The sequence below is a fragment of the Phytophthora cinnamomi genome, assembly GCF_018691715.1.
Source record: "Phytophthora cinnamomi strain GKB4 chromosome Unknown Contig49, whole genome shotgun sequence".
NCBI classification, from domain to species: domain Eukaryota; phylum Oomycota; class Peronosporomycetes; order Peronosporales; family Peronosporaceae; genus Phytophthora; species Phytophthora cinnamomi.
The window spans coordinates 640,025-776,426 of NW_027150982.1; the positions used below are offsets into that span (position 1 = coordinate 640,025).

The following is a 136,402-nucleotide window of genomic DNA, read 5'->3' on the forward strand; positions in this document are numbered from 1 at the left end:
TCGTCCACGTAGATAGTGAGCGTGACGATGCGGTTAGGAACTTGCTCCGTTTTTCCGTTCGCGTATGTCACAGCGAAGAAGCCTAAATCAACAACAGCGTTATCCCACTGATTCCGCCGTATAAACTCCTTCGAGACACCGCAAAAGTCTGCTCCCTCGTCAAAGAAGGCTTTACCTTGTGATTTACTTTTGCCCCTAGCGCAGCCGACGTCCTTGATTAAGTAGTTCTTTGTGGGCGCGGGCAGGGTTGCGTTAGCACGAAAGTACATCTGATTTTCCTTCTTCCCGGGGTCGAAGACTCTCGACTTCGCCGTTGCGTTGGCAATATCTGGTCCTGGGATGCCATCCCCAGAACCACCTAGTTTAAATCAGCCTTGATTTTCGCCATATCAGCTTGTAACGCAGCCATCATCTTCAAAAGTTGATCATTGCCGCCATTGCGGGCCGGTGTAGACGCTGTTGTGGCTGCATTGTTCTTGTTCTTGAGCCACTTTGGCTGAAGTTCCGGATGCATTTGCCAGCATTTATCCCTGGCATGACCTTGCTCTGTGCAGTGAGACGCAGTGCACCGCGAGGCGTCTGGCTTCTTATCGAATTTGTTCGGCGCAGCCTTACTTCGACTCTTGGCGCTTTCTTGAGCTCCAGGTCCAGACTGCTTTGCACTCCGCTTATTATTTGGGTCCGCTGGTGGCGCCCGAGGGTTCATTGTCCGTGCGGCGTCCATCAGCTCTTCCAGCGTGGTGTACTGCTTCGTTTGAAGAAAATTCCGCAGCTCTTGAGACTGCAGACCTTTTTTGAAAAGTATCAACTTAAATTTTACTGAGACTTCCTCAGTTCTAGCTAGGCGCAAAAATTCTTCGATGTACTTGTCCAGCGTGCGTGGTCCTTGAGTACAGTCAAACAAACGAGCCACTCGATCTTCTTCACGCGACTTTGTAAGAAAACGCTGCCGCATTTTCTTCACAATGAGACTCCAGCGCCACTCACCAGAGTACTCCTGCAATAGCCAGACTTTTGCCTCACCTTTTGTGTGATTCATCATGAGCTGCCCCACACGAAAATCAACTTGGAGTTGCCCGAAAAATAAACCAAATGCACCATACCAGGAAATCATGTTGAGAACATAGACCTCAATGTCCTCATTATCTGCTCCGCCGAATGTTGGAGTCTCATTCTGTTTCAAAATCTTGGATAGACGAAGCTCAAGCTCATCCACCGAGTAAGTTGGGGTGTTTGCAGGCATCCGGCCCAGCACGTCCCACTCGGGGTACAGCTCGGAGTTGTTGGCTACATTCGCTCCAGTTTCGTTACTCCCAACTTGTATAGCAGAAACAGCAGCACGAAGGTCAGTGAGTTCCTCGTGTTGAGCTTGTATCTCAGCGCGCATCTGCTCCATTCCTTCTCGCATTTCAGTCAACCCCTCTGAGTGATCTCGCATTGTAGTATAGCTCCGATTTGAGAACTGCTGCATTTGTTCTATCACTTCTTGCAGAAGCTGATTCGTCCGATTGGCCTGCTCCACGGTCTCGTGGTGCCGTCGCTCGACACGGGTGGCAAATGCCGCCACCGTATCGGTTAGAGTTGTCTGGTCCCGTCGCAATGTGTGGAGGGTTTCCTCCAGCCGGGGCAGATTAGTCAACAGGTCACGGACCTCTTCTACCTCGCTCGGATACAGACTGGTAGAAGTTGTATCTCCATATTCCGCGTTAAATTCGTCGATGTTGACGCCTTCCATGTCCATCTTGTCCCCTCACTCGTGAAGCTCTACAATGTTGCAAATATGGTGGCACCTACTCCGGATAGGACGATCCCTCGTAGCTGTTGATATTCACGGTCACTTTTAGGCGAGGAAGCGAAGTGTTGGAGAGCAGCGGACTTCGAACTTGCGCTGCTCGAGGATAGGAGGCTGGAAAGGTTCTTGCGGCTTGGAGGAAACTAACGAAGTGATATATTTTTAAGGTTAGCGGGGCTCTCACTGCTTGTGACTGTTCATCTTCCAAAACGGACGCCATCTCGATCGCAGTTCCCGCTGGTCCGTTACAACCGTGACATGTATTCACGCTGAACGGTGAATTTCAGCTTATCTTTGTCAGTTGCCCAAAGCAAGACGCCTGTGGGTGTTACGTCGAAGCGGTGTGGGGTTGCACGCGGTTACTTCTTAAATGCCACAAGTATTGAGTGAATTACTGCACCGAGAACTCCGAACAAAAGCACCATAACGGTTGAGCTGACTGATCAATGTACGACCCAGAACTTAACAAATCTCGGATCGACATGGTGCTTGATTCAGCACTCGGGTTCCAGAACGAGTCGTCCCGGACACTGTCGTCCTGGGTGAACTTGTTCAAGGTATCGGGGCTGGATAAGCTGTTGGATGTATTATACCATTCCGTGATAACCCGCTCAACAGAACAGGATGTATTCTGGTGGGGGTCCACATGCAGAACTGAGTGGACCAATCCTGGAGAAGGTGGTTTAGCGTGGGGGAGGGGGTTGTGCATTCTACCCAACTGCGGTTTGCAGAAAGTGGAAATCACGATGGGTGTGCCAAGTCCGCTTAGCTCTACGTCGTCGATGCTGCACATGGGCTTGTTACGACCCCACTCTTACGTACTTCTGCAGTGCAGGCGTACAGTGCGTAAGAGGCTGCAGTCAATGACGCTTCTGTAGCGGGGCAGCACCGATTCGTCGAGTTGGTACAGATGAAGAACTTGCACTTCAATTCGTGTAGTGGGCTGACTAATATAGTATCTCGTAGTGCCGGGTAGTTCGTGGGTAGCAGTAGTCGTGGCCTGGTGACCAGGCCCTGGTCGCGTTTGCTGAGAACCACTGCTGCGATGTGATTGGCTCTTCCGCTTCAACTAGTGATGGGTACAGATGAGCCATGATGTCCAGAACGGATATGCGTATGCTTTCCCACAGGGTACTCTGAAACAAAGGTATATATGACCAGAAAAGTATCATAATCTGGTTCTGATCACATGTGATTACAAAGGTTATTCATTCTACTGTCACTATCATTCACGCCTCAAATTTTTTGCACGCCAATATATCCGACCACCACTTCGATCTTCCTTCCCACTTCCGATCGTCCCTCCAACGTGAAGAAGTGCTCGAGCGTGACCAATGAGCCGAGCGTGGGGGCTCCGCGTTGATCCGCTCGTGCCCGAGGAAATCGCTGGCACTCGTCCCACCATGGCACCACTGTGACGACGCCCGACGCGATCGGCGACGCTTTCGTTGCAACGCTGCGGGATGCTGCGCTCGAGGCCGGCGACGGGTTGGACGCGTCCGTCATTGCGTTCTGTGGGCGGCAAGTGGCCCAGCAATTGGTGGATTACGAGCGCGAGCCCCGGCTGCTGGTCAAGTTGGCGGACACGGGCAGAGTGGTCACGGTGCTGCTGCAGGCGTCGAGGACGGCGGCCGAGGTTGCGCCTGCTCGAGATGACGATAGGGACGAGGAGGAAGGCGAAGACAACGACGAGGATAAGGATGAGGAAGGGAGGGAGCACGTGAGCAAGCTGACGCTGTGGAGACGGACCCTGGCAGAGGAGAGGGTGCGGCGGATGGAGGACATCTACGAGCCGTTGCTGAGTGACGACACCAGGCTGATGGAGGAGGCGGGGGACGAGATGCAGCAGCAGGAGATCCTGACGTTGATGAAGAACGATGTGGAGATCTACGGGGCTGTGTTGACTGAGAGGGAAATTGATGTGATTGTGAAGCTGTACTCGCGCATTGTGCGCCGTTCGGGTGTGGTGGTGGGGACCATCCCCCGCTGGTTCGCGACGACAACAAGTTTATGGCCGGATGTGGCGAAGACTGTGATGACAGATACTGGGGAAGACTTTGCGTGCCAAATTTCGATTTGGAGAACGCTACGTCACCCCAATGTGCTGAGGCTCTATGGTGCGTGTCACGTTGGGCAGCCGTTTGTGATCCACGAAGCGCACAATGCCATTTCGACAGAAGTGTTGTGGCGTGATTTATTGGGTTTGGCTGCTGGTCTGGGATATGTCCATGAGCGAGGGTTTGTGTATCGAGAGTTGACGATGGGCACATTCCGTCGGCTTTCTTCAGAGCGGAGGCTTGTGGTGACTGGCATGGGACTGATGCGAACTAGTGGAGATGAACAGGGTGGGGAACGCGATCGAGCAGCTAATGTAATGTCCTTCGGTTTGGCGCTTTTGGACATTTTGCAACGCACGCGTGGAGATGGGGGAGACCAAGTGGACGAACAGTACTTTGTAAACCGACAGCTTCCCAATTCAAAGCCCAGCCATGTAACGGATGCGGAGTGGGAACTGGTTTGCTCGATGTGTTCCGTCATTTTTACTAATCGTCCATCTATGAAAGAGGTCGTGTGGGGTGTTAGAAAATTCATTACGCAAGCAAAACGAAACCCATGGAGACTACCTATACCTGGGGTGGCAGTGGGGACATATGTATGCCAACCCGCGGGGCTCTTAATATCTGAGCTATTAGAGGCAGTATGTGAAGAGGTTGCAGACAACGGCTTTTTGTTTCGTTCCGTCTCCGATCGACTGGTAAACATTTATCAACAACTTGAAGAACACCACGAAAGTGTACCAAGAGTCTTTGTTGAGGATTTTTGTCTTGTACTATGCGATTTTTACCGCTACCTTAAAAAAATCTCCGATGCGCTTTCAGTTGATTCGCTTGATTCGATGGATACGTTATTCTCGGATAACCCTTTCAAATTTCACCATTATCTAGATAGATTGATGTACCAAGCCCCTGGCCTGCTACATATGTCTCAGCTTCATAGATGGAATCATCTACTACAGGAGGAGATCAGACAAGCACACGAAGAAAGTATGGCGGCTTGGAAGAGGATGAACGCATATGAGCTTAGCGGAGACGTGATCGATACTAGTGAATCATCTGATGAGGGTCAAGACGCCCTGGGGGCTCATTTTCTCGAGTCATTACGGGAGAAAGAACGGCACACGAGAAATGCCGTAGCCATAAATTTCCTGCGTCGTGATGTGGAAAAGAAACTTGGCAATTACAACTCGGAACCCCGTTTGCTAATGCGATGGGCCCAAACCGGTTACATTACTCGTCTCATCGATCATGCAATGAAGTCTGCAGTTGGTATTCTGGGGCTAACGTCTGCGGCAACGCAGTGGCTCGGAGCGTTGCAAGATGAACGGAAACAACGCGAGATCTTTTACCAGGAATTGGTAGCGGATAGCGCAAGGCTTGCACTAGAAATGGGTGACCACAGTCAAACCCGAGAAATATACACGGTGTTGCTTTACTCACGAAAAAAGTACGCGAGTGAACTGAGCGCGAGCGAACAGGACATTACCTTGTCACTTCTCAACAAGCTGAAAGAGCAGTTACATGCCGACAGCATTTCGATTCCAAGGTGGTTTGCTCTATCAGAAAGTCAGTGGTCCTTTGCACAACGATATGTGCTATCTGGAGATGAGGCATCGTGTGTGCAACAGATTGAGATCTGTGAACAGCTCAACCATCCAAATGTTTGCAAATTCTACGGCGCGTATCATGTTGGACGTGTCCCTTTGTCATTCTCGACGAGAGTGTTGCTTTTTCCTCGAAGATTTCCTCTGAAACCAAAAGTGTGTGGAGAGTGCTGCTTGATTACGCGCATGGATTGCAGTATATACTCAGTCGGGGACTCTCTTATATGGCCTTGTCATTGGCAGATCTACGTGTTACATGGGATGGCAAACGAGTGCTCAACAGTATCGGCTTAGCGTATCAGGTTACCGATGACCTAGACGATTCCCGAAGGGATCAATCGGCCACCTCCAATGTCTCCGCATTCGGTCTCATTGCATTTGAGGTACTAGCACTCAAGTATCTATTGGCGAAAACTGCTCGCGGCGAATCCAGTGATGACTCATCCAAGTTGCAGTATGCGCAAGAACTCAGCAAAGAATGGCTCCGAGGTATGCAAGAGTGTGACTGGCCAGCGTGTGCGAAAATTAGTGGTGCGGGTGGTGGTATACAAGCCGACATAGTGAAGGTTCAGAGACGATGACAAAGGATAAATGGAACTTGCTCTGTAATTTGTGCAAGGTAACCCCAGGTGCCAGAACAGATTTAACAAAATTTATCTCTGAGATAAATGAATTGGCACGAGCAAGAGAAGCTCCGGGCACGCCTGTGGAAAACGCACCAGCAAGGCTGCTGGGAAAGATGAACGAGGTTGTCTGTTCTTCGTCCGGGCGGAAGCTGAAGGATATTCTCGCCGAAATCGGAGACGAGTTAAATGAGATTAGCGGCCCACTTCAAGACGATAACAGGCGCGTGGTTGATCGGCTTCGGGATATCTATGTGCAAATGGAGAATCCAGCAGAGCCGCTGTTAGTTACTATTGTGGATGATTTCGTTGAACTGGTACAGGGCTACTGCATCCAGGTCTCGCGTCGGCTTGAGAACTGCGACTTTAGTGCCCATGATGTCATGATGAGCAGCGTCGCTCTAACCGTTGCTGACAGAAATGAGAGCATGCACCATCTACTTGACGAACTAATCAGGAATTCCGGTTGTTTGAATGGTGATAATCCTGTTCACGAGTGGCAGGAGCACTCCAGAATGCAGGCGCGACAGGGGTACCAGAAAATGATGGATACAGTTCCAGAAGATGAGGATGCAAGCTTCGCTACTTCTGGTGACAAGCACAGTGACAGCCCTCGGTGGCTACTTCCGACAGACGAAGTGCGAATAAGAGAACGAATTGCGCATGGGTCTTTTGGTGCCGCGTACTGGGGAAAGTGGTTGGGCGCGGATGTGGTCGTGAAGAAAGTTCTAACAAATCAGGATGAACACCGAAACCGCCAACAGTTCCGGCGTGAAGTCGAGTTATGGTTCTCATTAAATCATGCCAACGTGATTAAACTGTACGGCGCTTGTCACGAAATCAACAAGCAACCTGTGTTCGTGTGCGAACAAGCAATCCATGGCACGCTGCCATCCTTTCTGAAAGGCAAATCAGCAGAAGAAATCTGGGGCGCGCTCTACACTGCAGCTGAGGGCTTGCGTCACCTGCACGAGCAAGGGATTGTGCACGGTGACCTCAAGGGCAATAACGTTTTGGTTTGTGACAACAATTACGTGAAGTTGGCTGATTTTGGTCTGAGTGCTTTTGCTAAGTCCGTGCTCACAAAAGTCGAGAAGCCCGAAAGTATCGGTGCGATTCGATGGAGAGCTCCTGAATGCATCCAGGGATTTAAACCTACGTTCGCATCCGATATTTACTCTTTTGGTATGTGCATTGTGGAGGTAGTGACGGGTGAGTTTCCGTGGGGGAAAATGCCTGATCCTACAGTGATGTACCAAGTAGTGAACAAAAAATCACTGCCACCACGATTGGAAGCATTTAACAGCGATGAAAGAAGGCTGGTAAAAGGCATGTGCCGATACGATCCAAAGGATAGAATTGACATCGGCGCGGTCGCGTGTCTTTTGTATCAGCTTTACTCCGGAGTGGGTTCACTAGGTGTGTCTGCAGAACAGGACGCAGATTACACTGATGAAGCAATTTTGGAGCGGTTTATGGCTATGCGAAGACGAGGAACCCTCCCTAATAGTGTGGAAGAGGTGTCTGAGTGGTTTATTCATGCATATCATGTCGAGCAAGCGTCCCATATACGTAATGGTGGTTTTGGGAGCGTTCGCTGGGCTGGTGCTGACGTCGCGTTGCAACGGATACATTTTAACAAGGAAAATATTGTAAAGATACTCGAAGAATTCCGCCGTCAACTTCAAATCTGGTCTATGCTTGATCACCCGAACATCATTCAGTTATACGGTGCTTGTCATGTTGAAAATCCATTCTACGTTTGCGAACGGGCTGGGAACGAAACGCTTACCGGATACCTGAAAGGGAAGGATAAAGCACTGGCTTGGCGCTGTCTGCTGGACGCCGCTTTAGGGCTGCAATACCTTCACACATGTGGCGTTGTCCACGGAAATCTCAAGGGTGATGCGTTTTGCATTTCCGATAGCGGCAAAACAAAAGTGGGAACTTCCCACTTTCCCACGGTGGGAACTTTCGAGCTGAGCACGTTTGCTGGTTCCAACAATATTTACGAGGAAGATGACGTTGTGGCCCGCTGGAGGGCACCTGAGGTCTTAGATGGCGGAATCCCAACGTTTGCAGCTGACATCTACTCGTTCGGGATGTGCATGATTGAAGTTCTTACTGGCGAATACCCGTGGGGTGCCGAGAATGACATCGCCATCAAATTCCAAGTGAAGCGAGGAGAACTGCCACCGCGACCTGCCGAGATGAGCGACTGGGAGTGGGAACTCGTCAAGCGCATGTGCCGCTTTGATCCCAACAGCAGAATCTCTATCGATGCCGTCGTCTGCTACATCAGCGGCTTGAACGCAGAGACCAGCTCTTGATCAAAAAATGGTAAATACCTCTAGATACTGATAGTTATTATCACTAAGCTTCGCGCAAGGTTGTTAAGTATAACAATATACCACTTGGTAATCGGGGATTGGGGATCACCCACTCTCAAAACCAATCGTCTTGCCTACCATGGAGGGGGTGTTGAGCTAGCTCCGCGCCATGGACGGGAGGTCGGCCGCCTCCTTCTTAGAGGACGACGCGTTGGCTGACGCCTGGCGCTTCCTGCTGCCGTGGTGCGACCATGTCCGGGGCGCCATCAGCTACTCGGAGGGCGAGAGCTCGGACCCGCCCTTCCAGGCCTACCACGGCCTCAAAATCGCAAAGACCCCTTCACCCAGTCGGACGAGGACGCGGGGCGAGAGATAAAAAGTCAGAGGTTCAACCTCCGAGAGGCACTCAAGCTGCTCTCCGTCGTGGCCCTAGTGGGCAAGACCACATGGAGGAAACTCTTGATGCAGAGCGCCGTGCTGGCCAGAAGGTTCACCGCCTCCGAGAAGTTCGACGCGCTCTCTGCGCGCTTCCTGCTGGAATTGCTCTACGGAAGCGGATCCCTGCGAACGACATCGACAGCTTGATGAGAGGGGTTTTCGTGCACGAAACCGGCCCCGAGCACGCCCTTGGCGGCGACTTGGTGTTTTTCTGCGGGGTCGAGCAACACGACAACCCCAGCAAGAAATACATTTCAGCGTTGAAGAAAACGATCGAAATTTGGAGGAGGAAGCGAGAGCTGGGGGATGTCCCGGATGAAATTGAAGTTCCACTTACGGTCCAAGTGCATCCAGTCCATACGAGAAGTGGAGGGGGCCTGGTTAATTACATGCAGAATGTACCGACGGCGACTCGCCACCTTGGAGAGCAAGCGTGGCCTCAGGTGGGAAGCAGCACAGGACTACTAAGAGTGACGTTTGTCTTGGAATCCATTGGGGCTGACCTCAGACCAGTGCACATGAGGTCGGAGGTGACAGCGTTGGTGGAGATTATGGCTCGTGATGAGATTCACTGTTCGGGGCTGAGCTTTTGGCGAGATCTCGGGAATGCTTTGGCAGCTCCTGCGAAGCGAGGCGCAGCGCGAAGGCAGTTGATAAATTTCTGGTGAGCTTGTTTGGTGGAGCAACAGGTGACCAGCAGGTGACTGGGATCCAAGTAATGACTGGTCCCCGTGCCAGAGCATCGACAGCTCCCAGTCAAGTGATGGTAGAGTCTCTAAACATTTTCTGCGACCCCTCTCGGTCGTGGTTCTTTGAGCGTGTGTGCTCTGCAGCTGTCATGAATGAGACCACTAACCACGTATCAATTTCAACGGACTTGAGTGATCAAGACAGAGAACTCATCGCGTGGAGGTGGCGATGGATTTATTTTCTCCTCAAGCTCAACGTCGGTCACACCTTCAGAGACTTACTCTTCAAAACTTCACTCTAGCTGAAGAAGATGTGGATGCGATTTGAGATGCCGTCACAACAAACCATCCCGAAGAAGCTCTGCTCGGTTTGCCCCATGTGGAGGGGGTACGACCCACTTACACCATAAAACCGAAGAAAGGTATTCGATTACAACCCATGGATACAGATGAAGTTCTCGGGAAGAACGCGCCATTTACAGTTTGCAGGGAGATTCGAGGCATCAAGCTGCTAGCCGATGAAACTGAGGACGGGTGGGTAGATGTGCTGGTGCCTGGGTTTGGCAAATGCCAAACTCGCCAATCTAGTCTTGCTCAAGAAGTTGCTTTGTTTGCTGGTTACAGAGGAATATTGTCGCTGACAATCGTTTTTAAGACCGACCCGGATGACAACGTTCTGTGTCATTTGTTGGACTTGATTGGGCTCTCGCTGGTGGTTTTATGCATTGAAGTTTCGAGCTTTGGTGGTGACTTTTGACTTGTCTGTAGCAGAGCTCGCACTGCTTGCGGGTGCATTATGATCTGGTTTCGCAATCTTTTGTCGCGAACTTCGAACCGAACATCAATTGCTGGGGTACAAACAGCAAGCTCTCTCAACTGTGGGCAGATTGCAGCAATTCTTTCCAGCATCGAGGTATCGAGTCGCTGAAACCAACGGGCAGTTCCGCATCGGAGACAACCCAGCAACCGACGCGAGTCTGATGTGACTGCGTTGGGTTCACAATGTCGACAATCGGCGCTCCTGGGATCTTAATTTTGCCATCCACGACGGAATTGAGACGGTACTGGCGCGTCTTGAGATCGTTCGACACCCGCACACAGAATATGTACTGCACGCCTGGAAAATGACGCCACTCCTCCGCCATGCGGTTCGGCTTGGTCCACCCGCGAGCCACGCCAACTTCCCTTGCGCGTGTGATACTCTCCCCATCCCATTCTTGGCGGGCGGGCGGAGAGTTGGCAGCGAAAGTCGTTGCCCATGCACGCAACCTTCTACCCGACTTGACTCCCCAACAAAAGAAATTGCTGGAAAACACGCTCAAGGATCGTGCTTCACTGACTCCACCTACTCAGCAGTCTCAGCTAAGAACATACGCGGCGTGGTGCATCGGCATAGCTTTACCGGCGTTGATAATTGCAGAAGAAAATACCAGCAAAGAGAAGAAAGATGCGAACGCCTGGCGAAAGCTTGGATCCGAGAAGTTTGGGAAGGGTGATTTTCACGCCGCCGAGAAATACTAGCGGGAAGGGCTGGTATCGAATCTACAATGCTGCTGTGATGTGTCATTGGTACTAAACAACATCGCGGCAGTGTATTTAACGCTGTCGCGAGATACTAGCAGCGTTGGCGGTGTCAGTGTCGGCCCTCCGTCGGCACGGTCAGATGAGAGTATGGGATACCCTGAGGCGGCTCTTCTCAACTGCACTGTTGCCGGTACTATCGACCCGCTTAACTACAAGGCGTGGACGCGCCGAGCCAGGTGCTTGGAGCGTATGGGGCTTTCGCAAAAGGAATGTGTCGCCGACTTGGAAATCATTCGATCTAACGTCGAGTCAAAAACATTGTTGTCACCAAGCGAACGTGTAGAGGAATTAAGCGCGGCCTTGACATCGAGATCCAACAACGGTCAAAGTGATGGGGAGGCACAAAAGCCGGGCCACAAGTCTCAGATATACCTACGCATGTTCAACGAGAGCAGCGCGACGCCATGCGTCCTGAATTTTCGGCTGCAGGGAGGGGACAAAACTCGAAGGAAGAAAACATTTTCGCAGGCGTGATTAACGAGGAAAACTTGGACATTGACGTCTACATCGCTCAGATGGAGTCATTCGAGAGCAGACTCCGTTTCGTATACGCATCGTCAGAATCTAACTCGAGACGACAGCGGCAAGAGCTACCTCGCAAGATGATGCTGTATCTCAAGCGTTCGCCTCCTCAGATTCACGTAGAGTTTCCCAAGCATCGCGGATGGCCTAATGGAATTGATCCGGTGTTTGCTCGAAAAGTACGGTATCGTGCATACTTGAATGCCAGCGTCAACCCCTGGGTCGACGCGTTTAGCATGCGGAACGGGATATTTTTCGAGAAGCCAAATCCTGTAGACATGATAAAGCGATGGCACGGGACGGGTGCGCTTCAGATTCTTCATGACAAAGCCGATTGCTTGAGACTTGGTGATGTTATCGACTATCGAGAAGCACAACGCGACTTTTTCCCAAAAATACGACACCCGTATCCGATCCAACTTTGCTAGCAACCCCAACCGTGCTGAGGTTTACATCTTTGGGACGACTCATGTCGCCATCGGCTTCAACGACTTCAGTAGCCTAGTCGCTGCTACTCTCCGTGATGACATCAGCAACGGTATGCCTCTAATGTTCGTGGGGTTTGAGATGAGCGAGTTTGCCGTTGCGAAGTGTAAGGTCATCGCGCGGATGCTAGGATCCCCCAGCGTATCAATTTCGAGTGTGATGGAGGTATGGCTGTCGTCTACATGGAGTGAAGCGATGTTAAAAGACTTCCGCGAGAGTGTGAATAACGTTTTGACGTCGCATCGCACACAAAATGAAAACCCGCAGGTGGTGTCGTATTTGAATCACTGGGCGGCAAAGGAACCCATCTCGGCCACTAAAGCTCGTTCAGAGTTTTTCTCAACTCTGGAGAGATACAACAAGAAGACAGTGTCTGCGTTGTGCTCCTTCCGTCGCGAAATCGACCGACTCGACTTGGTTCAATAAACCCGTACTGGCGAAATTCATGCGTCTTCAAATGTAGTGGAAATTATGCAGCTCGCGGCAGCTAACACGGAAGCAACGGCCTCAACATCAGCGTCTAGCAAGAGACGTCACCGAAAGAAAAAGCGCGCTACGACAGAACCGAAAACAGCTCTAGTTGGAAGTTTGACGATGTGGACCGTGCCAGCAGGTGCCCCACCTCTTGAAGAGAATGTCGCTTTCAACACCGTGGATTTCATGAACATTTTGAAAGACTACGAAAAGCGCGAAAAGCAGAAGAAGAATTCCGCCGAGAAACTGTCGGTGGTGGGTTTGTTCGTGATCCACATCCTCGGCAACCTCCAGCGTTTGCGTGACTTGATGCTGGTGAACAGGTTGACGATCGAAGTGCACTACGGTGTTGTCAAGGCGATTCGAGGTGAAGGTGCGAACGACCCAGAAAACAAAAAGCTGATCGAACGTATTGCAGCGTTGCGGCCGTACACGATTTCGTGGTCAAATGTTCTCGACTATTTTACGCCTGAGGATTTTCATGACCTCGCTCGTCGGTGCTCGCTGCATGGCGTCTGCGTACACTACGGCTACAGCATGAATAGGTCAACACAAGTATTCGGAGCCTCCATTATGGATTACGACCCAGAACAGAACAAACCGCTGATCGACACGGCGCTTGATTCAGCTCTTGGGTTCCAGAACGAATCCCAGACACTGCCATCCTGGGCGACCTTGTCCAAGCTGTCGGGGCTGGATAAGTTGCTGCATGTACCCTTCCGCGACAACCCGCTCAACAGTACAGGATATATTCTAGCGGGGGTCTACAAGAAAAAAGTGGGTCGACAATTTCCTGAAGAAGGACGAGTTGACTGCGAAGGCGGTCGAGCGTTTGGGGAAGTTGTGTACTCAGTCCAACCGCGGGTTACAGAAAGGGGAAATGGCAATGGGTATGCCGAGTCCCCTTTATCGCACGTCGCTGACGCTGTATATGAGCTGGTGCTACGACCCCACTCTTCGTCTGCAAGCGACCAATGACCCTTTGCAGTTGGGGCTGCCACTGACACGGCGATGATAGACGAGCTGATGAAGATGAAGAACTTGCACTTCAATTCGTGAAGCGGGCCAATCCATGAAGTAGTGACGAAGTCACTCCGAGTTCGTCCAAGGTACTACTCACTGACAGCATTTTGTGTCCACCAAGTAAGTGATTGCATGTATTAATGCACTTGTGAGTTTTTCTCGGCTGAAATCGGATGTTTACAGGATAGGGGTACATTATACTGTACCTGGATTTGTATCAGTCACTTTTGCCGCCGAAAATGTACCATCCTTTGCCAAATGTTACATCAAAATCCGTCGAAACGTTTTGGCCAATCGGACGCAGCTCCCGTTTTACCACCAGACCCCAGTCTCTTCATGGCGATGGCGGCGGAGGCGACGGCCGAGAAGCCTCGCGTGAAGCTCCAGTGGCTCAAGAAGCTCACGGCGGCCCTGGACGACGACGACGACTCGTCCGACGCCACCCCGCGTGCCACGCCCCAGAAGAAGCCGGCCAGAACGCCGCGCGCGAAGGCCCCTGCGCTGCTGGCCAAGGCGTCGCACGAAGAGACCGACGAGAAGGACGAGCAGAAGCCACATAAGGAGGAGAAGAAAGAGGAGAAAGATGTTAAAGAGAACGAGAAGAAGCACAGTCCTGTACAGAAGAAGAAGAGGCTGAAGCGTCGCCGAGAAGAAGAAGAAGACGAAGAACAAGAGGAGGACGTGACCAGACCCTCTCACAAGAAGGTCAAGAGCCGGCGCGTCGTCGTGGCGGGGAAGAGGAAGAGAACTGTCGCTGCCGAGCGTGAAGACGCAGAGCGCGGACGTCGGCAGCCAGACAAGGCGGGCCACGTGGCCCCGCGCGGTCTGCTGAAGAAGGACGAGCATCAGGCGTCGTCCGAGACGGCTGCCGACTCGGCCAAAAGCAAGGCGGCGGCCTTCCGACAACAGCGGATGCACAAGCTGCATGCTCGTCGGCTGGCGACGGGCGAGCATGATAGGTTGAGTGCGGTGAAGCTGAAGCGCGAGGCGAAGAAGGAGAAGACGGGGAAGAGCGCGAAGGTGGACAAGGAGAATGCAAATAAGGAGGATGAGGTTACCAAGGAAAAGGTGGCCAAGAAAGACAAGGCTGCCAAGGAACAGAAAGTGACTAAGAAGAGCAAGGCTGCCAAGGAGCTGGAGCTGAACAAGGAGAAGGTGAACAAGGAGGATAAAAATGCAAATAAGGAGGACGAGGTGACCAAGAAGGACAAAGTTGCCAAGGAGCTGGAGCTGAACAAGGAGGAGAAGGTGAACAAAGAGGCTAAAGCGGTTAAAGAGGCGCCCAAGGAGGATGAGGTGACCAAGGAGGATAAAGTGGTTAAAGACGAGACGAAGGAGGACGTGTTGACCAAGGAGGACGTGGTGACCAAGGAGGTTGTGGTGACCGAGGATGAAAAGGTGATCAAGGACGACGTGGTGGCCGAAGAGGACAAGGTGATCAAGGACAAGGACAAGGAGGGCAAGGAGGGAAAGGTGGAAAAAGAGGGGGATCATGCGAGTGCATTACGCGCTGCTGGCTTTAAGGATGTCGTTGAGTCTGATGGGCCAGTAGACGATAAACGTGATCCCAGCCCACCCGGGCTGCCGCGTTCTGACGCAGTAGATGCTGCAGTCAAGAATGGCGTGGGCCAGAACGTAGTTTCGGAAACGGACGACAGAGGTGCCGAAAACAAGAGCAAGACTGCCGAGACGACCAATCAAGAGGCCGTGGAAACGACTAAGCAAGATATTCTTTTGGACATGATGCCTATTCCGAAGAAGTCAATACAAGGAAAGGAAGAAGATGCTTCAAAAGACAGAGATGACGAAAGCAAAAACAAGACCGAGGAGACAGCGAAGCAAAATATCCTCCTGGACATGATGCCGATACCGAGGAAGTCAATTGCAGAAAAGGTCAAAGCTGCTCCCAGTGCCGCCGACTTTGTAATTCCGAAACGATCTGTCAAGACTGGTTCCGGGCTATCAGGCCCATTCAGCGATGGCAAGCCTCGAGGTGGCTCAATCCCTGTTATTATCAAGCCTCTACCCTCGCCCTCACCTGAGCCAAGTCCGACGTTTTCCAGCCAGCCTCCTACGCAGCTTCTGCGGAAGCGAACAAAAAATTGCGTTCCAGTGAAGAAATCGACCATTGCATCAGAAGACCGAGCACTCATGCGTCTAGCTCGGAAGCGTAACTCTATCTTCTTGGCTGCTGCGGAATTATCAGCTCTTGACCACTCTGCTACCGCAAGTCCTAGGAAGGCTCCAGTTCGAATGACGGGGTATGAAGTGTTTGCCATTGATGGGAAAGCTATGTCCGATCTGGTTCCTCGTTTGAGCTGCCCGACAAAACGAGAAATGGCTTCCAAGCGAGACACCTACCCTGCAGTATTTTTCGGCGTGTCTCTCTCTGCGCCGAAGGCAAAAGGGGAGTCCAGTCCCGCCCCTGATAATTCTGACGATGGCGAGTGTGAAGCAAAACGAATGAACTGCTACGAGGAGCTGCGATTTGATCGACCGGAAGACAGAGAGTTTTATCAAAAACGTATGTATGGCACAACCTTTGTGCCTCAGCGTCTACGCGGGTGGACAACGCTCATCATCCGCAGTGCGCGCTTCGAGCGCAAATCTACAGGCATTCGCTTCAATCAAGATCGAGATCGAGATGAATTTGCGGCTGTGTTAAGCAAGCGCTACACCTTTAAGAAATCGGTACCGCGCTGCGATATCCCGCGCGAAAATTGGCAGAAACTTATGCGGAATCAGCCGGGTACCGTCTACTTGCATTATTACAATCGAGAGGACGCTGAGCAGGCTTCGCATATATTTCGTGATGACCTCGGAAATCCTTTGGAGCTTCGGCTTGAATACAAAGCGGGTGTGATGATAAGTCGCAGCTCTTCCCCCGCCGCCAGAATTGAGTCTCAGGATTGGTCGCGGCGGTCAGGATCGGTCGAACAGTGTGCCCCAGAGTCGTCTCCAGTGTCGTCACAGGCTGGGAGTGCGCGTAGTACTCCATCTTGGCGACGAGAGCGCCAGCGTACACCACGAAGCGATCACCGGTACTCCAGATTTGATCGAGGAGCCCCATCGCAAAGGTCCGCAGGAGACAATCGGTACGGTCCATCTACAAGTGGGAGTAAACGACCACGTGCATTGGTGGAGCGTAGATCAAGATCGAGATCGAGATCGAAATCATTCCATGGCCAGCGACACGAGTTGGGGACCGAAGAACCCCGTGTTGGGGCCGTTGCGGTGTCAATAGTGGCGAGCACTGGCAAATCATCACTGTCAAGTACGAATCGGCAGGAAGAAGAGTTCGTAAAAAGTGGTCGCGAAAGCACTGTTGCGGAAAAAGTAGCTGGACGTAGTGATGCCATGAGAGGCGGTGCTGGCACTGTCGTGCTGAAGGAGACGGTAGTTCCGACGTTGCCACGTGACCAGAAGACTGCGGAGGGCGACAAAGGGCAGGAAGAAGGTGAAATAGAAAGCAGCACTACGGCTGACAAGGACGATAGAAGAGAAGAATTTCAGCGGGGCAGGTCTCCACCCCGGTGGCAGCACCCTCGCAACATGCAAGCACCCTACCAAGACCGAGAAAGTTTTCCTGCAGGCCCGCACGAGCGTTCAAGGGGAAACCGTGGCTTCGATAGAAGACGATCGAGATCGCGCTCACGGCCCAGGGGCCCCCGTGGTGAGGACTGGAATGCTAAGGAAGGCCGTCGTCCACGGACTTTCGGCCCTGGGGATCATGGCAATAATGGTCGCAGGCGACACATGCATCCTGAGGACTTCAGTCGCTACGGAGGCCGTGGGTATCAAAACGAAGGATACCACCGCGACCGCATGGGAGGGTCAAACTCGCGACCTCACTAGCTGACCGACAGCAAAAAGGCTGCTACGGCACTTCGTATTAACCCCTTCAGTATTACCGATGCTGGAGTTGTGGTAGCTCTCCGATGTATAGAAGACGGCGCTTTGCTGGATGGACACCTGTGACATTAGTATGGACGTTGGTGGACATGTGATGATGATGAATAACAACAACAACACCGTCGTATTTGAGGGTTGATCCCCTGATGTCTAATAACCAGATACGCTTCACTCAGTGTAATCTCCACTGCCCGCGCTCCTGCTCGAAGTGCGTACGGCCGACAGGAGCGAAAAACGAGTCGCTGTCCCAAGCGTACGGGGACGAAGGGTACAGCGCTCCTCCACCGTTCTGGCTTGCGGCGGCGTACAACGTGCCCGCTGGGCCGAAGTCCAAGCACTCGTTCAACATCCGCAGCTCGAACATCTTCTCCATGGAGCGGCTGTCGTGACGCTCCGACACGGGCGCAACGGGGAGGATGATGTCGTGCAGCTCTTCCACGGAGAAGTTGAAGGCCTGCTCGGACGACGTGCTGGTGGGGGTGCCGTTGCAGTCCTCGCCGGCCTTCAGGAAGCCCACGGGGTCCGTCACCCACCGCGGTGCACACCTGGCTGGAACGGCGTCCTCGGCCGCGCTGCTCTCGAGACGGCGGTAGCAGTCGCTGTCGTGCTTGCTCGACTTGGCAGCAGCAGAGGTGGCGTGGTCTGCAGGTCGCATCAGCTCCGTGAACGTCCGCTTGCGTCGCGCTCCAGAGGACGCGCCGACCGCGCGCACGCCGTTGGCCGGCGGCCGGCGACTGATGAAGTCCGCGAGCTGCTGCGGGTGGCAGCGCACGAGGTGGTGGTGGCTGAAGGTGCAGACGCTGGACTGCGTCTTGGTCCACTTGCGGAAGCCGAAGTTGTTGAGCTGGCGCTGGAAGCTGGCGAACTTGCCGTGCTTGAAGTACTTGGGCAGCACCGCCACCTCGAGGCGCTTGGTGTCGAAGATCTGGAAGTACGTGCCGTCCTTGGACCACGTGAGGATGGCCTGGTCCTCGTAGTGCAGGATGTCGTACAGGCTGCGCAGGAACTTGGGCACGCGCATGGCGCGCAGCGAGCTGGCCTTGGCCGCGGCCACGGGCCCGACCAGGCCGCGCTCCGGGAGCAGGCCGAGCGGCGGCTGCTGCATGGGGGGCATGCGCACGCGGTGCATCATGGTCGCTGCGGAGGGTAGAACGGTAGAACGGAAGGGTATCGCTAGCTAGCTGCTCGGACGAGATCCAATTGCGAAGTGAGGTCGCGCCCGCCCGCCGCGGCTTGCATCCCGCCGTTCGGTCCCGCTTTCAGTGGGGCCGGTCTCCATCTCGCCACCACCAGAAGCGCCGCCCCCAACATGCACACAGCCACGTGCGGCGACGTTCCAAGTAGCACGTTGCTTCGCGCCAGCGCCGCGGTTCCCCGCGTTCAGCTGGGCCGCATCGTCCTCCGCCCGCGCTTGGGGCCGGACACGCTGGCGCACGTCGCGCATTTGGGCTGTCCCTCCTGGCCAGATCCGCCGCGCGCTGGCCAGCGAATCCTCCAGCCGGTCAACTTCAACGCCGCCGAAGTCTCCGTTAAACGCCGCGCAGGCAAAATCCAGCCCTTCCGAGTCGCGCGGTGCCGTGGACGGCAGCAGCGTTGGGAGGGGTTATCTATCGTCCTGCAGCTTCCAGGCGCGCCGGGACGCGGTGCCTGCTCGCCAGCACCAGCACGCGACTGGTATAGGGCCCGCGGTCGGTGGTCTATGCCGACGTCTGCAATGCTGCGACCGACCAGCTCGCGGCGCTGGAGCTGCTGCGTGCCAGATTCAGGCGCTCGTGGGCGTCTTGAGGGTCTCGCCGTCCAGCTGAGGGCCTCGTCACCAAGCGGCTGAAACGTGGACGCCACCGGCAAGACGCTCCTGCCTACCTGCTTGCCTGCCGTGCATGCATGGCTCCAGCTCCGCTCAGCGCGATCATCTCGGCGCTGAGCACTGCCGTCGCCCTCGTGACGCGGCGCGCGTGAAGCCTGCGTCTTCTACTCAGTGGCCTGGTCGCACACGCAGAAAATCCCGGCGGCGGCACCATTGCAAGGGTGCGCAGACAGCTGGGAGACACCGTGACGGGGCTCCGGCGCGCGGGGCTATTGGTAACGGCGCCGCAGCCTCGCTGGTGCTGCACCGCGGCGACGCGCTGCCTCCGGTGCGCCAAGGCGGAGCTGATTTCACCTAGGACGCAGCGGTGTCGTGCGCGATGCGATCGGAGCTCGAGCTGCCTGCGCGCGCGCGATGTCACCGCTGCGCTGAACTCCGCTGACTCCTAGCCGGAGCTCTCGCATGTCGACGAAAAGCAAACATCATATATTGCTAGAACCGCTAACTGCCGCCGCTGGCAACACCTACTGATCTCAAGAGGACCCGCAGGCCGAGTCCTCTTGACACCCTCTGGCCGCGAACGTTCGCCGCGACGTCTAAATGATATCGAACACCTTCTTGAGCTTGATGACGAGCTGCCAGTCCTCCTTCTGCAGGTCTTCCCTGAAATTCTCCTTCAGCGCGTCGATGCTCTGGCGCGTCAGGCGCGACACGAGCTTGTTCTTGTGGTCGAAGTGGCGGCCGTACATGACGCTGCCCTCGTTGTCTATCCGCACGGCCACGGACGCGCCCTTCTTGGCGCGGTCCACCTCCTTGTGCTCGCGCTCGATGGAGCCCACCTTGCCCACCAGGAAGCCGCCCGCGGACGGCACCACGAGCGGCGTGCCCACCTTCAGGATGCCCTCTTCCACGTCCACGCCAAGAATGATCGGGTCCTTCTTGTTGAACACGCAGTTGGGCAGGATCTTCAGCACGCACGGGAACACGGCAACCTCCGCGAACTCCTCGCGACGCGCCTGGCGGAAGTTGTCCATGTACGCCGTGAACTGGTCGAACAGGTGGTAGATAATGTCAGCTGTGAAAATGCGCACACCGAGTTCCGAGGCCAGCTCCGTGGCGTCGCTGTGAACCTTCACGTCGAACGCCAGGATGGTGGCGAACTCGGGCTGGTGCTCCAGCTGCACTGAGGCACGCATAACATCCTTCTTGTGCACGGGTCCGATGTTTACGCACGAGACCGGAATGGGCGGGTCACACGTACGCAAGAACTCCAGCAGGGCCTCAAGCGCACCCAGGGTCGAAGCTTGCACCATCACACCGCGGCGGGTGGCCTTCACCGAGTCCAGGATGCCCGTCAGGTCGGACATGACCGAGTCCTTGAGCTCCTCAACGTCGTCGTCAGGGCCAACCACGTAAATCTGCGTACCAGCGACGGCCTTCTCAAGCCCCTGCGCGCAAATCTTGACACCCATAGCGGCCTTCATCTTCTGGTGGTGGAGGTACTCGCCCTTCACACGAATTTCCTTCATGGGGTGCGGGGTCAGCAACGAACGGATCGTCGTCACAACAGGTCCGTCTAGTGTACACACGACGATAGTCGATCCTTCTTCCAGTGTACCATTCACCAGAATCGTATCGATTGTGGTACCGAGACCCTCGATAACCTTCACCTCAAGCACGGTACACTGCAGAATATCCACGAAAGCCAGCGACTTCGCCATGCGCTCCTGCGTCAAGCGCGTCAACATCATAAGCAGATCGGGGACACCCTCGCCCGAGATAGCACTGGTAGGAATGAGCGAGACCGTGTGCGCTAGGTCCTTGTTGCGCCAGTACACCTCGGCGTTCAGCTTCTGCTCGGCAAACTCGACGATAATCGACTTCATGCGGTCCTCGAACTCGCGAATGACGTGCTCGTTCTGGTGCTTGAGGGCCTCCTGGACGGGCATATCGGGCATCGTCTTCCAGCCGTAGCAACGATCGATCTTGTTCAGCGCCACCACGAACGGGGCCTTCTTCTGACGCAGCAGGCGCAGCGACTCCAACGTCTGCGGTTCCAGACCGTGCATGATATCAACCACCAGAATGGCGATATCACACAGCGACGAACCACGCGAACGCAAGTTCGTGAAAGACTCGTGACCAGGCGTATCAATCACAAGCAAACCGGGCAGGCGGTAGTCGAGCTTCATCGTCTCGGCGAGACGCGCCGTCTTCTGCTTGATGGCCTCCACGGGGAAGAAGGTCGCACCAATCTGCTGGGTAATACCACCAGCCTCTGCGTCCTGCACCTTGGTTTTACGGATGTTGTCAAGCAGCTTGGTCTTACCGGTATCGACGTGACCCATGATACAGCAAATGGGCGAACGGAGGTTGTCCAGGGACACGTTGGCGCGCGCCGCGGCCTCGCGCTCGCGACGACGCTCAGCAGCCTCCTTCTTCTTACGCTCCGCCTCCATCTTGGCCTTGGACCGCTGGCGCTCCTCCTCCGCCTCCTGGCGCATCTGCTCGGCCTGCTCCTCCTGGCGCTTCTTGAGCGCGATACCCTGCTGGCGCAGACGCTCCTGCTCCTTCTTCTGCTCGAGCACGAGCAGGTCCTCGTCTCCGTCGCTGTCGCTCTCCTCGGCAGCAGCCTCCTCCTTCACCTCGTGCAGCTTGTCCTCCAGCGAGGCCACGACGTCGCTGGTCTCCCAGTCCTCGTCATCCCAGGCGTCGGGGGCCTCGTCCTCCTCCTGCTGTGCCTGGGCGGCGTCCTCGGCCGCCTCCCAGTCGTCCACCTCCTCTTCCTCCTGCTGCTTCTCCACCTTCTTGGGCTCCACCTTCTTGACCTGCTCCTTCTTGGGCTCGTCCTTCTTGTCGTTCTTCTTGTTCTTCTTCTTGTTGTCCGAGTACACGACCTTCTTCTTCTCGCCGCCGGCGGTGGGCACGATGCCCGCCTGCTGCATGGCCTCGAGGGCGGCCTGGGCCTTGGCCGCCTTCTGCTTCTGGGCCTTGGTCATGTACGTGCCCTCCTTCTTCTGGCGCTCGATCTTGGCGGCGCGCGCCTCCTTCTTCTTGCGGCGGGCCTCCTCCTCGCGCTCGATCTCGGCGAGGCGCTTGGCCTCCTCCTCCTGCGCGATGCGCTCCTGCTCCAGGCGCTCCTGCTCCAGGCGCTCCTGCTCCGCCTTGAGCGCGGCCTGGCGCTCCATCAGCGCCTTGGCCGCGGCCGACATGGGCTTCTTGTCGTCGTCCTTCTTGGCGTCGGCGTTGGGCTTCTTCTTGCCCTTCTTCTTCTTCTTCTTGTCGTCCTTCTTCTCTCCGCCGGCGGCGGGGGCCACGCCCAGCGACGCCAGGTACGCGGCGGCGGCGGCGTCCACGTCCGACGGCTTGTCCTCCTGCTGCTGCGTCGCCTGGTCCTGCGCCGCCTCCTGCTGCTGCGGCGTGGCGCCCTCGACGGGCGCGAACTCGTTCAGCAGGTCGTCGAGGTCGTCCGAGGCGGCGGCCGTGCCCGCGGCCTTCTTGGCGGTCTTCTTCCCCTTCTTCGGCGCCATCTTGGCTCGGCTCGACTGTGGATGTGCGGAGGATTTCCGGTTCTGCTTCCCGTAGGCTCGCCAATCAATGGCCCACACGATTCTACCCGCCCATACTGGGGACAAGAGAACAGAACCGGTTCCACCGGTTTCCAAACGGTATCCTAGCGTTTAGGCAATTTTACCAGTCCTTCGTTGAGAAAGATAGTGTAGGTCGAGGTGTGTGCATTATTCGAGCGCTGGCAATGAGCCGCACTGCACAAGAAACAAAGATACTGGAGTTGAAGTGGAAGTCCAATTGAGGCTCGAAGATCACTACCCGTAGACTTTTACGGATTATTTGCCGGCGTCTACCACAGGAACGGGATGATCGCTCGGCGGTTTGCCGGGTACTCGTCGCGGAACTTGTCTTGGTACCAGCGGTGGTTGCTCAGAGCCCGGGGGATGAGGTTCGTGGCGGTGTACACAGCGAACGACAGGCCTGCGGGCGATTGAGACAGCAACGTCCAGCCCGTCCACTCCAGCAGCTCGCTCAGGTAGTTGGGCGACGAAACGAACTCGAACAGGCCTCCGTGGGGAATCTTGTAGCCCGACTCGCCAGGTTTGCGCAGATTGATCAGTACTTGGTCAGAGTAGATGTTCATCGACAGACCGAACACGAAGAGAGCGACGCCAGCGTAGAACGAGGGTCGTGAAAACGTGTCGTCCCCGCTGTAGTCGCCGAAATGGCTCAGGTACCGAGCATTGATGTACGCGTTGACCATGTTGTAGAAGTCCCCAGAGAGCATCACGGTCAGCGGCATGCGTTTGTCCTTGCTGGCGCGAATGAGGAACGGGTAGATGTACGACCGGTAGACGTAGTGGCACCCCCACAAGCTTGCGGCGATGAGCGGGGTTGTTTCCGAGCGGTGCTCGCCCCACGAGTACACGATCGCGAACCAAACGGCCGACGGGCTCTCCATCAAGACCCAGCCGAGGCGCGTGTTCACCGTTGGTCCCCACCCGGGCCGAACGTGGCGTCCGTAGGGTGCAGTGATGACGGTCGTCGCCACGTACGTCACCACGCCTAGCGCGAACACCCCCTTCACCAGCCACCCATGCAGCTCTTCCTCCGTCTTGATACCGAGCACGTCCATCGTGATGTGTGAACGTCAAAATGGCAATGTCTATCCGACAGCAACCAATCAGCTACATAGTGGATATACTCTATACGGATACCTTCACTTCCATTCGCCATAGCGAGCAATGCAGCAAACGGCAGCCTGCACACGCAATTATTCTCGCTGAATGTCACCGATCCCACAGTGCGTCGTTCTATTAGTGTTTTGCAACGGCACTCGTCACTGGCCTGTAGTCAACGGTATTTCCTGATAGCTGTCCTATTGCTAAAGCTACGCCAGATCCACAACGGTCGAGCAAGTGGGCCACGTCCACGCTGGAGAATCGTTCCAGTCGGCAAGTCGGCGTGGCTTTACTTGACGGACTTGGACCAATCTTGGATCAGCACAACGCACGATAAAACCGGCAACAGCACAGGACTTCGTTCCAGCGGCAGGTAGTTCTCGGGCCACAGCGTTGGCGCTACGGGGCACACACCTTCGCCAGGAATCCGTTTTCAGGGTCATGGGGATGCTTTATTCAAATAGGGGAGCGTGTCGCGAGAAGTCTTTCATCCACCGTCATTCCACGTGTCGGCGGCACTTCAAACATTCGATCACTCGCTCTGCTGAACGTGGCGAACACGCACACCCGTTAAATGCAATGTACCAAAACAACTATGCATGGTCTCAAGCTTGACGTTCCAGCCGAAGACGAGCATCATGTTGGATGCGCATCGACTTCACGTTTATGCGTCCTTCATGTAAGTGTCCATCTCGTTGTCCAGTTCTTCAGCTGTCTTGGACGGAGCAGTATCCTTACCACGGCCGCTGCGGCACAAAGAGAATAACACAGATGTCAGACCACCTTCCACAGTAGCAGCTATGAAGCATTAACAAGCATACCCCTGGCTGTCCTTATCGTTGCGCCCGCGACGTCTGTTGCGGCGGCCCTTCTGCTGGTCGTTATTGTCGTTGTTGCCACTGCATAAAGCACGAGACTACGATCAGACCCCATACCCAGCTAAATCGATGCGTGCATCAATGACGCCCTACCCGAAGGAGACCTTGAACTTCACATCCTTGTCGTCACGCTCAAGCGCCGTGCCGAACAGTCCGTTGCGAACATTCTTGTCCGAGTCCAGCGTGATCTGCATCGGCTGTCCGTCCAGTGTGCGTCCTACACATCCCCAAACGCTTAGCGTCCAGCTAAAATCCATCACATGCGCAGAGAGTCGTCGTACCATCGTATTGTTTGATGGCCTTGTCTGCGTCCGAGCGGCGGGCGAACCAGACGCGCGCGATGCCCTTGGAGCGGCCGGAGCGGTCGTACACAATCTCCGCCTTGGACACCTTGCCCACCGTGCCGAAGAGCTCGCGCACTTCCTCCTCCAGGATGTCGAACTTGAGGTTCTTCACCAGGATCTTCGTGCCGGGGCTGGCCGCGTCCTTGCCGCCGAGACGCGACAGGATGGAGGACGAGCCGCCTGCAGGACAACCGTCAACCGACGCGTCAGTAAAGGCCTGGTCTCGTCACCGCACGTAGATAGATCGTCGCGTCGCACCTTTCTTGCCGCCATTGTTGCCGGGCTTCTTGACCACCACGGAGCGCTTCTTTCCGCCGCGGCTGTTGCCGCTGTCGGGGGCGTCGTCCAGGTCGACGTCCATGTCATCGTCGTCGTCGCCGCGCTTTGGGACAAGCAGCAGGGAGAAGAAGCAAAGCCACGTGTGAAAATTTCGGTCCACCAACGCAACGAAACGTCCGTCCCCGCCCGCTGCAGCAACATCCAGGCTCGACAGGGCGCCGAGCTCCCCGCAGAGGGAGGGGGGAGTGGAAGTCCTGCCAGGTCCATCGCAGAGACCGCGGAGGGAGGCACGAGAGGAGGAGGACGGCACGTAGAGAGAAGGATACGGTCGACCTTCCGCTCAGGTCAGGCCGCCACACTTACGGAGCGCGAGTAGGGCTGGTTGCGGCCGCGGTTGCGTCGGCGGCCGCCGCGGATGGGGCCGGGGGCCGCGTCCTTGTCCTTGTTGGCTCTGGCCGGGCGCGACGCCGGGTTGGAGGCGCGGCTCTTCTTCTGAGCGATGAGGTCGTCCAGGCTCATGTCGAGGGAGGCGAGGATGGACGACATCTTGCACTGGGTCTCTATTGGTCGCTGGGTCACTGCGCACAGAGCAACGGGGAGGCAGGCGGCGGTCAGCGCGGGCTCTGGGAACGTCGGAGAGCCGGCGGTCGTTCGTACCTGCGGGTTTCTTCGTGGAGTGAGCCACGAATCGCTGGAAAAAAGGGGGCATGTTGCGCCAAGCTGGAGCGACCTTCGCGCCACCTCCCATACTAACGCCGTGTGGGGAAAAACAGAAACGGACAGAGGAGCGATCCTAAGCGGCGAGGAAGCGCCGAGTATCAGTTCCAAGATGAGGACGCTGCTGGGCGCCGCGCTGTGCGGCCTGGCGGCTGCGACGTCGGCTGTGTCGGCCGCCACCTTGTTCCCCCACGTGCCGGTGCTGCTGTGGTCCCAGAGCCCGTGCGTTTCGCCCCCATTTCTCCCTTTATTATCTCTCGATTGTGGATCTTACAGAGCTCTTCGCTGTGTGTCTGTCCTCCGTGCAGCGTCTTCGCCGCGTCGAACGCCTACCTGAGCTCCGAGATGGACGAGGCCGCGGTGGCGTCCGCTGTGCAGCGCGTGCTCTCGCGCGACGCGAGTGCTGACAAGGAGGTGCGTCGGTGTCTGCGGATTGTCTTCCGAGGCTCAATTCAAGCTGATAACCGTCGTTGTTGCTCCTATTAGGGCGTGCTGAGCACTCAGCTCTCTACGTCGCAGCCGTCGGAGGTGCTGTGTCTCTTCCTGCTGCCGTCGCTGACCTCGGACGACGTCTCCCAGCTCGCTAGAGCGGCGGAGCAGACGTCCTTCGTGCAGAACGCCGTGCAGAGCGCCAAGTCGTCGGTGGTGATCCCGCACTCCACGCGCACCAAGCCGCTGCTGCCCGAGATGACGAGTGCCCAGCCGCACATCGTGGCCGCGCAGGACCTGGACGTGTTTATCGCCTCCGCGGAGGGCAAGACGCTGCTCTCCGACGGCAAGACGGACCTGCTGGTGGTGCAGCTCCCGGAGGACATGACACTGCCCGACGTGGACGCCGCGATCCAGACGGCGTCGAGCAGCCTCAACGCCGCCACTGGTGGCAAGACGGACTTTGGCCTTACTGGCAACGACGCCAGCTCGGTGGAGCTGCAGGACCCTCTGGCGCGTCGCCTCTCGGCGCAGGCCAAGGCCAAGAAAACCAACGCGACCGTCGAGGCTGCGATTCTGTGCGAAGCGGGCTACCTCGTTGGCTACAGCGCGGCGGGCAAGGCCTTCTGCTTCTCGCACTACGTGAACATCACGCCCGACATCATGGCGGGCCTTCTCTTTGGCATGCTCTTTATCTTTATGGCGTACATCGGGCTGGGCGTGCTGCACCAGATCCAGACGCCGCAGAGGTACCCGTCGCACGGAGCCCCGCGCGGCAAGGAGTTCTAATTGCTCGTCCTCATAAGCACCAGCAGCGAGCAAAAGCCGCCAGGACGTCGGTCGCATCGAGAGGCAGGAAGCATGCAAAGCACAATGAAAGTTTTATATTCCCCCAGCGTCTGCAGCATTTATCAGGACGCGCTGCCCCGCAGCACGCGGATGTGCAGCGAGCAGCCCGTGCAGGGCACCACGTCCACGCCGTCCTGCAGCTCCTCGTCCGTGACCTCGTACAGCTCTCCGCAGCGGCACTGGTGCGTGAACAGCACCTCGTCCTCGTCCAGCACCTCGCGCTGCATGTCTGCGAGCGGCACCTCGTCCGAGACCACGACCAGCTCCTGCTCGCGCTGGCGCAGCAGCGCGTCCTGCTGCAGCTTGGCGTCGTACTGGCGCCGCCGCTCGGCGCTGCGCAGCGTCTCGTAGGCCTCCTGCACGCGCAGGAAGCGCTGCTCGTCGTCCGCGCTCGGGCTCAGGCGCTTGTCCGGGTGGCAGCGGCGCGCCGCCTGGTGGTACGCGCGCCGCACGTCGTCGGCGCTGCAGCTCGGCGCCAGGCCCAGCACCTCGTAGAAGGAGGCGGTCATAAATACCGGTATCACCGCGACGGAAGGTCCGCCCTCGGTTGGTGGCATCCAATCCGCGGTCTCTCGTGATTGGATGCCTTTGCGCCCGTTCAGCCATACGGCGCGTTCGAGGAACGCGCCGCCCTAGCCCTGTTCTTCGCACAAGTCTCAGGTCGAGTTGCAGTCCAATTCCAATACCGGTAGCGTCGCCGTCCTGCCCGCGCTGCTGCTCCCTGCCCTGCCTCTTCCTCTCTCCGTCTGTGGACGCGTGTGCCCCGCCGCGTCGTGAAGCTGGCGCGCCTCCTCCTCGTGGCCGATGGCGCTGAAATGGTGCGTGTCTCCTGTCCTTCCTGCCACGTTGAACCTCCAGCTTCTCACGCCTGTGTGCTCCATGCTCCACAGAGCCTCCCTACGACCGGCGGCACTGATCGAGGCGCCTTCAGCCCGCTAGCCGCGTTGCCCTCGCTCCAGCTCCCGTCGCCGTCGCCTGCGCCGCCGTCCTACTCCATCCCGCGGGCCCAGATCGTCGCCAACGTCCATGGACTCCCGACCCGCAAGCGCAGCCTCAGCGGCGACTCGCAGACCTCCAGCACGCCGCCTCGCGTGGCGTTCGCAGCGCCGCTCGTGTCGTTCGCTCGCTCTCCGTCTCCGGCGGCATTGAGCGCGCCGACTTCCAGCGCCGCTCCGACGACCGCGTCGCTGCTGTCGCCGCTGCGCTGCCAGTTGCCGGCGCCGCCCAGCGCCAAGCGGCTGCGTCGAGAGCCGCTGAGCCCCACGTCGGTGGGGGAGGTCTCCGACGCCAAGAAGCTGCCGCCCGCCAAGGCCGCGACGCCCGGCGCCGCGCAGATGCAGTCGATGCTGCGAGGTCTGCAGCATCTGTCGACGTGCAGTGCCGGCGGCTGCGCGAACCCGCTGTGTGTGTCGTCGAGGGCCTTCGTAGACAAAGTGAAAGCTCATCGCGCGAGCATGAAGGGCAAGGCCTCGCACGACGAGAAGAGGTGCGGCGCGTGCAAGCTCTGGGGGACCATTGTGAGGGCGCACGCCCCCACCTGCTCCGCCGGCGCTGCGTGCCTTGTGCCCGGGTGCCCGCCGCAGCAGTGACGTGATCTGGGCTGTGAATGGAGCAGAAGCCCAAGCGACTAACTTGAAACATGTTTTTTTTTTCTTTTTGGAGGCCATCCTGATGTGTAGCGAGCATGACGAGGAGCACTATTTTCGTTGTGAGAGCATGCAGGCTATCCCGGGCTTAGTGGCGGTTAAGCAGCAGCATTTCGTTCACTTCCGGCAGCGCCACACGCCGTTTGCAACGGACCGGAGGAAGCAGCAGTGAGGACGTGGGCCCGGACAGCGAGTATGGTGCTCAAATTCTGCAGCCCCCCGTGGAGCGAGGTGTCTACTGTTGGGTCGTCGATCAACCACGATTCAGAGGAGGACCGCCCCGCTCCAGAGGGGCAGCGATCGAGTGCGGAGCGAGCATGGGACGAGCTGCTGACTGCCGCGTTCCGAGCCAAGCAAAGTGACGGCTCGAATCGCTGGGAGAAGGAGTTCAGCGTCTTCTTCGACGACAGCAAGCCTGTGGGGCTGGGCTTCCAGCCTGCCGCGAAAAGCAACAAGTTCAGCCTCGTGCCTGCTGAGAGCTACGCGTGTGTCGTTCGGGATGTGGCACCTGCGGGGCTCGCTGCAGATTACAATGCGCGGTGCCGAGCTGCAGGCGACTACTCTCGCATCATCGTCGACCAACTGCGGGTGCGCGGAGTGAATGGCAACGACGTCGCCAATATTGCGTACGCGGATGTTCTTCAGATGTGAGTGTGTTGTGTGTGCTGTCTTGAGTGCTAGAAACATTCTCTAAATGCTGCTGTTGCTTGCTTTCAGGATGCGCGATGCGAAACCAGCGTTGACCTTGCTACTGGCCGACATCACCTCTGGGTTAGTGAATGCAGGCCTCGAAGAGCGATCGAAAAGTTTGAGTAGCCTCGCGTCATCGAAACAACCTCGACGCCGAAGCAGTCTATCGATGGGACCTGGAAATCCCAACTCGCGGCGCAGCAGCCATGCCCTTCTCGAGACGAAAAATGACTGTGTTCAGCTCCCCGAGACAACCAATCTAGGAGAAGAAGGTTCGAACGAGCTGGTGATCAGCCTTAAAACCGAGTATCTTGAAGTAAGCCAGCAGCTCAGCTCCGTTCGAGAGCAACTTACTGCGTTACAGCAAGAGCGTGAAGAGGCTGTGAAGCGGGAACAGGACGTCGCAGCGCGTCAACTTGAAACTTTACTACAGGAGACCCGCAAGGTCCAGCGCGAGCGTGACGACATGGTTGCAGTCAATAAACTACTACTCAGACACAAGCGAGCGTCTACAGCAAAGCAAGCCGAATTGGAAGCAGTGAAAACCGAACAAGTGCAGCTGCAACGCCACCAAGAAGAGCTCGAGCAGGCACTGCAGGGCTTACAGGCTCAACTTGCAGAGCAGACGGCGGCTGCTGAAGAAAGTCGAGAACAAGTGAACCAAATTCGCCATGAGAAAGAGATGCTGGCACTACAGTGGCAGGAGATGCAGGAGGAGCACCAAGACACCCAGAAACAAGTTGATGAACTGCACGACCGGCTTGTCGACGCTCAACGAGCGCATCGCGCTGTCGAGGTTGTGCTCGCAGCACTTCGAACTTCGCATGCAGCGAAGACTCAGCAGGTGCGAGAGCTGAAGGCTGCATTAGAGGCTGCCAACGCGCGCGCTGAAGCAGCCGACGAAACGCGCCCTGGCACAGATACCCCTGCTGCCGCTCAACCAAGTCACGAAAAGCCCGCATTTCCGCCACAAGCAGAAACGGAGGCACCAGCTACATCACTTCCACTATTGGATCGGTTGAAGGACGGGACTCTTGACCTGAACGAGCATCGAGAGGAGTTGCTAGCAGAGATCTCGTGTCATTACCAGCAGCTTCAACAATTGCAGGAACAAGTCCGCGCGTTGGAGTTGGTGAACACTACAAGCAAGCAGTTGTTGGCTTCACTACACGAGGAACTTCGCGAAGCTCAGAACCGCGAGCGCAATATGCGCGGTGAGTTTAGCGCTGAGCTCGAAGTTGTCCGGAAGAAAGTGGGGGAGGAAGCGCAAGCCGTACAAAACGATCTGAAGCGCCAGATTCACGACCTCGAGCAGCGTTGCGAGGACGAGCGAGCGGAGAAACTTCGACTTCAGGTGGCGGTGGACGAGTTGGAAGGTGCTAGTCGGGCCCGTGCTACAGCCCAAGCAAAGGACCAGGAATTTCTCGCACAATTCAAGAGACAGCTTGAAAACGGCATCGTCGTGACCAAGTTCGGGGCTCGCGGCGTGCCTCACCAACGTGTCGTGTATGCAGATGCTCAGTGCCACTGGCTGTCTTGGCGTTCGCCTGCAACGTCGGTCGCCCACGGCTCGTTGATGCAGCCGAAGGCCGACGCGAAAGTAGACACGTGCGATCTGGTTGAGGTGTTACCCGGCGCAACGACGGAGACCTTCGCTCGTCAGCGCCCTGATGCACCTGCCCGCTGCTTCTCGCTCGTGTTCGTGCACCCTTGCCGAACGTTGGACTTACAGGCAGATACTGCTGCTCAGTGCCAGCAGTACCTTCGAGGCTTTCGTTTGCTGCAGGAGGAAGCTGCGCTTAAGCGCTGCTAGATATTTCATGCTAGCAGAACTTTCAGTGTTCATCGACTGCAGCATTCAATGTATTTGCCTAATCCTTTCACCGTGTTGACATTTAAGCGACCATGTTAGGAGAATGGTGGCCAAAGAGGACGTTGGTGAGCGCGCCGCAGCCACGAATCTCATGCGTACTCTTGAAGCCGAGACGATTCAGGGGCTCATGTCCACGCTGCCGTCGTCCTCGAAGCGACTTCGTGAGCAGACACATTGAAAAATTCCCTTGGCCGCTCATTCTACTCGGAATGAGTTGAATGGAGGACACCAATCAAGTCCAAGTCGTCCAGGCGGCTACGCATCCAGAGACACTTCTCTTTCCGGAGGAAAGTCGGTGCAGTGAGTACACAACGACAGTGGATGCGTCAAGTGCAAATACGAAGGGCCCGGACAACCATAAAGACGTCTTGCCCCACAACCAGCTTCGGATCGACTTCCACATTGTGAGAATCGCAGCGGTAGCTTCTCTGGTTGCTGGTGCTATCGTATTGATATCGGTATTGTTCATGGGAGACGGAGTTACGCTTTGGACGTTTCCTTCCTCCGAGAAAAACGATGCCGACCGAAAGAAACTGCTGGACTGGTGCAACTCGGTATCCGGCAATGCGATGTCGCTCATCGTCAGACAGGTCGATTTCGCTCTACAACTTCTCGTCGTGGTCTCACTGCTGTGCCTTGCGGCAAGGTGGACGACAAATCGCGAAGCAGCAAGTTTTCTGGCGAATGCGGTGCCGACGCTGATGATAGCTGTCCTCAGCTTTCTGGTTTGCAACGGTCCGACCGCGCTTAACGTGCCGTTAACTGCTGGAGTGTCAGAAGCGCGTATTGTGGTTGAAGACCTCAATTCTCAGACTACTCCAAGCACAAGCATCCTGTTTGAAAACTCGTCCGCGCTGGCATGGAGTCCGTCCTTGGCGGAAAAGGCTAGCAACAACTCGATTCTAAATACGATTTTGCGCTCCCGGCTTGTTGCTACACAACCAACTTCGGCGCCATATTGCAATTTCACGTTCAGCGATCCTATCGAACCTCCTACAGTTTCGTTTGCATATCCGTCAGTCGATTGGCATCTAGGTGCGCTGCCAACACCACTTGAACCAAAAGCCAATTTTTCTTTACTCCCATTTCCGAACACAAGGCTTCCAACGAATATACCGCTACAAACAACACACACACTGTTCCGTGTATCTCTGAGTCGACTATATCGATTGCTTGGAGGGTTATGGAGCTACCAAACGTTCTGTGAATTTTTGCGCAGAAACCGTGATCCGGTGTATAAGAAATGGACTGGTAATAGCGCTGCCGAAAGGGAGGACACGGTTACATCTATGCGTGATATCATGAGCTTCGCGGGTGACAATAGCGTGGAGGCCTCGAGTGAGATCCTTGGTCATCTCTTTGCGGACTCAAGCTCCGTCATCAAGGAAGAGGTCGAGGCAGATTTCCAATACTTCGAAGTTGCGAAATCGATTGGCTTCTCGGCATTGACCATAAGAATTCGAGCGATGTTAACGTTCCTTTGATCACACGCCAGTGGTGCTCCAGGGATGGATGCATATTGCCAAACGTGGCTGGATTGTTTGGTGCTGCGCTTGCAGAAATCAAACCTGGCATCAACGTAAGCACATTATGCAGTCAAGGAGAGTCGCCAGAGAAAGTTATACCTTCGTCGATGTTGATTTCCACGACAAATCTGATTGTTCGTTGCTACTTGTTTCTCTCGGAAAGCGACTTGGCGGACAGGATTTAGACTTTGAGGATTCGAGTCCTCCTACAATTATTGCAACGGGAATTCGAATGACTTTTACGCTGACGATCGGAATCTTCAGTTGGGAGATCGACGACCTTGCCAGTGTATACAATGCAACTTGCGATATCAACACAACAACCGCCGATCAAACGGGGTGCGAAGGAATTCGAGCTACCACACCCTCTCTTGAGAAGCAAAATAAGGTCGCGTTGGTGCGCCGGACTGAATTATCCTTTGGAGAGCTCAACAATTTCACCCACCAGATGCAGACAGCGTTCTGTGATTACGCTATAACGGAGCCTTATTTTGCTTGGAAGAAAATAATTAGCGTCGACAACCCCCCTCCCTCCATTCTATTTCCGCGAAACTTTGAAGTAGTTACAAATTCGACAACAACATACCTTCCGAGTATTAGCAAAGATAACTGCGACTATTTTACGGATATGCTCATCAAAAATGTGATGACAAACCATCTGTACGCTGAAGAAAGTCTGCAAATGCCCTATACAGCTGCATTTCACTATGTTATGCAGAATGGAGTACTGCCCACGAAGTCGTTTGGTGGATTGTCGATGTCTTGGGTAGTTCCAACAGCGTCAATGTGCAGGTGTCGATTCCTCACATCAACGCCACAACCTCTTTTTGCGGTTGTGGAGTGGTAATGATACTCATCACGGCAGCAATTATACTTCACAAACGAGGAAAACGTATCATTAAGTCCAGCAGGAGTGACGCTGTGATTGCTGAAGCAATGCTGAACCCCGACAAGTATCCTCGCTCCATGCTTAGTCTCTCTTTGGACCACTATGTCCAAGGTAGTGGTAAACTGCATCGAGTCCACTTGATCAACTCCAGCTTGAAACCTCAGTGTTTACTGAAAAGCCAGGGACAGCACAACACTCGGCGAAGCTCCTCACGGTTCCCCGAGTCATGAAGAACTTTAAAACACAGTGCTAGGCTACCTGTGCAGACTCTTCTTTCGACTTCTCGTGGATTTCAGCGACATCGAAACGAACAACAAACTTCAACTCTGCCCGATTCCAAGGCTTTCGCCACTTCATACTTTGCTCTCTTTGCATGTATCCGTCATTACCAGCATCCACGAATCCATATAATTCCAGTTTGCCTTTTTTCTATTGCTTTTCTTCCCTTTCTGGCTGAGCAACAAGTTCCTCCTACTGTTTATTTAGTCATCTCGCCTACCTACGGCGGATGGAGTCCTCGCCACTCAACCGGATTGATCTGCTCGATTGAATGCACCCACTCATTCGCTCAGTCCTTCCTTAATGCCAGCCACGACCTGCTGATACTGCGGGAACCGAGGGATGTCTCCCGAGTAAACCAGGCTGGGCGGGTTCTGCATAGCCTCCTTCACGATTCGCTGGATATCTGCGGCCGTGACCTGGTCGATCTTGGCGCACACAGACTCGGGCGTCTCTCGCTCGCCGTACGTGAGCAGCTGACGACCGATGTCTTCGTACAGGATCATGCGGGACTCGAGGTTCATGAGCACCGACGACTTGAGCTGGTTTTTGGCACGCGCGAGCTCGATGGCGTCGACGGGTCGGTTGGCCACGCTCAGCATCTGGTTGCACAACAGCGCCACGAGGTTGCTGGTGTGCGACGGGAGGCACGCGCCGTAGATGCCGAGCAGACCCACGTCCGCGTGGATGGACGAGAAGGCGAAGGCCGACTCGACCCAGTAGAAGCGGTTCAGCACGCTCGTGTACAGCCGCGAGTACATGCCCTTGCCGGGCCCGCCCGCAGAGAAGCTGTCACCGCCGCCCAGCAGCGTGTGGAGCACGCAGATAGGAACCAGGTCCTCGTGGTGCCAGCCACCGGTGGGGAAGGCCAGCGCCGCGTACGAGAACTCGGACTCCGGGTTCGGTAGCGGGTAGAGTCCGCCCGTGTAGATCACGGGCTCCAGCGTCCCAGGGCTCGAGGGCGTCGCCATGGGCGTGCCCGCTGGGGCCACGGGGACGTCGGCGAAGAACTTCTCCGCGTACTTGACCAGCCGCGCGTGGTCGACGCCCGAGCCGGCCAGCACCATCTTCTGCGCCACGAAGTGCTCGGCGCGAAACTTCTTGACCTTGTCCACCGTGAGCGCGTCGATCTTGTCGAGCGGACACTGCAGCGGCCGGCCCAGCGGCGTGTCGGCGCCGTAGGCGGCCGCGTGGATGAACTCCTGCAGCATGGCCGGCGGGTTCTCCATCAGGTCCTCGGTCTGGATGCGCATGATGGCCTTGATGCCCTCCATCTCGTCGGGCACGAGGTCCACGTTGAGGATGGCGTCGGCCAGCAGCTCCAGGCCCTTCTCCACGTTGTCGCGCAGCAGGTCGATCGTGTAGATGATCTGCTCGCGGCCGCACGAGGACGTCGTGAGCGCGCCGATGTCCTCGATCTCGTGCACCAGCTGCGCGTGCGAGCGCGTCGTGGTGCTCTTGAAGCCCAGGTGCTCCAGCAGGTGGCTCACGCCCACGCTCTCGTCGTCCTCGAAGCGGCTGCCGGCGTCGATGAAGATGCCGAGCGTGGCGGCCTGGCCGTACGTCTCCTGCGAGATCACGCGCAGGCCCGAGGGCAGCACCGAGATCTCCGTCTGAGGGGGCTTCAGCTGGCTCGCGGGCTTCAGCTGCGGCAGGCCGGGCAGCTCGCGCTCCAGCGACAGCTGCGGCTTGGCGTCCGCGGACAGCTCCGGCCGCAGGATGTCCTTGGGGTCCACGGCGCTCGGCGTCTGCGCCTGCGAGAACGCGCGCGCCTGCAGCGTCTGCAGCGGCGCCAGGCGGCAGTTGGCCACGCGCACGGCCGCGCGGCGCAGCGTCTGCAGGCTGCGCATCGACCTAAGAACTAACGTGCTGCCACCGCTGAGACTTGGCTAATGACCGCCGTCCGACCGCTTCGACCCTCAGAATGATAAGGTTGGTGTGCGTCACACAATAATGCTAGGTTGGTGTGGATCACACATTAATGCAAGGTTAGTGTGCCGAACACAATAATGTGCGGTACACCGTACTCGATTTCCCACCGTTTTCATTACTCGCAATAACCCCATTATTGCCAGCCATTCGACATTGGACACCATGGCCGGCAAGCGCAAGAAGACGCACTGGGCCGTGCGCCGCAAGAACAAGCAGGCGCGGCGCGAGGGCCGGCCGGACGAGCCGGAGGACACGCGGGTGGACCGCCGTGCCGACCGCTCGGAGGCCGTGCACCCAGGCTCGTACGCGGCGCAGCGGCCGCTGCAGCGGCCGGCGGCCGATGCGTCCGAGCCGCTGCCCACCAAGCGCCGCTACGGCCTGTGGGTGGCCTTCTGCGGCAAGAACTACAGCGGCATGCAGATGAACGAGGGCGTGAAGACCATCGAGGCCGAGCTGGAACGCGCGCTGTTCGCGGCCGGCGGCATCGCCGAGAGCAACTTCGGCTTCCTGCAGAAGATCGGCTGGAGCCGCGCGGCCCGCACGGACAAGGGCGTGCACGCGGCGGGCCAGCTGCTCACGGCCAAGCTGCACGTGGGCGACGACGTGGCCGGCTTCGTGGCCAAGGTGAACGCCGCGCTGCCCGCGGACATCCGCGTGATGCACATGGTCACGGTCACCAAGAACTTCAACGCCAAGATGACGTGCGACCAGCGCACGTACGAGTACCTGGCGCCTACCTTCATCTTCGCCCAGCGCGCACGCGGCTCCGGCGGGAAGGAAGCCGGAAAATCGGAGGAGAAAGGAGAAGAAACCGCGGCGCAGTGGCCCGCGGACCTCCGCGACTCGGAGGAGGGCTTCGACCACAACGTGGTGATCGACAGCACGACGCTGGAGGCGCACAAGGCCTTCCGCCTGAGTGACGAGACGCTGGAGAAGCTGAACGCCACGCTCAAGGAGTACGTGGGCACGCACAACTTCCACAACTTCACGTCCAAGATGGAGCCCACCAACCCTCAGGCCAATCGCTTCATCATTTCGTTCGAGGCCGAGCGCCCGTTCGTGCAGAACGACATGGAGTGGGTGCGCCTGCGCGTGGTGGGCCAGAGTTTCCTGCTGCACCACATCCGCAAGATGATCGGCACGGCCGTGGAGATCGTGTCTGGTGTCACGGACCCCTCGACGATCGAGCGCGCCATGCAGCTGACCAAGATGGACTTGCCCAAGGCGCCTAGTGTAGGTCTGTACTTGGCGCAAGCACACTTCGAGGTGTACAACTTAAAGATGGCCGAGTCGATTCAGACGTCCCACCCACCGTTGGACCTGAAGGAGCCCGCTGTTGCTGCGGCGGTGGAGCAATTCAAGCGCGATTTCATCTTTGACCATATTATGAAGCACGAAGAGCGCACTCGCACGTATGCGAAGTGGCTACGCACTATGGAGGTATTGCCGTTCGACTACGTGGCTAAGCCGTACTTGGAGTGGAAAAAGGAGAAGGAAGAGGAAGCAGAGCGCACTGACCGTGCGGGTAGGCGGGAATTGGCCAAAGCAGCGCGAGCGGAGATTGCTGCTTAGGCTAATACCACCACCGAGGTACTAGCGACAGTAGAAGTTCCCAAGCCTGAGGAGGAATCGGCCACCAGTTGAGAGCAGCTCTGGATGACTGCACAACTTTGAATCATTTTGTTCATTTCATGAATAGACTGCTGGAGTCGATGGCTGCACGCGGTTGGTCCAAGAAGTCAGGTTCCAGACATAGCAGCTTCGGGCTGAGCTTTCGCAATAATACTAACGTGTTGCTCTCCGAAACCATTGCATATTTTTAGGACTAACTGCTGTGCCATGTGTGCCTTTCTTGTGAAAGGGGCCCAGCTTGCTGTTTAGCGTGAGGGTGCTCTGGACGCGTCCAGGTCACCATCGCCACGCTTACTGTAGACTGGTGACATTTGCTTGGTTTGATCGAAGCACAAGAGCAGCGCCATCACCATGCGAGATTCTGGAGGCCCCGTCGAGCTCTCAGAAACAGCTTTGAAGCTCTCGAAGGTGATCGAACGCGAAGCCAGACGCAGAACAGAGCTGCACAGCTCCCGGATATTCCGACTTCAATCTCATCTCCCGTCGTTTCCACGGATGAGAACTGTGGAGAGTCAGCGAAGCCAGCGGAGCGTACGCAGTCGGCGGTCTATGTCTGTAACACCGACACCAGAGGAGGCCATGGTAGTCACAACAGCGGAAACCAGTAATCCTCAGTTACCTGTCGACGTAGCCAAAGCTGCAAAGGGAAATCTAATGCGACAAGGTTCGAAGGTTGATTCTCACATTGACGACACTGAAGAGCCTATGAGTTGCATGCAAAAGATCTGGGTCTTCTTCGAGGACCCTCAGTCGTCTACTCCCGCGTACTACTTCTCGCTGAGCATATATGGATTCATCGTATTGTCCACCTTCGCCTTTGTCGCTGAAACGGAGGCTGCTTTCGATCCTTACACGCCAGAGCTTAACGGTGTGGAGAAAATTTGTGCTGCCGTCTTCTCGTTTGAGCTCGTTAGTCGTTTTCTCGTGTGCCCCAGTAAAATGATGTTCCTCCGAGGTAAGTAATTGGTCTCCGTTTTATGCGTCGAAGATGCATGTACTGACGACATCTCCTTCACACTTCCAGATTACTCCAACTGGATAGACTTTGTGGCAGTCTTCCCCTTTTACATGGAGTCCCTGTTGGCAATCGACAAGGCTGGGTCCCTCGGGGCCATTCGTATTGTGCGGCTTATTCGTGTGGCACGCGTACTGAAGATGTCACGGTATTCGTCTGCAATCCAAGTTTTCACACAGGCCATCGCCATAAGCCTAAAGCCGCTGACCATGCTGATATTCCTCATGTCGATCGCAATGATAATTTTCTCGTCTGCCATCTACTTCGCCGAGTATACAAACGATGGTTGTCGTGCAGACGGATGGATGGGCAAGTGTGACACTGATTCTTCTGGAAACATTAATACTACCGATGTGGTTTATTCCGTATCTGTAGCCGCCGCGGTAGCAGCGGTAGAGACTGGCAAGGCTTGCGTGTGCGTGGATCCAAACCCATACCAAGGCATCGCCACGTCCTTTTGGTGGTGTATCGTCACCATGTCAACTGTGGGGTATGGAGATATGACGCCTGTGACTTGGATGGGCAAGGTGGTAGGGGGTTGCACTGTTCTCGCGGGAATGCTGGTGCTCGCGCTGCCTATCACGGTCATCGGCACCAATTTCCAGAAAGTCATGAAATCCGTCATGCATGAAACCATGAAGGGTAACGTGGACTTCCTCAAGGGAAAGCGCATGCTCTGTCGCAACGAGATCGAGGCCATCCTGGAGCGATTTCATGCTGTCACAGAAGGGATTCATCTCGATATCGACGACATAATTAACGTGTACGACACGGACAACAGCGGCATGCTTGAGGACGACGAACTCGCCAAGTTTCGCAACGACCTTGAGGTTCTGCAAAATCGTGCCTTTATGAATCAACTAGTCGTGCCTGGCGTTGGTCTCCATCAGCACCACCGCCCGTCCTCCACACATACAAGGCATCGATCAGGCGCTGTCACCACCGCGCCCTCACCGACAGAACTGCTTTTGCAAAGCAAAGCCCGCACAGACAGTTTTGGGCACCGCTATTCTAGCACCATCGTGTCTCATCCTTCGGCCTCGCGCATTACTCTTGCCACCCCTGATCCAAGGAATGTCGACACAAATGCAGCTATCGATGCAATACCTCAAAGTGGGCCTAGTGGTGATTTGGCTGGCCTCGCTCAGCCAACACTAGCAGTGTCCAGCAGCTCATCTCATTTAATCATGCCGGACAATGAGCTGTTGCTTCGCCTACTCGATATGCAGGAGAGTTTCCAGGAGCGACTTATTGAAACAGAGCAGCGGCTCGAGACCAAGCTGAGCAACCTGACCAAGATCCTTATGCGCCTCGAAGATATGATGGAGGCGGATGACTGAAACTGTTTAGTAATCAAAACTTTCTGCTACTGCGTCAATTATTCGGTGGTTCGCTCTAAGTTGATAGGCTGCGAGCCTCTAGGTGAAGGTATCTGCAGTGCCCATGCTCCCCTTCGGAACTAGCAGTTCCATGAAAAGCTCAAATGTGTCCTCCCACGCCTCCATCACTTCTGGGGACGCCCCCCTCAGCGCTCGCTTCAGCTGTTGACTCCCTTGCTTCAGCTTCGCGCTTTCACTCACGATTCCTTCGTTTGTGTTGGTTTCGTCCATTTCATCCTCACCGTCTTCATCGTCGCTGTCACCGTCACTACTATCACTGCTCTCGTTGTCTTCATCGTCATCGTTGCTACTTAACCATTCGGTAACAAACTTGCTCGAGGTTTTCTTCTGTTTTACAGCAAGTTGTGCAGTTGCCAATACCAGCTTAAAATACGGGTGTGACTGAAGCACCTGTAGCAGGTGATCGGACTTCAGGACGAACAGGTCGCAAGCACGGATCGTTGTCACCGTCATGAGGCTTACGGAATGACCAAGTATTCCAGTTTCGCCGAAATAATCTCCTCCTCGAAAGCGGCTAGCGGGGTACATCAGCGGATTGGACGCGCTCTTGGACAACAGATATCCGCGAACCACGAAATACATGGCCTTGCACACACTACCTTCCACAATGACTGCTTCTCCTCGAGGATATCCTTCAAACCGAAGGAATTTGGCGATTGAGTACGTGAGGTTGGCAAGGTGGAACTTGACACTGTAGTCAGGTTTTTCAACTACTTCTGCACCAGCACCTTTGCCTTTAGGTTTGACCTCGCCCTTATTAGCATCGCCACTCTCAGAGTCCGCATCACCATGAATTCCACCGCGTATCAGCGGACGAAAGACACGGTACATGAACAAGCTGAGTGGTTGTTTGGCAATGACCATGATGCCCTCGGTTCGAACGCTTGCAGGAAGGTCTTCGAAGATAAGCTGATAGTCAACTCCTGCGTGAGAGGACCACCACGACGTGAGAAAGTTATCAGCACGCTGCTTCAGCGCTGTGCTGACTTTCCAACGTGCCAGAGAGCGCTCGACGATGAGGTGGTTTTTGCGAAACTGCACTTCGTTATCGATGTACAGCAAAAACACATTGGCCATTTCAGCGATCATGAGGGCCATGATCAGCTGGCCAATGAATGATATCACAATCGTGAAACCAAAGTTAAGCTGCGATGCGGGCACAAACGTTCTGCTTTTCTTCACAAACGCTGTGACCGCGAACGCCAAACCTCGGAAGAGTCTCAACATCAATAAATCTGGCGATGGGTCATCTGAATCCAGCACAGACGACGGCAGCCAGTCCTGCCACTCGGTGCCAAAACCATCGTATATCGAAACCGCGAAATACGCACACGAAGTCCAAAACATCGCCAATAGATACAACAGCAACAGAGTTTGTGCGCGATTCACCTCGTATGATACGCTACGTCGCGTGATTTCATTGCGATAGTACACGATATTGATAACTTTCAAGCAGCGGTTAAGGCGCAACCATTTACACAGCATTAGTCGGTAAGGTCCACTCGAAAAGCTGGTCGCAAAGTGGTCTAACGGAAATGTAGCCGCCAAATCGAGAGCAAGCCGTTCACGCTTGTACCCCACTAGTTGGTCCTGCTCATACAGTTCCATAGCTGCCTGGTTCGTTTGCATATGAAATTGAAACCAAATATCAAGCCAGAATACCACCTCGCATAGCGCTTCAATAATCCGTAAGCACACAGGAATCACGTTCCACCGGTCGAGTGAATCGTACGTTAGACGATATGGCACCATCACGGCCACGTACATTGTGCAGATAGACACCAATCTCATCCACTGAAGGTAGAATGGGCTTTGAATCTCCGCTCCATGCGCTAGTTGTTTTGCTACTGACTGCAGTGAACGTAAAGCTGGAACTACCCATCGTACGACCACTTTCGCTGCCCGGAGCTTTCGCCACTGCTGAACTATCCAAGTCTTCAACCGACGAGGGGCGTCCTCCGATGAGTTTGGTCCCTTTCGGTGACTTAGAAGGAGCTGCTCGATATTTTCCGCTCGAGCATTAACTAGGTCCATACGCGAAGCAGTGCGGCGAAGTCCACGACGGCGGTTTAAGGCTCCGCCATCGGGCGCTTGTGCTTCGTAGGCCAGGCGCTGTAATCTTTGTTGCTGCTGCTGAATTTTGACGATCCGCAAAACCTTCTGCTGCCATTCAGGGTAGCGAACGAATACCAACTCCAGTGAGTGGCGCGATAACTTATACAAGATGCATGACGTGTTGGCTTTCACGTAGGCATTACGCGGCGTATTCGTAAATAAAGCTGCCTCGCCAAAGTAGCTTCCAGCAGTGATCTCATTTACTTTGCGTAGCCCGCTGAGACTGACACGAGCACCGGAAGGAGCGGAAGGGAAGATAGTAGCACGACCACTTGCCGCACTGCCACCTCCGTTGGGTAGCAATGGGATATATATGTCGAGTACACCCGTGTAAATGAAAAACATTTCACTTCCTTCTTCTCCAAAGTGGCATATGAATTCATCCTTGACATACAACACTTGAGTAAAAAGCGACACAAGCATGCGAGTGACTGAATCCTCCATTCCAACAAGAAATGCTACCTTAACGATCATCGGCTGCAGCTGAAACATGCGCATATCTACTACCAGTGACGGTGGAAGCACACGTTCGAGTACGTGCTCTTGCGTAATGGAATGAAAGCGCTTGAAGAAAAAGTACTTCTTGAACTTCTCTTCGACGCGCGGTGGCAAGTCAAAGTGACGTAGAAGCTGGCGCAGTGAACTCAGCTTCGCCACGAAATGTCGATTTTCGGAGTCTTGCAGCTCAATCAAGTCGGATATGTGACCAACGACGTAGGCAAAGAGGAAAAATCCCGTCGTCATCACGATCACGCTGAAGATACACTCCCCCACAGTTTTAGGCAGCTCGCCTTGGCTCGAATTGGACATCAAACCATAGGACCAAAAGATTGACGCTAGGTACTGAAGACCGCGTGCAGCCGACTCCAATGACTCGTACGGGCCCCACAGCGATGCCCCGAAGCTTGGCGACCAATCGTTGCCACCACTCATAACCATGTGAATCCCAGACTTATGGGCTGCGAAATCAAACCAGATACATCCAAACATGTGCGAAGCAAGAAACGAATAGTACACGAGTTTGAGGAGTCTGAGTTCAGTCGTGAGCTTCACGTACTTTGTTTCCAGCGTACGAAATTGGCTTGATCCCTTGAAGTACCTGAACATCTTGTTGATGTTGAGTACTTCCAAGCGCCTTGTGGTCAGTGTCCAGTTGAGGATAAACAGCGGGACGAGAGCAGCTATATCAATTGCGAAGTAGACCGAGCGCAAGTAGCGGCGCTGGATCACGACGAGATCCATCACCTTGTTTCCATATTCGTAAAATCCCAACCGCAAGTGGAGATACGCATCAAGGACAAACAAGAGCTCGAGTGCGACCATAACTCCATCGGCAAAGGCACGTCCATGTGCGGTTTCATTTACTCCGAAGCAAATGTAAAACATGACCAGTGTTCCTTGCAGCGTTGATGCCATTAGCATAGTCGCCTCCCATACGCCCACAAACGGCCAGTCGGGGTCCACTGCTGTGCCTCGCTGCCACCACTCCAGATTCTTCGCTAGCAATTGCACGAGACCACTTAATTGTTTGCGTCGAAGTGCTCGGCGCATAGTTGGGTTATTCAAACCCAGTACCACTCGTGGCTGAAATGATCTTAAGTCCGCTGAACGGGCGACGCGGGCATCATGTAGTCGTTGTTCCAACTTGCGCAAGCATTCTGGAAGCGTTGGCAATAGGCCGTGCATCGCATGCAAATGTTCACGTGATATATACACGACGATGCAGCCACTCACAGCAGTGACGCGCTCAGCGTACCCAACACCTGTAGCAGACCTAACGCTAGAGCGCCGTCTACTCTCGCGTCTATCGCGAGAGGTAGTTGACAGAATTGCTGCTGTGCCGAAAAACCCACCGAGCGGAACATGACGAGGAACTTCACCATCAAGCAAAACCGAGACTTTGCCTTCCAACAGGAAAAAGAGCCCAGCCGCGTAGTCGCCGCGTCGATAAATGATTTCACCCTGCCCGTATAGAACAAACTTCAGGTTATCTAGGAAAATATCTTCCAAGTGCTCGAGGGTCGTCGCTTCAGTGGTTTCCTGTATAGGTTCGGGATTGTCGTTTTCAGGGGTGGGAGGTGTTGCCGTAGCATTGCAAAGCATTTCTAACGAGTCCATCGCTGGAGTACAAATGCTGCGAACAACATCGCGCTTGATGGCAGCTGGGAGGTCCTCGAGCAATTCGTCGATAATAGCACCGCGATGAGCAGACCACCAAAAGTCCAGGAAAGAATTTACGCGTAGATGAATAGAAAGCGGGGCGTTCTGGCGCTTGAGGAAGCGCTGGAATCGCGCGCGTGCCGCGAAAAACTCTTTTTGCTCCAGCGCCGAAGCGGTAAAACCTTTTTGCACGTGATCCACGACAATCGCGGTGATGAAAAATCCGCTCAGCATAAATATCAATGCAGCACCATACTCTGTATCGCTCGTAGGCTCTACCATTCGGCCGACTGCAGCCAAAACGTTAGCAGCGTAATACAGGGATCGGAAATATTGTTCAGCACGTATTTCTTGAACTTGAGTGCTATCTGCGGCAAGGACAGCCCCAGAAATTGTTTCGAAATGGGTAGCATTTATTCGCTGAATATACAAATCTTCTGACGGGAGCCACTGGTTTTCGCCTGTACTGAAGCCGTCCAGATATGTCGTGCTGAAGTACAGACAGGCGACAATATGGTACAGCATCAAAAACAACACCCCAAGAAGCATCAGCTTATGCCGACTATTTAGCCGAAAGTACGCAACAACTTCGGCAGCATATCCACGCAATCGGTACCCTCCGATTAACCTGGGAAGCCGGAGCGCAGGGTGAGTGAACATGGCCGGGAAAAATATCCAGTAAGGCCATGAGCAGCATAGGTCAAGGAGAAATCGCCCACTTGCTACGTATCGTTCAGCTGTCCGTGTGGGCTCCAAAATCTTCTCGGAGTTAACAGAGAAAGACAAGTGCAGGCTACTGTAGACGCTTGCCCAGAGCACGATATCAGTCACAATGTTGAGCGCAACGAGAAAACCATTTGACCACAAATCGTCCAAGGCTGTAAACGAAAGTAGCAACGGAATCATCACCCAGTTGTAACAAGTCACCGCGACTACCACAGCAATCCACAGCATTCGCCAATGCGACTCGGCATCCAGACCCCGATTCATAAGAAAACGATGCCACCAGCGGTGACGTGGAGCTGAAGATGCCGCGAGATGGGGAAATTGCTCGTAGAAACCCTGGATAGCATCAGACGGCTTGACCTTGTTCTCATGGAACAAGTTATCGCGAAACATAGTTAATCTGTTCATACCAGAGGCAAGAAATGACGCCCGCCGGCTATTTCGACGAATTCCTGCTGGCGATTGATCTGTCGTAGCAGTACCAAGACCTACCGTGCTTTGAGGAATAACAGGAAATATCTTGCTCGAAGTGGGGAGTAGTGAGTTGTTTGTTAGCTTTCGAGAAGATAGAACGCTGTCACTGCGAAAACGATCACACTGCGAAGCCTTGAGATTTGGTGGCACTGGTAAGGAAAGTCGCGGCGCGTTAGAGCTTTCTGTAGTGACACGGGCTGCTACTGGTAGTGATAACACTGGTAAGGAACGCCGCAGCGCGTTAGAGCTTTCCGCAGTGATACGGGCTGCTACTGGTAGTGGTGGAAGATGAGGTGGTATCGGTGAAATTACAACAGGCTTTTCAGGCAGGAGAGAATCACTTATCACTTCATCATTTTGCGCTGGGATTTTGACGACAGCTTGCGTGGGTTCTTCCGTCACTTTGCGCTTGCTTCCTCGCTTTGCTAGTACACGGGCGTGAAGAAGCTGTTTAATTCGTACAAGTTGTACAAATGACAGAGCCAACTTCGGTTTTGAGTTTTGATCTCCTCGAGGGTTTTCCGTTAATGCTCCGGTCGGGGGCGGCGACATCATTTCCACCGTGCTGTTTTTCTGAAGCATTTCGGCTACGGTATGGGTAATCACTTGGGCGTATTGTGGATATCCCTCGAGAAGTTTGTCGGCATCAGCTCGTGAAAGTCGATACAACGTGCAGTATGTAGCCGTGATGACCGTGGCAGTACGTGGTTGTCGAGCGAACACAGCGACTTCACCGACGAAGCTCCCTTTGCGCAGTTCGCGCACTTTCACTCCACCCACCACGGTATGTAGAACTCCTGTGTGAACGATGTACATCGCATCCCCGTGGTCTCCAGCACGAAAGAGAGCAACCCGCGCAGGCAGAGCAATCAGCTCAAGTAACCGTGTCACCGCACGAATAAATAGGGCGTCACACCCGGCAAACACGGGTACAAGGGCGACAGTGGCTTCCAGAAGTTCCACTTGGATGTCCACTGAGATCGAAGGGCAAAGACGACGTGCAGCTTCTCGGTCGTTCGCTTCGGCTTGGGTGTGATATCGTAGTAGGTAATCGACAGCTTGCGCCTGTAGTTGAAGAGGAACTCGGTGGAAAGCCAAAATGTGTTGAAACTGGTTCACACGCGCCTCGGCCAGCTCGGCGTCGCCATCTTCGCATTTGGATAACAGGAAAAACGTCGCGCATAGTGACGTGAAAAGCGTAAATCCACAAAGCCCGACAACAATCGTGAACGCGAACTCGGCGTTATATCGAGGAAGTTCACCCTCAAAGCCTCCCGTAAGTAGTCCGAATGCCCAAAACAACGACATCAAGTACTGTCTCAGTGCAGTATGATGCCCATCAGGCGGGGCATGAGGCAACCAGTGATTTGTTTCCTCGCCCGACGCTGGGTTATCGTAGCCAAAGCTAAAACGACCACAAGCCACGAAATGCGTCAATAACAGCGTAAATCCGAGCACCTTGGTAAGCTTGAGTGACGCAAAATGCCTTGCGTATAGGTCGTCAAGATTGGAAGCTAGTGCCGGCAAGCGCCAAATTCGCACAACTTTGTGCATCTCTAACAACGCTATCGAGCGTGACCCAGTCGTACTACTCGGTAATACCACAGAAAGCGGAGCAAGCGCCAGTAAATCTGCCAAGAAAGCTGGAGACGAGAGATACTTTCGCCTTGCCTTTCGTGCGTCGCGTAATACATTTCCGTTCTCGTAGTAGCCTGTGTTGAGTTGAACGTAGATATCTGCACAAAATAATAGCTCACACACGTACACCGCGACAAGTTGGGATCGCGTAGCCTCGGGGCGAAATGCTGCTAGGAATGGGATGGTCGCGAGCTCAAAGAGAATTGCTGCGAGTCGGAGCTGCTGGCACATTCTAATAAAGCGAGAGCTGGGGTCGAACGCGCTGTGATTCTCGGCTGTAATGAATTCCGACGAGCTTGCGCGGCCACGTTGCCGCAGCAGCATTGTGACTTTGCTTGGCACCCGTGATACCGACGAACGCCGCCGGCTGCGGCTGGACGGCAGCGACACCGACAGAGCCGGCATCACACGCATGGTAGAAGCCAACCGGGTGAAATGCTCGCCGAATTACGAGGCAGGCCGCGTCCGACGCTCGTTACTCCGCTCTGCCATCAGCGGCAGCAGCGTGCTATTCGGCACAGCAGTATTTATAGGGGAACGAATTCCCATGCTTCGTCACGAAACGACCCCCGCGCCATACTCACTCGCACCGAGCCTGGAAATCGAGTACCTTGGTTAATCAAGCGACTAAAACAATCTTAACTCGGACGAGCAGAGCTCACCTTGCTGCGTTCGCCTCCAGGCCCAGCCGCACCTGGAGAGAACACGAGACCACAGTTCACTGAGGCAAAACGTTTGCGAAATTAAGTTAAACCATGCTCTTGCGAGAGCAACAACACTTCCTAAAACTCGACCACGTCCGGCAGGTCCGGCAGGTTTGTCAGCTTTGCGCCCATCGAGGGGGGCGGGGGAGGCGGGGAAGGAGGCGCACTTGTGCCTGACGAGGAGACGGCAGCGCGCTCTTGCGGAGACGGCAGTTGCGGGCCGATCATGGGCTCTTCCTGGCTCGATGGTGCCGGCTCAGGCCCAGCGGTCCTGCGAACACTCAGGCCAGCCACGAAACCCATGTTCGGGCGCATGTACGTTGGCTGTGGTCCCACGGGTGCGCCGTAGCTGTATGGTGCCGGGTAAAACGGAGGGTAAGCGCCAAACGTGGCCGCCAGACCGTAGGCAGGCATACTTTGCGGGCCTGCGGGGTAGGACGGCACGAATGGGGGCGGGACGACCTGGTACATCGGCATGACGAGCGGTTGGGCTGCTGTGCCCTGGCTGTTAGGGGCTGATGCAGGGGCAACAGCAGCAGCGACGGCAACGGCAGGGCCCACAACCGGGGCGGCAGGGACCGCGAATTGCTCGACCGCTGGGATAGCTTCAGCCTGGACAGGCGAAGGGGTCGACTTGGGCGCCGGCGTCGGTGCGGGCTCCGGGGCTGCAACAGGCTGCTGCGCTGGCTCCGGTGCTGCAACAGGCTGCTGGGCTGGCTCCGGTGCCACCGGCGCCTCCACAACGACCAACGCGTTCGAGACTTCAGTCTCAGCTTCAGCCTCTGCAGCAGCTGCTGCTGCTGCTGATGCGGCGTGCTCGGCAGCACGTTCGGCGTCACGCTCCTCCTTCTTATGGATGCGTTCGGCAGGCGACGAGTACTTTTCTTTCTTCTTGGATTTCTTCTTCTCCTTCTTTTCCTTTTTCTCCTTGCGTTCACGCTCCCGACGCTCCTCCTCGGCTTGTTTCAGCTCCACCAGCTTTCGCAGCTCGGCCTCCGCCTGGCGCTGCTTGGCCTTTTCACGTTTCAGCTTCTCCTTCATCTCACGGCGCTCCTTCTTGTCGCGCTTCTCCTGCTCCTCGCGTGCCTTGGCTTCCTCACGAGCACGCTGTTCCTCGCGGTGGGCCCGAGCGAGCTCAGCCGCTTCGACGGCGGTACGCTCCTCCTCCTCCTTCTCCTTTATCAAGCGCTTCTTGGCACGACGCTCGGCGCGGTACTTCTTCTTCAGCAAGCGCAGCTCTTCGGCCTCTGCACTCTCCACTTCAGCGACATCGGCTGCAACCTCAACAGGCACGGGGGCCTCCTCCTCCTCTTCCTCCTCTTCCTCCTCGCCACTGGCGTATCCGCCATCGTTCATGCTGTTGGTGTTCTCGCTGCTGCTCACGAAGCTCTTCTTATGACTTTTGGAGCTGCGTCGGCTGCGGCTGCTGCGGCGCTGGTTCATCTCCTCCAGCTCCGCGACGTCCTCGACGTTGACGTCGCCTTCCACCATCATCGACTGGTCTTCCTCGTGCTCTTCCTCGTCGCTCTCATCACTGCCAGCGGACGGACGGCTGTGGCTGTGGCTGCGACTCTTCTTCGGGTGGCGCGCGTCCTTGCGCATGGTCGCGAGCCTCGCGGCGGCCATCTCGGCGTACAGGTCGCGGTTGGACTCGAGCTTCTGCGCGCGGCGCTTCATGTTCTTCTCGTTCTCCTTGCGGGCCTCTCGGGCCGCGAACTGCTCGTCCACGAACTCGGCGTCCTCGTCTTCGTCGCTGCCAGGCGCGCCCTTGACCACCACGGCGCCGAACCTGCTGGCACGTCCTTCCTCGAACAAGTACGAGTCCGTGGCGAGCGTCTTGGCCTCTCCGCGTGCGTCCAGCAGCTCCTTGTCGAGCAGCACGGGCTTGGCGTGGTCGCGCACCTCGTACTTGGACGTGGGCGCGTCGCCGGCCTCTCCGTAGAGCCCCCAGTCGGCGGGCTCGCTCTTGTCGCCGCTGGGCAGCTCCAGCGAGTTGGAGGACGCGCCCGACTCGGTGCGGAAGAGGCCGTCGTGGCCGGGGAAGCGGCCCTGGTCCTCCGAGTCCGTCGAGTGGTCCGCGTGGACGTCGCTCTCGCCGCGCGGCTTGCCGGCGGCGTCCTCGACGGCCGACTCGATGCTCTGCGTGCGGCGCAGCGGCACGAGGCTGCCGGCGCTGCCGAGCCGCATGTCGCGGCCGCTCTGGAAGGCCGACTGCACGGCCATGAGCTCCAGCCACTTGTCCTTGTCGGCGGCCGAGGGCGCCACGCACTGGAAGAGCTTGCGGTCGGGCGTCTCCATGGTGAAGGCGTGCTGGTAGCGGTGGAAGCCCGTCTTGCCGTCCCAGTCGCTGATGCACTTGAGCTGGTGCACGCTGGACGGCTTCTCCGGGTGCGCGTCGTAGGCGCGGCGGCTCTTGTAGCTGCGCAGCGTGACGCACTTGCGGTCGGCGGCGTCCAGCTCCCACGTGGCCACGCAGTAGCGGTCGTGCATCACGGGCATCTTGGCCAGGCGCTTCTTGAGCGGGCCCTCCATGGCGACGGAGCAGGGGGAGGCCGAGGCCGAGGGGGACAGGGGCGGCTCGGACGTGACGCTGCTGGTGATGCTGGCGCTGGCGCTGCTGCGGGCGGCGTCGGCCACGTGCGAGGACGAGGACGAGGACTTGTCGCGGCGCCGGCGGTGGCTGCTCAGAAATCCGCTAATGCGGTGGCGGCGCGACGGCGTGGACGGCTCGGCCATGGCTCCTCGGTCCTCTGATGCTCTACAGTGCTTCGCTCCGCTCTGGGCGCGAGGGAAGCCGCGGCGATTGAGGGTGGAAACGCGACTGGATCGACGGAAGTCGTCTTCGTGTCTTTGGCGGAAGACCCAGTTTGGTTCAGAAGAGGCCCAGAAAATGGGCACGTGTTCGAAGGGAGGACCGCTTCGACTTGGCGACGGACCCTGCGTTTCAAACCCGGGGGCGGACCGAAGAGCGATGCGAGCTGGTGGACACTGCAGTGTAGCTAGACTCGAGCTCCAGTTTTGGGCGCCCTCGCCGCGAAGATGTTGACATTTAAAATGTGACAAGCAAGCTGGCCGGCTGAGTTGCCGGCACGGGTTGAGATCATTCGCCGGGTGGGATGCTTGACTGTTGATTCAGCAGTGTCGATCGCGTTTGGAAGAGGCAGAGCAAGCTGTGTCAGAGAGGCAGAGCATTATGCGAAGTTTTTTTGGCGTTTGACAGCAGCCAGGCCGGTTTACGGCAATCGACGGATCCACGATTTTTTCATGGAATCGACGTCCCATTTTCGAGCCCCGGAAAGTGCCCATTTCAAGAACAGACACCCGCATTTCAACTACAGACACAGACACGCACTGCCGCGCCATAGCGACGCACCATGCAAAACCCTCGGCTCCGGACGGGCAACGAGCGCCGGGCAAGACGCAAGGTGCCTGCCAGCCACCTCCGCCCGAGGCTTTCCCTCGGGAGTGAACCTTCCGCTACTCGGGAGGGACACGCACTGCATGCGCACGTTGAAGTCGTCGCCTTCAACGCTGCAGATTCAAACCCTCGGAACGCTTTCGTGGGGTCCAAGTCGGTCAAGCTAGGCTCACGCCGCCGGCTGGCCTGGTCGATGGCAGTATGGCGGCAATCCGTCTGGCGAGCTGCCGCGTCGCACATGAACGAATGGCCAGCAGGCCGCACAGTCTGTGCGGAAACTGTAGGCGTTTTTCCGAGGGTACCGCCAGTGATAGGCTCGCGAGGCCAGTTGGCTAGGTCTCAACGCACACGACGGACGCGATGGCGTTTTACAGCGAAGCCACTCCGGAGTGACGTCTTCTGAAAGGCCGTTCTCGGTACGAGATGAGGAGACCTCTTCGTTGGTGCTCCTGGTTGGCTTGTGACTCGAGAACTACTGGCGTAGCCCCAGCCAGGTAAGCGGTGTGCTGGTGGTTCCTCCCCCCCCCCCCCCTCGTCCACGGGGCCAATTGCTCACTGTAGCCCGAGTACTACAGTAGTCTTACTGCTGCTACTGCGCTACACCATTCACCGCGTATACTGATTGCGAGCCCGCGCACACAAACTGCAGAATGTTGAACGCTGCGTTCTCGTCTCGGCCGGCTTGGAATCCGCAGGGGGGGGGGGGGGGGGGGGCATACGAAGATGTCCTCGATGCTCAGTGTCAGGTGGAGGCGGCAGCAGTGACCACATGTGCGACTCGAGTACATCTCAGAGCACAGCACGATGGTCTCGCCCGCCACCTCGCACTTGGGCTGAAGCCTGGACGTCTCCAGCACAGCTTCGGTCGTGTGACGAACAGCTTCTGAAGCAGGTTCGAGTCACACCTGTCAGTCTTGCGCCAGTGCCGACGCACTTGTTGTGCATGTACCGGCACTCGTCCTTAGTTTTTTTAGCAACCGACCTTGATCGCCTTTTGTACTGACGGACGCGCGTCATGAGCAGCGCGTCCTCGGTGCGTGAGCTGAATCTGCTCCCGCTGGAGGGCGCTCTGCCTCGCGCGCGTCACCATCGAAGCCTCCATGACGGCGGCCACGGCTCCGAGTCGGCGGCGCACCTGGCTCTTGCGCTGCACGTGCGTGTAGTACGCATGAATAATTATCTGCCGATCGAAGCAGGATTCCTTGCCTTTTTATTATAATAGGGGATGGCATTCATGATGCCAGCGTTGTCTGTATGGTTTAAAGATCATAAAGTCGAACTGCGGGGCGCGGCACGGGCATCGTCGCCGCGAAGTTCATCCGCTCTCCTGTGGGTCTTCCCTTGGACCGAACGTTGGAGTTCGAGTGCACTCGGCTGACGCTGAGCATACAACGCAAAAGCTCCTCCTGCTCCGCCAGGCATTGACTGATCGAGCGAGAGGATTGGAACCGGTTGGTAGGCTCCTCCCGAGGGTCACTCGAGCTCAACAACGACTCCTGATCGCTGCGGTGTTTGCTGTACTTCCGCGGGGGTAGCGCAGCCCCGGTGGTTGCCCGGGATTGGCGTCGATATTCTGACATTGGCATCATGTCCGTTGTGTCGATGACTTCGGCGATATCCAGCGGGTCTGCCTGCTGCTTCCGACCCGAGTGTCTTCGGCTCATCGAATACTGGCCGGACATAGATAGCGTCTTCCGCAACCTAGACTTGGGCTGCTGGGAATTTTCGCCCAGCACCGCCACATCGTCGTCGATAACATCTAACGTACTCACAAAGGGCAACTCATCCTTGTCCAAGGTGTTCTCGGCGCGAGACTTCCACGAAGATTGCGATGAGGACAGCGAACTTGCAAGCAAAGACCCCATTGAGATACCCGAGGCGTTGAGTGAGGCCTTGTCATCAGAGTCCGTCTCCGACCAGTCAGACTCGGACCATGAAATGTCATCCCACCAGCGTGGATTGGCCGTGTTGCTGTGAGCTTTTCGCAGCGTGCAGCCGGTGTTTTCAGAGCTCAGCTTTTCAACGCTACTGGCGTGTGTGGCTGACGACGCCCGAGCAAACCCCGGCATCGACGAGCGGCGAACTGATGACACACACGCTTTGCAGAAATTTGTCTTCGCAACCTTGAAGACGCGCGACGTAGAGTCGGCTCTGTGGTTGCGGGGGACATTGCGAGAAATCACGCAGTGGTGGCAGAAGATGTCCCCGCAAAGCCGACAATGCGACCGACGGCGTGTCGCCGCGTTGAACGGGAGCTGGCAGCTAGTACACGCCTGGCGCAAGTCGTCGGGCATCCAGTTCGTCTTGCACATCAAGCCCTGCCTCAAAATGTACTTGGAGTCGACCTGGTACGGGAGGTTGTTGCAGATGCGCATGAACTTGCGGAAATTCCGCGCGCTCACCGACGACCCCGCGAAGTCGTTCTTGCTCATGATGAAGAGCTGGGTTGCGTCCGAAGACGACGCGGCAGGACGGACGATGGTGACGGTGTGCGTCTTGACCCGCTTCACCCTCAAACTGCTGTACAGATCGGGGCATTCTTTGATCTGCACGGGGAACGTCACGCGAACGCCCACGTCGCGGCCCAGCTCGTCCTTCGTGTAGGCCAGGTACTCGAGGAAGCAGTTATCTCGCTTGCGGCCAAAGGACGACGGCTGCAGACACGTCCACTTGATCCCCAAGTACTCGTGCGCTTTTCCGGAGCTCCTCGTGTGGATGTTCTTGAGTACCACCGCGTCGACCACGTAGCCGTACATGAACTGGTTCCACTCGAAGAGCTCCCGCGAGGTTTCGGCGTAATGGAAGTCCATGAAATTTCGGTAGTTGCCGTGAATGCGGCCACAGAGGCGGAATTGGCTCTTGGAAAGGCCTTCGGGTATCTCCTGTCGAATGGCGGTGAGCGGGCCTTCTCTTCCTACGGACACCCACGGTTCGGAGTAGATCGGGTAGGCCCCCTTGGCCTCGTGTCGGTCGTACTCCGCCAGCGCATTGTGGACAATTTTCTGGACCTGCTGCTCGTAGCTGCGGACCTGTTCGTCCGTGAGCTTCACCTCTGGGAAGAAGCCATCGGGCAGCGGAAATGTCTTGGCGTCGTTCCTGTCGGAGCGAGATAGCATTAGCCAGCAGCGTTAGTAAGTTATCAGAGCCCATGACCGCTGAGTCAGCAGCTGCAGCGTACCGAGATATGGTGCGGCGTCTCGAGGGCAGCACCATGTTGGTGGAAAATACGAAACTGTGCGAGATGCAGCCACTCCGAGAGGTACATGTACACCTGCACCGAGACTCTCGATCCGAGAGACGGTTGTGTGCCGGCCAGCTGGGGACACTACGCCGCGATGTGTTTCAGAAGCGACGTGATAGCATGCCTGTCGTGACTTAGCCGGAGCGACCGAGACCACCAACGCGAGGCAGGATCCAGGTCCCGGTAGGCCTGCGTGCACGAAGGCAATGGCGTGCGGTCAGACTTCCTACAGATCGGGCCGCGCTTCCGAAGCCGTTGGCTTCCGTAGACCGCCAAGCTGGGGGACAGATATCCGTGGCGGGGTGAGGACTTTTGCATGACAGTATTTACAGTATTGTATTTCACGTCCCTGGTTCCTGGTTGCTGCCGGCTCGGGATGTTGCTTGGCAACTTGCCAGTGTTGTCAGTCATCACGTTTGCGTCGCGCTGGCACGATAGATAAGCGCTGCGCTCGATTTTTTCGCGGCCTCGGCACTCGCATAGAGAAGAGAGAGGCACCCATGCTCTTGTGGTGTGGCGGCGAGCGCCATCAAGGTCTCGCCTTGGTGCGGTGCACGAATTACTAAGCATTTGGCGATACACAGTCTGGTGGACCGTGTTTTGTGCTGGAGTTTGTGGCCGTGGCTGGAGCTCCGTAAAAGATGAGCGGAACACAAAACGATGAGAACACGATGAAGAGGAGGGACCGACACTTGCTCGTGGGCAGCATGGCACTTCAATCATACATGTATCAAGGTGAGTCGAGCGTTGCAGCAAGTCTAGATGCGGTTTACGCGCGGACTTTTAGATGGCCACGACACGCCAGGTAGGACGAGCTTCGCCATCACCATCGCAATCGTGCGTTGTGATACGGAGCCTTGTGGTCCTTCCTGGTGGCGTCCGCTCAGGAACGCATTCCTTGCGTCCCGATCCCAGGCTTGTCAGCAACTGCCGCGTTCAGATCCAGACCGACCGATCACTTCTTGAGTGCCTCACCCTGCATCAACACGGCAAGCCGGCAATGAGTGACAGGAAGCCACCTTAGCATGTCATGAGCCGGGTTCAAGCCTCGAGGCGCGTCTGCCTTGGCCCCGTCTTGCTTCGAGCAAGACGGAGCACCGCGGGGGGCATGAAAAAATTGGGCTCGCGCGTGTAGCTGTTGTCAATGCGCTCTGCGGCCACAACTCCCATTCCGGATGTCGTAAGGCAGCTATTTGAAACGCGGGGCACTCACGCCCAGGGTATTGACACGGGCATCTGGGCGTGATCGCCCCGAAAGAATGCATACCTATCGATACCTAGCGTCGGACCTCCGTGGTGCTTTTGGCCAGGAAACCTTACATACACTGTAGCAGGGCCATGACAAGACCACACCGTGCTCCGAGCACGGCAGCGCGTGAGTGACGGCGCCGGTTGATTGCCCATCCGTGCAGCCACCGACATCGGCCACACGTCTGGACGGAAGTCCTGCCAGCCTCAAGACGGCCAAGCTGCCTCATGGGCGTCGATCACCGGGCTTGGCCGACGTCCGTCCGCCCTGCTCTTAGGCGCGCCACGGAAACCGGATGTCTGTCCGCTCGACGCCTGCATAAAGCGCCCAGCGCGGCGAAAGGCGCGTGCGAGGGCGATGCGAGTTGCAGCGACGCCGACAGCAAATTGCAGCATTGCGGCATTGCACACGGTGGACGGGCCAGCCACAACCGCGCACAGCATCGAGAGCATCGAGAGCGTGGGCTGCGATATGCGCGTGCGCGCCGACACACTGCAAAAGGACCGCTCTGGGCCACAGGAGCGTGCGTACGTCTCGCCCGAGTCCCAGCGCGGCCAACAGGAGGAACGATGAACTCGAGCAACGTCAAGTTCCCGCTGCCCGACGGCTACTTCGCGCCCGTGAAGCTCACGCCGGCGGAGATCGAGGTCTACGAGCAGCGCGTGGAGATCATCACGAAGAACGCGCTGGCCGAGTACAACCTGCACGAGGCCATGGGCGCGCGCCCGGACTACGGCTCCCGCTGGAGCGCGGTGGGCAGCGTCGAGCACCTCACCGCCATCCGCGAGGTGGACCCGTCCCGGGCCGTCGAGTCCTCGCGCATTTTCGGGCGTGTCGACGGTGACTACCGCAACTTCCTCGACTTCTACTACTCGACTACGGCGCAGGAGCTCTTCGCCGTCAACCAGTTCATGTTCGGCTACGCCGTGGATGCCGCCGTGCTGTGCAACATCCACACGAAAGAATCGAGCAAGGCACATCTGTATCTCGGCATGAAGTGGCTCTGTCTGGACCCGTCCAAGCTCGCGCGCAAGCGCGATATGTGCTTCCTCGAGTACCTCGTCTTCACCAAGGACCTGCAGGACCGAGACGTCGGCGTGCGCATCGCGCTGCCGCTGCAGCTCGAGGAGTGTCCACCAATGCCGGAGAAGCTCAAGACCAGGCGAGTTCACGCGCACACCGTCACCATCGTGCGCCCCACGACCGACAGCGCGGACACCACCCAGATCTTCATGACCAACGAGATCGACATGCTCAAGGGCTCGACGTCCTCGTCGGTCGCGACGTTCAAGAAGCTCATGACCACGCTGAGCTCCATGGCGCTGTACGCCGACTCGAAGAAGATCACGACCTACGGCATCCTGGACCGCAGCAGTTGGGCGCCCAAGAAGGCGCGCACGAACTGCGCTGTGTGCGACCGCAAGTTTTCCACTACGCGGCGCCGCCAGCACTGTCGCCTTTGTGGTGAGGTTGCCTGTCGTCGCTGCATGACAGTTCGCGACGCTCCGATGCTGGATGACAACGCGACCTCAACGCCGCGGACGTTCCAGGTGGTGAAGACCACGTTCTGCAAGGCCTGCATGGGCAAGATACGCGGCAGCGAGGTCAGCAGTATAGCCGGGATGGACAGCCAGGACGAGGGCGCTTCAGACGCCGAGTCGACGAGCTGGTTCCCCGACAGGTCTCAACGCCGAAGCCGGGGTAATGACACCAACTTCACCATGACTGGCGGCTCGTCGGTTGTCTCACTATCGCCTGTTGAAGCAAACTCTGCTATCTCCATCCCTTCGCAAGACATTGTTGTCGCGGACTCCGAGGAAACGAAGAAAGAAAAGTTTTCGAGCAGCGTCGGCTCGGAGGTGTACTCTGAGACGAAAACGAGCGTGTCGTCCTCGCAAGATGAAGAGGAGATTGAGATTGAGGAAGTCACTGAACCTGCTGCTGCCTCGATGATGATTGATCTGCGCCACCTCCGAACTATGGCTGGTGCGGAACGCGTCGTACAAGAAGCCGAAGAAGCAGAAATACGGACGATGCGTGAATCCCTCGCAGCTTTGGACTTCAAGACCGTCCGCCTCGTGAACTCGCCATCGAACGCAGACCAGGATGCAGCCGTTGATGGGTTTTCAAGCAACCGGAGCGGCAAATTACCACCCATGGATGAAGACGACGACGACGATGACGTTATTGAAGTGATCGACGAGCCGTACCAGATTGTTTCCACTACACGACAGATCGTGTCATCCCCGCTTGGTGAATCGCCGATGGATCAAAAATCCCTAGCAGACCAGGTGCTGTTTGGCTCGAGTCGGTCAATCGACCAGTGTCTGCAAGAGCAAGAAGTACTTTTGAAGCGTCTAGTCATGGCGGCAAACACGTCTTCTGGATATTACCCGCCCAGCGCCCGCACCCAGAAATCGTTCGAGCCATAAAGCGAACCAAAACAACCGACGATGACTACCTGTACCTGGGAGTGCAGCGTATTCACGTACACCGCATTACGTAGTGTTAGTATATTGCCATGTTTCAGAATCAATATTTCAGTGGTCTTAGTTCATTACGAAAAGAGATTCCACCAGCAACCCATCTTGAGTTGGCTAAGTTATGATTTTCCGTTCGAGCAAAACTCCAAGCGGGTAACGTGAAGCCACCTTCGGCGCACTTCCTTCAACTCGATCGCTCCTGCGATCTGAAAGCCTTGATCCGACGATCGCGAGTTCCGCCCCGCCCCAGGGATGCGAAACTATAATACCCACTCTCTCTAGGATCGTGCTCGTCATTGCCAGGACGCAGTGGTTGCAAAAGGAACGAAAACAGGCTTTGACGGAGCTTTCAGCGACACTCAAACGGCAACTGCTGAGCGCTTCGGCGACATCTCTATCTCCACCAAACGCGAACGCTTGCAACAATATCATAGTTACTCGTATTACGACGAACGAGGTCACTTCCATAAAAACAAGCCCTCTTGGTCGTTCATAAAGCGCCATGGGTGGTGGCACGCAATCGACTATCCCATTCAGGTGCATCCACGCACCATGGTGACAACAATGTTGTCACAACAGTGCTCAGTGCTCGAGCTTGAGTCGTTGCCCAGCAAAACCGGACTGCAGCAGGAAATCCTTGGCGAGGAATCACTCACTGCATCCCCTGCCTCAGAGCTGGGCCCTATCTTGAGCAGCGAGCATCAATCTCTTCAAGAGCTCTTCCTGCTCGGCGATGCACTGGCTAATGGTACGCCTCGAGTTGGTTGTGCCGGGGGCGGTGGGCTGGTAGTGAGCGGAGTTGTCATCGGGGAAAGCTCCTGCATTGATGCGGCGCATCATTTGGGAGGCCGACATGAGGTTGGACATGTCGACGCCGATCGAAGGCCCAGTCCTGCTGCTTCCATCCAGGTCGCTGCGCTCGTCGTCATCTACAAAACCATCATCACGATCGCCAGACGACCGAATCGTCTCGAGGAGTTCAGAGCCTGACGAGGAGCGGGGTAAGCCGCGCTGGTCTTCACCATTATACGACCCAAGAGAAGTGTGCTCACCGTCAGGCTTCGTCGATGCCCCCGAGTCCGCGAACATGCTCAGTGTGGCCGGCTTGTCGTGCTTCCCCGGAGCGAGTAGCGTCACGTCCAAGTCCCGTACCTTGGCGAGGCACACGCGGCAGAACTTGGTCTTGACAACGTTAAAAGTCCGCTGCGTGTTGTCGCCGTCTTCCTCGCCCTGTCGAGCTCCGCGGTGAACCAAGCACTGTCGACAAAAGACCTCACCGCACAGCCGACAGTGTTGGCGACGGCGAATCGTGGAGAATTCGCGTGAGCATAAGCGGCACTCTGATCTCGCCTTCTTGTCCGCCCAGCAGCTACGCTTCATCATGCCGTGGATCAAGATGAGCTTCGCGTCAACATACACGGCCATGTCGTTCAGTTTGGCCATCAGCCTCTTGAAGTAGAAGCCCGGCACCGCGAATCCGGCGAAGTCGTTCTGGCTCATGAGGAGCAGCTCCGTCGAGCGCGGATCCCCGTCGGTTGGGCGCACAATGGACACGATCAGCATCTGCATCCGCTTGGTCTTCATTTTACCAGGCAGCGGTGGGCACTCGGGCAGCGTCAGCGGCATATTCACGCGCACCCCGATGTCTCGGCCGCGCAGGTCTTTCGTGAAAGCCATGTACTCGAGGAAGCAGGTGTCGCGCTTCTTGACAAGCGCGAACGGCTGCAGACACGTCCACTTAATGCCGAGATACAGGTGGGGCTTGCCCGACGAGCTCGTGTGGATGTTCTTCAGGACAGCGGCGTCCACGGCGTTACCGTATATGATCTGGTTCCACGCGAAGAGCTGGCTCGAGGTTTCCGAGTAGAAGAAGTTGATGAAGTTGCGGTAGTCGCCGTTCAGGCGGCCGAAGATGCGGCATTGGCACCTGGCTGCGTCTCCGGTCTGCCGCACGGTGGTGAGGTCGGCGACCGAGCCCAGCGTCTTCCAGCCTTTGCCGTAGCTCGGGTTGGGCCCCATGGCCTCGTGCATGTCGTACTCGGCCAGCGCGTTCTTGACCGTCAGCATCATCTTCTCCTCCAGCTCGAGAATCTGAAGCGCCGATAGAGGGACATCCGGGAAGTAGTCGTCGGGCACGGGGAACGTGTTCACCTTGCTGGCCCGCGCAGCAAACGTGTCGGGCCTGGTATCAGCAACAACGGGTCAGTGTTTTGTTGGCGTTGGTGCCAATCCAGTGGAAGCGGGGAGACTTACGCCTGATCCGAGCTTGTAGAGGACATTGCAGCGGTCGCGCAAGTCACGTAATGCGCGTGTGCTGCCCAGCCTCTCGCGTGTAGCGGTGGTGGTTGGGCGCTTGCACGCAGGTGGTGATGCGAATAAGACAGCTGGCTGCCACGTTCCTGGATGGTTTGATGCCTCGGCTGCTGGAGGATGTGCCCAGCGAGAAGCAATCAACCTCGCCACGAACGCCCATGCCTCATCGAAATGCTCCACCCGGCAAAAGAGCACTCAACTTCAGTTGGCGAACCACACTCTTGACTCGAGTTCCAGCGTTTCTTCCAGCGACTACAGTACTTGAACGGGCACTTCACCTTGGTGACATCGTTTGCTGCGTGGTTACCATTACGAATGTTACATGTATTGCCTACCCGGGCCGGGAGAAGACGCAGTTCGTGGCGGGCCACATGGTGGCCATGTGTGCTCTCGGATGTCGCTATAATTCTTGAAGTGCTATGAATACGGCCACACGTGTTGATGGACGGCGCCACACGAGTTGACGGAAGGTGCTGCGCGTTAGATGCCACAGTACGAGGACCACACAGGCAACGGAGCTCTACCAAGCAGCTGTTGCTGGGTCTGTACATGTAATTTACATGACATCAATGGATGCCGACCTTGGCGGGGTGAAGACTTGCATCAAAAGTCTATGGATATAATTTGTGTACTCGGCTGAGATGGGGCGAGTGATTTAATATGGCGTCGCTGCTTTCGCGATGAATGCCTCTAGGTATTTGCTTCATATGCACGGTGGCTAAGTGTGTTACAGCTCATAAACGCCATCGTCGTGGCTATCGTCGTCGTCGTCTTCGCTGATGCTGCTGGTGCTGTTGAAGGACGAGGCCTGAGCACGCGCGTGCGGGTCCGCGTTGTAAGCGCGACTAGCCGTGAGCACCTGCTGCAGGAGCTCATTCTGCTCGGCGATGCACTGGTCCAGCGATCTCGCCGAGCTGGTGTTCTCGCCCTGGTCGGTGCTGCGCGTGCGTCGGCTGGTCGAGCGCGGCGGCAGATAGGTCGGTGCGATGGGTGTCGACGTGTATCGAGCTCGAGCGGAGTCGGTGAGCTCGTTGAAGAAGTCCTCGTCGGACATGTCGTCCGACGAGGCGGAGACCGAGGAGTGCTTCCTTCGCCGGAGCTCCGACTCGGACAACATATCCTTCGTGTCGATCACCTCGTAGATGCTGGATCGGCGCTCGTCAATGCGGTCGTCACCCTGTTCATTATCAACCTCACGCGGAGTTTGGAGCGACTGCACCGCCATGAAGGAGTTCCTGCCATGTGAGTAGTCCGAGCTGAGCGACGAGCGCACGGTGGGGGCACCGCTGTAGTTGCGCGAGATGTTGCTGAAACGGCCGGAGCCTGACTTCCAGCTCCCCGTTTCGGAATCGTTCTCAGACCACCACGATGAGCGGTTCTCCTCGATCCAGGTGGCGTTGCGTCGAGCCACGTCGGGTTGCTGAGCTAGAGAGCTGCGCTGCGCCGACGATGTCGGAGTTGAGCAACGAGAGTTTCGCGGTTGTGTGGACGAGCCCATCGACGAGCGGTGTGGCACCGATGATGACTTGGAAGACGCCAGTGATCGACGAGCTCCCTCGGTCTGTTCTTGCAGAGCCTCCGCGTCCTCCTCACGGGAACGGGTAACACACACCTTGCAATACAACGTCTGTGCCACACGGAATGTTCGTTGGTTGGCCATTGCGATGTAATTAGTGATGGCGTTCTTCTCCTGTCGAATACCGGCGCGTCGAACAAGGCACTTGCTGCAGAAGACGTCGCCGCAGAGCTGGCAGTGGCGACGTCGGTGACCAGCACGGAACGGCCGTGTGCAACTGGTACAGCTATTGCGAATGCCCGTGGGCACCCACGGTTTAATGTTGTCGCCGAAAACCTGTGGCTCTCCCCTCCGTGACTGCTCCACGAAGCCAGGCGTGCTGATAGTGGTGGAGATACGCTTGGCGTCAGCTGAAAGAGACACATCCTTCAGAGCCTTGAGCAGCTTCTTGCAGTATTTGGTTGAAGCGGTGAGGCCCTTGTTTTCACACTCGGTGACCATGAAAAGCTGCGTGGCGTTCGGGTGCATGTCGGACGCGCGCACAACCATGACGGTCGTGACCTTTTCGCGCTTCGTCTTCAACTCGTGCGGCAGGGGCGGGCACTCTGGGATATCTACGGGCTTGCGCACGATCACCGCAGCGTCGCGACCCTGATCGTCTTTCTTGAAGATGATGTATTCAAGGAAGCACTCGTCACGCTTACGCGTGAGCACGGAAGGCTGCATGCAGGTCCACTTGATACCTAGAGACGCCTGCTTCTCTGACTTGTCCAAGTCCAGCTTGCACAGCACGACGGCATCAACAGCGCAGCCGAAGAAGAACTGGTTCCACGCGAATAGCTGCTCGGACGTGTCCGACGAGAAGAAGTCCACAAACCGACGAAAGTCGCCCGTGACGGTTCCAAAGGTGCGCGTGATGATATTGGAGCCCTGCTTGCGGCGCACGATCGACAGGTCCTCATCGCGCGCGATTTCCTGCCAGCGCCTCTCGTCTTCCAGCCCAAAGCCGGCGACGCGTGCCTCGTGGTCCAGGCAGGATGCCATCGCCTTGGTCACCATTTTCTCCACTTGCTCCTCGTACTGCTGCACCTCCGTCAGAGAGAGACTCACCGGAGGGAAGTAGTCATCTGGCAGAGGGAACTGGAGCTTGCCAGGCCGGTATCTGCATTCGAGTCAAAGACGATCGTTAGTGTTGGGGAGCTACGCGAGACGAGCATCGAAATGAACGAGGGTATCCCCAACTGTTCGGCCGTTACAAACTGCTTCAGCTGCTGCAGGCAGATAGATGCCTATTGACGAACACTGTGCACTTACGTTGATGTGGTCGAGGTGACCGAGGCCGTGCGCGGCACCGAGGGCGACGTCCTGCGCGGCATGGTGTCGATTGAAGAGTAACGATGAGCGCGCTCGAGCAACAGCGAGATCCTTGCAGCCGTGTTGTTCGATCGCGCAGGTCTAAGTCAACTCTTGATAAGGCGGCGGACCGACTGAACGACACGAACCAACACGGGGGCAAGTGTAACGCTGGCAAGCAAGTCTGGAAGTGCTGACGGCAGGACGAATGGACCCCATGAAGCAGCTTGCGAAGCCGAGGCACTCACGCTCAGCGCAGCGGCTTGATTTTTTCGCGATGACGCTCGAATATTCCGTTGTGGAGTGCATCAGCAAAAGCTCAGTCGCAGTGCTTTGTATGGCACGCGTCCGATGTGGCGCTCAGGAATGAGGGCGGTTATGCTGTTTGACGGAGGCATTGCTCGTGCAATTGAAGGATTGTGAAGTCTCGATCCGTTCGCGCATCTCAGATGCTGACAACCCGAATCACGGAAGCCGGTTCATCGTTTGTGTGGATCGGATCGCGTGCCTCGGCTGCAGTTTCCGACCCGCTTCCTGCCGTGCACAATGGCTTCTTTGTCGCGGCACCACAAGCCACTGGACTCCAGTCTGGAGGAGCTTGCTTTCGATCGTTTAAAAAAGTTGAGGATGCGTGGGCTGAGAAACTATTGCAACGCGACTACGCCAGGAAAAGCCGTTGAACGAATGGACTCGCCACGCGTTGGAAGGCTAGGATACCATGACGCTGAACGACTCAAACTTGTCAGGGTCGCATGGGAGCTTTGCGAGGCTGGAAGGATAGAAGGGTGGTGAACTCAACTTCGTGCTCGCCATGATCCTGTCTGCGAGACCGCGACGTGGTCGTAATGGCTCCAATCTCGACCCCGACCTTGAGCACCAGGGCCGATGTGTGAAGTGGGAGTGGGACCAGCATCACGGTTAGCAAACGATTTTCATACTTAGGGTAATATTGTAATGCCTCGCAGACAGGACTACTGTATCTAGCCCTCGTAAAGCGTAACTTCGGGGCGAGACCTCGTCGATTGCACGCCGCCGGGATTGCACCCGCTGCTACCCAAGCTCCCGCTTCCTGGGTTCGAGCTGTTCTGGTGTTGCATGCCGCCGCTGGCCGAAAGCATCATGCGTCGCAGCAACTCCTCCTGCTCGGCGAGACACTGGTCGAGGGACCGAGGTGAGGTCTTCGAGCCTAGCGGAGACCACCCGGTGCCGCTGCCCGAGCTCGTCTTGCCGTAGTCCGCGTCCTTGCTGGGGGAGCTAGCATGTGTAGCATTGTACTTGGCCGAAGACCCGAGCAGCGACACCGGAACCATGTCTGTAGTGTCGATAACCTCCGCGACTTCCTCCTCAATGAGCTCGTTCGTGGTCATTCTCGGGACCGCCAGAATTGTAACCGCCTCGTCATCAATCACGTCCAACTTGGACACGAACGACACCTTACCCAGACTGGAGGACATCGACGACGTTGAAGTGGACTGCGGCGAGAGCTGCAGTGACCGCCCCTCGCTGCCTCCCCTGTCGGAGAAGAAGGAAATGTGTCCTCCCTCAGATTCGGTCTCCGAGATGGTCGATTGACGGAACTCGTCGAGGTCCACGTCCACGCAGTCGACGACCGAAAGTTTGCCGCTCGGCGCCGGAACCGGAACGAGCACGTTGCTGCGCGACGCTCGCATCTTCGTAACGCACAGGACGCAGAACTTCGTTTTGACGATCTCGAACGTCCGGTTTGAGCCTGCGCCGTCTCCATCGTCCTCCTTAGGGGCATCCCGCACGATAGCGCACCGCCGGCAGATAAGGTCTCCGCACAGGCGGCAGTGGTGGCGCCTACGTGTGGGTCCGAACTTGCGGGAGCAGACACTGCAGCTCTTGCGCGAGCCCGACTTGGCCCAACTCTTCTTGGCGACCACGCCCTGCATGAGAATGCGGCGCGAATCCACGAAAACAGCCATGTTCATGAGGATGTTCATCATGCGTTTGTAGTAGTTGGCGGTGACCGCCAGCCCGTTGAAGTTGTTCTGGGACAGCATGAAGAACTCGGTCACGTTGGGCTCGCGGTCCGCCGGTCGCGAAATCCAGACGGTGTTGAGTCGGATGCGCTTCGTCTTGAGCTTCTTGGGCAGCTCGGGGCACTCCGGGATGTCGAGCGGCAGCGTGACACGGACCCCTACGTCTCGCCCGCGCAGATCCTTCGTGTAGACAAGGTACTCCATGTAGCAGTTGTCGCGCTTCTTGACCAGCGACGACGGGTTCAAACACGTCCACTTGATGCCCATGTACAGGCACTTCTTCTTGGACGCCACCGTGTGGATGTTCTTGAGCACCGCTGCGTCCGTGGCGTAGCCGAACATAAATTGATTCCAGGCAAAGAGCTCGGCCGATGTCTCGGCGTAGAAGAAGTCGATGAAGTGGCGGTAGTCGCCGTTGATGCGGCCGAAAATGCGGGCCTGGCTGGTGGTGGGGTTGTCGGGGGTCTCCTTCTTGATGGTGGTGAGCCCTTCCACCTTGCCGACGACACTCCATGAGGCTCGGTAGACCGGGTACACGCCCTTGGCCTCGTGAAGCTCATACTCTGCCAATGCGTTCTTGACGATCTCCTGCATTTGCGCCTCGTAGTTCTTGATCTCAGTCGCTGTCAGGCGGAGCTCGGGGAAGTAGCCGTCGGGCAGTGGGAACTGGCCGCCGTTGTCGTGCATGACGTCGCCGGAGTCCCTGCAAAGCGGCAAGAAGTGAAGGTCAGGGAGCGAATCGAGCGCAACAAATAGCTTAAAACCACGCACCGGCCGGAGGACTGAGAGTCCGAGAACGAGTTGGCGTCGTGCCGAGGCATCGTGGCACTCTGTCCGACGTCTCTTTGTGGTGGTGGTCGGTGACGTCTTCCGCCTGAGGAGCCAAGACCTCTGCCCTGCCTCGCCGAGTTGAGAGTGAGGCGGCAGTTCATCGCGTATGCTCGCGCGAGCTTTCGACAGCTCTGGGCGCCACATCTCTTGGTTCAAGGTGAGCCCCCCATCTGTCACCGCGCTGCATGGACTGCGCGGCAACGTTGGTGACGCGTGCAATGGTGGGCCAGCCGGCGGCGAGCGCTCCATCAGCTGGTGTCCTTGCTTCTCCTTAAGATCTCAGCGGATGTGCTGCGAATGCAACAGCACTTGTAAGTTACAAAAGCCGTAAGGTTATAACAACAATATTTACGTTTTCGAAGACCATGATTGGCTGCTGCTCCAAAATCTGTCCAAATCCACTGTTTGGAGTGATTTTCAGAGTTGTAGTGCTGCCGGCTTCAACGTTCGAAGTACAGTGTACATGTAGCCCACTGTAGCAACACGATGATCATGCGTTGTGACTCGTCTACTCAGTACTACTGAGCCAGTAGATCGCGCTGGTCGACTGCAGGTGCTGCATGGCAGGCAGTACCTGGTGTGACAGTGGCGCTGCATCGTGAACACCAACCGAGTTGGCCATAAGCAAACGTATCCACTTCCACCTGGCCGCCCAGCGATGACTTATCCCGCCCTGCTTCCCGTCGTACAGGTGGTAGTGCCACCACCACCTGTACGATGCATGGGGCTCCACTACTAGTGGAGCCGTTGAGCTCGGCATGCATCGTGGCATCAAAGCGCCCCACCATCACGTTCTCAAGGAGAAGATCTGCCCAGGGCTCTCGACGCAAGTGTGTCGTGGCTGACGAGAGCCCCACGCTCCATGCTGTTCTCCGTCAGCGCGTGACGACGGCCCAAGGCAAGAGAAGATTCAAGCGATCTCTTCTCTCGCCTGCGGGTCACGGCACTGCAGGAGAACCGCGACTTTGTGTCACCAACGCGGATAAAGCGCCGACGGCTTCGACCAAAAAGCGTGGCTCGGTTTCACCCTGTTCTGTCTATGATGTGAACACGTCAGCGAGCAAACTTTTCAAACAGCAAAGCTCGTGCTCGGCGTCCGGCGTATGCACGCTGGAAACTGCTTCGGACACGGCCCCGCTCACTCGGTCACCGCCGCTCCTTGGCGCGGACTCAACAACAGAGCGCAGCTTCAAAAGTGATAAAAAGTAGCAGGCGCCATCACGCGTTCAGCAGGAGGCTGCAGCGGTGCATCTCCTAGGAGCGGCTTTCAGATGTGCCTGTGGGCTTGCTTCCCGGTCACGACAACTAGTGTAGTTAACGCAACGCTCCTTGTCATGCCAAGCTGGACTCGTATGTGTTTGTTTATTCGCAGCAATCGGTGGCAGTTTTCGGTAAACGACTCTTGAAGACCGACGGCGAGTATGGAGGCCTCGTGCTGTGGAGACTGTGGATCTCCGATATCATCGAAGACGGAGTTTTCGGTAGTCACCGAAGAGGAGCAGTGCACCGATGGTGTACGCGAGCGGAAGTTGCTCCACTGGGTCAACTCGCTTCCGCTCACCAAGTGCTTGCTGGTCGAGGAGCTGCGTGATTTGCGCTTTGGAGACGTGTTGTCGGAGGTTGTGCAGTGGCTGCAGGTGCGGAGCTGGTAGTTTTCGTACGCGTTGGGTTCCTACTGACGACCAACTTGGTTTCGTGTATGATGTTGACGTTCGAAAGAATGAAGCAGAAACAGCTTCGGAGGTATCAGTTGAGGACGATTCGTTTGCCAACGATGCGATTGTAGAGCGTCTCCGTCGAGTTGTCCAATTTGCTGCAAGTGAGTGTCGAAGCCAGGATGAAGGCGCGATGTACGTGGTCAACCACGCTGACTGTGTGAAGCAGGTGGTGGAGGGGCAAAGTGACGCCATTTGCGCAGTGCTCACCGTGTTGAAGAGACTCAGCATTCAGCGGATACAGGATTCGAGAAAAAATGACAGAGATGCACTCCAACGTCGCCGTGTCCAGGAAGAGATGATTAAGTACTCACTGGAGCAGCCTCGATCGCCTCCTAGAATAATTGACGAGACTGTTGAATCGAAACAAGAGGCCAAGCGCGTTCCCTCGTCTCGAGCTCGGCCTCGCACCCGCCCAAACACAGCCAAAACTGCCCAAAGCGAACGATCACTGCCAGCTAAGTCAAAAGTTCCAAGGCTATCTACCAAAACCCCGGCTGCTGTGAAGAGGAAATCTCGTACTCACCATCTTTCCAACCCAGGGTCCTGTGCAAAAATCACCACCGAGAAGGAGAAGATCTCTAATCAGTCCGACATCTTTCACGACGACAAAGGGCTTCGAGTGTTTGGGATGTTGGATCCGACACCAAAACCGCTACTGCCTGGAGCGAACTCACATGCTGATAATCAGGGCGAGGACGCTCTTGCGATGAAGTTTTGCACGTGGGCGCAGCAAACGTTGCAAATTGAGATGCCTCTGATGCAAATTTTCGTGAAGCGGGCACAGAACTGGAAGTTGACTTCGCCTAGACGAGTTCGACAAGTATTTGCGAATGGCGTTCTGCTGTGCCGTATTGCTTTCGCTATCCTTCAACAATACGGCGAGCTATTAAAACAGAGCGGTCAAGAGGCTAAGATACTACATTTCGATGGTCTTGAAGCCATAGCCGACCCTCGAACGCCTATTGACAGGCGGCACAACTTGGCATTAGCTGGAGCCATTTTTGAAGTCTTTGGGGTACCGACTAAAATCGTTGCCTCCTTTGAAAGCTTGCAGTGTCCGGGGAAGTTATGCTCATCTAAAGCGTTATGGGGTGCTTTGAATAAGGTCTCGCAACGAGTTCGAGGGCTAGCTCACGTCGCTGGTGTCTCGAGTACTTACGATGCTGTGAAATCGAACGTCGCCAAAAGTTTAACTATCGATAATAACGTTAGAGGGACTAGTCAACATGTCGAGGGAGTTGTTGGTACCAGTCCTACGCGCGTGCAGATAGCTCAAGCCAAAGAAAGGAAACCCGCAGTGGTAGATTCTTCACTTGCCGAGTGTGCGCCGTTGAAACGAAACCTGCCGTATATCACAAGTGAGCAGATGCATGTAGTGAACGAGTGGCTAACGCTTGTCGGATTCGATCCGAAGAAAGTAAGATTGTTTTGTTATTTAGACTGATCTGTTGAGTCGGCTAACAAAGTGTAGGCTGCAAGTTGTGGTGTCTTGCAGGATTCGATGCGCAATGGTTCTCTGCTCTGGTAGCTAACTGCCCATTTACTGTTTTGAATTGGAACATCCATGTGTCTAATGACGTGTTGCTTGTAGTGTTTTATTGACTCAAGTTCTAAAGTGCACGTCGTTTCCGTTTTTCAAAACTCCTCGAACATTGACAGAAATGCGGTAGGCAAATTATGTGATCTAGGGCAGGGCACTTTTCGCTGATCGACCCCACCTGTTCACTATCTGAAATAGGGAAAATATTTCCAAGGCTGTTGAAAAGCTTGGCGAGCTACCACGCGAGCAGATTCCCCGGTGCTATTTGTCTCCATCCGCAGAGCAAGCTGTCCTCATTGGTGATCGACAAGTCAACTACGGGATTTTGTGGCACCTCTGGCAAGTATTTCGCGAGAGTCATAAAACTGCTTCACCTGCTGCCAGCGCGGATAATGAATCCACGACGAAACATCCGCGACCTAAGGAGAAGAGGAAGTTAGAAACTAAGGTATCACGTCTGGTACATCCTTCTCCGTTGCTGTTGGACATCCCCGCTGTGACCTTGGCTGGACAGGGAAAACTCGCGGGGAAAGCTGATCAAGGAACGTCAATTCAGATTAAACTTCACGAAAGCTTTGCTCGCCGTCTTGCGTGGAGCAAACATGATCCACAGTATGATGACAACGACGACGATCTGTTTACTGTACCAAAGGCACCCTTTTCAAGCCCAGTATACAGCGAACAATTTTACCCGGAAACGCCCAGGACTCACGAGTACGATTTGGACATGGATATATTACCTGTTCGCACCGACTTTAGAACTGTGGCGGTGGTTCCAAGCAAACTGGATCAAGAGTTGCGAGCACCAAGCATCGCGCTATCAGAATTATCGGGTGCGTGCCTACTTGAGCACTCAGCACATGTACACCAGTACTAAGCGTACTAACGAGTTTGTGCAAGATAAGATATATCCCCGTTACCAACTGCAGACCCCACAAAGACGACTGGCCCAAGCAGCAGTGGACATGTGATTGAGCCTTCACCAACCAAGTCCCCAACAGCCCAAACATACTTGACATCAACGCTACCGCGAGAACCTGTCGAGGAGATATTATCGTGGCTGAAACGTTTGGACATCAACCTCAAGAACGCCTCCGCGCTCCAGGTAAGAACGCAAAGCACACTGCCCATTCCTTTCATACTCACGTTATTCTTGACTGTACAGGATCCATCTGCGACGCTGAGGGAATTCCAGTCCGGTGTGCTGCTGTGCTGTATCGTCGAGAAAGTGGAGTTCATGCGCAGCATCCCCGGCATCACGCGGCCGTCCGGCAAGCAGCCGCTCAGCAAAGCCAGCTCGCTGCACAACATCACCAAAGCGCTGGCCATCCTCCAGCAGAAGAAGGTTTGCCGTCTGCATTCTCCGTTCCCGATCCTGCACCTCGTAACAACCCCTCTGTCTTCCCACAGACAATGCCGCTCCACCTTCTCCGTCGCGCCGCCGGCATCTACGCCGGGGACCGCGGCGTCATCCTGCAGCTCCTGCTCCAAATCCGGAAGGCGTACGGCCACCACCACGCTCCGCGTCGACGACACCGACACCAGCAGCAGCAGCAGCAGCAGCAGCAATCGCACTCTTCCGCAGCATAACCCCCTAACAACAATAAATGCATGTATGAAATCAATAGGCTCTACTGTGTACCCCGCTTGCTCTCTACTTCTGCCGCTGCTGCTTCCAGCGGTACACGGCGGGCATGCCGTCCTGGGCGGCCTTGACCTTCCTCTTGCGGCCCTTGGCCTGCACCTTGCGCTCCAGGTCGAGCTTGGCGCTCATGCGGCCGATCTTGTTGGCGCGCGCCAGGCGGTCGCGCATCTCGCGGTACATGGCGTCCTTCTCCACCTGCGCCTTGTGCCTCTGCTTGGGGTTGGCGGCCAGGTCGGGGAGCTCGGCCGTCTGCAGGTCCTTGGTGCGCAGGCGGTTGAAGGCGCGGTCCACGAGCTCGGGCGCCGTGTCGAAGTGCGCGGCCGCGTCGAATTCCTCCAGCTGCGCCTCGTCCTCCACGAAGACTGTGTGCTGGTTGCCCTTGGGCGCGTCCACGAAGTGCAGCCCGCGGTTGAGCTTCTCGGCCTTGCGCAGGTCGACGGCGCGCTTCATGTGCAGGTAGGCCAGGTCCTGCGTCTTGAGCGCACGCAGCGCCTCCGAGCCCAGCTGCTTCGCGTGGTTGTGCGTGGACACGTGCACGCCGCCCTCGGTGCGCGCGTCCGCCATGCGCTGGTAGAACTCGTCCGGGTTGCGCAGCGCCGCCTTGAGCTGCAGCGTCTGCAGCCGCTTCTGCTTCTGGTTGTAGTCGCGCGCGCGCTTCACATAGTCCTTGTGCTTCTCCAGCAGACCCAGCTTGCGCCGCTCGCGCAGCTGCCCGCGCTCCTTGTGCTCGCGCCGCTTCACCACGTTGCGCAGCGACGACATGATCGATCGGCTGTGCAGCACTTGGTCTCTAACTGTGGAGATAAATGGCTGGAAGTGCTCTCGAATGGGTACCACGTACCATCCGTCCTTTTTTGCCAATGATACGTCGGGTCTCGCGCTTTTCGGCCAATGAATTATCTCTGACAGTTAATTTGATGTGACAGGAACCTATAGATTTTCGATTCATTTTAGTGACGTCGCGTTTGTGCTTTAGTGACGCTTGTTGAAGTTGTCCGTTACGGCCTACCGCTTCTGGTGGTTGAGGAACTGCAGCGCCGCGAGTGCGAGCACGCGGAAGACCACGGCGAAGACCAGCAGCGCCCCGAAGTTGCGCCCGACGTCGTCGCGCTGCATGTTGTAAGCGTCTTCGAGCAGCCCCTTGACCGTCGCGTTGCCGACTGTGAGCGGCGCGTCCTGTAGGGGCTGGCACCCGATCTCGGGGCCGACGTTGGTGTAGTCGCCCGTGCTTGCGTCCAGCTGCGGACTCGTGGAGCACTCGCCATACGTCAGCGTGGCGAGGATTGACATGGCGTAGCGCTGCGGGGTGATGGTGTAGAGCCACTGGTAGCCGGCGGAGATGGAGCTGCCTTGGGGATTGAACCCGACGAAGAGGAAGAAGACCGTGGAGACGACGGACCCGGCGAGCGACGCCATGACGATGTTCGGCAGCAGGAATGCGAGGAGGTGGCCCGAGTAAACGTCCACTAGAATCGAGAGCGACAGGGCGAGCCAGAAGAGAAGGAACTTGCCGAAGCCGGTAAACCCCATGAAGAGAAACAGGAGCGCCGAGATGATCAACCCCTTCGTGAAGACGTACGGGATCTCCACGAACGTTCCAGCAGTAAAATACGACAACGAGCTGTACGTCTGCGCAGACCTCTCGCGGTAGAAAGCTGCGCGATCGTTGAAAGCGAACGGGATTGAGCTGTTAAAGGACACGAACCCCTGGAACTGGAACGCGACGAAGATGATACCGAGACCCGAGGCTACTCCCTGGAACGAGGTCGTCGACAAACCCATGCCAACAAGCCCCAACACGATCAAACTTCCAAGCGCCACACCGAGTATTGTGAGACTATGTGCTGGAGACCGCCAGTACATGTAAAAAAAGCGATGGAGCAAGAACTTCAGTTGCACGACAGTGGATGCCGCGCGCTTGCGGCGGAAGGTCAAGACTGGGGCGTGAGGCGACGAACGCCCGACGCCGTCCTCCTCCAAAGTCGCATCCAGGTGTGATTTGAGAGTGCTCTTGTTAAATCGCTGCACGAAATCTTTGTCATCTCCTTCGGATACCCGGTTGTTGACACCGGCGCCGATACATTCGAGCATCCAGGTCGCAGGGTTGTAATTTTCGGGCAGCGGCTGCACACCTGGGATTCCCTCGAAATAGTCAACCAGCGTCTGGCAGGCTTCCCCAAGCTCGCCATAGTATACAGTCTCACCGCCACGCTTGAGCAATAGCAAATTGTCGAAAACGGAGAAGACCTCGTACGATGGTTGGTGAATCGTGCAGATAATTGTACGCCCAGAATTGGCGACTTTACGAATTCCGTCCATGATCATCTTGGCGAAGCGCGCATCCAGGCCACTCGTCGGTTCATCCAGAAAGAGAACACTCGGCTGGGCTGCTAGCTCCACACCGATTGTTAGTCTCTTTAATTGCTCCAGCGAACTGCCGCGTACCATGTGATCAGCCACATTCTCAAGACCCAGCAAATTCACGATTTCGTTCACAGAGTCGAGCTTGGTCCTCGCAGGAACGTCACTGTCTTGACGGAGAAAGGCACTGAAAGTGAGTGCCTCGCGGAATGTCGCCGTCTCCGAATGAATATCCGTCTGCTCACAGTATCCTGTGCACCGACGGATAGCAAGTTCCGTTGCCTCGTGGCCGTTGAGCATGATCGTACCCCTGATAGACCCGGTGTTCTTGCGACCAGCGATAACATCCAGGAGAGTTGTCTTGCCGGCACCTGACGAGCCCATGAGCGCTGTGATGGTCCCCGGACGTGCCACCCCGCTGATTCCTTTCAGCAAGTCGATGGACTCCGTCGGGTTGCTTGGGTTGGGCACAGAATACCACAGATCCTTGAACGCCACTGTTACAGGCACGAACGCGTTGGGAAATCCTGGAATTTCAATCGATACAGCTCTCCCCGATGAAGCCGAAGGTGTAGATCGACTGCTTTCCTTCGGAGTTGTTGCAAGCTGATAATGGTCAGCGTCTTCGTCGCTCGTCACTGCAGATCGAATCACTCTGAAATCTCCTTCATATCGCTTGTATTCGAGTGCGAGGTAGCTGAGTGCCGTGAATACGAGGATCAACCCGATGAGATAAACTATACCGAGGACCACCCACTCCTTCTGCGACGGAATGCTGTACACACTCAAGTAGTACTCGCCCATGGTCTTACCGAATTGTGCGCAATAGTCCACGTCCTCGTACGTGCACACGTCAAACGTTGGAGATCGGTACTGGTTCACGGCGAGTGCGCGGAAACCCCAGGCCATTGGGTTGAGCCAATAAAGCCAAATGAGGTAGTCTGGAATCTGGTCTCTAGTTACGATAAACCCCGCGAACACCAGTATGACTTGAAGAATTCCCAGGGCAAGCGGATTTGTAACGTAGATGTTCGGGGAAATTGCAGCGACGAAGAAGAAAATGAGAACAGCAGCCATCACGATGAGAAAGACGACGATCTCGTACACAATGAACCTCCCAGCGCTTGCCTCTAGACCACCAATCCAGTACAGGAAGGCCCCAAAAATGAAACTCTCTGGCAACGCCACTGGTACTTGGCTGATGACGTTCGCGAGCACGTACGCCGACGTCTGAAAAAAGTTCGCCGATCGCTGTTTGTAGAAGAGATCCCTCATCTCAATAAACATCGAGAGTTGTGAAGTCTGCTCAAAGAGCGGAAACATTCCCGAGATGAAAAGCACTCCGAGCACCAGTGGCACGTTTGTTGGTTTTGCGTCCATAAAAACTGTCCCTGTAACCAGCGCTGCCACGAGGACAAGAACAACTCGGCTGCGGAGCGTATTCACGTCACGCAGGGTGAGCTTGAGCTGCCTACTCGCGAGTGTATGTATGTTCGCCCAAACAGAGCGCTGGAACTGTGGCATCGAGTTGACATATTTGCTCCACGTGCCCGAACTCTCATCGTTGAGTGAAGTCGTCAATAGAGCAAGGTTTCCCCGGTGAGTGGTCGACGAGCGAAACATGTCCGCGAACTCGTTCACTAGGCGGGGAACCCTTGTCCCAGCAACCGGCGGGGATTCATAGGGATACTGCTGCGGAGTTCCGAGGTCAAGTAAGAAATCCGCGACGTCTCTATTTGGTGGACAACTGAGACCCAGCTCACGAAAATACCCCACAATCATCACGCGAGGTCCATAATACATCACCTCCCCCTCGTTCAGAAGGATAATGTCATCGAAGAGCGCAAACACGTCCGGGGATGGCTGCAACAGCGAAATCACCATAGTCTTGCCAAGGCTTCGTGCGATGGAGCGTTGCGTGTGAACGATGTCGAAAGTTGCAGCGCTGTCAAGCCCCGTGCTGACTTCGTCCATGAACACAGCACGCTGCATCCCGAGGACCATTTCCCCTGTCGTCACGCGCTTCTTCTCCCCACCTGATACGCCACGCACCATGCCACCTCCAACAATCGTATCCCAGCAGTTCTGTAAACCAAGCTGCCTCTTGATCACCTCGGGGTAGTTCTCAAACATGTCGATAGCAGACTTCAGTGCCTGTTGACTCGAGTGGCCCACATCTTGTCCCAGCAGCACCGTAGCGTGTCGTTGAACGTCGTTACCATTATCAGCGCTGAAGGCATGCGCGAACGACAGCGTTTCCTTCACTGATAGAAGCGGGAAATGAAGATCGTTTTGAGGAACATACGCCGCTAGCTGTGGTAGCTTCTTGGCGACAAGATGCTGAGGCACGCCGTTGTACGTGATGTCACCAGCTAACCGCACATGATCTCCAAGTCGCCCGCTCAAGGCCTTCAGAAGTGTCGACTTTCCCGACCCCGGCTGTCCAAGGACCAATGTCATCGTTCCGGGGCGCAACATACCACTCACTCCATTGAGAATGACACGTTGCTCCATCTTCCTCGAGGAGACGAGGTTCACAGCTACGTGCTTGAGTGTGTTCCAAAGCGATGGAAGCTCCGGAGAGCCTTGGTCGCCTCGCTGCGACTTCACCGCAGCTGCCTTGCACGACACCGAGAGATCCAAGAAGCGCATTTCAAGATGAGGTTGCGAACGGCCAAACGCTTCTTCCAGTTTGCCCGCGACGGACTCGTAGAAGACTTGGGCTTCCGTAGTAGCCGTGGACTGGCCAGACTCGGGATCCTCGAGTCTCATGGCTGGAGAACGAACGGGTAGTTTGCTTCGGGGTGCTGCCTGCTGGGCTGAAGGCAAATTGCAAAGTGAGTTCCTGACTCATCGCGTCACAGTTTTTCGGGGTCGGTCAATTGGCCGTATGCGTGTGGCAAGCTTATAGGCAGGGATCTCTTGTTAAATGGACGTTGTTCACGTGGGATTGCATCATTCCAGCAATGATGCAATCTCCGATTTCGTAATGCCGGGCACAGATTGCCTACACAAGATGACGGAGACACCGGTGTCGATGCAACAAGTTGGGCCAGACTCATCTGCGAAGATCGACTGTTGCCCCACAAGCCGCCGCGACGCGATGAGATCTCTCCGCCCCCCACTCCACTGGAAGGGGGCGGGGGGGGGGAGATCTCCACCGACATCATCATCAACGTCATCTTCTCCCCAATACCGTACACAGGATCGTCGTCATTTAGTCTCCATAATCAGCGATGACCACCACTCACGCCTAATGACAACAACCCTGACCGCCGGTATTCGTTGATGGATGGCTTCATCGATTGCATTTGCTGTTTTGGTGGTCAACCAAGTCGAAGTTCATCTGTACTTGGTGTACACCACACAAATTTATCCATACAAACGCCAAGTCAAATTCTCAGCTGCAGCGCCATTATCATTTTTCCCACAACGCAACACACTTGATGTCCAAGTCGGGGACTGCCGCCCAGCTGCGCGCCACGGCGTTCCTGCGCCGCGGCGCCTGGGAGCTGCGCCAGGGCAAATGCAGCGGATCTGCGGCTGCCGTCCTGCTGCTGTCCGGGCTGGCGGTCCTGGCTCTGGTGGCGTGGGTCTCGCCTCCGCTCGAGGTGGCGACGTTGTCGTCGCAGCTCTCGAACCTCCGGCCGCAGTCCCACGCCGGCGGTGACGAGAACCCGCTGCGCTGGGGGGCCGGGGACAGTGCCGTCATCATCAAGGGGCAGAAACTGCAGCGGTCCCTGCCCTTCCAGTACCCGGACGGCACCGCAAACAAGTTCCAGTGCGACCTGCCGTCGCTGCGGTACGAGTGCGACCTGAACGCAGAGGAAGGCTGCAAAGCATACCCGCAACTGTTCCCGTCGGCCGCGCTGTTCGACAATTGGAAACCGGAGGACACGCAATTGCCTCGTGCATTTTACGATAGTATTTGCCACTTTAACGTTTCTGACCCGGTGAGTGTTATTGACAAAAAGTGGTTGCGTTATGGGGAAAGAGTTATTGACTTTTGGTATTTGGGTATTGTAGTACGAGTTTCGACTGGCTCAGATGTTCCGGGAGATGGAGGTGCCGTTTGTGACGTACGGCGTGCCGGAGCTGACTGCGGCGACGGAGCTGTGGACGGACGAGTACTTGACCGAGAAGCTTAGTGCCACGGCGTATTACAAGGTCCATGTGACCAACGATACCCACTTCATGTACTATATGAAGAGCAATCAGGTCGCAGGCCAGAAGGACCCGTACGAGTCGCGCTGGATGACATACCCGCAGTTCGTGAAGGCAGTCAATGATGTCAAGCTGCCTGAGGAGCTTGGGGAGCCGCACGAGTACTACTACTTCATGCTGAAGAAGAAGGACTTTTCGAACCGAGCAGCGTTCATCTACGATGATCTCCGATTCCTGAGCGCGGTGGAAACGGGGCACGACACGCGATTCGGCGACCTTTATATTCGCGATATTTCTATCGCCAAGAAGCATGGTATGCGCTGCCGTCTTGGGATGCGAGGTATCATTGCTGAGGGCCACATTGACGGTGGGTTCAACCACATCTCCATGATTCGTGGAACCAAGCGCTATGTGATCTCGCCGCCGAGTTCGTGCAAGTGCCTAGGTCTTATGACCACGGGCCAGTCTGCGCGTCACACGACGTTCAACTGGTCAGACACGAGTGCCCTGCCCGAGACTGCACGCAATTGCCCAGCAGCGGAGGTGGCGCTCACGGCCGGCGAAGTGCTGTATCTGCCGTCGTTCTGGTATCACCACATCGTCTCCTTGGACACGAGCATCCAGTGCAACCTACGTTCCGGCGACGCTATTCGTGATGACATGAAGCAGTTCCTTATGGCGTGCGGCTTCGGTCGGGGCCGTTGAGTTCTTTGACAAGAAAATGTCATGAAATTTTGAACGTGTAATGTATTTGTGTGAATGCTACTAAGTATTGTAGTGTCGGTGGTCTATCAGAACGATTCAAGTACTCGATGCACGTCGAAACTCAGCAAGGTTGGCAACAACACATCCATACAGTATATGTCACTAACTCTGGTTCTGGTTCTGGTTCTGAGCCGTCACCGTTCCTGCAGAGTTGGACGCGGCGGCAATGCCAAACTTGGGCACCGAGTCCGATGTGAGGAGGCCGTACGACCTCTCGTACGTGTTGGTCTTGTATGGCGTGTCGAATGCTTGGAAGTAAAACGCCTCGCTTTTGGATTTGCTCCACGACTTGTAGTCGCCGAAGAACGCCTCCTGGCCTTTCGAGCTGCCGGTGTTGCCCGAAAGCTCTCCGTCCGAGGGCCATCCCGTCTCCGTCAGCAACAGCTTGTCGGCGAAGTTTGCCTCCATGACCTTCCACTGATTGTCGAGCACGTCGATGGCGTTGTCCGCAGTAGTCCCCGGGGTGAAGTACGGGTGGATGTTGACGCCCAGCACATCGCAAGCATCCACCAGATCCGACCAACCCGAGATGCCAGAGTAGTTGATGACCTCGGTGTTGCGCTGCACCGTGCCAACCTTCACCGTGACTGGTACGAGCGATCTGATTTTCTTGATGAAGTTGATCATGTCGTATGGAACAGCGTACGCGCCTGCGAGATTTTCGTTTCCGACAAAGATGTAGCGCACGCCACCACTGAGGGCGGCCGTAAGGGCAGCATCCATCTGGTCCACGCAGTCGGAGTCTGGGTACGGCACGCCCAGCGCTGCTGTCATGTTGTGTGCTGTGATGGCCTGACCCAAGTTCACGTTGCCGAACTTGGAAATGTATGTGCGGACTATGGTGAAGCCTTGGTTTTTGATGGCGTCCATGTCTTGGCCAACGCTGTCGACGTCCATAGTGCCGGAGGAAGCGTGATTCGGGTCGTAGCAGACGCCGTTGGCGCTCACTTGAGCGGCGAACATCGCGGCGGCAGCGAAAATCGGAGCGAAGAACTTCATGGTCTTGGAATCGGTATGCTTGCCTGGTTGAGAGCAAATCGAGAAGTGGCCATGGTGAGCAGCTCCGGCCCCAAATGAAAGCGGGTATCCAGCGGTGGCGTGCTCGTAACAGCTCGAATTTGAAAAGAGCGCGCTGCCTCCTTCTTCCCGCCTTTGGTCGCACAGGCATCGCGCACGCGTGGAACGAGCTTGATGCATCTGAAAGTTTCATTGAAACCGTCGTCACCATGCAAAACGGACCATAGAGCCACCAGCGAACAGCGCAAACCGCACAACAACGCGATGCTATCTGCCGCCAACGACGGCGAAAGCCGCTTTCGAACTCGGTGTCACACAGGACAGGCGTTGTTAGCGCGAGTGCCCGTGGAGGCACGCGAGTGTCCAGTCCGAATACCAATAACCAATGCGCGTGTCAGACCGAGTGATTTCGGGGCAATTAGGCTGAACACGCAGCCATGCATCTGGTGAAGTATGCTTTGTTACTATTGAATTATTTTACTACTAACTTGCCGACGCAGTCATTCCCATCCGGAAGAACCGACTAGCGGCGGCGCCCAATGGCAGCGGTGCGATCGAGGTCGGCACTGGCGGGTGGAACTGCTCGATGTCTTCGCACAGCAAGTTGATCAGCGCGTCCTTGGACAGCTGATCGTCTGGTAGATCGAACGAAAAGTCGAACGAACTCGACACCACGAGGTCATTTTCGTCGAAGAAAGTGGCCAGGTACGGGTGTCGAAGCGCGGTGTCCACCGAAATACGCTTCTCCGGGTTGAAGAGCAGCATCTTGCTCAGTAGATCGATAGCCTCCGAGCTCACTGCATTCTCAGTGCCGCTGCCAGCAAACACGTCATGCCATTTCTTCGGCTTGGAAATCGCGAGCTTTGTGAGGAAGCGCAGCGCCTTAGTGTTCTTCACAAACCCAATGTCCTCTTGCTTTGGGGTGCCCAGGAACTTGATGATAAGCTTAAGCTGGTGCAAATAGTCGTTTCCGGGGAACAGCGGCTCACGCAGTAGCATTTCCGCAAATATGCAACCCACCGCCCACACATCGATGGCTGTAGTGTAGTGCAGGCAGTTCAACATGATCTCTGGTGCGCGATACCACCGCGTGACCACGTACTCGGTTAGCTCGCCTGGCTGTAGTAGTTCCTCTTGTCCGCCAACCCCTCCACGAGCGAGGCCAAAGTCGCAAACCTTGAGGTCACAGTTTGCGTTCAACAGAATATTGCTGGGCTTCATATCGCGGTGTAGCACGCCGGCCGAATGAATGTGGTGCAGCGCGCAAAGCATTTGGTACAAAAAGTACTTGACGTGGTCGTCCGACATAGGTTGCATGGAGTAAATAACTTGGTGCAGGTCGGTCTCCATGAGTTCTGTGATGATATACATGTCATCAAATTGTTTGCGAGAAGGAGGGGGCGACAGATCCAGCAGCCGCGTTATGTTCTTGTGGCTGAAGTGGCCTAGCAGCCGAACCTCACGTAAAATCCTCTTTGCATCCACCAGGTCCTCGAAGATGTTGGTGATCTTCTTAACGGCCAAGTTCTCACCACCGTTCACTACGTCTTTCACTGCGATAACCGCCCCGTAAGCTCCGTTACCAATAGGCTTGACTAGCTGATAGCGAGTATCCAGGGTGAAAACTTGTCCGTTTGCGTTGAACGAATGTGTCTGCGGACGCAGCATCGGGAGTAGACCAGAGCTGCTAGTGGTGGCGCCAAAAGCAGCGCGAGGGAGACGACCGCGTCCGTTTGCTACTGACGACCTTGAGCTCGCTTTCGTGTACTCGTCCTCCAGGCCCACACTTTGGTAGGCAGAAACACCTCTGCCTGCCAAAACTGCACTTTTGTACGGAGCCACCGAACTCTGTGTGGCGAGGTCACCAGCCAGAGAATCCTCTTCGGAGTCGTCTTCTCCCTGGTTGTCCTCCTGGTTGTTTCTTCCCTTTTCGTCAGCAGCGTTATTGTCCATGTCCAGGCCCTGTGAGTTGGACGACCCACTCGATCGATACTCCGGCGTGCAGCAATACTCCACAGCTCCGCGCGGCGGCAGCTCTTCATCCCCTATAGCTGGAACAACTCTGTCATGGCAGCGTTCATCAGCGGGCAGTTTCGTCTCCTCCTCTTCATCCCCGGCATCTTTTCTCGCGGCTCGGATCTCCTCGGCGGGGATGTCTCCTTCATAGTGGTTATTGTTGCTGCACTCGCTATTGGTGAAGCTGATGCCGCTCAAGTTGTGGTCGCGGTCCCTGGTCACCAGGACACTCGACCGCCGGCCTTCGTCTCCGAACATGGGCACGATCTTGGCCGGCTCCGTGACGGGGTCCCACGCGGCCGCGTCTCCGCGCAGGAGTTGCGTCTCCTCGTCCTGCACCGCCAGCCTGGCGATGCACGAGCTGAGCGTCTGCAGCCACTTGGCGAGCGTCTTCTCGTCCGCCGCCGCGAGGCGCAGCAGCTGGGACGTGCTCTCCTCTCTGTCGTCTTCGTTCCGAGGGCCCGGGACCTCCACGCGCTGGGCCGCCGTCGCCAGCTGCAGCTCCAGCGCGTGCTTGACCTGTCGGTGCGTGCGCAGGTCCGTGACCGCGTCGCGCGCGGACAGCGTGACGACGGCCACGAGGCGGCCGGGCCGTCTGGTCTCCGGCAGGAAGCGGAACTGGCGGAGCGTGAACGCGAGCGCGTCGCCGGCTGCTGTCGCCTGCTCCAGCACGAAGTAGCAGGGCTTGGAGCGCCAGTAGCGCTGCGCCGCCAGCTCCGTGAGCACGCCCTCCAGCAGCACCAGCGCGGCGTCGGCGGGCGGCGTGCGCGGCCGGCTCTTGCGCTGCAGGCTGAGCGAGCGCAGCAGCGCGCGCATGGGCGAGTCTACGTGTGCCTTGCTCTCCTCCTCCTCGCCGTACAGCGAGCGGCTCAGCGGCCGCGGCGCGGCGGGCGAGCGCTGCTGCTCCTTGCGCCGGAACAGGCGCGCCAGCAGCGTCTGCGAGCGCAGGCCGGCCGCGCCGCCGCTGCCCGGGCGCGCGGGCACGGGGGACGACGCGCGGCGCAGCAGCGAGGACGGCGCCGAGGACGGGGGCGTCGGCGTCATGCGGGATGGCGGGGGCTGAAGTGACGGCAACTATGCGGAGGTGAGGATCTCCTCGAAGAGGCGCCTACTGGCCCCTTCTATATTTAGCCAGCTCATCCTACAACCAAGACTCGACCAATGAAAGCGCATCTACGATGCCACGTTATCGGGATGTGTAGGTTGGGGTGATTCATCCCAGTGTTGGAAAAACCAGTGGTTGCACGCTGTTTTTTTCCTTCTTGTTCCTTGACTATCGTAGGTAATACAATACATGTCGTGTAATAGGGGGGGGGGTCAGAATTGGGTTGACTCGGGAAAACGTAAGTTTGGGTAGCAGTCGACTGGGCGCCCTCTCTCTAATTGGATAAAAATTGATCGGTGAGTGTGAGGCCAAAGTCGGGCAAGGGGTTATAGTTATCTATGTATCTGTTGCTGCTTGTTTCTTTTCCTAGGATCCGCAAGCGCTTGAAATGTAGGCGCTGCAAGTGACGTCAATCGCAGACCTGGAGGACACTCTGCAACATGAGAGATCGGACTTGTCGTCTGTTGTGAAGACGATGGTTGCAACACGATCGCTGACGGCAATGAAGATACCTCCAACAGTATTGCCGTTAGTATGGGCTGGAGCATGCCTCACGTACACGTTTCTGGCGCGCGCGCGCCGGGAACGCCGCCAGGCTCGCGAGTAGCCTGCGACTCCACTGGGGGCTGTTCATGGACCGGGGAACTTGGTGGTGTGCTGCCGTGGGCAACTTTAGATCGCTTTCGGGGCTTGAATGGCAAGGCTCGTGTCCGCGTGGGCTCTGCTTCACGTACCAGCCTCAGTACGGTGGTAAGCTTAATCTGGGTTGTTCTACGCTTGCGTTTGCTGGGCGTTAATTTTAATACCTCGAAGCCCATGTTGAACAGAGTCATCGCGTGCAATTCATCACGAATACTTGGCTTCGATGGGTTCAGTTTTGCTTCGATGTCGTTGATGATATGCCTCATCAACATCGACCATTCTGATAAAGTTGCTTTTCTTTCGAGTGTCCAGGTCGTCAGATGCAATACTTCTGTGTGGAGGATAGCCACGCCGGGCATCGCCAAACCGCCATAGCTGCCACGCTCCAAGTGGGTCACTACTAGGAAAATCAAACTCTTCAGGCAGCTTGTGAAATCGCCCACACCCTGAATAATATGAACGCAATGAGGTAGATGTAGAATCTACCGGCTGGGGTGATTGAGTACGTTCTAGGCTCACGGAATCTAATAGCGATCGAATTTCTTCTCGTAGAAGCTCTCGCGTAATATTGCCAGCAGCTACACCTTTTTCTCAAGTACTTTTTCCACACGCTGCTCAAGATCATCGGGAAACGCAATCACCTTTTGCTGATTATCCAATTTCTTATAAAGTTCAATATGCGGGAGTATTCCGCTTGCTTCCATCCATTTCGAGTCTCCGCTTTCAAGCTGCGACCGTAGCTCGACGAGAACAGACGGATTCGTGAAAATAGTCGAAGACAAAAGTGGGTGGTTGATAGGAAGATTGCCTAGCAAGAACTCAGCGTGATAAACTAGCGATGCGAGGCACAAACGTAAGATGCCGTGTAAATTCAATTCGCTAACAAGCCCTGGAAACATTGCTGCAATAGCTGCCTTAACTACGCCATCAGAATTTATCGATGAAATACGGAGGCAGGAATGCGAACTTAGAATCATTTACAGGAAGTCCGGCAACCACGCGCCCTAAAACCTGGTCTCCAGCGGCCTCGTAACGGAAGTACCTATCTTGAACTCCACCAAGTGACCAACCACACCGAAAGCATACACTAACAATGGACGGGCCTCCCGTGCTACCACCACACGCAAATGGTGCGACCCTCTTTCTTACTGAGTGTGTAACGGGGTTACACCTACAAGCCACTTGTGATTTTAACAGATAAGATATCTGTTAAAAGTTTTAGATACTTCCTCACCTTGGTGTAAGTCACACTAATGGATACATTGAAGTGGGCCACCACAATGAGTGGTCCTCACCTACCCAAAGATCCTATTGCTAGAAAGAAGCACCTTTCTAGCAATTAGAGACGCGCATATTGGCGGGGCTCTGACATCCAGTCGCTATCAAAACCTTACATAGATGATAAACAGTTTTAGCAGTTTTAGAAGGAAGATCAATTTACAAACAATACAGTTCTCATTTTACCTAATCTAAGTCACTTGGAGTCTTATCTGATTTAAATTATATTTGTGTATTCAAATATAATTAACCTAAGTAATTACTAAGTACTTACGCTTCCTCATACACGTAGGGCAACGTGTAAGCAAAAGTAGTGAGTCAAGTTAGACCCACTACAGAGTGTGTTCCGTAGCTTTTGGCGGTGTAAATTTTCTTTAGAAGGTTATCCAGTGCTTTGCCAAATCGAATTTTGGGATCAAAACCTGGAAACAATGACCCCGATTTCATGCGGGGGTTGCATGCGAGATAGATGCCCAGTGCTGTCACCCAACATGCCGCCGGATTAAACAGTTTTGCGTAGAGATGACGCGGGTCGCGCGGGCCAGAACCTTCTTGATTTGTTTCGTCTTAAAAAAAGAGCTCCATTGCTGTCATCTTTTTCCAGCAAGTGCGGAGTCAGGATGGTTTGGACAGATACAAACCTGCTCATTAAGTTCCATTGCGTCATGAGTGTCAGGGTCACAAGAGTGGTGTCACGGAAGCCAGCGGTCCAATACCCGGCATATTGGATCAGGATCGACGATATCGATCTTGACAGGGATGATGCTGATCTTGAAGATAGACACCGAATCGCAGTCCCACTGATGACGCAAACACCATATAGAGAGAGTCAGCGAGGTCCAGGGAGCCAGTAATAGCGCGCCAAGATTAGTGGTGTAGGATAACAAACAGGGCCAGTACTAGGACATGATAACACATTAAACAGAGTTGATTTTTCCTTCTTCATCACAAGTGGTCTTCGCCTTCGCGCTACCTGGCACGGGATATACTTTGGCCCACCCGACGTTCCGCCAAGTCAGCGACACCTCCAAGATCGAATCACCCCGGACGCCAGGATTGCTTGGCCCAGAGTCCGTCAACCCTCGTTTCAACCCACCGTTAGAGGAAGCGGCAAGCAAGGAAAGGCAAGACAAGGTCACACACCGACCACAAGACAACCCCGGGCCAAGATCAACATTGGCCTACGAGTCTCGATCCAGGCAATCTAAGATCAACGACTCAACCCTACACCGGCGCAGTGCGTATAACTACCCCGCTGCTGCCACATGTTCCCGCTGTCCGCCAGACAGTCCAAGCTCGACCACAAGCACGTCTTCCGAGATGACCCGACGAGCGATCCAGCCCACCGACGGGTACACAAGGTGAGGATCAGCAACTTCACGGAAGCTCGGAGTACCCCCTCCGTTAGTCGGCAGTTCGGGCGCTGTGTGCAAGAGGAACCCTGCGATCTGCAAATTTCGTGGAGCCGCTTCGCCACAAGGATGCGCGTGCCCGTGGCTTTGGGTGACTTGAGATATCACCGTAAGTCTCCTCAAGAGGATGCGCAAAGCGAATTTGGACAAGGGAATGAGGTGTCGACGGAGACCGGATCACCGACGACACCGCTGAATCAAGATCGATCCGCGGAGCGGCAGCGTTTTGGGAGGAGCTCTACCGACGGAACAGAGGGAGGTCCCGCTATGGACCTCGAAGATAAACCTCAGCCTCCTCCCCAGGTACCCTCGGGGGCCCCTGCGGGTCTAGATTCGCATCTAGACCCGCCGGACGAAAGTCCACTGGCGAAAGCCGGAGCACGATCATCCACCCAACCACCCAGTGCGAAATCGACAGCAAAGAAGAAGACCGCTAGACCGAAGTCCTCGCAGAAGAAGATCAAAGCACCATATTCGGAGACAGAAGATCGTGGTGATCTCACGTCGATCGTGTCCGAAAATCAGTTGGCGGTTGCGTACTACAAGAAGGAACGGCATTGATTCTTGATCCAGGACACCGTGATGCGTGTCCTTCGACCGAAGATTCATGGCGTGCTCCGAGGACCCGTGTCGCTACCAGTGCCTGGATCGAACAAGCTTACGGCAGCTAAGGCACTGGTGCATCTCTTAAAAGAAGGTGGAATAGTTGCCGGGTCATTCGCAGCGGAAGATCTATTCGATCGGAAACTCAGCGAGATCGAACACACCGTGCAGAGCCTGTTCACACTGCTGACACCTCTAGTTGGCGAGGCAAAGCGACCGCGGGAGCAATCAACCCGGTCAAACCCGACTACAATCGAGTTAGCGTTGACGCCAGCAGTATCGACCCCGGTTACACCCGGGGAACGGACCGCAACGTCATTGCCTTACGTGTCCACCACTGAGGATATCGAGTCATACAGTTCGGAGGCCTCGCCGCGCATGACACTAGGGCCTTCTGGAGCAGCCACGTTACGAGATCTAGCTGACCGTGCAGACCGAGCGACGCCTACGTCCAACAGAACACTCAGGAAGGCATCGACAAATTCAGAGCGTCACTCGCTAGAGAAACTGGAGTCGTTCTTCCAGGCAGCTATGGAAAGGCTCCTGAAAGAACAGCGTGTATCCGACGGGCAGTCGAAGTCAAGATAGGCGGGAGATCAGGATGTTGAAATGGAGTCGGTTGGGTCACCGAACCAACCCGCCTCGTCCTGGGAATACGACCCCGACGACCTCGATCTCGGCCAACCACCCCGAGCGGCAGTCGCTACTGCGACGACCACTACAATCGGGCAGACACTGTCCACACCACGTATTCGAGTGTCAGCGATGTCCGAACTGAAGGGGTTTTCTGGGAAGGACGGCGATGAAGATCGAGCCCGATCTTGGATAAGCAAGGTAAAATCGGCATTCGTCCGCGACCAAGCACCAGATGAAGAAAAGTGCCTGGTGATCGGGGATCTTCTCACGGGTCCAGCACGAAACTGGTATCACCAGCTGAGCCGCACTACCCGTAGCTCATGCAAGGATCTACACCAAAGCTTTCAGATTCAATATTGTGGTCGAGGAGTCTCGGTAGCACGGCAGTACTGTCATGCCCGACAGCGATCTGGTGAGTCGCCCCTGAAATACCTGCATCGCCTTAATGTCGATGGTCTTCGTGCTCGCCTACAAGTTACGGATGGATCGCCTGATGTCAGGCGCGAGCACGTCGAGCATTTTATCGAAACACTTGACGACCGCGATCTAGCCGACCAGTTTGCTCTGCTGCGAATCCCTGACGCTGACACGCTGGAAGAAGTCTTGCGATCTCGCCAGCGCGCGAAAGCCAAGCAGAGTAAGACTGTGTATGGATCGACCAAGCCCCGCCAGAAGACCACTGCTGCAGCCGCTGGTACACGGGCGGTGCGGGCGATCCACGCACCCAGTGACAGTAGTGACTCTGATGAAGAGTCATGTGAATCGGCGGACGAGAGCCTGCACCGAGTATATCTGACAGCGACTACGCAACAGGAAAGATCGCAAGATCAACGTCCACGTGACCAAGCACAAGATCTCTTAAAGCAAGATCGCCGGCCAAAACGGGACATTAGATCGACGGACGAGGGGACGCCGCCTCAGCGGTGTTCGCATTGTGGGTCGAGGAAGCATGACGATCGTGGATGTTGGAAACGACTGACATGTGACAAGTGTGGAAAGAGAGGCCACCCATCAGATCGGTGCCTGTTTATATGCAAGGCGTGTGGCGAGATTCATGAAGCCGGTGAATGCCCAATGGAAGAGTTTTACCACTTGATCCTTCAATGGTATAATCCTTCCAAGCACGGGGGGATGCTGCCGGAGTCGGCGGAGAAGATGTTAAACTAGGACGCTCGCCGGGTTGGAATCCGGTACGAGCCTAGCGTTCTAAGTTTTGCATCTATGTATATGTCGAGAAGCAGTCGGAAGCGACGGTAAACAAGGCGATCGACAATACTTGTGAACTTCATGGGAAGTTTACTGCTGCGGTGGCAAGCCTTCACGAGATCGATGAATACTCCAGATCAAACGTGAAAATGGCGCTGGACATCACGCACGGAGAATCACGAGTGTATCGGAAATATCATGTGCCTGACAAGAAGTTCAAGCAAGCCAAAGCTATGGGGAAGATCAACAACGAGAAAGCGACCTTGTTGTTTGACAGTGGTGCCGAGGTGTCTATTCTAGATGCCGCCTTTGCTCGTAAGCTGGGGCACTACGTGGACAACAGTCAAGCATTAGAATGTGAGGGAGTGGGAAAGTCGCCGTACATGGCGGAAGGATGTACCCGTCTCAAGATCACGCTTGCTGGATCGTTGGTTTACTTTTTCGATGGTTGGGTGGGTCCCCCGACCGACGGCCAAGACCTGATCTTGGGCATGGACTTCATGGTACCGACCGGTATCCATCTTAATTTGGTGGATGGATCGATTTGTCTGCCAGATGAAGTTCGAATTCAACTCGCTGGACGACGTCCTCTGTATGGAGACAAAGTGGAGCAAGTAACCCTGGGTAGACACTGCGAGATCGATGTTGGTGGATCAACAGAGCTGAAGCTACATACCGCACCGTCGGATCGCCATAAACTATGGGTCACCCGTGGAGATCGCTGGGTGCCTACTGTCGCTGGTGGTCCCGGTAAGATTTGCTACCTGCAAATAGTTAATGTGGGCGACCGCAAGCTAGTGCTCCAGCGGGATACAAGCATCGCAATGCGGCTAACTGGGGATCGCATACCCCACATACCTGGATATTTTTCCATCGGGTCGCGACGTTACGCTGAGTGGCAGAATTTGACCTATCAGGCAACTACCGACGCAGGTGCCGCCACCCCAGGTCTGGAAGTTGTGCACAGACCGGCTGTGGATTGTCCACTGTACAAATTGCCAACCGCGATTTTGAAGCGCCCGCCGAGTCGATCTGGAAAGGTGGCGATCGTTGACCCAGACGATATAATTAATGACTCCGCAACAAGCGAATCCCATGGCACCGACACGCGGAGAGGTGGTTCCGCCACGCCGGCAAACGGTGAATGCGCTCGGGCACTGATATCGCAAGTATGCGGTGCTACAAATCCGGTATGTGACACTGCGTGTCTCGCAGAAAATTCGGCCGACAGTTCAGAGGGGCGTAAACATGCACCCATCGATGATTACGATCTGAACACACGTTCAGCATCCATCGAATATGGGGATGAACAAGTCTGCATCAAGGAAGGCGGCGATCTCTACGCGGAAGATGTCGAAGGACACCTAGTGGTACTTCCGGAAGTCACACCCACGACAGAAGACGTCAATATTGAGGATATCTAGGTGAGAGATCCTAGTGATAACACGCAGGAAGAGATCGACCGGCTACGGAGCATCATCTGGGACCGGCGGCATCTACTGATCGGGAAAGGTAACGCCTTACCACCAGCCGCAAAAGGGGCGATCTGCGACACAGGTGTGGGGAACGCCAAGCCCATCGCTCAGCGGTTCAGGGAGGTCGCGCCGCAGTTTCGCGAGAAGCTTTTCCAATTGATCAAGGGTCTTTTGTCAACCAAGATCATCAAGCACTCTACTTCGCCATGGGCATCGCCTATTGTGATCATCAAGAAGAATGGGATCGACATCAGACTTTGCATCGATTACCGCTTGGTCAACAGCTTGACACGGCTGATGGTCTATCCTATGCCATTGATCAATGACCTACTCGATGATCTCGACAAAGTACTCTGGTATTGCTCGCTGGATATGGCAAGCGGGTTCCAACAATCTCATAGACGCATCAAAGCCATTATTCACACCAACCACACTTGGGACCGGGCCTCTGATCCCAGACAGAGTGTTGCCAGAGGCATCACTGGAACCATGCCAATTCGGAATCGAGATCCCAGGTTCCGATCGAAGTAACTGAGATCTCTTTCGAATCGGCCCGCCTTCCACACTGGATGCTGGACTGCGGGGTCTGCGACCGATAAGGTGGAGACGCGTCACGACTTCAGGTTCAAGGAACAGTTGGGTGTCCTCGTCCATGAGCGTATCACCATCTCCATCTATAGCCGTCGTCGCAGGTGCCACCAGCAGCGGGTCTGTGACTTGCCGCACAAAATATGGCGTGAACCCGACAGCAGCGTTCCAGGCAGCGAGTTCAATACCAATAAAATTACCAATGCGCTCAATCTCAGATCGGATTCGAGACCCGATATTCCAGTTATCTCAGCCAACAGCCATACTGGCACTCGATTCGGGAATTCAAACCCAGCTTCCCACAGCATAGTCTGGAGTATGGCTACACATACCACCGGCGGCATCAGCTTGAGCGACACCTTCACAGCTCGGAGATCGGACACAACTGGGATCCGGCGACGCTCGGCTCGAAAGACCTTGAAACAACGCCGGATGGGGATCGAGCCATCGTCATCCAGTGTCTGGCGGTCGTCCCTGTCGCTCGGATGAAATCCCACAAATCGTAACCACCATGTCGCGGTGTGTAGGCAATATCAACCGGGAGTACCATATCCGGGGGTACACTCATCCATCGTTCGAACTGAGATCGGCCGTATGAAACCATCTCACCATCCGTCATATCCGGGAGTTGTGCGAGTGTCATCTTCGTCTCTCCGCCTTCCGGGACATCTCTCAGACGCTGCGACCGGCGTTGCTCCGGTCAGAGTGAACTCGACCAGGCGCCACTGCCCACATGTCCGGGAGGTAAAACTCCAGGTGCATAACCCAGCCGAACTGGATTCGTCCCAGTTCCAGGTGCGCTGTGCACCTTCATCTGCAACTCGCGTTTTCCCAGAACGCTGAGTGCACCACCCTCGACTTGGCTACTGCGGGTATCCGCAGCAGTTGGCTCCGGTGGGCACTCCGAAACTGAGATCCTGGAGTCGCAGCCATCGGGCTGCTCTTCGCCAACAAATCTCGGATCTGAGCCCGCAGCCCTCGGCAAGCATTAACATCACTTGGTTGCGCACTGGGATCGTCGCTTGGTTCACCTTCATATTTCTTCACAGGAAAACCAGGTGGCGACTCCGAATTTCCCAGTTTAGGCGGCACCTCAGCTCCAGAACTTGGATCCGATTCGCTTGCAGGCGGCAAATTCGAATCAACACTGGGTTCTAGAACCCGCGAAGTCGCACTTGGCGTCTTGGGCGTCCCAACCGCTTCCGGCACCACCTCCTCTGCGAGGCCAGCCACTCTGAGACTCCTCAGGAGCGAAATCTCAGCCTTCGCTTCACTTGTTTTGGAGACTTTTGAGTCAGCAGTAGTCGACATGATCGCACCACTTCCGTCCACAGTCGTTACCCGATCCGGGCACGCGCACCAGTTGTGGTGACGCGCCTTCCAGAAATCGCAAACTCGGATCCCAGAATCTCAGGTTAAAACCCAGGGACTCCAGAACCAGAGTGCGCGATCCCGGAATCACTCGACGCTCGGACTGCGTCGGGAGGTCGTGTGTGTTCCCTCGCTTGTAATCCCTTGGGTAGTTCTTGACGGGGACTACGCTGTGGCCCCAGACGTGGGTCGGCCACACCAGCTGCTGCTTGATCCCAGAACTCTCCAAATCTACTTGAGCGAAGCTTGGCCCTGGCCCAGTAGATCCCAGTCTGCACGTGTCCGCTCGAACCCGAAATGCCCCCAGGTTTTCCCCTTTAGTATACACAAACTTCACTCTCCACACAAACTCTCGTCCACTTCTTCTCAGACCCTGGACTCGGGTCTTAACAGCTTCCACTTTCCCCGCGACTCCGGCTTCGAGTCGATTCAGTCACTCCACTTCCTCCGGGTGGTTCAGACTGGGAACCGCTGATGGGATCTGCACTCGCTCCTTGATCCGAAGCAGCCAGAGAAAGTTGACCCGGGATGGGTCTGCCAGTCCCAGAGCTCTGTGTCTGCACACTGGGGACAACCGCGCACCACGCCGACTTGGGCGAAACAAAAAGGGATCCAGGAACCACTATCCTGGGATCCGAGCCACACGGATTTCTCAGCAACGCTCGCGAACCACTATCACGAGGCTCTGCTCTGCCGAAACCTCAGAGTCGGTCACATCCGACCCGAAATATGAAGCACCACCAGCAATCCAACCGAAGTCAGTCAACCGGTGAGTGGGGCGAACGTCAACCAAGCCAATAACGAAATAAACTCGAAAATAACTTAATTGACGAACTTGAATTTATTTGGAGTGGGTATTTACACCAGCGTGCGCTTGGTCCTTGTTCCGCTTGAGCCCTTTGCGAATCCGCAGCACTCTCTTACGTCCTTGGGGGCAAATCGAACTCTGATTATAATTAACACATGCAAACGGAGACCTACCGGCACCAGGGCGCCACTCCGCATCAAATAGCTACAAAACGAAGTGACTGACTGCGCATCCTATCCCGGCTCTTCCAATCCCGGGATTGGTCAAAAGTAATCATCAACCCATTCCGGGATTGGCCGAAAGCCGGGGCAACCTAGGCGTCTCATCCTGACGAGCGTCTCATCATCCCAGGATTGGTCAAAAGCCAGGACCTGAGTTAGCGCTAAGCGCTGTCACCCAGATCCGGCGACCTGATAGGCTGGCCGTTGTGAGGTCATCGAATCTTGCCGGGTGCGCCTCACCTGAGTTGTACCCACATTGGCCCTTCGACTGGGAGTGATTGCGCCGACCGTTCCTTCGGCAGAGATACCATTCACACGAGTTCTCCACCAAATTGGAGTGGCCCATACCATGAGACCTGGAACTCGGAAGTCGCTTCCTGGGATCGACCATTGATACTGGGATCCGCGACAACGACCCAATTCATGTCGCATAGGTGCATGGCGATCTGGGATCGGGCACTCACAGCTGGGATTAACCATCCGGAACTGGGATCAACCACGCTGATCTGGGATCCGCCAAGCCATGTTCAGACCCACACCACACTCCGAAATCCGAGATCCACGCTGGGATGTGTGCGACGAAACTGGGATCACCACGTAACTCTGGGATCGACCAAGCTGATTTGGAATCCGTCGAAGTGTGTTCATGCCAGTGCTGGAATACCAGATCCGGGCGACCAAGCTTAAGCCAACCCTGGGATCGTCATGCAACTCTGGGATCCGAAAGTGCTTGCAGACACTTCAGCATACCAAATAAGTTCCCAGGATGCCGTGGTTCCATCACAACCTCGTTAGTTTTCCCAGAGCACAAGGCGTTCATCACACTATCGTACTCTGGGATCGCCATCAAACTCTGGGATCCAAGGTTGTACGCACAGACTCCACACACCATGTCGGCTTCCAGCACGTCACCGCATCACAACAGCGTGCCTGTAGCGCTCGCGTGCAAGCTCACGACCTCGCTGCTCAGTTCTGGTATCCGGAGACCGAACTGAGAAGTCGCCCTGCCGGTGCAAGCTTTGTCGCACACTATCGATCCAGTTTCCAAATGTACTTGTATTGTCTCACATCACTCGATTCTGGGACCGAGGGGGGTCACTGACATTCGTTGATAGGTTGAGACCAAAGAATTTGGACCAACTTCATCACATGTGTGTATCGTCGATTTGGCTCTAGTGAAGCCATACGTCACTACAGAGAGCCTAGGTTCATGGCGGACTTTTTCGGACATTTAACAAGATCGTCGGTCACAAGCAACGTGCGACGATGGCCTACCGACCACAAGCGAATGGTACAGCTGATCGTATGGTACAGACGTTAACTTGATCCGTAAAGATATACGTCTCCGATGTCAACCAACGAGACTGGGATGAGTATGCTGAGAGTTTGACGTTCCCACTCAATACGGCATAAGATCGAGTGCGCGGTGATACACCTTTCTATTTGGTGCATGGGTGGGACCCACGGACTATATTGGAAGCGATGATTCCCCTCGGATCAACACGCCGGCGAGATTGCGAGCCGCGCCGCTGGCGATATCACGTCTAGCGACACTATCAATAGGCTCGGGAAGAAATCAATGGGCGCCTACGTGACGCGATCCAACGTTGCGCAGATCGACATAATGAGTCAGTCCGTCCACATGAGATCGAAGCTGGTATGCAGGTGTGGCTGTATCTCGACAGAGTCAAGGAATGTTATGCGCGCAAGTTGGCACATATGTGGCATGGGCAGTTTAGGGTGGCCAAAGTGATCAATACCTATGCCAGATTGCCGGTACCGAGTACCGGCTGTTTCCAATTGTACACGTTGCTAAACTGAAGCCGGTCCACAGCTTTCCAGACCGCCCAAGTGTTCATCTCACGATTGAAGACCAAGATCGACCCGATTTCGATGAAGGGTTACTCCCGGAAGATAGCTGGGATGCTGTTCTGGCTGACGACGAATATGAGGTGGAGCGTATAGCCGATATGCGATCTGGGCGGCGGACCCGCTATGGACGCACGTTGAGAGAGTTCTTGGTGTACTGGAAGGGGTATGACTAACCTACCTGGGTTGATGAAGTCGATTTGAATTGCGGAGCATTGCTACATGACTACCTGCGAGAGCAGGCCAACCGGCATCGATTTGAGGTTATGCAGTCACATGAAGATCGCTAGGCGTGAAATCGCGGGTGAGTTGGTCACTGCGCGAACGTGGTTGGGATGAATGGCTTGTAGGAGGGCTGCAAGTCGGTTGGAACGGTTGTGTATATACGTGTTTGTATATGGCCGATCTGGGTGTCACCTAAGATCGATGTGGCGACCACGATCGCCTGAAAAGGAAGTTGATGCAAAGAATATGTGCATTATTATGGAAAAGAACACCAGTCGATTTCAACGAACTGATGGAATGGAGATTATCAATCAGAGATCGACGACAACAGTGCCCTGAGCATGTCGAGGGTCGAGGAACTTGTCACGGAGACGGGCGATTCGCATAGCTGGATGATCCGGCGGGCTTTGCCGGTACTGGAGTCGCCATGGTTCGGCGAGATCTACGATCTTGAGTGCATCAGCAAGCGTTGTCGCTTCGTCTGTAAATTGCGGGAACCAGTGCTTCGGAACACGCTATTTCGGGAAGTGCAAAAAGAGGGGATCAAGCAGAACGTCGAGTTCACACTGGCGTTGTCGCAACGCTGGTATGACATGCTTCAAGAGAAATTTGCGCCATGCAGCACCCGCCCTACTTCGTCTCTGACGCCGCTGCTCGTGATAGGCCGCCAAGATCGTATCAGCTTCACTCATTGTGTCCGTGATCGGCAGGAAGTGTGTCGATTCCCAATATGACTGCAGATGCCGTTCTTCAAGCTCCAGATATGCTTGCGCGAAATCGGGGGGGGGGGGGGCAGCGGTAGACCAAAGAGATGGGGGATGAAAGTCAATGGAGCCTCGTTGTTGTCCAGAGCCGCCCACGGTGGGGATGACGTATTCATTAACGCGTTCACAGTTGCCCCAGTTATTAGAGGCTCGTATGCACTTGGAGGAAGATGGGATTCAGGATCGATCTCTGGAAATAGCCCCTCAGAAACGTTCACCAAAAGCGTATTCAAAACACGGAGGTCGATCTGGGACACATGCAGGTGGCTCACGAGATCAACATTCCAAGGCGTAACGTCTGACGCGCGGAATAGTAGCTCTCGACGAAACCCTGGAATCCACAATCTTCGAGGCGCCACGGTGGGCGGTAAGGTGGCATCATCAACTTCGCCGACCTCCCGAGTAGCCTCCGTCAGATCACGTTCGGTACCAGACTCTGCCGCTTGATCTTGTCTGGGGCGTGGTTGTCTCACTGCGCCAGGTCCACCGACGGCTTCACCAGGACGAGATAAAGCAGGAGGTACAACATCGTCAGGACCATCGCTGCCAGAATTGCCCGAAGGACTGCCAGGTGCCCCACCAGTTCCGCGTACGTCAATAGGTTGGTCGGCAGATCCAGAACCGGAGATCGATGAGCTACGGCGACGGTCGGAAGAGTGGAGCGAGACAAGGCTGCCAAAACCTCATCGTCGACCTCTTCCTCAGGCTTCTCCTCCTCTCTGACAATCCCCAGACTGACAATGTCCGTGCCCTGCTGCTCATCGCGGTCGGTGATTCTCTCGCCCTCGATCTCCGGTATTGCATCATCGGAGAATTCGTCCGTGACTTCGATCTCTTCATCCTGACTCGATTCCGAATGGCGTCGATCTTCGGGCCTTCGACGCGCAAGTTCCGTGGCTTCAGAGGCTGCGTCATCACTTGTAGCATCGAGATTACCACCCGTAAGAGACCTGATACTGGCAGATGACTTCCGCGTAGGTGATCGAGATCGTGAAGTCGGTACACTCCGAAGTGCCGCGGGGAACGCACAGGTGCGTGGAGTTTTTCGGGCCCTCCCTGTGTGCGAGTACAAATCATGGTGTGCGAACGTGGAAGGATCTGGAAGGCCAGCATTCGTGCCCATGACAGCTGCCACAGCTGAGAAGCGGTTATATGCATCGAGATAGTGAGTCTGGAGCGAATGGTAGTCGGCGACAACGGTGTCGCGATCTTGGGCAGCATCGTCACGATCCTGGACAGCGGTATCACGATCTTGGCGATGTAGGTCGGCCTCCTGTTGTACGGCCTCTCGAAGGCGCCCGCTTTCAATGCTGGTACTGCGCCACGGCGCCACTTGCTGCTCCAGTCGAGCAATAGAAGCCCTCATCGAGGTAACATGCGCCTGTGGAAACGAAGACGATAGGAAGATCAGGGTGAGCATTAACGCCGGGACAGGTCGATATGCCGCGGGGCGAAAACGAACCTTGGGCCTGCAGATCAGCCCGTCGTCTGAGCGCCCGATCGGATTCCATCTTACGCATGTCCTCCGCCCGATCACGTTGGCGTAAAGCGTCCGTCAAGCCAACTTTACGACTGTCCCTCTCCTCCCGAAGGCGAGATACGCGACGGCTGAGAGACTCGGTTTGCGATCGAAGCCTGGCGGCAGCCTCCACTAAGGCGATCTCGGACTCCTCGAGCGCCTGGCAACGTTGCCGCGTCGTATTGAGAGCGGCAGCAAGGTCTTGCAGCACTCGATCTTGGGCCTGCAGTCGGCGTGCCAAAGTTGGAGGTGGGATCGGATCTATATCGGGGTGATTCGTTACTGCTGCGATCTGGGCCTCGAGATCACGAACACGATCGCGCAGATGCTGGATGGTGACGTCAGATTCTGATTGCCGCTGCTCCAGCTCGCCCCTGCGCTTGCTCACGCGTTCAATTTGCTCTCTGAGGGCGTCTACATCCGCATTTCGTGAGACTAGCAGCGAGTTTGCCAGCTCGAGCTCCGGGATCAACTCGTCGTGGCGATCTTGACAAAATCGAACGAATGAATGCGCGCTGGCTTCTGATATGTCAAGGCGACGGTGTAGCTCAGCCGAGTGACGAAGTGAGGTGGTGTGGGCACGCTGCAGATCCGCGTGTTCGTCAAGTAACTCGCGGGATAGTACGTCCCGTGACACGGCGTCTTCCACGCGCTGGATTGAAGTTTGAATAGCTTGGAGGGAGGCGCGGATTTCTGCGAGATCAAGAGGGGGGGGGGGGGGGGGGGGGGGGCGATCTACATTCACGGTCGGTGCCCACGCAACCTGGGTGCATACAGGACACGGTAGCGTGTCTCCTGATGACGGCTGATCGTCCGTGGTGCCGCCAGCAGCCTCGGAGCTCGCGGTGGCCGCCGCCACAAGCAAGCCCAAGCCTATCGACGACGATCTTGAGTTGGAGGGAGGCACGTAATCTGTAGACGATTAAGGAGGTTGATCCTCGGAGTCCTGATCTGGAGTGCGCTGACCGCCGGACACGCTATCACTTCGATCCATTGCCAGCCAGGATACGAAGCGCGCGTGTCTGCGAAGATGCAGCGACTGGGAGAAGATGCAGCGATTGGGATGATGCAGCGAGCGAATACCGTTGCGCGGTGTTCTCTCGTGCAGGGGACGATTGTGGTGGAGCGGAGAACTGAATTATACCGCGATCTCAACCCATCGATCAAGAGCAAGAAATATAATACCTCGGAAGAGTGCCAGGGTCACAAGAGTGGTGGCACGGAAACCAGCGGTCCAATACCCGGCATATTGGATCAGGATCGACAATATCGATCTTGACAGGGATGATGCCGATCTTGAAGATAGACACCGAATCGCAGTCCCACTGATGACGCAAACACCATGGAGAGAGTCAGCGAGGTCCAGGGAGCCAGTAATAGCGCGCCAAGATTAGTGGTGTAGGATAACAAACAGGGCCAGTACTAGGACATGATAACACATTAAACAGAGTTGATTTTTTCCTCCTTCATCACAAGTGGTCTTCGCCTTCGCGCTACCTGGCACGGGATATATTTTGGCCCACCCGACGTTCCGCCAAGTCAGCGACGCCACCAAGATCGAATCACCCCGGACGCCAGGATTGCTTGGCCCAGAGTCCGTCAACCCTCGTTTCAACCCACCGCTAGAGGAAGCGGCAAGCAAGGAAAGGCAAGACAAGGTCACACACCGACCACAAGACAACCCCGGGCCAAGATCAACATTGGCCTACGAGTCTCGATCCAGGCAACCTAAGATCAACGACTCAACCCTACACCGGCGCAGTGCGTATAAATATCCCGCTGCTGCCACATGTTCCCGCTGTCCGCCAGACAGTCCAAGCTCGACCACAAGCACGTCTTCCGAGGTGACCCGACGAGCGATCCAGCCCACCGACGGGTACACAAGGTGAGGATCAGCAACTTCACGGAAGCTCGGAGTACCCCCTCCGTTAGTCGGCAGTTCGGGCGCTGTGTGCAAGAGGGACCCCGCGATCTGCAAATTTCGCGGAGCCGCTTCGCCACAGTTGCACTTCAGAGTAGAATCACACAACGACTTGTAAAGGGAAAGTGTCAAGGGCTGTTTGCCAGAGTTCTTAGGCGGGCTAGTTTGATTTTGGCCAGCCTCCAGGCGCTTGATTCCGGAGAAAAGCGGCTTCATATCATCGCCATACTCCACTGGTAGTTTAATGCGCTTGAAACGATACACATCTTTCATCGCACTCCGATAATCGCTAAGCGCTACCACTTTCGTGTGACTTCGTTTGTACACCAAAACTAGTTAAAAAAACGCTGGCGTGAGCTCGTTAAGGCTGAGATCACCGTTAGAGTCGAACAATTGTGCGGTGTTGAACTCATCCATGGCCAGCTCTGCAGAATCCACTTCTGTATCACGTTGATGTTCCCAAAATGGCAGTCGACACAGTCCATTTCCCCTCGTCGCTTGAGCATGATGCCCTTCGCCATTCCACGTTCAACCGACAACGGTATGTATTCGGGGCATGTGTGTCCCTAACATTCATGCCACACATTGATGTCCTCGACACCGTCGGTGACAGCAAAGTTCGCAAAAACTTTCTTTTTCACCACAATATGCTTCTTCTTAGCGAAATTGCTACCCACATTCTGTGCGTTGAATGTCCAGAGTCTGTTCTAAATCTCGGTGCGAATGACTTCTGTATTCTCCTTTGTCATCCCCAAGATGCGAGCTTCGGAGTCCCACGTCATTGCGAACTCTTGGTCCAGCGCTAGACCGGGTGAGAACAGGTTGCAACCTGCCCTTGGTACGTGCAACACGTCTTTTACCAGCACAAACGCCATCTCCTCATCAATAATTGCTGCTAACATAATTGTTCCGAAACCCTCCGCCTTGGCATCAACACCATCAGCAAAACCTGAAATGGTAGGGTTCCAGTCGCTATCATCCATGGTCTGCAATGTTGTGAAGTACCCCTTATACGCTGTGATGTGTGCATTAGTTCCAGTATCAAAGCATCAACGAGCGGGTCGTAGTCTTTCAGAGCTCGTATTACTGCTTCTCCAATGACAACATCGCATTTTCCCGCGTGTCCTTCACCCTCACTTGTTGATTGCGATGGTTTATTGCAATGGTTGATTGCAGTGGTTAAGACTTGGGGGTGTTCTGAGCATACTTGGCTTGTGTGGTCCGTCCGCTAAATTTTTCTTCCAAGTCAGGACAGTCACGCTTGTAGTGGTCTGACCCTCCACGACGGAAACAACCACCACCTCCTGAGTTGTTGGGTTTCTTCTCCCCACTAGCAGCATTTTTCTGGTTGCTTCGCTGCACGCCACTCTGCATTGCGTGACTTTCACTGGTTTGCTTGTTCCCAAAAGCATTGTTTTCCCAGTCTTTACTCCGCAATTCTGCAGTCAAAACCAGCTCACGAACCAAATCAGGCGTATAATTGCCCATGTCGGAGCTGAAAAGTGCTTTCCGGCGTAATTCATTGTAGCAGGGTAGTGTTGGTAAACCTCGTAGCATTCTGTCTACCATTTGTAAGCCATTGACAGGTGAACCAAGGTCTGTGTAGCGGAGGAAATGTCCAGCCTGTCCAAACTAGCAGCTTCAGCACCAACTGGTCGCAGTCAATAACGGCAAACGTGATGACTGCGACAATAAATCGTGTGCGTAACGAAAAGCAAGCGGAGCATAACGTAAAGCTAATGACCAGCCAGAAATCCAGTGCGCCATAACGACAAACTTGATGACTAGCTAACGACAACCTAGATTACAGTAGCTGCGGCTTCATTGGTTAGCAGGAGCCGCAGCACTAGGAGTACCTCGTGTCCTATTCACTTTGCTATTTACCTTTGGCAATACACTACGGCTAAACTTCCGGGAGCTTCGCCGACTCCCCCAGCGTGTCTTCGATTTCCCTGCAGACACTACAGTCTGCAAGCTTGTTCTTGATGTCGAACAGCTTGTAGAGGTGGCTTCGGACGTCGTCTTTTCCCCGCTGATGCGTCTTGTGTAGTTCACATTGCAAGCGATACATTTTCTGCGCCGTCATCGCTGGGTTTGACTTGCCTCGTAGATGTTCATGAGAACCCTCAACACCTCGGTGCCCGTCGGCTTCGCCATCACCTGCTTAGCCAGTCTCATGGAGAGCGAGTCTTGAATAAGGATCTTGATCTTGGATTGATTTTTCTTGAATTCGCCTTTCTTCTCGTCGTCTCAGCAAGCGTCTTCGGTCTCGCTGCCCACGGCGATGCCATCCAGCAAGCTCTTCTCGAAGGCGTTCGGCGTAGCGTGCTTGTAGAAGGTCCTGTCATCACCGTCCCATCTGACGGGAGTTCCTGACTGTTAATGTAGCAGGCTTTAGCGCATGAGAGAAGGACTTGTAGAAGAGACGGTAAAAAGAGGAGTGAGATTAAGTAAGTTATGGAGCGGGGAGCTAGTCTTGCTGCTCACTCGAGAGAAGTATGTGGTTGCCTAAAACATAGATAAATATCGTGCCTACTAATCATTTGACGTTGAATATCAAAGTTTAGAATCACTGTGCTGCGCGTGTCCTTTCAGTATTAGAATAAAGAGTCCACACGGTACTTCGGCTAGGGCTGTGTGACAAGCCCTAACCTCAACACTGACGAACCGATCTTGAAGCCTTGCGTTTGCTCTTGCCGCCGTCTTCGGAGTCGGACGAAGAAGACATCTCTACTGCGGCTGCCTTTGACACTTGCGCTCTCGGAGGCTGCGTTATTTGGGCTCATAACCCTGTTGGACCGCGTACTCAAGCTGGTGTCGAACGAAAAGCCACACAATTTGTTAGTTAGAAAGGAATTCTGAGACTGAGCCCGCCCGCGCAGCGCTTCCTCGGGTGCGCACTTGGTGCTGCACTTTCTACCATCACTCTTACTGTTCTCACGTATACCTCGTATACCTAACTACAGTATACTACCGTATACGGCCTGCGGTTGAAGGCTGACTCCAACAGGATGCGCTCGTCCGTCCTGCAGTCCTTGGCAGTGCACAAGTAGCCCGAGACGTCATTTTCAACGGCCAATTGCTCTGAATCATTCGACAATGCTGCGTAGCAACCAGCACAGGTCGGTCGTCTTAGCTTGCGTAGCTGAAGAAGGTCGTACTGGGATCTTGCACTGGTTGACTTGGTCGTAGACACCGCCGAGGCTTGGGGCGAGGCGAGGAAGGTCACTTGGGGGGTTGAATCGAAATTCAGAAGTGATTGGATTGTTGGCGCTTACACCCTAGGCTAGTGCTAAAGACACGCGGCCATGCGTCCTATCAACTACTGCGTCTAATCAACCATCATTCCACACTACTCGTCCAATCAACCTACTCGTCTAATCAACGTGTGGTCGTATTGGACCGGTTCGGTTAACCGGTTCGGGTACCTCGGAACTGGTACAGTGTACCATGGTTCAGTACCCTGCAACACGCCCCCTCAATGCGAACACGCGTGAACGCCGAGCGCAGCCGTCAAGTCCTTGTGGCGTGGTCCAGCAAGTCCCTTGGTCATGATGTCGGCCAGCATGGTGGCAGTCTCGCAGTACTCGACGATCACTTCGCCGCGCTTGACTTCGTCGCGGATGTGATGGTACTTGATGTCGATGTGCTTGGCGCGGCCATTGTTGACGGGGTTCTTGGTCATCTTGATGCACGACTGGTTGTCTTCGAAAATCTTCAACTCTGGCGTGACTCCGCCTGCAGCAACCAGGATCTCGCACAGCAGCTTGTGCACCCACTTGCCTTCTTGAATCGCCAAACTCAGTGCGATGTACTCGGCCTCGCTTGTCGATAGTGACACACTTGACTGCTTCTTGGAACCCCACGAGATCGGTCCGCCGGCGACTTGGAACAGGTAGCCCGACGTAGACTTGCGATCACTAAGATCACCAGCCCAGTCGGCATCCGAGTAACCTTGAAAGTCGATGTCCTTGCTCGGCGAAAAACAGATTCCGTGCGACTTGGTCCCTTGAAGGTAGCGGAAGATGCGCTTAACCGCAATCCAGTGCTCGACTTGCGGGTTCTCCATGAAGCGTGACACGTAGCCGACAGCGAACGCAATGTCCGGGCGAGTCGATGTCATCAAGTGCATGAGTGCACCGACAGCCTCGCGAAATGGCGCGTCCAACTTGGTCACGGCGTCGCTTGAGACTAGCTTCATACTGATGTCGACCGGGCTTGCAGCGGGTTTGCAGTCTTGCATGCCAAAGCGCTCCAGGATGTCGTTGATGTGGCGAGCTTGGCTCAGCGTAACACTGCCATCCGCGTTGTCGACCACCTCGGTCCCGAGGATGAAGGAGCACTTGCCACTGTCGGTCATCTCGAACCGCGACTTGAGTTGGCGCTTGACTTCCGCGATCAGATCAGCCGAACTTCCGGTCACCAAGACGTCGTCCACGTAGACCAGCAGCAGAACGCATTCGCCGTCGACGACCTTGATGTAACGCAGTCACCACGTCGAGCTGGTCCATCGGCCATCCGAAGTACTTGGCAACCGCAATGATCATTCGCAGCGTGACGTACTTGACCACGGGCGAAAACGTCTCGGTGTAGTCGATGCCATACTTCTGCACGAAGCCTTTCGCGACGGGCCGAGCCTTGAACTTCTCGATCGATCCGTCCGCGTTGCGCTTGATCTTGAACACCCACTTGGTACCGACTGCGCGCTGGTTGTTGGGCAGTTTGGCGGCGCGGAAAACACCTCGCAGACGCATCGACTTGAGTTCGGCGCGAATTGCCTTGCGCCACTGGACTCGGTCTGGTCCGTTCACAGCTTCTTGAAACGTCTTCGGCTCCGCGCTGTCACTTGCTTCCACAGCATTCGCACTTGCACGCCAGAACATGGGTGGAGTCGAGCCGTCTTCATCGTCTTTTTCCGATTTTTCTTCTTGCGCCGCCGTAGATTGACGTTGGTCTTGGTCACCCGACGGACCAGGCGCACTTGCTTCTTCGAGTCCAGCGCTACGACGAGGACGCCGAACATTGTCTCGATCTTGGTTGTCCGGACGCGATTTGCGCTTCCCCGCCTGCGTGAACACCCTTGTGCCGGAGTCGTCGGAGACTGGCGTGTCGTCGAAAACGTCGGTAAGTCGGTTGACTTCTTCACCATCAGCAGCCTTGGAGTCATCGAAGCTTGACTCATCGAATGTGACATCGCGAGAGATGACCACCTGCCCCGCCTCGATGTCATAAACTCGATACGCCTTGGAATGCTCCTCGTGACCCATGAAAATTCCTTTACGAGCTTTGGGGTCCCACTTGAGTCGCTTCTCCTTCGGCGTCAAAACATAGGCCTTCCACCCGAAGATCCGCATGTGCTTGACGTTGGGCTTGGACTTGTAGACGATCTCGAACGGAGTTTTGTCGGGCGACTTGGGTGACGGCAGACGATTCTTGATGTAGATCGCCGTCATCGCTGCTTCCGCCCTGAACGTCTTGTCCAACCCAGCGTAATGAAGCATGCTGCGGCCGATGGTCACAATGGTTCGGTTGGCCCGTTCAGCCGTTGCGTTCGTTTGGTGCGCATACCGAACCGTGGGCTGCACTTCGATGCCGTGGTCTTCGTAGTACGCCAAGAGCGAATTGGTCGCGAACTCCTTGGCCCCGTCATGGCGCACGAACTTCACCCTAGCATCGAATTGCTTCTCCACCTTGGTGATGAATCGGCGCAAGCAGCCTTCGCTCTCCGATCTGGCTCGCAGACAGAATCCCGACATGCAGCTGCTGGCTTTGTCCGTGATGAGGAGCAGGTAGCGGCTGCCACCCAGCGACTCTTCTTCCGTGGGCCCGCAGATGTCGAAGTGGAGGAACTCGAACGGCTTGTACTTGCGCTTGTTCGGGTTGCTTGGGAAGGGCTTTTGCACCATTTTCCCTTGTTGGCACCCACGACATTGGCTTGACTTCTTGGATGATGTCGGCATTTTCGCACCCGTCATCACGCCACTTGAGACCATCTTCCGAAGAACGTCGTTCGGCGCGTGACCCAAACGCGCATGAAGATCTACCGCGTTGACCGATGCCTTGGACACCGAATTTGCAGCGCAGCTTGGGACTCGGAGCCAGTACAGGCCGTCGATCAGGTCCGCGGAAGCCACGATTTTCTTCGACTTCTTCTGTGCGATGTGCATTTCAGCACCATCAAACACCACCTTGAACAGTCCGCTTCAGTTGATCTGCGGCACCGAAAGCAGGTTCTTGTTCATGCTTGGCACGTAAAGTGCATCTTGAATGCGGGTGTCGCGCTCCTTGCCGTTGGGTAGAGTGACCCGCTGCATGACCGTCCCGACTCCCATAATCTTGGCCGTGTTGCCGTTGGCGACCGTGAGTTCACCTTCGTCGCACACCTTGATGTCGACAAACTTGGTCTTGTCGTTGGAGATGTGGTGCGTGGTACCGCTGTCGATCGCCCATGAGCCTTGAAACTTGTTGGTCCTGGAGACTCCACACTCCATAGAGACCGCGAACGCGACGCAGTCGTCATCGCTGTCATCACGCCACTGGACGTTGTTCGCACCGCGACCAGACCGGCCACATCGTGCACCTCGATTCTCTTCCTTCTGCTTCGCCCAGCACTTTTCCACGACGTGCCCCGATTTTCCGCAGTACGTGCAGTGGCGACTTTCACGCTCGGCATTGAAGGCCCTCGCAGCGTCTTCAATCTTCACCTGAGCCGTCTTCTCGCCCTGCCGCTTGATGTGCTCATTCGTGAGCACCTTGATCACATCTTGAGTGCGCAGCTCTGCGTTGCTCATCTCCAAGTTGAGAACGACGTTCTCGAAACTCTTGGGCAGACTCCTGAGCAAGCAGATCGCCACGTCTTCATCCTCCATCTTGGCGCCGATGTTGCTGAGCTTGGCGCTGATGTTGAGGACTTCATTGCAATGATGAAGCACATTGCCGCCTTCTGCCATCTCCATGCTGAAGAGCTGGCGCTTCAGGTAGATGCGTCCAGCCTTCTGCGACCCCCCGTAGAGCGAACGCAGTCGCGTCCAGGCCACCCACGCTTCCTCGCAGTCGTCGACCACATGATGATAGTCAGCATCCATGTGGAGCAACATCAGGCCGAACGCAATGTTGCTCGACTTGACGTAGTCGTCCTTGGCCCTCGTGTCCGCGAAGCTTGGTTTCGTCTCGCGGTTCACGACGCTCCACACCGACTTGGTCAGGAACACGCCACGCATGTAGCGGTTCCACGTGGCGTAGTTGTCGCCGTTGAACTTGTCGATGGAGATCTTGGTGTCTTGGACAGAGGACATGGTGCTTGGGCTCATAACCTGAAGAAGTTCGTAGTTGGGTCTTGCACGGGTTGACTTGGTCGTAGACATCGCCGAGGCTTGGGGCGAGGCGACGGAGGTCACTTGGGGGGTTGAATCGAAATTCAGAAGTGATTGGATTGTTGGCGCTTACACCCTAGGCTAGTGCTAAAGACACGCGGCCATGCGTCCTATCAACTAGTGCGTCTAATTAACCATCATTCCACACTACTCGTCCAATCAACCTACTCGTCTAATCAACGTGTGGTCGTATTGGACCGGTTCGGTTAACCGGTTCGGGTACCTCGGAACTGGTACAGTGTACCATGGTTCAGTACCCTGCAACAATAGCGTTTAGGGTGATGCATACCAATGCATAGAACAAATAAGACAGGATTTAGTTGTCTTTTCAATTTCCGTACAAAAGTGCTAAAAATGGCGGGTTCTAACAAGCAATGTATGTTTGAAACTATTAAAATAGTTTCAAAACTTCCGAATTGTGCATAAGTCGCAATTTTTCCCCCGGGGTCTCAATTTGGGCTCAAGCCCAGCCATACGAGTGATTGTTCTTCGAACTGAAGGGCATCCTCACCGCGGGCTTTTTCACGCGCTTGGGAGAGCGGAAACGCCTCGCGCTTGACCGGCCTCTGCTTCTCGTCATCGCTCTCCGAGTTCGAGCCTAAGGCCGGTTCTCAACCAAAGCGTTTTTCTCGACGCGTGCGTTACATGCGTGTCCTACCCCGTATGCTCGGTTGAGAATGAAACTGACCAAATTTGATTGGCCCAGTGTTTGATCAATATTATCCAATCATTGTACTGTTACTCTGTGTGATCTACGTGTGGTTCACGACTCAACAATATCTGAAGCGCTGACCAAGACTCCCCCGTCCGGCAATGGGGAGCGAAGCTGGTCCAATCTACCAAGCCCCTGTAGTATCTCTTGAAAGCTGAATCTCTAAGTAGCGTAGAAGCATGCACTCGCCACGAAATCCGCTCTCGAACTGTTGAATTTTTTTTTTCGTGCTGCTTGGTGTCGCTTGATGGCTACCAAACAAACCAGAAGGCCGCACAGCTCATCTTCAGCTTTCCAGCGACGCCGTTACCTTGCGGTGGGGGTGAAGCGCGGGGGAGAAGCACGTTGAAGCCGGACCGACGCCATGTCAGAGGAGGGGGAGTGCTTTGAGGGGGAATGCAAATAATGCAGTGCACTGATTGGCCAAAAGTAGTTAACGCTTGTCAACGGCGTTGACAAGCGTTAACTACTACGTTGACTCAACGCATGAGTTGTGCAGTATCATTTTTGTAACGTCCTGTTAACCAATCAGATCACAAAGTGTCCGAAAACGCATGCGTCCGCCTCGGTTGAGAACCGGCCTAAGAACCTGGCGGTAGTAACAGTAGTAATTGGATAGTATAGTACGTTAGTACTTTTGCGTTTTCGACCCGCTGTCAAAACGTGTGTCAAAAATACCTCGATCGTGGCTGTCGAAAACAGCTCAGTGCACGCAGAACGACGTGTTCGGGTCAGATTTCGGCATGGAGGGGGAGAGGAACACGAGTGCTATCGCACGGCAGGCAGCGGCACGCACTGCGGGGGATCTGCTCGTCGCCAGAGTCGTCCAAACCCTCATCGCCGAACATTTCATCGATGCTGCGCTTCTTCCGCTCGTCCTCTGCGGTGAGCGACCGTGGTGCGGGGTGCAGAGGGAGGGAGAGCACACGGGAGGCCAGTAAGGAGGCGGTGGAGCTGCGCCACCGGAGGCCAAGGAAGACCTGCCTTCGGAACTGCCCATGCTTCAGTCTGGTGGCCAGCTTGCTGGCTTGTGTCTGTGTTGAAGGATGTGTGCAGAACACGAATGTACCAAAAGATGGATAGAAGGATGTGTGAGTGGCGACTTCAACGGCAACTCGAAGGAGGGGCCAGCCCCACACGAGGTTAACGCGTGGAATGCTGACCCAGTAATATCAAATTTGTCTGCCACCTCAAATGTCATACTACCAGTGTGACGTTTGAAAGGAAGTGCCAGAAATGCCAGCAGCAGCACATGTTATAGTTCGCGGCAAGCAGTACCAGTGCTTTACGATATTGCGATACAGGTCCCCAGCCAAGTCGCAGACGACCTAGTCAATTGGCGCCAAATTACCACCAATCCAGGTATGCGGACACTACTTTATACTATTGCTAGTAAATAGCGCAAGCGTAATGGGGCTAAGCGAAAACGTAATCCATTATTATACATTATCCGCTGCGTGAAAGAAGTATATCCACACCCCAGAGTGTTTCCCGTTTGGTGTTATCTACTGGTGCAGCCACCAAAGCCTCCCACGTGTCTCCATCTAGCAATCACGGATAAAGGGTTGGTAGTTCGGGTACTTACTTCCAGCCTTTTGATGGTTGCAGGCGTCGTTAAAAGCTTTTACGCGACCATTGCGAAAGTTGATGATGGTGCAGCACTTCTGGTTGCCCTTCTTGATAGGATTGATCGAGCCGGTTGCCGCGGCGCAGGCCTTTTGGGTGAAGTCGGCGGTCAAGAAGCCAGAGTTCTCATACACGATGCCACCTTTGTTGTCAGGGACCCCTCCAGCACACTGTAAACGTTTCATGACACCACCGTGGCTGATGACAGTGGTCAGTAAAATGGTATGTACGCGTAGGTATCGACCAGTACTTACACGGGCAACAGTAGAGTGGCGAGGGCAACAATAACGATCTGGACCTTCATCTTCAGCAGTGTCGAGTCGATAGTTGGGGCGGGTGGAGTTTTCGAAAATGACCCTGGCTGGTCGACCGCGTGTTGGCGAGCGCCTACAGACAACGACGGATAAATCCGGGCGACACTAAATCCGGGTGAGACAGATCCCCATTCGATCCCCATACAAAATCTAACCCCATTTTTATCCAATGAAATGCTTAAATGAATAATTTTAGAGCCAATCAGAAAGTTAAAGATAGTGAGTGGTGTGAAGCTAAACTCCTTTGCCAACACAGTAATTTGAGGTCAGTTGCGCAATGAAGCACGTTGAGCACGTGACGGCTACAGGGTACGGAGCGGCACAACTGGGCCAAGTGGCGGCCGGTGGTGGCCCCCAGGCGGGCGGCCAGAGCCCTCCCAAGGACGTGCTGACTAGAACCAAGTAAAGCAGCTGGTAGCGCGTGTAGGCGCCGCTCTGCAGGTCCGCCTCGAGGTTCCCCGAGTTCAGGAAGACCATGCTCATGAGCCACCCAGTTCCCTTGTAGGACTAGAGCACGGACCAGCTGAAGCGCCTCCGTCTTGGGGACGTGGTGGGGGCATCTGGAGCATGCGGGGGGGGGGGGGGGGGGGGGGGGGGAAGAGAGAGCGAGTAGCGCCGAGGTGTGGGAGGTCAGCATGACGCATATCCGGGTGTGAGGTTGCCACCGAGCAGCTCACCGTTGTGCCAACCGCTTAGTGCTGGTGTCATGGGGCCACTGAAAAGCGAAGCTAAGAAATAGTGCTAAAGCTACTGGAGGCATGGCAAAAGTAAAACGCCTTCGTGCTATTCATGCCGCTATTGCTGTGTGGAACGCCATACCGACAAAGGCGATAACTCGCAGCATCAAAAAAACAATTCCTAGGTACGCTAAGGTAACTGTCTACAAAGACGGATTTTTTTTGCTTTTCCATACGGTTTCAACTTCGTTTTCTGCACCATAGGTTAGTTTATCAACCAATCCAATCGCAGAATTGTTACTCTCCGGTTTTTTGTGTCGGGAGCGAAGACTGCCCTATACATGTAGTATGGAGGATGTCATTCAGTGAGTCCGGATTTATCCGTCGTTGTCTGTAATACAATGCAATCCCAACGGCAGACGCTAACCCATCAGTTGTTTGCGGACGAGGTTGCCATCTGGAGTCAACTTCAAACACGATTCGACTACACTCTTTCAACACTCTTTCAATACATGCATCTCATCTATGGAGGAGATATGAGCAGGATTGCCTGTTCATATCTACGCTTGGAAAGGCATGCGGTGTCACGAGCACGATTGTTTTTTCCTGTCACCGAGGCCATGAAAATGTGTAGATTTTGTCCAATTCTCACACACACAAAAATAGAGCTATTAACTTAATACACGAACTTAACTACCGTAAACCGTGTTCATTCCAATAAATTCTGAGTTTTTACGGCGGAAAAACTAAACGCGCATAATGTGAGGACTTGAAGAAATGCTTAGCCTCCTCCATACAAATATGAAGATAAAGACGTTGTGTCACACCCATATACCCACTGTTTTTGCCGAAAACCTGACGCATTCCATAAGGTTAACTGCACATGCATTAATACATGTGCGCAGCTCGGCCAATCTAAACATCAATGATAACGATCAAAAAATGTCCCATCTCACTCTAAAATCACATCTGCTTCGACTCCTACTGATGGGAAAATCTATGGAGCTCGCGGATAGGGAGCTCAAGGTACCAAAATTTGTCATTGGTGTAATTGGGTAGCACAAACTAAGGTCTCACCAAAATTTGGTCAATGGTGTGTAGACTATATACAATAGAGTTGCCACTGCATATATATATATATATATATTTGAGAAACATCGATGCCATTTAGTTATCTAACGACTTCCTATGTCCATACAAACTTGGTACGTCACTAGATCGCGAGTTGCTCTGTGAGCAATAGCTGATCCTCTTCCATCAGCCTAGGGCCTCCACCATCACAGCGGTGATATATCGGGCCCAAAGGGTCCTCATTCCAGTTTCGAGCTATCCAGTGTCCCACGTCCGAATGGCTCAGCATCGCGGTTGTCTCCCACTTGGGGTGGTCATGCCTGACAATATGTGGTGCTCGTTGAGCACTTTTCTTGGTGTCCATAGCAATGTTCGCCAATGCACCAGCCGCTTTGTTAAATTCCCGTGCGTGATGGTGCCAAGAAATAATTCCTAGCGTGTCCGCAAGCCTCCGGCATTGCCAGTGAATAGACTTCAGTCGCGTGGCACGAGGAGGTGTTCGTGTTGCTGCTGCCGGATAATCATCGCACTATCCCCAACGACATGCAAAAGGGAACCAACCGTGTTCCTTGCAGGCACGTAGCCCAAATAGGAGCCCCATCTTTTTGGCTAGATTGTTGGTGGTCGACCGAGCGGCATAAGACATACTGACCATCCAGCAAACTTCCATGTTTGCGATGGAGCTACCAACACGTACAACAATCGCGCCACTGCCTCCTGGACCAGGATTTCCTCGAGCGCCACCGTCGAAGAAGACCAGGAATGTGCCCGTGTTGCCGAAAGTGGAAGAAACAACGGGTATATACTTGGTTGCCAGAGCTTGGCGGAGAATGATGGATGCACGTCGCATCAGCTTGGCGGAGCCACAAGATCGTAGGTGTAGGTGAACCAAGTCATAACCAGATAGTCTCGCAAGATGACACTCTGACAAGACATCGTTGAGGTTATCGAAATGTGCCACTCCACCTCCACATAACGTGAAAGTAGAGTACTGAGCCGAGGCGCCAGCAGCTCTCCGCGACTTTAGTGACATATTCTGGCAAACCATTTCCCTCGGGCGGTGTTAAATCAGTCGCTAGAGTGTCAGCAATTTCCCAGAGACGAGCCGGCACCTGTGGTAGGTCGAGCGCAAAAATCGCTTTTTCGAGCGAGCAGGTCCCGAGTCCACATGCAGTCCATTTGTGAAGGAAGACTCGTCGGAGTTTGACAGCAGCTGGACATGTCCAGAGACATGGAATAGGTCCACGTTCTTCACCCCCAAACATGCTTTATGTGGGCATCCCATACGACCAACCGAGGGGTCATAAAGGGAGAGAGCTCCATGTTTCAAACGCAGTAGCAGCTGCTCCCCCCACGCTTCCAGTCCAATAATCCGTCTAATTTTGGTACATTCTAGACGATCCATGCCTGCTCCTGCGTCAGCATTTAGCGTAGGCCACCGTGCCGTGCGTGTCCGAAGTCCCGTCGGCTAGCGGTTCCCGCAAGGTGAAGCCGATAATATTTGCGAGGATGGGGCAATCCAAAGACACACCATTCGACTTAAAGCAGGATGAGGGTGAACCGAGTGGACGCGCACATCAGGGGCCAGCGTATTTGTCAAAAGGTCAGTAAGTTGGCGGTGACTTTCCACAGTTTTAGACGTATGCATCTTTGCCAACCCAGTGGTGACGAGTACTAACGGAGCAGGTCCCTCATCCACCTGTGTAATCACCGAATGTTACACAGGCGCCGTCTTAATCCTCACTTCAGTGGAGTGAAGTTCCAAGTACAATAGCCGTGGGAAGTTAATGATCAATAGTAGCGCCAGCCTCGATAATTGGGAGGTGACAGACATCGTCAGTCGAGAAACGGGACATAACGCCGTAAAGGTAATTTGTCCATTGCCATGGCGACGCCAACGAAGGATATCGCAAAGACGTATCCCCAGCTCACATAGTAGCCGCAGCTCCTGTCCTGGGCGCACGATCGTGCCGGAAGGTCCCCAAAATCTTAACTCAGTAAGGCCCGCATACGGCAGCCATTCCAGGCATTGTGTCGCGAGGTAAGCAGTCTCCGCCGCAAGATATGCACGTACGGTCGACCCCTTCAGTCCCCGCGCATCAACAGTGATACGTGTGCGACCACGTCATGGAGGCTCCACCAAATGCATCCGCGAGCAGGAATAGAGCAGACACCATCGCGTTGCGTTGGGGCAAATCTGCCGGACCCCCTATCTCTGTAGCCAAAGATCTTCCAGTAGACCACATCAACGAACGCCTTTTATATCCAGTGGCGGATGTCAGTGCCGCGTTGGGAGTGATATACCGCACCGCTGGGAAGCCCTCCACGCACTCCTTGGAACTGGGATCAGCAAACAAAACATCGCCAATAATGTGCATCTGGCAAGAACTCATGACAGCCCAGTCCGTGACGGCAACAGCCGCTATGGCCATAAGCACCACACGTAGATCAGGGAGCGCAATACCCCCGTCCGTCCGGGACAGATCGGGAAGATCGGCGCCTAGCCAAGCACGAGAACCGGCAACGTTCGACGAGAAGGACAGGCATACTTCTTAATTTTCCTGGAGAAACTGGTAATAGTGGTTGTTCAGGGCCAGGCGAGCCGCCCGATGTACATGAGGTTTGGACTGATAACCGCCGTCGCAATAAGACTTCTCTGATCCACAGTCGTAGTTTTGTGACAAGCGAGTTGTAGACGTGTTCGCAGTTGCTACTCTGCTGCTTGCCAAGAACTATCTGGATCTCGACGGCTTCCGACTTGAATGCCGAGGTATCGGTTCGTAGCGTCGGGGGCCACTGCATATTGCTGTTTCTTGGCAGCAGCATTATAAAACCGGAGCCTATAGCCATAAGGTTGCTGCACGTTGGCTGGGAGACCATGTTTTTCGTCGTGAGCATTGCTCACGACGATGGTGGAGCTGGAAGGGGTATAGTCAGTGAAAGTGTATGTGAGGGTATGGAATGAAATTGAAGTTGTTGATTCAAATTTAATTGCGAATTACTGGGCGCTGCAAAGCAGTTGCAATAGATGCCCGTACTTAGAATCATGTAATCGTTTTTCTTAACGCGAATTCCGTGGTAGATTAAAACATGTGCTGCCAAACCACTACACCATTGCACGGCGGTATTTTCATTACAGTTTGTGAGGCTGGTAAAGCAGCAAGCTGGTCTACCAGGACCAGTAGGCACATGCGTTGACTACAAATATATCGAAAAGAAAGAGTCTAATTCAGCATTGCACATCCCATTTTGCGCGAAGGCTGCATCGCATTTAGCTAGAGCGCGTCCAGTACTCTCCTCGTTGTTCAAAATGACCTCTGAACATGAATCACACTTCGAGATACTGCCGCTACCTGAACAACAATTTGAATCATTCGAGGAGGCTGAGGCGGATACGGTGTAGTGAATAACTGGGGGCTGAGGCCAATACGGTGTGGTGAACACCTTCATGCCCTTAAGCAGGGCGCTTGTGCCGCGCTATGAGTCTTCGCCCTAGTCTTTTACTGTGTCAGACAACAATATTATTTTTGACCAAATTTTGGTGGGACCCTAATTTGTGCTACCCATTTACACTAAGTACTATTTTTAGTACCTCGTCCATAGATTTTCCCCTCCTGATCTTTTGGTCTCACATCTCAATTATCTTAAGTGAGTGGAAGTCCACTCACTCGTTTCCTGGACGGGAGTTCTGTTCCTTAACCCATGACCACCATTTGGTGGTGAAAATTTTCACACTAGCACAACAGAATTCCTTCTTAGCAATGGGCAAAAGCAAGACGAAGCCTGACTTCGGGTCGGTGCCTATGTAAGGTGGCCAACAAACCAAAGCAGAAACCGACAGGCGAGCGCCCTGTCAAGACGTGTTTTAAGCGTGGCGGCCAGACCCACGGCGTATTTCAGTGCCCAGTAGTTGCAATTCCATCTTGTTGAATGAGGAGGCGCGCAGCGCGCGCCCCGCTCGTAGAATGGCAGCAGGCAACGCCTGTCTGCCAGTCGAGTAATTGAATAATGAAAGAAAAACCTCGTTAAGTTGTTAATGTTTATATTAGCAAGTACGAGAGGAAAATGTTCAGATCGCCAGCTGCGATCTGGATAGTGCAGAGAGCTTCCTGCCATCCATAGTGCGATGACGACAAGAGGCCGAGGAGTGAGCTGTCGAGGACGCAGTCCGAAGACGAACTCACTTCCTCTTTTGCCTCCAGGTACCGAGCACGGACCTAGAGTAGTAGGCATAGGAATAAGAGGTTAAGAGTAATATATTGTTGAGAGTTACCTACAGTATTCTGTTCATTTTAACATTTCAAGTAACATGAGCAAGCCCCAAGTTGACAAGAGTTCGGTCGACTCGCTGCGGTTCAGCGGAAAGCCTCTGCACTTCGCATCATGGAAGAGCAAGCTGGTCATCCACCTCAAGGCGTTAAGCGAGCAACGCGCGCTGGAGGAGCTGCAGCACAAGCGTGCAAAGCCGCTGACTCGGTTCGAGGATTTGCTCGAGAGCCAGCCGGTAATGCCGCCGCGTCCTCCTGCAGAGGATAAAGACGCGGCATGGCAGCACGATTTGCACGAAACGCTGCTGAGTCAGCAGTCGTCGTACATCAAGCGGCTGCTGTGCGAGACTCTGCCGGGCGATTTCAAGGGAATCGCGACCAAGCGCATGGACGAGCCCGTCCATGTAATTTGGCGGCTCGTTGAAAAACAGTACAGCCTGAGCAACGCGGCAGGCGTCGTCGAGCTGGTTCGGCAGTTCATGGAGATGGTGAACACCGACTTCAAGAGCGTGGGACAACTCTTTCAAGATCTCAACAGTGTGCGTAGTCAAGTCAACGTGAACGCGCACGAGGCTCTGCACAGCCACATGTTGACCTCCCAGCTTATGCTGGTGATGGTGCTCGGAGTGCTTCCGAGGCACATGTGGGGCTCATCGGTTGAGCTGACCCAGGATGGGTTTACGCTCGAGAAGGTGAGCGACAAGCTCAATGCCATCTTCGGCACCAAGAGCAAGAGCGAGATCTGGGCTCTGGCCAGCGGAAAGGCGGTCAACCATGTCAACGCGGCTCCTTCAAATCCGAAGGGGCCTGTGCTTGGCAAGCGCAAGGCCGTAGACGGGCCGGTGCGCGATTTGCACTACAACATTGGTGCAATGAAGTGCCACTACTGTGGTGGTGAGCACAACAAAATGAACAATGTTGGGCCACACAAGATGATCAACTGCCCCAAGCGTGCACATGACAAGGCAGCTGGCGTGCACCGCCGGAACATCTGGTCAAGGCCAAGCCGCCAGGCTCGCAAGGAAGTCCACGAGCCAACGCCCAAGATGAGGGGCAACGGCAAGGGAAGGACCAAGGCCAAGGTGAGACGTGAAGTCCCACTGGATGAGTGCCTGGCTAAAGCCGTGGCGGTGGACGCGTGCAACGCTGAACACGGCGCGTCACCAGCGACAGCTGATGGGTACACGAGCCCGCCTCCGAGCAACTTCGAGGTGCCCGTGACCCCGGGAAAGGGCACGCTGCCCTTCAGTGACGAAGACGAGCCAATGGATACCGTCGTCAACGCAGTGAATGCTGACGCCACGGGCAAGGCTCAAGCCGCGGGTAAGGAACCGGACGGCGACGTGGACATGGAAGAGCAGCCAGGCAAGGACAGCAATCAAGAGATTGCTGAGACGACGAAGTCCTTCGCCGGTATGCTGACTGAGCTCGAGAAAAAGGTGCGAAGTTTGTATCCATTTCTGTTAGATGATGAAATGTATCTAACCACAAATTCTTGGGTACTTGACTCAGGGTGCGGGCATGGCCTAACCAGCGAGACAGCGCGGTTTGTGTGGAAGGAGCCCAACACCCAGTACATGTTTACATTTGCACAGGGCTCTAAGCATTCAAATACACATATTGGTACAATAAAGTTGTATTTGCATGGTCCACGAGGAATTAGACCTTTTCTGTTCGAAAATATTGCGTTAGTACCGGACGCTACCTCGAACATTCTGAGCGAGTTCTGGCTCAGGCGCGGTGGGTACCAAATTTTGGGATCCTTAACTGGCGAGTACAAATTTGTACTTTTCAAAACCGAATTAGTTTTTGTTGCGAAAGCTATCAACGGGGCGTATTATATGCAAAATAAAACGCTTCAAGAAAGACAACTGCTGTGTAACGCAGTGAAGCAAGGGCCCTGTAAGCCGCTAGCTCACCTTAATAATAAAAGGTTTGAGCGCACACTGCAAGAGTGGCATGTCAAACTAGGCCACCTCAATAAAGAGGCAGTTATTGCGATGCTAAGCGCAAAGTTAGTGGCTGGAATGCCAAAATTACCCGCGTCAGGTCTAAGAAAAATTCCGTTCTTCTGCACAACGTGTGCAGAGATGAAGAAACGGAGGATGTCCTACCGGAATGCGAGGGGTTCGAGAGACGAACAGCCGATTAGCACCATTCACATGGACACAAACGGCCCCATGAAAACAATTGGGGTGTATGGCAGCTGCGGGAAAATTAAATACTTTCTGAGCATCATTGACGACAACACGTCATGGCGTTGGACTTATGTCCTGCGCAATAAGAAAGAAGTATTTGAGAAAGTAGAGGAGCTACTTTTGCAGCTGGAGCGTGAGGGAAAGTTCACGATTCGTCGGATCAGGTCCGATGGAGGAACTGAGTTTGTGAATGCAGCCTTTAAAAGCTTTTGTAAAAGCAAAGGAATTGTATTCCAGACATCGAATGCCTACAGCCCTGAAGAGAATGGTGCTGCAGAGCGAGATCATCAGAGCAAACTGGACAGAGCTCGCTGCGCATTGAAAGACGCTGATATGGCACACAAGTGGTGGCCAGAGGCGCTTATGTACGTGACGTATGTGCAAAATCGCACACCTATGGCGCGGTTGGGAAATAAGACACCGTATGAGATGGTGTATGGGAGACCTCCCAACGTGAGCAAGCTACCCGTGTGGGGCTCTGTGTGCTTTGCGCATATCCCTGCCGTCCTAAGAAAGGACAAGAAGCTGTCTGCTCGTGCCGTAAAGTGCCGGTTCCTCGGAATGTCGGAGGAAACGAAGGGTTATCGACTCTGGGACATGTACAACAACAAGCACATCCAATCACGAGACGTGTTATTCGATACGACCAATGTAGCCACCATGGTCCAGCGAGCGTTCGGGCAGACTGATGAGGCCCTCACAATTGAATCTGCCGCGCGAGAGTTACCCGCAGCAGAGGGAGCCGATGCACTTGCAACCGAGTCTACGGGAGCAGTGGGAGCTGAAGAACCTGTGGGAAGGTCTATTGGTGCAGTGGGAGCTGAAGAACCTGCGCAGGCCAGTAACCCAGCAGTGGGAGCTAAGAAACGCCGACGTGCGGGACTCGTGGATACGCCACCAAGGCGCGAGCCCCGCCCACGTCGAGAGGCGAAGAAACCGAAGAGATACTCGGACTATCAGTGCTTCCAGGCAATGTTAGAGCACAACGTTGCGCAAGACATTCTAGAGCACAGAGTGCCTACACCACGATCGCTCAAAGACGCGTTGAGTGGCCCTTATAGAGAGCAGTGGAAACAGGCTCTGGAACTTGAGTACGACTCCTTGATCGAGAATGAGACGTGGAGACTCGTACGACTGCCACCTGGGCGTAAGGCTTTGCCATGTCATTGGGTACTAGTTGTAAAGTATAACGCTGACGGGACTGTCGAGCGGTTCAAAGCACGCCTCGTAGCACAAGGCAACCACCAGGAGTTTGGGGTAGACTGTGACGAGGTATACGCACCAGTGGCACGATTCGAGTCACTGCGCCTAGTGCTGGCGATTGGAACGATATTGGACTGTCATATCCATCAGATGGATGTCCATACGGCGTTTCTGAACGGCACGATGGACGGAGAGCAAAAGATCTATATGAGGCAACCTCACGGATTTGCGAAGCGAGGCCATGAGCATTTGGTCTGTGAACTTCAAAAGAGCATCTATGGCCTGAAGCAAGCCCCACGCATCTGGTATCGAGTTTTACATACCTTTTTGACGTCGATGGGTTTTGCACGCTGCCACAAAGAGTTTTGCATCTACGTGCAAAAAGTGGGAGAAGAATGGATCATAGTCGTGGTATATGTCGATGATCTAACGATCATGTCGCGAGATATGCGACTCATTAACAGGCTGAAAGCCGAATTGTCAAACCGGTTCAAAATGAAAGATCTGGGCGACATTCACTATATCCTCAAGATGGAGGTGCACCGCAATAGAAATCAGCGTGTGATGATGATCTCACAGCGCAAGTATATTGCAGAGCTGATTACAAAGTACAAACTGGGCGAATGCGCGCCAGTAATGACACCACAAGTGCCTGGCCTCGTACTCGAGCCCGAGACGAAACTAAGCGCAGAGCAAATTGCTGCGCAGCCCTTTGGCTTCAGAGGTATTGTTGGCTCACTCCAATATTTGGTCCGTGGCACACGCCCGGATATCGCCAACGCGGTTAGAGAATTAAGCAAATTTCTATCTTGCTACAACCGCACGCATTGGGATGCAGCTAGGCGAGTACTCAAATACTTGAAAGGGACGTCAACGTACGGTCTGTTTCTCGATGGAAAAACGAGAGACGTGACTTACGAAGTGTACACTGACGCGAGCTTCGCGTGTCAATCAAAAGAACGTAAATCCGTAACTGGGTATGTGATCCAAATGGCCGGAGCGAGTGTGTCATGGTGCAGTAGCAAACAGGGAGGCGTGTCACTCTCGACTGCTGAAGCTGAACTTATCGCACTAAGTGAGGGAGCCAAGGAAAGTGAGTGGTTGTGGCATTTGCTGGGAGAAATGGGATTTCCTCAAAAGGTACCAGTGCAAGTATGGTGTGACAGCAACGCTGCCATCAGCATTGTGAAAAACCCTGGAAATCACAAAGCAAATAAGCACATTGAGATCCGCTATCTGTTTACGAGGGACCTTGTTGAACTCGGTCGCCTTAAGATAGCCTATTGCTCTACAACAGAGATGACAGCGGATATTCTCACTAAAGCTCTTCCCACAAAACAATTCCTGAAACTAAGAGAGAAACTAGGCGTTCGCGAACTGAAATTGTCCCCTAGTACTTAGTGGGAGTGTTGAATGAGGAGGCGCGCAGCGCGCGCCCCGCTCGTAGAATGGCAGCAGGCAACGCCTGTCTGCCAGTCGAGTAATTGAATAATGAAAGAAAAACCTCGTTAAGTTGTTAATGTTTATATTAGCAAGTACGAGAGGAAAATGTTCAGATCGCCAGCTGCGATCTGGATAGTGCAGAGAGCTTCCTGCCATCCATAGTGCGATGACGACAAGAGGCCGAGGAGTGAGCTGTCGAGGACGCAGTCCGAAGACGAGCTCACTTCCTCTTTTGCCTCCAGGTACCGAGCACGGACCTAGAGTAGTAGGCATAGGAATAAGAGGTTAAGAGTAATATATTGTTGAGAGTTACCTACAGTATTCTGTTCATTTTAACACATCTGAATCAAAGGATCTCTATGAGTCACAACAGGAAAAAGGTGATAAAACCTGTATTGGCCATGGCTGGATCGGATTCTATGCCGTCTAGAACGGCTTCGACCATTCCGCGTGTGGTAATGGAGAAAATTAATTCGGAAATTAACTCTGACAGTGCTGTAGAGGTGTCGGTAGTGACGGTAAAGTTGCTAAAATTGCTGACAGCGAAGAGAATCCGGCTCAACCAGCAGAATATTACCGGCGGGGTGACGGATTCATGTAACTACGCATGATTCGTCAATTTCTTCATACGTAAATTGTTAATTGGTACATTAGGCGTACACGTCAATTGATAACTTGACCAATGATAGTTGAGAATAAGTTCTTGTCAATAGTTTAGCGGACGTAGCTACAACAGGGTAGTGCAGCAACATGCCAGCGACAGTTAAAACTCAATGTCATTCTTCAATTTTCCATCGTGAGCGCTAGTACCATTACAGGCGGGGCCACCATCACCGGTATTGGAGATACGCCCTTGACCGTCAAGAGCAAAGTAAAGCTCGATTTGCGGATTTCGACTCCCGGTGGTCCTTTGGTGCTACACAACGTGATCTGTTGGATGACAGAGCAAAGCTTACCGCCCGTTGTGGGTGATCTACTGTTATCGCGATGGGTTATGAATAGGCTACAGTCCTGAAAAGTTTCTTTCCTCTGCACAACAAATGATGTCTGAGTGGGATATGGGCGATGTCGATGATCGTTCGGCTGGTGCAGTAGCAAGCGTGCTTACGTATACTGCAGCGGCTGGGTTCCCAGTGGTGGCTGAAGAAGAGCGTGCGCTGGAGGAAGATGAAGTTCGTGCATTTTTCCTGAGTTACACAAAGATATTAACGCCGAGAGGGAAGAAATTCGAGATATTCTACTGCAGAAAGTTGATGAAGCACGGCAATTTGGTGCGTCCGAAGAATTTGTGAAAGAATTCGAGGAAATGTTGATGCAGCTCATCGATGTTTTTCGTATTATTATCGGACGAGATCCATCAGTCGATATGCCTCCGATGCCGGTGAAGTGGAGGCCTGGGACAAGTCCGGTGAAATGTAAAGCGCGGCGATACTCGCCGGTGCACCGCGCATTCCTCAAGAAGCACATCGACGCGCTGACATCTGCACGATTGTGCTATCGAAATCCAAAAAGCAGGTGGTGTTCTCTGCCCCATGTTGTGAATAAACTCGAGGCTCACGATTATCGTATGGCGGTTGTGAGTGGTCCAAATGCTGCGTGGAGTCTTTTGTTTGACCGATGCCAATCGTGGAGGCGGCTTTCGATCAGTTGCGAGGATCAGCGCGATATTTTTCCCTGGATTTTTTCAAGGGGTTCTGGCAATTTACCATGACCCAGGTTTGCCAGAAAATCTACTCTATTCCCACGGAAGGTGTGATCACACCAACCCGCTTGTTGATGGGTTGTCTACATGCAGTCAACGGTGCAGCAAATGTTCGCTGAAGTGTTTAATAACGGATTGATGATATGGATTGACAACTTGCTGAGGTATGAACACAGTGATATGGCGCTGCTAGCATTGCTCAAGAAAGTGCTAACCATTGGTGCCGAGAAGGATCTGAAGTTGAACCCAAAGAAGTGCAGATTTTATTTGCGAGAGGCCTTGTGGTGTGGCCGAGTGATCTCCGGCGAGGGCATTCGCCACGACCCTACTCGAATCGATGCACTTACGAAGCTACCAGCTCCTACTATCGCACAGGAACTACACCAGTTCGTCTGTGCGCTTAACTGGATGGGTGTTTCTTTACCCGATTTCAATAAGTTGATTGATTCGCTCGTGAAGACTATGGGAAAAGTGTATGAGCGAGCTGGTGGGCGCAAGCAGCAGCACGTCCGAGCAATAAAACCCTCTGATGTGGGGTGGGCGACAACGAATTTGACTGTTTGGATCGATGCAAGAAGGCATTGGAGCATGTGTTGCTGTTAGCGCATCCCGACCCCGAGAAACAGCTCTCAGTATACACCGACACGAGTGGGCGCAGCCATCACGCAGATTCCACCTGGTCATGCTAATAGACCGCTTCGTGAATAAGAGCACCAACCCTTAATGATATGAGATTCACGATATTGCAGGCGACGAAAACGTGTGGGTGGATCTTTTATCAAATTGGGGCTCCACGTTGAAGACAGTGTGTGCTATTCGTCAAGTACCTCCACTGCTTTCGCCGCAACTCGATGAAACGGTTGTGTGGCCGACCTTGGAAAAGCTTGTAGCTGCTCAAAGTGCGGCGAACCCCCAATGGGAGTTCGTCATCTCAAATGAAGATGCAGTATCTCTCTGGAAGGAAAAACAGGGTCGGATCTGTATCCTCCTGACAACGCCACAAAATTGCAATTGCGAGTATGTGTCGTTGAGCATTTTGGAATTGCGGGACACAGTGGCAGTGCGGTGACTTTGAAAAATATTAGCGAGAAGTTCATTTGGAAAGAAATGGTCCGTGACGTGGAGTTCTTTGTTCAGAGTTGTCTACACTGCGCAAGTACACTGAGAGGTCCATCGCAACCACGCCTGCTTGGTGGGGCTATGTATGCCGAGCACCCGAATGATCTCCTCCACTGGGACGTTTTGTACATGGTGGAGAGCGACACGGGTGAGGTGTACGCCCTGGTGATTGAGAACGATGCATCCAAATACGTGTGGCTTGTACCTAGAGAGGCAGCTGATGCAGACACTACAGTTACGTCTCTGTTAGATTGGTTTGCCATGTTTGGAGTGTGTCAGTCTTGGGTGAGTGTCCAAGGTACACACTTCAAGAACAAGGTCATAGAAGCGCGCTTCAACACGTGATTGGAGCGCACCATCACTTCACCACCGCTAGGTTTCCGTGCTAAAACGGCACCATAGAGGTAGTGAACCGAGAAGCGTTGAGCTGCTGCCGAACACTCCTGTCTGAATGGAGGCTGCAGTTGTAACGGGGTTACACGTACAAGTGGCTGCAAGCCACTTGTGAATTTAACAGATAGGTTATCTGTTAAACGTTTTGGATACTTCCTCACATTGGTGTAAGACACACCGATGGATACATTGAAGTGGACCACCACAGTGAGTGGTCCACACATACCCAAAAGATCCTATTGGTAGAAAGCAGCATCTTTCTACCAATCAGAGACATGCATATTAGCGGGGCTCTGACAGCCAGCCGCTGTCAACCCCTTTCATAGATGATAAACAGTTTTAGTAGATTTTTAGAGGAAGATCAATTTACAAACAATACAGTTCTCATTTTACCTAATCTAAGTCACTTGGAATCCTTTTGTTACTTAACTTATATTTGTGTATTCGAATATAATTAACCTAAGTAATTACTAAGTACTTACACTTCCTCATACACGTTGCGCAACGTGTAAGCTAAAGTAGTGAGTCAAGTTAGACCCACTACACCTGGTAGCACTTTGTAGTCCGTCCAACGACCGACTGCTTGACGTTCGTACGCGGTGTACGAACGCGGAGCCGAGAACCACATGAGCACGGAGGTGCCCATGGAGAGCTCCAACACGCCTGCAACGCATGTTGCACGCGCTGACTGCCCCACCTGTCTGACCCAGAGTGGAGGCCCTCCAACGACTGTCAACAGTCATTGGAGAAGCGGCGATAGCTACAATGCTGCGTACGCTATCGCCGACGGAGCAACATGGTGTTGCTCTGGGGTTCATCATGAAGGAGCAGCGTGACGCTGCTTCCTCAGTGACGGCGTCGTCAGGGACGACACCGCGTGCTCAACCATTAAAGTTGAGCGTAAGCAATTACGTGGGAAGAGAGGGCGAGCCTCTCCTCCGATGGCTTGTCGAACTCGACACAGCCATAGCGGCTCGACGCATCGTCGACCCGCTGTCGAAGGTCGCGTTCGCCATGTCCTGTCTTGGCGGACGCGCAAGGAGTTGGGCGTATGGACGCCGACTCTCCGATCCTACGTGCTTCAGCACGTACGAAGTATTAAGGAGGAGCTCAAACAAGCGTTTGAGCCCCCGCAAAACGAATTCCGGTCGAGGGCGGAGTTCCTCGACCTTCAGCAGGGTAAGCATGATGTCCATGCTTACGCGCAGCGCGCACGATATTTGGTATCAAATATCGTGACTAACCCGATTGACGAGGCGACCAAGGTCGTCACGTTCATGAAAGGACTTAGAGATGGGCCTGTGAAGACCTATCTCTTCCGAGAGTACCCGAGTACTCTCGAAGCTGCGATCACTCTTGCCATGCAAGAAGAGTTTAGCCTGCGGCAGGCTAAACTGCATGTGAACGTGCCGAGGCCGCAACCACGCCCGGTAGCGAGGACGGGAGGTCCGGAACCAATGGACCTCTCGAGCGCAACAACTGCTGGTTACCAGCAGCAGGGAGGTAACGTGCGATGCTTCCGTTGCGGAAGGATCGGTCACTTTGCACGGGAGTGCACAGCTCCCATGCCCACTGGAGGTGGCCGTCGTGGCGATGCTAGGCATCGCCGCGGACCAACAAAAAACGCGAACATCCAGTAGGCGCGGGGCGCCCTACTGGTAATGCAGTCGCGCGTGCCGACATCGGGCACGCGACACTGAGGACTGCAGCCCCCAGTGAGACCAGCTCTCACTGCAAGAAACAAGATGACAGGCCGAACCTAGTCATCTTGAAGGTTTACTCGAAGAGAGCGAGTGACTCTCTTCGAGCTTTGGTAGACTCAGGCGCGTCGAACAACTTTGTTCGACTACGAAGCCTGTCGAGACTTGACTTCGAGGAGGTAGATACACCTCGAAGTCTTCTGGAGGTACGACTGGCAACAGGTGCCATCGTGAAGACCGAGAAGCGCGTCGTGAACGTGCGCTTCTCGTACAGACAACGAGTGATTGTCGAACACTTTATCGTCCTGGACCTGGACGATAAGTTCGACGTAGTAATGGGCATGCCGTGGCTTGCACGGCATGATCCGGTGATAGACTGGAAGAAGCGCACGCTCGTGCGCTTCGGCCGCGACAGCGGAACAGACAGCGATGGCCCTGTTACCGCAGCACACGCACCAACAGGTGCGCGCGGCTCACCAGTCGAGACAGCGCTTTATGCTGCTGTCCCGGAGTGCCCAAGAAGTGCGCGAGGGCGCGCACAAGTGAGACCCGCGTCGGTAATACTGCCGACGTCAGAAGAAAAAGATATGTTGGTTCCGGGAACCAACACCCACGTTCAAGCGTGTAAGGGACAGTCCCTGACCCGAAGCGGTCAGGTCGACAACGACGCGTCGGCTCCGGGAGCCGACGCACCCTCGGTCATGAGGGGCTCCGCCAATGAATGGCGTCGAGGTGACGAAGGCGTGTCAACTCCGGGAGTTGACGCTGCAAACAGTGCGGACGGTTGCAAACGTACCGCACTGACGCAATTTGCATGCTGTCGTGCAGCCGGGCTGCACGACGAAGCGCCATGCGATCAAGCCGGGCTTGATATCGCGCGCCCGCAGACAGGGTCTGCCGGCGAAGGGACACATTACCGTGCAGCCGGGCTGCACGAAGGAAAATGCGGTCAAGCCGGGCTTGATACCGCGCGCCCGCGGACAGGGTCCGCCGGCGAACGACAGTCCACGGCCGGGCCTGGACCAGAAGAACAACTGTGCGGAGCCGAGCTCCGCACAACAAGAAGACGGCGCAAGCGCAAAACGCTGCGCAAGTCTCGGTCCGGGACCGAGACGCAACAAGAGCAGTCTGCTGGGCAGACTGCGGCGGTGACGCCGAATGCCAAGACGCTAAGCGTCTTGACGCGCACCGATACTGGATTCCAGTATCGTGACGTGGAACTCGCTAGTCCTCCGACGACGGCGTCGGAGTTGACTTCGCTTCCAGCAATGAGCTGGAATCGCTTCACGCGCGACTTGCACGATGGACGCATCGAGCAAGTCTGCGTTCTTTCGAACAGCGAAAGAACGGCGAGGCGAGAGCGAAGAGCTGAGGCAGCTCTTCATGGGAAGTACCACTGAGAGTGAAGACACTCTCAGTGCGAAGACGAAGCGAGAGCGCTTCGAGGAACAAGGTTGGGACTCGCTGAAGTCGAGTCCCTATTACGAATTGTTGAGGGAGTACAAAGACGTACTCCCGGAAGAGATTCCTGCGGAGCTTCCGCAGGATAAGGGCATTCAGCACGAGATTGATCTCGTGCCGGGCACGAAGTACTGTGTCACGCGGCAGTGGCCACTGCCGCGAGAGCAAGTGAAAGCGATCGACGACTTCTTTGAAAGTCGTCGTAAAGCAGGACAAGTGCGGGAATCAAAGTCCCCGCACAGTGCTCCGACGTTCTGTGTCAAGAAGCCACAGGGCGGATGGCGCATCGTTCATGCCTACAACAAGCTGAACGATGCGACGGTACCGGCGCAGACGCCGATACCACGAAAAGATGTTATCATCGATTCGATGGCCGGGAGCACCGTTTACAGTGCTCTCGACTTGCGAGATGGATTTTATCAAATCCTAATGCGTGAGAGCGATATCCCTCTCACGGTAGTGAGCACGCCAAGCGGCATGCTCTGGGAATGTCTAGTAATGCCACAGGGGCTTAAGAATGCCCCTGCGACTTTCAACAGGTGCGTGACGAACTTGTTGCGCTCGGTGCGCGACTTCGCACCGAGCTACTTCGATGATGTATTCATCCACAGCCGGGCTGTGGACGGGAAGACCGACGTAGAGATGCACAGGGTGCATCTCCGGAAGCTACTTGAGCTTATGCGAAAGCATAAGCTCTACGCGAACCTGAAGAAGTGTATCTTCGGGGCGAGCGAGATACCCGTCCTCGGGTGTCTCGTAGGGAAGAATGGTGTCCGCCCTGACCCAGAAAAGGTCAGAGTGATTAACGAATGGCCAACGCCTTCAAGTGTCAAGGAACTGAGGCAGTTCCTTGGCTTGGCCACGTACTTGTGCAAGTACGTGGAGGACTATGCGGGCAAGATCCGCCCGCTGTCACAGCTTCTTAAGAAAGAAGCTGTGTGGAATTGGACACCCGATTGCCAAAAGGCATTCGATACAGTCAAGCGGGGCTTGACTGAGGCGCCGATCTTGGCAGTGGCTGACCAAGATCGCCCATTTCACGTAGTGTGTGACGCATCCGACTTCGCGATCGGATGCGCGTTGATGCAGCACGATCACGAGGGCCGTGATCGTGTCGTCTACTACCAATCGCGTCAGCTGAAGCCAGCTGAGCGCAACTATCCGGTGCATGACAAGGAACTCCTTGCCATGAAGTATGCACTCGCAAAGTTCCGAGTGTATTTGCTTGGGAGTAGACCATTTGTGGTCTACACCGACCATGCTTCACTGCGTACCGCTGTGAAGTCGCCACACATTTCACAAAGAATGGCGAGATGGCTCTCATTCTTTGCGGAGTATAACTTCCGGGTCGAATACAAACCCGGAAGACTGAACGTGGTGGCCGACGCGTTATCACGTCGGCCGGACTACGCGGAAGCTGTTGACGTCAATGCCATTGACGCCATGCGATCGAGCAAAGCCACATCATCTCTGTTGGATGATGTGAAGGCCGCGTACGCGCACGACGCGGACGCGAAGCTCTTGCTGACCTATGGCACAGCTCCTTCCGACAAGTCCCGTCAGAAACTGCCCAAGCACCTTCGAGCGCGTGCACACCGCTTTCGTGTGCACGACGGACTACTGCTTTACAATGCAGTCGACGACAACGCAGATCGCGTTGTCGTGCCAAATGACCATGACCTGCGACTCAGGATCATGTACGAGTATCATGATGCCCCGACTGCGGGACATCTCGGACGTGAGAAGACTTACGTCCTTCTCACGCGCGACTTCTACTGGCACCACCAGTATAAGTGGGTGCGCAAGTACATCCGTGCTTGCGAGGTATGCCAACGCGTAAAGCCTGCGCCATTCGCGCAGGCTCCACTGCAATCACTACCGACTCCGTCGGAGTGTTGGAAGTCCATGTCTTTGGACTTCGTCTTTGGTCTTCCCCCGGATAGCGGAGGGAACACCGGTGTTGTGGTCTTTGTAGACCGTTTCAGCAAGATGGTACATCTTGCTGCGGTGCCAGCAGAGGTGACCGCGAAGCAGACAGCCCGTCTGCTCGTCGACATGGTGTTCAAACACCATGGCATGCCGACCGACATTGTGTCGGACAGAGACCCGCGCTTCACAGCGCATCTGTGGCAAGAAGTGTTTACACTTCTTGGGAGCCAGCTTTCCATGTCGACTGCGGATCATCCGCAGACGGACGGTCAAACCGAGCGCGTGAATCGCGTGCTCGTCGATATGTTGAAGAGCTACGCTCACTCGTTCCAATACTGGAGCGAGTGTTTATCGATGGCAGAGTTTGCCATCAATAACTCAGTGCATGCCTCGACAGGGCATACACCGTTCTACGTGAATGCCATGCGGCATCCACGCCTCCCGAGTTTACTCGGAGTGATGGCTCCCACTTTAAGTGGGGGAGGATCTATGACTGCAATACAGCAGCCGCAGAAAACCGCTGACACTTGCACAGTGTCAGCTGCAACAATGGACAAACCACATGAGTCTGCGCAGGGCGCAGACTCCCCCAACAACATGGCTTAACGACCACGGGTCTGCGCAGGGCGCAGACACCGCAAGAAACCACGCAGAGGCCGGGCCTCTGGCGGAGAGCGAGCTGAATGACTTCAGCTCGGATGCAATCAGTTTCATCACCAAAAGACAAGCCGTGATTCGGTTTGTCCAAGACACAATAGCAGCTTCTGTTGATCAACAGAAGCTGAACGCAGACAATGCGGGCAGAGGCAACACAAATGAATTTAAAGTTGGTTCATTAGTTTTGTTAGCTACACAAAACCTGCCTAGACATGCAGTTTCGGATTTCGGAGCAAGCAAGCTTGCTCCGCGCTTCATCGGGCCGTTCACTGTGTCGGCACGGCACGGCAACGCATACACGCTAGACATACCGTCTAGCATGCGCCTCCATCCGACCTTTTACGTCGGACGGCTGAAGCCATACCGGCAGCACGAGCCATCTAGCTCGGCTGACCCAAAGCCTCGGCAGGAGCCGAGGCAGAAGCGGAGGACTTGGCCTCGGCGACGAGCAACCTCTCCTCCAGCGCGCGGACGCGCTGGAGCAACCCCTTCATCTGGGTCCCCAGCTCGACCTGGATATTCGAGGCGGTCTGCGAGACCGCCGCGACTTGGGCCTTCTGGTTCGCCAGCTCCTGTTTTAAGGCGGCGAACTCAGCGCCCTGCAGACGCTCCACGACGGTCACCCGGTCGTGGAGAGGCGCATACTGATCAGCCCGGGGCTGATCATACCCGGGGCGTGTTCCCACCCCCGCCACCGCCGATCCGTGACGCCCGCGGCTCAACCCGCTGGATTGTTGAGCGGATTGTTGACCATAGTATCCCGAAAACGAACCCTCAAGGGGCTCGTTTTCGTATTCGTTGGAGAGGATTTCCTCCCCATCGAGATACATGGGAGCCGCGGAACGTCTTGCTGGAGGACGTTCCGGAAATGGTGAGGGCGTACGAAGAGCAGTACGCGCTGGCGCAGCGGAAGTAACACGAGCGCTGCGATCATCGCTAGCGCCCGAACCCTCACGTGCTAAGAACTTAGCACGGAGCTCTTTGAGACTCTCGGGGACACGGAACGACGTGTACCCGTTCAGGTCGCGGTCGCTCAAGCGGACCGCGCCTGGAAAGCACTTCGTGCACTGAAAGCCCTCGGACACAGCGCACGGCACATTTGCCTCCTCAGCAGCAACATGAAGTTGCTCCAGCTTTCCACGCTTCGAGTACGTCTCGAAGCGATCACGCGCTTGCTTAATCCGATCACGGTAAGCACTCGGCCTCTTGTTGAAGTTCTCAACAAAGGCGTTCCAGCTTTGACAAAGTGCCTGCCATTCGGGCACTTTGCTGCGAGAAGAGGTCTTCTTGCTTTGAAACCATCGGAGCTCATGAAAGAGTCCGATGTAGTAATCGCGCCTTTGATGCGTTTCCGCATCAAAGTGCAGCTCGGCAGCCACAGCGTCATCTTTGATGGCGCTGCATACGTACAGCGGCACCTCATTCGGAGGTACCGAGTTCCCAAATCGATCCGCGATCTCGGACGCGGACGGCATCCATGGATCGCGCGCTGCAGGCGCAGCGCGCGGAGAGCCTTGAGCTTTAACATCACGCGCTGCAGCAGCAGCGCGCGGAGTACTGAGGGCCCCAGCTGAAGCGAGTGGGGTATCACTCTCAGTACGCGAACGCTTCGAACTCGAAGCGTCCGATTCGTCCCCTTCACGCGGGCGAACGTTCTTGGCGTGAGGGTCGAGCGATTCGCTCGACACTGAGTCTTTACGCTTTGAGGGCGAGTCCTCCTCGCCCTCCATGTCTTCATCGTCGTCGTCGAAGTCGACGACGTCGCCGTACTTCGCCTTCTGGCGTTCGAAGTAGTCGTCGATGGAGAGATGACTCCCCACCGACTTTGCGGACTTCTTCTGAGGCGCGCTCATCGTTGAATGAGCGCGGGTTTCTTCTCCAAACGCGGAGAATTGACGAATGGTCAATTCCAAAAGATTGACGTGCGGGGACCCCGCGCGTCTAACCTTATAAGGGGGGATGGTGTAACGGGGTTACACGTACAAGTGGCTGCAAGCCACTTGTGAATTTAACAGATAGGTTATCTGTTAAACGTTTTGGATACTTCCTCACATTGGTGTAAGACACACCGATGGATACATTGAAGTGGACCACCACAGTGAGTGGTCCACACATACCCAAAAGATCTTATTGGTAGAAAGCAGCATCTTTCTACCAATCAGAGACATACATATTAGCGGGGCTCTGACAGCCAGCCGCTGTCAACCCTTTCATAGATGATAAACAGTTTTTAGCGGATTTTAGAGGAAGATCAATTTACAAGCAATACAGTTCTCATTTTACCTAATCTAAGTCACTTGGAATCCTTTTGTTACTTAACTTATATTTGTGTATTCAAATATAATTAACCTAAGTAATTACTAAGTACTTACGCTTCCTCATACACGTTGCGCAACGTGTAAGCTAAAGTAGTGAGTCAAGTTAGACCCACTACAGCAGTCGCGCGAGTGGCCTAGAGTGATAAATATTGTTCAGATGGTCTTGGACAACTCTCCTTCGCCATCACTGAGAGGGGTGGCGTCTTTGACTGCTATGACGGGGATTCAAAGCTACGGGGCCAAGTGATCATATTGCCGTACCGGGACCCATCAAATGCCTACTCTGTCCGAGATCCAAACATCACAACGAACGCATGTCATACAGCTACAACAAGCCCTTGAAGCTATACACAAGCACTCGTTACAATCGTCAAGAGAAACGACATGAAACAAAGGTGCCCTGGCGCGAACTCGACTCAATAGAAGATTCCTAGGAGCCAGCGGATACGTTGTTGCAGATGTTCCGGCGGCTGTAAAGGCTTTCGTTCACAAACACAAGGAAGATAACGGCTGAGTGGAGTTGCAAAAGGCACTGCAAATTAACTAGTTCATGCATCGAGGATACTGAACAGCGGCTCACCGAGGCTGTATGCATATCGATATTGACGGCACTTTTGGAAGGGAAAGTGTAGTAGCGGAAGCGACACTGTGTAGCCGTTGCTGGGGTCTAGCCCAAGTCAACTCTGACGCCTTCGTCGAAGGATTAGCGGGTTCCATCCCCCGATACGGGAAGCCAGTATCGGTACGCGTTAAGATGTTCAACGTCTCGACATCCCGCGTCACCGCCTCTGTCCACCCGACAGACAGTCCTTGTAGCATCTCGGTCCCTGACCGAGACTTGCACAGCGATCTCCGCATACGCGGTCGTTTTGCTGTGTGGAGCCCAGCTCCACATGGTGGTTCTTCTTGTCCATGGCCGTGGACAGTCGTTCGCCGTCGAGGGTCTGTCTGCGGGCGCGCGATATCAAGCCCGGCTTTATCGCATGACGCTTCGTCGTGTAGCCCGGCTGTAAGCGGTACGAGCGGTTGCAAACGTCCCATACCGACACAATTTGCATGCTATCTCCGACCCAGTCCCACCAAATATTCATTATCAACCTGGGAAACCGTAACCAGAATCCATCCACTGTGCTAATATATCCAGTTGAGAACAGCTGTATTAATATAACTAATACGGGTCATTACTATGCTGGATACATGCTGCGCTGCTATGTTACGATTGCTGGAGTGCAATTCGTGCTAGACATTGTTGCAGGTGTTAACGAACAAGAACTGGAACGCGAGTTTTGCGGTTATATCGACGTCGACCCTGAAGCTATTCGCCAACACCGTTTCTACTGCAAGGGCAACCCCAAGGTCGCGAATGGAGTTTTTGGTCGTGTTCGTGACCGCCGGAACCGACCCAAGGAACCTGATCGCAAGTGCCCCAGGTGCGAGAAGTGCTTGTAGCAAGAGTATAGTGCAAACATAAGAACAAGGTTTCACCTTGCATACCAAAGGACAACGAGGCGTAAGCCACTGTGGTTAGTATCGACTAACCAAACATAACATGAGGCCATTTCTATCTTCACAATACATGGAGGGCACGAAACACTTGGAGCCATGATCGTGAACCGTGCCGACCATGCATTGGCAAAATGAACTCGACACGCAGTGAAATGTTCCATCAATGTAGATGGCCGTCTAGTTATAGGACAACAACGGATTAACGCAGGTTGTCCGAACCAAGCATATGCTGGACTTTGCCAGTGTCCACATACGTGTAGTGGAACTGGAAGAATGCTGCATCACCGTCCTTGGTCATTGAGAGCGGCAGTTCCTCGGCACGGAGGCGGATGGTGGAGCCGACGTGGAGGTTGCGTGCACGGTACACACGACTGATAACTTGCTCACGGTTGAAGCCGCGGATCATCTTCGTCGGGGTGAACTCCTTTCTCACTAACTCCCAAATCTTGCTTGGCACCAACCTAATGTTCATCAAAGTGACCTCATCCGCCTTAGCTTTCATGTTGTCGACGACGTCTTCAATAGTATTAACGAGGCCGCTTTCCGCCGTACTCGTGGTGGTCGCGTCGGTGTGGGTCTGCCTGCCCAGCACAAGATCAGCCAAATAGACATACCCATATCGAACCCGACCCGTTTAAGACCGTTTAACCTTTACTCTTCCGAAAAGCAGCGGCAGCCGCACGCTGTGTAGCCCTACTTCTGCATCGGGATCATGTCCGTGTGGTATTTGTTGCGGAAATACGAACGCACAGGGCGAACAGGATGCAGGTGAAAACGTTGCCCAGAATCATACCAAGGTACTTGAGACGGAAGCTCATGGACATGCAGAGATGCGCGGACCACGGTTGTTTTTTTTTCGTGCAGTTCGATAGTTTCTGTCCTATAAGAAATGACATTGGAAAATTTGGGTTGTAGCACCGTCGGGTACTACTATAGATAGTATTCAGAATATTATTTCTGAATGGTGATTATTACCATAATTTCAGAGTACTAAAACGAGTACAATTTTTGCCACTTCACTGCCAGAATCGATGCATCGTTGAATCGAATCGAGCAAAGTTTTATTCGCAAGAGGTTTTGGCTCGGCTGTGAGACGTGAAAAATAATATGTGGAGCAATTAATATCCTTTTGAATCCGATTGCTCTTCCGAAATTAGTCCGGGAGAAACTTGTTTTCGGCTCGAGTCCCGAAATCAGCGGCTTCGAGACTTGATAATCAGCGAAACCGCATCGAACGCCCGAAATTAGCCCGTCCCGCCTGCAGGATCGCATACCTCGTCTTCCAAACAGGCGGACGCAAGAAGTCGGCCATAGATCCTTCTGCATCCTGAAGAAACTGGTTTTCATACTTCCTCCGATATATAAGTTTGTGCGCGGTGCGTAAAGGTTGCGCGCAGTGCGTGAGAGCGCGACTTTAGGAGAAAGCTTGCGTAAAGTTTCCGAATATCCCTAAAGCCGCACCCGGTCACTCTTGCCTTTTCGCGTGGATTCTTACTTTTTGACAACACTATCTTGATTTTTACAACACAATGTCAAAACAACCTGACCATGTCATGGTAACCCCAATCACGTTGAAGCGCTGTGGTTGAACCATAACCTCAACACAAGGTTGCCGTGCTCGCTGTCGTGGAGCACAACTTGTGGCGGAGCCGCAGCAACACCTCAAACGGTGGCTGCAAATGGATAGTCTACACTTCTAGGCTAGTGCTTCGTAGCTGTAGTTGGTTCCCACTACATGTTAATCTCATTCCCAATTTTGCAACCAACAGCTCAACTGAGTCTCAACAAGCGTACACACGTGACAGACCATGTACTCTGCTCGTGACTGCGCTACAATGCACATGTACTGGCACCGCTATGAACTCGACTGGCATGTAAAATAACCTCGATTTGAAACTGTCCACGAAGCACCATCGAAGACAAGAGCCGCTGTCAAAGACGAAAGCTGTATCAGGGTGAGATGTTTACCGCCTTCAGGAACGCAAATCCTGCCATCCAGGAGGTGCAAGCGAATAAGCCAACCTTGCTACCGTAATTCTTCGGGGGGGGGGGGGGGGGGGGGGTACAAGTTATGCCGCTTGCTTGGGCGCGGTCTTGACGGGAACCCGTCCGGAGTACATAGAGCCATATCGACCAACCAGGCAGTGGGAAATCAAACCATCGTATACTATCCAATTACTATTGTTAGTACCAGCAGCCACTTCGGCTCGGACTCAGAGAGTGATGACGAGAAGCAGAGGCCTGCCAAGCGCGAGGCGTCGCCGCCCCCCAAGCGCGTGAAAAAGGCCTGCGCTGACGATGCCAGCTGGAGCCTTCAGCTGGAAGAACTCTGCTTGCGACCTCTTGGCTTGAGCCCACAAATTATGAACTTATGGCGTCAGGATAGATATCCTGAAGCCTAGAACAAACCGAAGTGCAAACTATTGGTTCGAAGTTATATTTCACGACAGTTGAACCAATTCCAGCCATTACTTTAGTATGAACGTTTCCAGATGCTCTTGAACCCTTCGTGAGGTTTGGAGTTGAGCTTCAGCTGCAACCTACGTTAGTTCTTTTGCGTTTTCGACATGTCAAAAATACTCGAAGGCGGACCTATGTGTTGAAGGAACACGAATGTACCGAAAGAATGGTACAAGAAAGTGTGTGTGGCGACTTCAACGGCAGCTACAGTACTGGCAAGCCCCAAACGGGTGCTAACGCGTGGAATGCTCGCCCCGCAATATCAACTTTGTCGGCCACATCAAATGTCATACCAGTGTGGCGTTCGAAAGCAAGTGCCAGAAATGCCAGCAGTAGCACATGTTATAGTTCGCGCTTGAAACGGCATGCAGTACCGATACAGGTGTTCCCAGTCGCAGACGACCTAGTCAACTGCCGCCACATTACCACCAATCGAGGTATGCGGACACTACATTATGGATAGTCAATAGCGCAAGCGTAATGGGGCTAAGCGAAAACGTAATACATTACATTATTCGCTACGTGATGGGAGTATATCCACACTACAGAGTTGTTCCCCGTTTCGGGTCATCTAGTCACCAAAGCCTCCCACGAGTTTCCATCTAGCAAAAACGGGGAATGGCACGATAGTTCGGGTAGTTGCTTCCAGCCTTTTGACTTTCGCAAGCGCTCTGAAAATCCTTGATGCGACCTTCGGGGAGGATGCAGCACTTGTCGTTGCCCTTTTTGGTAGGATCGATCGAGCCGCCAACCTTGGCGCAGACCTTTT

At 54.9% G+C, this 136,402-nt stretch overlaps 34 protein-coding genes across 37 annotated transcripts; 13 read left to right on the plus strand and 21 right to left on the minus strand.

The window, feature by feature from the left end:
- Positions 1–3,248: 3,248 nt before the first annotated feature.
- On the plus strand, positions 3,249–8,406 carry IUM83_08208 (Serine/threonine protein kinase; the record flags this gene model as incomplete). The annotated part of the gene is made up of 2 exons (XM_067932567.1): positions 3,249–3,909; positions 8,159–8,406. The coding sequence occupies 2 exons, from the start codon at positions 3,249–3,251 to the stop codon at positions 8,404–8,406; spliced, it is 909 nt and encodes a 302-aa protein (XP_067789960.1).
- A 169-nt stretch (positions 8,407–8,575) lies between these two features.
- On the plus strand, positions 8,576–8,991 carry IUM83_08209 (uncharacterized protein; the record flags this gene model as incomplete). The annotated part of the gene is made up of 2 exons (XM_067932568.1): positions 8,576–8,753; positions 8,840–8,991. The coding sequence occupies 2 exons, from the start codon at positions 8,576–8,578 to the stop codon at positions 8,989–8,991; spliced, it is 330 nt and encodes a 109-aa protein (XP_067789961.1).
- Positions 8,992–12,719: 3,728 nt separating this feature from the next.
- Positions 12,720–13,614, plus strand: IUM83_08210 (uncharacterized protein; the record flags this gene model as incomplete). Its single annotated transcript, XM_067932569.1, has 2 exons — positions 12,720–13,376; positions 13,453–13,614. The coding sequence occupies 2 exons, from the start codon at positions 12,720–12,722 to the stop codon at positions 13,612–13,614; spliced, it is 819 nt and encodes a 272-aa protein (XP_067790111.1).
- Positions 13,615–13,958: 344 nt separating this feature from the next.
- Positions 13,959–15,225, plus strand: IUM83_08211 (uncharacterized protein; the record flags this gene model as incomplete). Its single annotated transcript, XM_067932570.1, has 2 exons — positions 13,959–15,095; positions 15,175–15,225. 2 exons carry the CDS (start codon positions 13,959–13,961, stop codon positions 15,223–15,225), a joined length of 1,188 nt encoding a protein of 395 aa, XP_067790110.1.
- Positions 15,226–17,706: 2,481 nt separating this feature from the next.
- IUM83_08212 (heat shock transcription factor) lies at positions 17,707–18,666 on the minus strand (the record flags this gene model as incomplete). The annotated part of the gene is made up of 1 exon (XM_067932571.1): positions 17,707–18,666. The coding sequence occupies one exon, from the start codon at positions 18,664–18,666 to the stop codon at positions 17,707–17,709; it is 960 nt and encodes a 319-aa protein (XP_067790128.1).
- Positions 18,667–19,937: 1,271 nt separating this feature from the next.
- Positions 19,938–22,871, minus strand: IUM83_08213 (translation initiation factor aIF-2; the record flags this gene model as incomplete). The annotated part of the gene is made up of 1 exon (XM_067932572.1): positions 19,938–22,871. The coding sequence occupies one exon, from the start codon at positions 22,869–22,871 to the stop codon at positions 19,938–19,940; it is 2,934 nt and encodes a 977-aa protein (XP_067790109.1).
- Positions 22,872–23,200: 329 nt separating this feature from the next.
- Positions 23,201–23,986, minus strand: IUM83_08214 (3-oxo-5-alpha-steroid 4-dehydrogenase; the record flags this gene model as incomplete). Of its 2 annotated transcripts, none has more annotated exons than XM_067932574.1 (1): positions 23,201–23,986. In XM_067932574.1, one exon carries the CDS (start codon positions 23,984–23,986, stop codon positions 23,201–23,203), a length of 786 nt encoding a protein of 261 aa, XP_067790130.1. The 2 variants fall into 2 exon arrangements, with proteins under 2 accessions (XP_067790130.1, XP_067790129.1); XM_067932573.1 differs by having other exon boundaries at positions 23,201–23,494.
- A 710-nt stretch (positions 23,987–24,696) lies between these two features.
- Positions 24,697–26,242, minus strand: IUM83_08215 (tho complex subunit 4-like; the record flags this gene model as incomplete). The annotated part of the gene is made up of 7 exons (XM_067932575.1): positions 24,697–24,778; positions 24,854–24,931; positions 25,004–25,127; positions 25,192–25,434; positions 25,513–25,636; positions 25,897–26,111; positions 26,191–26,242. The coding sequence occupies 7 exons, from the start codon at positions 26,240–26,242 to the stop codon at positions 24,697–24,699; spliced, it is 918 nt and encodes a 305-aa protein (XP_067790114.1).
- A 120-nt stretch (positions 26,243–26,362) lies between these two features.
- On the plus strand, positions 26,363–27,468 carry IUM83_08216 (High affinity copper uptake protein 1; the record flags this gene model as incomplete). The annotated part of the gene is made up of 3 exons (XM_067932576.1): positions 26,363–26,472; positions 26,559–26,664; positions 26,737–27,468. The coding sequence occupies 3 exons, from the start codon at positions 26,363–26,365 to the stop codon at positions 27,466–27,468; spliced, it is 948 nt and encodes a 315-aa protein (XP_067790113.1).
- Positions 27,469–27,590: 122 nt separating this feature from the next.
- Positions 27,591–28,085, minus strand: IUM83_08217 (Molecular chaperone (DnaJ superfamily); the record flags this gene model as incomplete). The annotated part of the gene is made up of 1 exon (XM_067932577.1): positions 27,591–28,085. The coding sequence occupies one exon, from the start codon at positions 28,083–28,085 to the stop codon at positions 27,591–27,593; it is 495 nt and encodes a 164-aa protein (XP_067790112.1).
- A 189-nt stretch (positions 28,086–28,274) lies between these two features.
- Positions 28,275–29,200, plus strand: IUM83_08218 (uncharacterized protein; the record flags this gene model as incomplete). The annotated part of the gene is made up of 3 exons (XM_067932578.1): positions 28,275–28,346; positions 28,419–29,113; positions 29,191–29,200. 3 exons carry the CDS (start codon positions 28,275–28,277, stop codon positions 29,198–29,200), a joined length of 777 nt encoding a protein of 258 aa, XP_067790012.1.
- Positions 29,201–29,369: 169 nt separating this feature from the next.
- On the plus strand, positions 29,370–31,677 carry IUM83_08219 (Extracellular matrix protein; the record flags this gene model as incomplete). The annotated part of the gene is made up of 2 exons (XM_067932579.1): positions 29,370–29,821; positions 29,892–31,677. 2 exons carry the CDS (start codon positions 29,370–29,372, stop codon positions 31,675–31,677), a joined length of 2,238 nt encoding a protein of 745 aa, XP_067790108.1.
- Positions 31,678–34,712: 3,035 nt separating this feature from the next.
- On the minus strand, positions 34,713–36,281 carry IUM83_08220 (mitochondrial-processing peptidase subunit alpha-like; the record flags this gene model as incomplete). Its single annotated transcript, XM_067932580.1, has 1 exon — positions 34,713–36,281. The coding sequence occupies one exon, from the start codon at positions 36,279–36,281 to the stop codon at positions 34,713–34,715; it is 1,569 nt and encodes a 522-aa protein (XP_067790127.1).
- Positions 36,282–36,525: 244 nt separating this feature from the next.
- On the plus strand, positions 36,526–38,192 carry IUM83_08221 (tRNA pseudouridine(38-40) synthase; the record flags this gene model as incomplete). Its single annotated transcript, XM_067932581.1, has 3 exons — positions 36,526–37,888; positions 38,063–38,106; positions 38,187–38,192. 3 exons carry the CDS (start codon positions 36,526–36,528, stop codon positions 38,190–38,192), a joined length of 1,413 nt encoding a protein of 470 aa, XP_067789974.1.
- A 517-nt stretch (positions 38,193–38,709) lies between these two features.
- IUM83_08222 (Voltage-gated Ion Channel (VIC) Superfamily) lies at positions 38,710–40,350 on the plus strand (the record flags this gene model as incomplete). The annotated part of the gene is made up of 2 exons (XM_067932582.1): positions 38,710–38,950; positions 39,020–40,350. The coding sequence occupies 2 exons, from the start codon at positions 38,710–38,712 to the stop codon at positions 40,348–40,350; spliced, it is 1,572 nt and encodes a 523-aa protein (XP_067789972.1).
- A 78-nt stretch (positions 40,351–40,428) lies between these two features.
- On the minus strand, positions 40,429–41,637 carry IUM83_08223 (Voltage-gated Ion Channel (VIC) Superfamily; the record flags this gene model as incomplete). The annotated part of the gene is made up of 1 exon (XM_067932583.1): positions 40,429–41,637. The coding sequence occupies one exon, from the start codon at positions 41,635–41,637 to the stop codon at positions 40,429–40,431; it is 1,209 nt and encodes a 402-aa protein (XP_067789973.1).
- Positions 41,638–48,078: 6,441 nt separating this feature from the next.
- Positions 48,079–50,963, minus strand: IUM83_08224 (Pleckstrin homology-like domain; the record flags this gene model as incomplete). The annotated part of the gene is made up of 3 exons (XM_067932584.1): positions 48,079–48,118; positions 48,186–48,217; positions 48,318–50,963. The coding sequence occupies 3 exons, from the start codon at positions 50,961–50,963 to the stop codon at positions 48,079–48,081; spliced, it is 2,718 nt and encodes a 905-aa protein (XP_067789978.1).
- Positions 50,964–52,904: 1,941 nt separating this feature from the next.
- IUM83_08225 (Lateral signaling target protein 2) lies at positions 52,905–54,858 on the minus strand (the record flags this gene model as incomplete). The annotated part of the gene is made up of 2 exons (XM_067932585.1): positions 52,905–54,741; positions 54,824–54,858. The coding sequence occupies 2 exons, from the start codon at positions 54,856–54,858 to the stop codon at positions 52,905–52,907; spliced, it is 1,872 nt and encodes a 623-aa protein (XP_067789979.1).
- Positions 54,859–56,704: 1,846 nt separating this feature from the next.
- Positions 56,705–58,567, plus strand: IUM83_08226 (1-phosphatidylinositol 3-phosphate 5-kinase FAB1; the record flags this gene model as incomplete). Its single annotated transcript, XM_067932586.1, has 1 exon — positions 56,705–58,567. One exon carries the CDS (start codon positions 56,705–56,707, stop codon positions 58,565–58,567), a length of 1,863 nt encoding a protein of 620 aa, XP_067789975.1.
- Positions 58,568–59,287: 720 nt separating this feature from the next.
- On the minus strand, positions 59,288–60,897 carry IUM83_08227 (1-phosphatidylinositol 3-phosphate 5-kinase FAB1; the record flags this gene model as incomplete). Of its 2 annotated transcripts, none has more annotated exons than XM_067932588.1 (3): positions 59,288–59,547; positions 59,671–60,800; positions 60,872–60,897. In XM_067932588.1, 3 exons carry the CDS (start codon positions 60,895–60,897, stop codon positions 59,288–59,290), a joined length of 1,416 nt encoding a protein of 471 aa, XP_067789976.1. The 2 variants fall into 2 exon arrangements, with proteins under 2 accessions (XP_067789976.1, XP_067789977.1); XM_067932587.1 differs by having other exon boundaries at positions 59,288–59,604.
- A 761-nt stretch (positions 60,898–61,658) lies between these two features.
- On the minus strand, positions 61,659–63,823 carry IUM83_08228 (FYVE finger containing protein; the record flags this gene model as incomplete). Its single annotated transcript, XM_067932589.1, has 2 exons — positions 61,659–63,609; positions 63,762–63,823. 2 exons carry the CDS (start codon positions 63,821–63,823, stop codon positions 61,659–61,661), a joined length of 2,013 nt encoding a protein of 670 aa, XP_067789980.1.
- A 957-nt stretch (positions 63,824–64,780) lies between these two features.
- On the minus strand, positions 64,781–66,624 carry IUM83_08229 (1-phosphatidylinositol 3-phosphate 5-kinase FAB1; the record flags this gene model as incomplete). The annotated part of the gene is made up of 2 exons (XM_067932590.1): positions 64,781–66,506; positions 66,575–66,624. 2 exons carry the CDS (start codon positions 66,622–66,624, stop codon positions 64,781–64,783), a joined length of 1,776 nt encoding a protein of 591 aa, XP_067789981.1.
- A 1,431-nt stretch (positions 66,625–68,055) lies between these two features.
- Positions 68,056–69,482, plus strand: IUM83_08230 (uncharacterized protein; the record flags this gene model as incomplete). The annotated part of the gene is made up of 3 exons (XM_067932591.1): positions 68,056–68,271; positions 68,354–68,484; positions 69,458–69,482. 3 exons carry the CDS (start codon positions 68,056–68,058, stop codon positions 69,480–69,482), a joined length of 372 nt encoding a protein of 123 aa, XP_067790123.1.
- Positions 69,483–69,718: 236 nt separating this feature from the next.
- Positions 69,719–71,482, plus strand: IUM83_08231 (uncharacterized protein; the record flags this gene model as incomplete). Its single annotated transcript, XM_067932592.1, has 8 exons — positions 69,719–69,769; positions 69,824–69,876; positions 69,944–70,018; positions 70,091–70,150; positions 70,652–70,725; positions 70,798–70,997; positions 71,058–71,237; positions 71,303–71,482. The coding sequence occupies 8 exons, from the start codon at positions 69,719–69,721 to the stop codon at positions 71,480–71,482; spliced, it is 873 nt and encodes a 290-aa protein (XP_067790122.1).
- Positions 71,483–71,546: 64 nt separating this feature from the next.
- IUM83_08232 (putative U3 small nucleolar RNA-associated protein) lies at positions 71,547–72,299 on the minus strand (the record flags this gene model as incomplete). Its single annotated transcript, XM_067932593.1, has 1 exon — positions 71,547–72,299. One exon carries the CDS (start codon positions 72,297–72,299, stop codon positions 71,547–71,549), a length of 753 nt encoding a protein of 250 aa, XP_067789936.1.
- A 243-nt stretch (positions 72,300–72,542) lies between these two features.
- Positions 72,543–76,670, minus strand: IUM83_08233 (ABC transporter G family member 31; the record flags this gene model as incomplete). Of its 2 annotated transcripts, none has more annotated exons than XM_067932594.1 (2): positions 72,543–75,149; positions 75,705–76,670. In XM_067932594.1, the coding sequence occupies 2 exons, from the start codon at positions 76,668–76,670 to the stop codon at positions 72,543–72,545; spliced, it is 3,573 nt and encodes a 1,190-aa protein (XP_067790125.1). The 2 variants fall into 2 exon arrangements, with proteins under 2 accessions (XP_067790125.1, XP_067790124.1); XM_067932595.1 differs by having other exon boundaries at positions 72,543–75,327; positions 75,670–76,670.
- Positions 76,671–77,344: 674 nt separating this feature from the next.
- IUM83_08234 (Hypoxia-inducible factor 1-alpha inhibitor) lies at positions 77,345–78,767 on the plus strand (the record flags this gene model as incomplete). Its single annotated transcript, XM_067932596.1, has 2 exons — positions 77,345–77,851; positions 77,925–78,767. The coding sequence occupies 2 exons, from the start codon at positions 77,345–77,347 to the stop codon at positions 78,765–78,767; spliced, it is 1,350 nt and encodes a 449-aa protein (XP_067789935.1).
- A 162-nt stretch (positions 78,768–78,929) lies between these two features.
- On the minus strand, positions 78,930–79,340 carry IUM83_08235 (Glycoside hydrolase family 17-like protein; the record flags this gene model as incomplete). Its single annotated transcript, XM_067932597.1, has 1 exon — positions 78,930–79,340. The coding sequence occupies one exon, from the start codon at positions 79,338–79,340 to the stop codon at positions 78,930–78,932; it is 411 nt and encodes a 136-aa protein (XP_067790119.1).
- A 987-nt stretch (positions 79,341–80,327) lies between these two features.
- IUM83_08236 (CMGC/MAPK protein kinase) lies at positions 80,328–82,904 on the minus strand (the record flags this gene model as incomplete). The annotated part of the gene is made up of 1 exon (XM_067932598.1): positions 80,328–82,904. One exon carries the CDS (start codon positions 82,902–82,904, stop codon positions 80,328–80,330), a length of 2,577 nt encoding a protein of 858 aa, XP_067790121.1.
- Positions 82,905–102,981: 20,077 nt separating this feature from the next.
- On the minus strand, positions 102,982–103,863 carry IUM83_08237 (Integrase catalytic core protein; the record flags this gene model as incomplete). Its single annotated transcript, XM_067932599.1, has 1 exon — positions 102,982–103,863. One exon carries the CDS (start codon positions 103,861–103,863, stop codon positions 102,982–102,984), a length of 882 nt encoding a protein of 293 aa, XP_067790120.1.
- A 43-nt stretch (positions 103,864–103,906) lies between these two features.
- Positions 103,907–105,670, minus strand: IUM83_08238 (putative integrase; the record flags this gene model as incomplete). The annotated part of the gene is made up of 1 exon (XM_067932600.1): positions 103,907–105,670. The coding sequence occupies one exon, from the start codon at positions 105,668–105,670 to the stop codon at positions 103,907–103,909; it is 1,764 nt and encodes a 587-aa protein (XP_067790118.1).
- Positions 105,671–105,706: 36 nt separating this feature from the next.
- Positions 105,707–106,867, minus strand: IUM83_08239 (Copia protein; the record flags this gene model as incomplete). The annotated part of the gene is made up of 1 exon (XM_067932601.1): positions 105,707–106,867. The coding sequence occupies one exon, from the start codon at positions 106,865–106,867 to the stop codon at positions 105,707–105,709; it is 1,161 nt and encodes a 386-aa protein (XP_067790117.1).
- Positions 106,868–109,132: 2,265 nt separating this feature from the next.
- IUM83_08240 (small cysteine-rich secretory protein SCR99) lies at positions 109,133–109,518 on the minus strand (the record flags this gene model as incomplete). The annotated part of the gene is made up of 2 exons (XM_067932602.1): positions 109,133–109,412; positions 109,469–109,518. 2 exons carry the CDS (start codon positions 109,516–109,518, stop codon positions 109,133–109,135), a joined length of 330 nt encoding a protein of 109 aa, XP_067789994.1.
- Positions 109,519–133,372: 23,854 nt separating this feature from the next.
- Positions 133,373–133,997, minus strand: IUM83_08241 (uncharacterized protein; the record flags this gene model as incomplete). The annotated part of the gene is made up of 2 exons (XM_067932603.1): positions 133,373–133,754; positions 133,924–133,997. The coding sequence occupies 2 exons, from the start codon at positions 133,995–133,997 to the stop codon at positions 133,373–133,375; spliced, it is 456 nt and encodes a 151-aa protein (XP_067789995.1).
- Between the last annotated feature and the right edge of the window lie 2,405 nt (positions 133,998–136,402).